Genomic DNA, 144,179 nt, shown 5'->3' with positions numbered 1-144,179 from the left:
ATCTCCTACTTGTTCTTAAACAAGTGGGCAATATAAGATACCTTTGTCTCTTAATATCTTATTTGATGATATAGTGACATTTATATCCTTTATCAAATATGTTTCTTGAACTTTGAGTTCGAACTGTCAATAAAACGGATGATTCAAGTAATCTATCCGAGCATGGACATGCATTTTCAGTTCTACAAATTCTACAAATTTTGAAGGAATCTACTAAACATGGTTTTACTTAAAATTCTACAAATTTTGAAGATTCTTAAGTTGGTCAGTTTTACATGTATCCTCCATACACATATATGTAAATGACTAGACACCTCCATGTCCCTATAGCCCATGAAACCTGGCACTATGACTCAACTTACAATATAGTTACACATAAAATCATCTATGTCCATTTACTATAGTTACACATAAAATCATTTATGTCCATTTACTAAGAAATTAGTATAACCTTTCACAATTAATTCTCATCTCCCCCATATACTAAGAAATCATCATTGGTCCTTCTTAAGTACTTCAGGATATTCTTAGTTGCACTCTAGTGTACTTCTCCATGATTTGATTGGTATCTGCTACACATGCTTAAAGCATATGCAACATCTGGACGTGTACATATCATGGCATACATGATAGATCCTATATCAAAAGCATATGTAATCTTGGTCATTTTCTCAAGCTTAGCAGGTGTATTAGGATATTGCGTCTTGCTAAGATATACACCATGTTGAATGGGTAAAAACCCCTTCTTAGAATCTTGCATCTTGAATCTTTCAAGAATTTTATCAATATAAGTTCCTTGACTTAATTCAAGTAGCCTTTTAGATCTATCTCTATAGATCTTGATTCAAAGTATGTACTCGGCATTTTCTAAGTCTTTCATTGAGAAATATTTCTTCAGCCATTCTTTAACGGACTCTAGTATCGGAATGTCATTCCCAATAAGTAGTATGTCATCGACATACAAAACTAAGAATACTACTTTACTCCCACTAAAATTCATAATAAACCCTTCGCGTGATAACTGGTGAAAATGTCTCATCATAATCAATACCATGAATTAGGAAATTGGCTCAAATGGGTTTCATAACCCTCGAAATTCCTCAAATGGACAAAACCATAAAACATTGCCCAAATGGGTCTCCCGGACGAAAATACCCATGATTTTCCTTTGCGTAACCCTTCGCATAATCAGTTCACTTCGCGTAATCATTGCTTCGCGTAAGGCTTCGCATAATACGTCTTATAAAAGGATTTTTTCATTTTTTCATTTTTTTATCTTCTTTCTCTTTCTCTTTCTCTTTCTCTTAAGCCCTTTTCTTCTTCATCAATCCCTTTGTTGTTCGATCCAGTTTGTATTCCTCTCGATTCTGGTCAACTCCCTCGCCACCGCCGTCGCCACTGATGTTCCCTACATGTTTGGCAGTTTCCCGATTTACAGGTTTTGAAAATAGGTATGTCAACGTTCCTTTTTATGTAATGCTTGTCATATTATGTTAGAAATGCTGAAAATATGTTATTCTCAAACTCTTATAGATTTTCATATTGGTATCCTTCTATTTTTTCTCATTTCCGTCATCTCATTCCTGTCATTATGCGAATTGACTCATTACGCGAAGGGAATCATTACGCGAAGTGAATTAATGGCTCACTCTCAAATTCTAACTGTTTCATATTTTTTAGTATTGAGATTAACAGTTAACAGAGCTTTTGAATGAAAGAGTATATTTATATACAGTTAGTAATTTTGCATATACAGGGATGATAAGATCATGAATAACTAGAGTTATAAGTATAATTCCCTTGCATTTAGATGCAAAGTTACAGAAAACTTATAATTTCAGTTAGGGTTTAAGCTGAATTAATGGCTAACTCTCATTAGCCTTCGCGTAATAGTTTATACATAAACAGAGACAACAATTAATGGACTTTGATGCATAATGCTCCTCAATTGTCTAGCTCAATTTCAGTTGTTATTAGTCTTCGCGTAATAGTTTTATTTGACCTTGTACTGTTTCCAATTGCCAAAGTGTTTGTTATGTTTAAAGGAGAGTGGAAAATTACTGATGGTGCTAGTTCTTTTGTTGTAAACTCATCCAAAGTTGAAGTTGTAGCTCAAGTTGAATCAAATTCATTCAAATATATGATGGTTCCCCAAAATACTACATATGCAGAATTACTTGATATCATATATGATGCTCTTGGAGTGTTCAATTGTTTAAGTGGATCATCATCATCCTCTTGCACCTCCATCTTCTTCTGCTGTCGAGTCTGCCTCATCATAGTCTTCTCCTTCTCCCTCTCCTTCTCCTTCTCTTTCTCCTTCTCTATTTCCAATACATTGTCCACAATGGCATCCTCTTCTTTCAATACATCCTTCCATGTATCACTTTTAAGTTTTATGCTCCTCTTCTTTCTGCGCATAATTTGGATGATCGTTTCTTTCTTCAATATTGGTTTATCATTGTCATCATTGTCACTTCCAAACATCAACTTCTTCGACTTCACAGTTTTATTGTTGTTATCATTAACTTTGTCATCTTCATCCTTCTTCCCCATTTCATCCATAACCTGCACAAAATGAAAAAAAATGTGAATTAGAGGCTTCACGTAATGCTTATGCTTCCTTCACGTAATCACCTTTTTGTTGCTTTCTTTGACATTGTAATCATCCTCCAGCTTCTCCCACATCTTCTCATCATCCACAAGTTTCTCATCTTCATCCATCTTCTTATCTTCATCCATAACCTGCATAAAATGAAAAAATTGTGAATTAGAGGCTTCACGTAATGCTTATGCTTCCTTCGCGTAATCACATTTTTGTTGCTTTCTTTGACATTGTCATCATCTTCGAGCTTCTCTCCCATCTTCTCATCATCCACAAGCTTCTCATCTTCATCCATAACCTGCATAAAATGAAAAACATGTGAATTACATGCTTCACGTAATGCTTATGCTTCCTTTGCGTAATGGTTCACGTAATCACCTTTTTGTTGTTATCATTATCACCAATCTTGTCATCCTCATCCAAAACCTAGATAGAATGAAAAACATGTCAATTAAAGGCCTTCACATAATGCTTCCTTTGCGTAATGTCAATACCTTGTTGTTATTATCATCAACATTGAGGTTTTCATCCACCATCTTCTCCACTACATCCTCATCTATTTGCTTCTTCTCATCCACCTTTTGTAGTTTGGCTAATAATATGGCAAATTTGTTCTCCATATTATCAGTCAGCTGCTTGATCTAAAGAGTTATTTCTCTTTTCAGCTCCTTCATGTCTTTACTGTGATTACATGTACATACAGCAGGTGGAGGCGATGTCAAGCTGGGGACAGAAGATGGGCTACTAGGTCTATGTAGTTTCCTCCTCTTAGGAGTACGTTTGGTAGTGGATAACATCATCCTCTTTCCAGCCTTAGGAGTAGACAATACAGCATCTTCATCATCAAAATCTTCAGAATCTTCAGCTACTGCATTCTTGACTTCTTCCTCCCATCTGTAACCCCCTCAAATAAGTGATCAAAGGAACAGTTTGCCATATCTGCAAACTTGGCACCATTGTACATTCTGTTCTCCTCTTCAGTGGCTTGCATACTCATCAACACTTGGCTCCCCAGAAAGGCATTCACTATCTCTGCATTATTGTTCTTCCTGTTCGATTTGTAGATTAGGATCCTTGGGCAGAAAAGCTCATTTGGTGGTGTTCTTGTCACAAATGGGGTTAAGCCTCTTATGACTTCGTACGTCCACACTTGGAAGGCAAGTGCGAAGCCAGTAATATTATAGGCCAACGTATCAGTTCTTCCTTTGTCATCCTTCTTCAGCTTATTCATCTTCTTTGAATATGAATTATAGTAGTAATTCATATCCTTGTTAAGGCCCTTCAGGGTGGCCCTAAAGGACACCTTACCCCAAGGAAACCTGAGGAAGGCTTCAAGATCATCCACCATTCGAAGTATTCTTATGGTCACCAGCCTCCTCGGGTCAAAAGTGAATAGGGATTGGCAAACCAAGCATACCAGCCCCATCTTGAAAGTGTCCTCCTTGTCAGAGCATCCGAGAAATGTTTCTTGGAAATTACTATATCTAACAGAAGAAGATGCAGAAAAATATTTCATCAGCAAGGTTGGAAGAGGTCCGCTGCATTCCTCCTCATCATCATCATCATCATCATCAAAAGTAAGAATTCACCAAAATAGAGGCATATGATAAGAGCATACTCCTTCATGCCGAAGGAGATATCTTTACCATTGACCCTAAAGTTCATCCGGTTCAAGTTCAAGTCACAGCTTGTTTTCCTTAGTAGCATTTGGTGAATAATGGTCCCAGAGAACTGCAAGCTTGGGGCTTTCAATAACAATTCAAATTGTGTTTTCAAAGCCTTCTTCATCCGTCCAAGACTCTTAAATTTCTCAACAATCTTGGAAATTGTTAGGGTGGATTTCTAATAAACCCTACTAGGAAAATCATTCACTGTTGTAGCCATCTTCTGAAAAGGAACAACCAGACAACCAGACAAACAATCAGAAAAAACCATAGGGTAAACATTCAGGTAATAAGAACACACAGATTTATAGTGGTTCACTCAAATTGTGCTACATCCACTTCAGCCACCACCAGATTTCACTATGAAGAAGAAGAAGGAATCAGAGTTTTTACCTCACACTTTATCTCTCTAAAATTCTGTCTTAACAATATAAAACCTTAATAATTACATATTTATAGGGTAAACATTCAGGTAATAAACCTAAATAACTTTGGTCAGGCCCAAGCCCAAAACCAAAAAGAAAACTCAGTAAACTCTAATTAACAATGTAGAGTTTATTATAAGTGTAGGCTCCATAACTCAACAATCTCACACTTGGAGACTAACTTCATCATCTCTCGATCGGTAGTGGCTTTCCATTCGGTGTCTTAACGAAGAAGACCAACTGAAGTTGCACACAATTTCAGTTTCTCATTTGTCACAGCTTTCGTCAACATATCAGCTGGATTCTCACTCCTGGGAATCTTCTTAAGAGCTAATACTCCATCTTCTAAAGCTGACCGGATGAAATGATAACGAACCTGTATATGCTTCGTTCTACCATGATAAACAAAATTCTTTGCCAAATGAATGGCACTCTGACTGTCGCATCTCAACACACTTCCCTCGTAGTCTTGACTCAATTCTCGCAAAAAGGGCTGTAACCACATCATTTCCTTAGCAGCTTCTGTCACAGAAACATACTCTGCCTCACAACTAAAAAGAGCAACAATCTTATGCAATTTTGAAACCCAACTGATTGCAGTACCTCCTAGAGTATAAATATACCATGTTGTGCTCTTCCTACTATCAACATCACCATCATTGTCAGCATCAACATTTCTTTCCAAACTCATATTAGACTTTCGAAAATACAAAGCGATACCCGTACTTCCTCTTAAGTATCGTAGTATCCACTTTACTACTTCCCAATGTTGTCTACCCGGATTACTCATGAATTTGCTAACAACTCCCACTACATGTGCTATGTCTAGTGTTGTGCAAACCATCGCATACATAATACAACCAATGGCAGAGGCATATGGAATAGTTGTCATGTAATTTTTCTCCTCCTCTGTTGAAGACGACTGATCTTTAGATAGTCTAAAGTGACTAGCTAAGGGGGTAGTAACTGGTTTTTGCATCATACAAGTTGAACCTGCTAAGAACTTTCTTCACATATTCTTCTTGTGAAAGCTTGAGAACTTCTTCATCCCTGAAAATTCTCATCCCAAGGATTTGTTTAGCAACACCCAAATCTTTCATTGCAAACTTTTCAGACAACTCTTTCTTGAGCTTGTTAATCTTATACAAGCTTGCTCTAGCAATCAACATGTCATAACGTAGAGAAGAAGAATAATGTACGATTTATCAAACCTCTTGATATAGCAGCAATGATCAGCTTCACACCTCAAAAAAATTTTACTTTTCATGAAGCTATCGAACTTCTTGTACCATTGTCTTAGAGCCTGTTTCAAACCATACAGACTCTTCTGAAGCTTACACACAAGCTCATATTTTCCTTTGATTTCAAATCTTTCTGGTTGTCGCATATAAATCTCTTCATCTAAATCACCATGAAGAATAGCAGTTTTGACATCCATTTGTTGAAGATGAAAGTCTTCTTTCACAACCAAACTCAAACTAGTTCTAATTGTCATCAATTTAACTACTGGAGAAAAGATTTCATTGTAGTCAATACCTTCTTTCTGTTGAAATCCTTTCACAACCAACCTTGCCTTGTATCATATGATAAAGAGAATATAATAGTTGATTTGGATTAAGCTTGTTGGTGAGATTTTTTTTTCCATAGTTGTTCTTACTTCAACAATGACCCAACTGTTGACATTTATTAGATGTATGTTGCGGAAAATAAGATCATATCTTAACATCTATTCAGGATGTTCATGCATTTAGCTATTAAAAGTATTATCGAAAAGGTGATACTTTTGATGCGTGAATTTGGTATATCTTGTAGTATAAAGGATGAGAGTCCCACGTGTTGCTCCTCTAGTTGGTCCACACGAGCTCGTCAAGATTCAATTGACTTCGACTTTTAGGACGAAAGAACAATAGAAGCAATCTAATTTCTTATGTGAAAAAATGAGTTTTTCAATCACCTATTCACCATCTCCCAGATCCCTATTTTAAGCTGTTAAATTAGAGAGTTTTGGCAATAGAAAATCAAAAGACCATCTTTTGGCATTCCTCTGTTTTGCAATTAATATTTATGATAAACGTTTTATTTCCTAAATAAAATCTATTTCAAATCATTATATTCATAATTAATTTGATATATCATGTTTCCATAATCAATTTACCATGGTTAATTATTTTATTTCATAAATAAAATATTATTAATAATTATTAATAATATCTAATATATTATTAATAATTTAATTCCATTCCCATCAATCTATTCTGCCAACTCTAAGTATGTGACCTCATAGGACCCAATTATAATAGCTATGGGTTTAACCCCATTAATCGTAGTTGGCTTCTAGCAAAGCACCGCAACTCCTAACATAACCGGATTAAATTATCACCGTTAATTGTTCTATCTAGGTTTAATCATTGCAAATTAAATTAAAGTACATATTTCCTTCAATCTCCTACTTGTTCTTAAACAATTGTGCAATATAAGATACATTTGTCTCTTAATGTCTTATTTGATGATATAGTGACATTCATATCCTTTATCAAATATGTTTCTTGAACTTTGAGTTCGAACTGTCAATAAAATGGATGATTCAAGTAATCTATCCGAGCATGGCCATGCATTTTCAGTTCTTACCCTTCAAGTGGCCGAGACACCATTCCTTTCCAATGTATCATGTTATACACGAAGTAAGAGGACTTCTCCAGTCTTGTATGACTATCGCTCCCACTCAATTTTTAGCAATCCTAACAATGGTTTTTATAACTCCCTTTTACGGAAGTATTTAACAGTGTCAAAGAAATACCAATTATCAAGAGAGAACATAACATACTCATGTCTGAGGAATCTATTAAACATGGTTTTACTTAAAATTCTACAAATTTTGAAGATTCTTAAGTTGGTTAGTCTTACATGTATCCTCCATACACATATATGTAAATGACTAGACACCTCCATGTCCCTATAGCCCATGAAACCTAGCACTATCAGTCAACTTACAATATAGTTACACATAAAATCATCTATGTCCATTTACTAAGAAATCAGTATAGCATTTCACAATTAATTCTCATCTCCCCCATATACTAAGAAATCATCATTGGTCCTTCTTAAGTACTTCAGGATATTCTTAGTTGCACTCTAGTGTACTTCTCCATGATTTGATTGGTATCTGCTACACATGCTTAAAGCATATGCAACATCTGGACGTGTACATATCCTGGCATACATGATAGATCCTATATCAGAAGCATATAGAATCTTGGTAATTTTCTCAAGCTTAGCAGGTGTATTAGGATATTGCGTCTTGCTAAGATATACACCATGTTGAATGGGTAAAAACCCCTTCTTAGAATCTTGCATCTTGAATCTTTCAAGAATCTTATCAATATAAGTTCCTTGACTTAGAAGAAGTTCAGCAATATCTCGAATAGAGTTCTGGCTGCTAGAGAAGAACTGGAAGAGGTTCAGAAAAAGTTATTAAGGGATGATAGTGATGAACAACTCAATGAAACAGAAAGATATGCGTTTGAAAACTTCAGGAAGCTGAGTCTGCTTGAAGAGAATTTTGTTACACAGAAATGAAGACAGAGCTGGCTTTCGTTAGGTGACAAAAACACAGCTTTCTTCTACAGAAAATGTAAGGCTAGAAACATGAGAAACAGTGTGTACAGGCTGAAGAATGATGATGGTGAATATGTTCAGGGTCAAAAGGGTGTTCAAGATCTGGCTATTGATTTCTATAAGCAGCTTATGGGTACAAGAAAGCAGCATCAAAGTCACCTGAATACCTTGTATCAAATTATTGATAAGAAAATCTCTGCAGAAGATAGTCGCGAATTGATAAGGGTGGTCATGAAGGTTGAGGTTAAAGAAGCTCGGTTTAGTATTGATGGGAATAAAAGTCCGGGTCCTGATGGGTTTAATGCACAGTTCTTCAAAGATAATTGGTCGGTTGTGGGTAAAGATGTTACTGATGGGGTTCTAGAGTTTTTCAAAAATAGGAAGATGTTAAAGCAATGGAATACAGCGGTCCTAACCTTGATCCCCAAAACTGCGGTACCTGAGAAAGTACAAGATTTCAGACCAATTTCCTGCTGCAATGTGATTTATAAAATCATTTCAAAAATCATTTCTAAACGTTTTAAAAATGTAATAGGAAAAATAATAAATCTTAATCAATCTGCATTCATCCCCGGTAGGACAATCTCTCATAATATTCTTCTCATGCAGAGCCTATTAAAAGGCTGCGGGAAAAAGAAAATATCCCCGAGAGTGGCTTTCAAAATAGATATCAAGAAAGCTTTCGACTTTGTTACATGGGAAGCCATTCGAGACTTTCTGGTTGTTTCTGCTTTTCCTATGATTTTTATCGATTGGATTATGCAATGCGTTTCATCATCCTGCTTTGTTGTTAGCGTCAATGGAGTCCATAGAGGCTATTTCAAGGGTGAAAATGGGGTAAGGCAAGGGGACCCCCTCTCTTCTTACCTTTTCATAGCTATCATGGCGATCTTTGAGAGCATCTTTGCGATGTTCCGAAAGAATCGTCCATACATCTTTCACACATTCTGTGAGGTAGAGGAGGTAACACATTTATGCTTTGCTGACGATTTGTTCATTCTAGCGCACGCAGACGTTGATTCCATTAAAACTATTAGGGCTGCACTAACGTTCTTTTCTGAGGTAACAGGTTTAACTATTAATGAAAGCAAAGTGTGACATTTTATGGAGGCGTGAAGGACGAAACAAAGCAGGACATCTTCAACATCAGGGGCATCAAGGAAGGCAGTTTTCCCATAAGGTACTTAGGAATTCCATTAACTGCGGAGCAGATCGAGATCTCACACTGCAAGCCGCTGATTGAAAAGGTAAAAAACACGATATATGGCTGGGCAGCGACAAAACTTTCTTATGTAGGGAAGATCGAACTTATCAAAACCGTGGTTATGGGCATAGTTGGCTATTGGGTGCAGCAAATGGTCATTCCGAAGAAGGTAATGAAGGAACTTGACACGCTGATGAGAAACTTTATCTGGGGTAGTAGTGGAAGAGGAGGAAAGAAAGTCAAATGGACCGCTCTCTGCAAACCGAAAGACGAGGGAGGCATCGACTTGAAGAACTGTATCGAGTGGAACAAGGCTCTAACCTTCAAGCATCTGTGGGGGCTTTGGAGCGCAATCAAGAGTCACTATGGATCAAATGGGTGCATACGAGGTTTATGATACACGAAACCAGCATCTGGACCGGCAAAATTCACGAAGGTATGAGCTGGTCTCTAAAAAAGATTCTTAAACTAAGAAGCGATATTGCAGATCTTTATGACATCCGACTAGGGGACGGGAAAGGCACTCTATTCTGGCACGACCCTTGGTTTGAAAACTAGCCTATCATCGACAAGGAGGAGTTTCAAAATACTCTTATCAGAAGGGACTGCGCAAAAGCGAAAATCAGAAACATCAAAGACGGGAATTGGAACTTGCTCTTGAGAAGAATTCTAGAAGGAAAGGGGATACTTGATCATATAAGTAACATACAACTACACGACAGACCGGATATTCATGAATGGAAAGCTGAGGACAATGGGAAGCTGGTATTGAAGAAAATATGGGAGGTAATCCGGGAAAAAGCGCAGAAAGTAGAATGGGCTCCTCTTGTATGGTCAATGAAGATTATCCCTCGACACTAGTTCATCCTATGGCTCGCCTTCTGGGAAAGACTCAACACTCGTGATCGTATCAGTAAGTATATGAGCATCCCGGACGCGAGCTGTCTTTTATGCATAGGAAATGAAGAAACCATAGATCACATATTCGGGAGCTACTGTATTTCTTCGGAGCTTTGGGACAGATTCTATAAAATCCTAGAGCTGATCAGTTTCCCGAGCTAATGGAATGAAATCAAAGAAGCATCACTACTCAAAGCCAAGGAAATAGATTTGCAACAAGCGTGTTCAAGTGCGGCTTTGGAGCAGTGGTGTATAACATTTGTCAAGAATGGAATACAAGGGTATATGATAGAACCCGCAGGAGCATTGACGAGTTATGGAAAGATATTGTATCAGATTGCAGCGCCCTCGTGGGAACGTGGAGAAGAATTCCAAGCACGGAACAGAACTGGAATATCTGCAGAAACTGGAATTTACCATTTTTTAAACTCACTAGAATTGAAAGCATTATAAACAGATAATTCATTTACGTTTTTAGCTTTTTAGCTTTTATTCAGAATGTTACGACTTCAAAATCATTCTAGGCATGTCTAGAATAATTTCTTAAACTCGTGGGTTTTTTTTCCCGTTTTTGAGAATTTTTAATGAAATGACGCTAAGTCGTTTTTCCCAAAAAAAAAAGGTTCCTTGACTTAATTCAAGTAGCCTTTTAGATCTATCTCTATAGATCTTGATTCAAAGTATGTACTCGGCATTTCCTAAGTCTTTCATTGAGAAATATTTCTTCAGCCATTCTTTAACGGACTCTAGTATCGGAATGTCATTCCCAATAAGTAGTATGTCATCGACATACAAAACTAAGAATGCTACTTTACTCCCACTAAACTTCTTGTAAACAAAAGGATCTTCTTCACATCTAATGAATTCAAATTCTTTGATCTTTTCATCAAATCGAAAGTTTCAACTCCTGGATACTTGCTTAAGTCCATAAATAGACTTCTTAATCTTGCATACTTTCCCAGTATGTTTTGGATCTTCAAAACCTTCAGATTGTGTCATGTACACATCCACTTCTAAAAAATCATTTAGAAAAGTTGTTTTAACATCCATTTGTCATATTTCATAGTCATAATATGCAGCAATAGCTAGGATTATCCTAATGGATCTATTCATAATAACTGGTGAAAATATCTCATCATAGTCAATACCATGAATTAGGAAATTGGCTCAATTGGGTTTCATAAACCTCGAAATTCCTCAAATGGACAAAACCATAAAACATTGCCCAAATGGGTCTCCCGGACGAAAATACCCATGATTTTCCTTTGCGTAACAATTAACCCTTCGCGTAATCAGTTCACTTCGCGTAATCATTGTTTCGCGTAAGGCTTTGCGTAATACGTCTTATAAAAGGATTTTTTTCATTTTTTATCTTCTTTCTCTTTCTCTTTCGCTTAAGCCCTTTTCTTCTTCTTCAATCTCTTTGTTGTTCGATCCAGTTTGTATTCCTCTCGATTCTGGTCAACTCCTTCGCCACCACTGTCGCCACCGCCGATCCCTACATGTTTGGCAGTTTCCCGATTTACAGGTTTTGAAAATAGGTATGTCAACGTTCCTTTTTATGTAATGCTTGTCATATTATGTTAGAAATGGTCAAAATATGTTATTCTCAAACTCTTATAGCTTTTCATATTGGTATCCTTCTGTTTTTATCATTTCCGTCATCTCATTCCTGTCATTATGCGAATTGACTCATTACGCGAAGAGAATCATTACGCGAATTGAATTAATGGCTCACTCTCAAATTCTAACTATTTCATATTTTTTAGTATTGAGATTAACAGCTAACAGAGCTTTTGAATGAAAGAGTATATTTATATACAGTTAGTGATTTTGCATATACAAGGAAGATAAGATCATGAATAACTAGAGTTATAAGTATAATTCCCTTGCATTTAGATGCAAAGTTACAGCAAACTTATAATTTCAGTTAGGGTTTAAGCTGAATTAATGGCTCACTCTCATTAGCCTTCGCGTAATAGTTTATACATAAACACAAACAACAATTAATGGACTTTGATGCATAATGCTCCTCAATTGTCTAGCTCAATTTCAACTATTATTAGTCTTCGCGTAATAGTTTTTATTTGACCTTGTACTATTTTCAATTGCCGAAGTGTTTGTTATGTTTAAAGGAGAGTGGAAAATTACTAATGGTGCTAGTTCTTTTGTTGCAAACTCATCCAAAGTTGAAGTTGTAGCTCAAGTTGAATCAAATTCATGCAAATATATGATGGTTCCCCAAAATACTACATATGCAGAATTACTTGATATCATATATGATGCTCTTGGAGTGTTCAATTGTTTAAGTGGATCATCATCATCCTCTTGCACCTCCATCTTCTTCTGTTGTCGAGTCTGCCTCATCATAGTCTTCTCCTTCTCCTTCTCCTTCTCCCTCTCCTTCTCCTTCTCTTTCTCCTTCTCTATTTCCAATACATTGTCCACAATGGCATCCTCTTCTTTCAATACATCCTTCCATGTATCACTTTTAAGTTTTATGCTCCTCTTCTTTCTGCGCATAATTTGAACGACCGTTTCTTCCTTCAATATTGGTTTATCATTGTCATCCTTGTCATTGCCAAACATTAACTTCTTCGACTTCACAGTTTTATTGTTATTATCATTGACTTTGTCATCTTCATCCTTCTTCCCCACTTCATCCATAACCTGCACAAAATGAAAAAAAATGTGAATTAGAGGCTTCACGTAATGCTTATGCATCCTTCGCGTAATCACCTTTTTGTTGCTTTCTTTGACATTGTAATCATCCTCCAGCTTCTCCCACATCTTCTCATCATCCACAAGTTTTTCATCTTCATCCATCTTCTTATCTTCATCCATAACCTGCATAAAATGAAAAAACTGTGAATTAGAGGCTTCACGTAATGCGTATGCTTCCTTCGTGTAATCACGTTTTTGTTGCTTTCTTTGACATTGTCATCATCCTCGAGCTTCTTCCCCATCTTCTCATCATCCACAAGCTTCTCATCTTCATCCATAACCTGCATAAAATAAAAACATGTGAATTACATGCTTCACGTAATGCTTATGCTTCCTTCGCGTAATGGTTCACGTAATCACCTTTTTGTTGTTATCATTATCACCAATCTTGTCATCCTCATCCATAACCTGGATAGAATGAAAAACATGTCAATTAAAGGCCTTCACGTAATGCTTCCTTTGCGTAATGTCAATACCTTGTTGTTATTATCATCAACATTGAGGTTGTCATCCACCATCTTCTCCACTACATCCTCATCTATTTGCTTCTTCTCATCCACCTTTTGTAGTTTGGCTAATAATATGGCAAATTTGTTCTCCATATTATCAGTCAGCTGCTTGATCTAAAGAGTTATTTCTCTTTTCAGCTCCTTCATGTCCTTACTGTGATTACATGTACATACAGCAGGTGGAGGCGATGTCAAGCTGGGGACAGAGGCTGGGCTACTAGGTCTATGTAGTTTCCTCCTCTTAGGAGTATGTTTGGTAGTGGGTAACATCATCCTCTTTCCAGCCTTAGGAGTAGACAATACAGCATCTTCATCATCAAAATCTTCAGAATCTTCAGTTACTGCATTCTTTGACGTCTTCCTCCCATCTGTAACCCCCTCAAATAAGTGATCAAAGGAACAGTTTGCCATATCTGCAAACTTGGCACCATTGTACATTCTGTTCTCCTCTTCAGTGGCTTGCATACTCATCAACACTTGGCTCCCCAGAAAGGCATTCACTATCTCTGCATTATTGTTCTTCCTGTTCGATTTGTAGATTAGGATCCTTGGGCAGAAAAGCTCATTTGGTGGTGTTCTTGTCACAAATGGGGTTAAGCCTCTTATGACTTCGTACGTCCACACTTGGAAGGCAAGTGCGAAGCCAGTAACATTATAGGCCAACGTATCAGTTCTTCCTTTTTCATCCTTCTTCAGCTTCTTCATCTTCTTTGAATATGAATTATAGTAGTAATTCATATCCTTGTTAAGGCCCTTCAGGGTGGCCCTAAAGGACACCTTACCCCAAGGAAACCTGAGGAAGGCTTCAAGATCATCCACCATTCGAAGTATTCTTATGGTCACCAGCCTCCTCGGGTCAAAAGTGAATAGGGATTGGCAAACCAAGCATACCAGCCCCATCTTGAAAGTGTTCTCCTTGTCAGAGCATCAGAGAAATGTTTCTTGGAAATTACTATATCTAACAGAAGAAGATGCAGAAAAATATTTCATCAGCAAGGTTGGAAGAGGTCCGCTGCATTCCTCATCATCATCATCATCATCATCATCAAAAGTAAGAATTCACCAAAATAGAGGCATATGATAAGAGCATACTCCTTCATGTCGAAGGAGATATCTTTACCATTGACCCTAAAGTTCATCCGGTTCAAGTTCAAGTCACGGCTTGTTTTCCTTAGCAGCATTTGGTGAATAATGGTCCCAGAGAACTGCAAGCTTGGGGATTTCAATAATAATTCAAATTGTGTTTTCAAAGCCTTCTTCATTAGTCCAAGACTCTTACATTTCTCAACAATCTTGGAAATTGTTAGGGTGGATTTCCAAGAAACCCTACCAGGAAAATCATTCATTGTTGTAGCCATCTTCTGAAAAGGAACAACCAGACAACCAGACAAACAATCAGAAAAAACCATATGATAATTAAGCATCAGACTGCATACAAAATGAACAAATAACCAGACAAACAATCAGACTGCATACAAAACTATTTAACAGCATACTAACTGCAAATACCAATTCGACAATCTTAACTAATACTTACAAAACTACATACAAACAATCAGACTGCATACAAAACTATTGAATAGCATACTAACTGCAAATACCAATTCGGAAATCTTAAAATGAACAAATACTGTTAGGATTTGTATCTCCCAAATCCGACCTGCTTTAAAACAATCTGTAAAAAAACACAAGAAAGAAGAACACAAGAACACACAGATTTATAGTGGTTCACTCAAATTGTGCTACATCCACTTCAGCCACCACCAGATTTCACTATGAAGAAGAAGAAGGAATCAGAGTTTTTACCTCACACTTTATCTCTCTAAAATTCTGTCTTAACAATGTTAACTCTTAATAATTACATATTTATAGGGTAAACATTCAGGTAATAAACCTAAATAACTTTGGTTAGGCCCAAGCCCAAAACCAAAAAGAAAACTCAATAAACTCTAATTAACAATGTAGAGTTTATTATAAATGTAGGCTCCATAACTCAACAAATACCAATTCAAATTCGACAATCTTACAAATACCAATTCAAATTCGACAAAACCAAATGTGAAAAGGAACAAATTCAGAAAAAGGAACCAACTTTGAATCAACAAGAACTAGTGGACTAAACCCTAAACTAATATTATACCAAAATAATAACCTATAAGAATCAACAAGAACCAGTAATACATTCGTGTAATACTATAAACTAATATTATAAACCCTAACTAAACCCTAAATGAATACTATACTAACATGTAAATGCACGGATAGAATGCAGGCAATAGCGGTGGCGACGGCGGTGGCGAGGAAGTTGACCGGAATCGAGAGGAAGACAAACTGGAATGATGAATACAGATGGAATGAAGGGTTACGTGAAGGAAGAAGAAGAAAAGAGCTTTACGCGAAAGAGAGATAGAAGATAAAAAAAAATGAAAAAAATCCTTTTATAGGACGTGTTACGAGAAGCCTTGCGTGAAGCGTTATGCGAAGCAATGATTACGCGAAGTGAACTAATTACGCGAAGGGTTACGCAAAGGGCTAAGTGTTACGCGAAGGAAAATCGTGGGTATTTTCGTCCGGGAAACCCATTTGGGCAATGTTTTATGGTTTTGGCCATTTGAGGAATTTTGAGGGTTATGAAATCCATTTGAGCCAATTTTCCCATGAATTTGTCTAAAACCTTTGGCAACTAATCTTGCCTTGTAAATAGATACATTTCCATTTTTGTCATTTTTAAGTTTGAAAATTCATTTGCTTCCTATGGGTTTAACCCCATTTGTCAAATCTATAAAGTCCCATACTTGATTTTCAAACATCGAATCCATTTCGGATCTCATGGCTTTAAGCCATTTATTGGAGTCTGGACCCATCAATGCTTGATTATAGGTAGAAGGCTCGTTATGTTCTAACATAAGAACATCAAGACTTACATTTAAGATAAAATCATTGTAACGTTTTGGCATAACCTTTTTCCTTTCCGATCTACGATTGGGTTCAACTTGTTCAAAAACTGAATCCAGAATGTGATCCACAACAATTTGCAGATCCTCTTGTTCTAGTTCTTGGATGATCTGAGGTCCTAGGCCATCAAAAGTAATCATATAATTATCTATATTATCATAATAATCTTGTTGTTGAGTTTGTTATTGTTCATCATCTTGAACTGTTTCAAGATGAATATTTCTCCCACTTGACTTGTTGGAAAGAAACTCTCTTTCCAAAAAGACATTATCCCTTGCAACAAAAACCTTTTACTCATTTGGATATCCTATAAAGAAACATTTATTTGATTTTGGGGCAAGTTTATCTGTTTGTAAACGTTTTACATAAGCTTCGCATCCCCATATTTTCAAAAAAGATAGCTTTGGAACTTTTCCAGTCCATATCTCATATGGAGTTTTGTCTACAGTTTTTGATAGAGTCTTGTTTAGTGTTAGTACAGCGATAGTGAGGGCATATCCCCAGAAGGATACCGGAAGATTAACAAAACTCATCATTGATCGAACCATGTCTAACAAAGTCATGTTTCTCCTTTTAGACACACCATTAAGCTGTGTGTTCCTGGGGTTGACAACTGTGTTACAATACCACAGTTTTTCAAATGATGATTAAATTTGTGACTCAAATACTCACCACCACGATCAGATCGAAGTGCTTTTATTTTCTTGTCACATTGAGTCTCTACTTCATTTTGAAATTCTTTGAATTTTTCAAAGGACTCTGATTTATGTGACATGAGGTAAACATATCCATATCTACTTATGTCATCAATAAATGTGATGAAATATCTATAGCCATCGGTCCACATACATCAATATGTATTATGTCCAGTAGTTCAGTAGCCCTTTCAAACTTTCCTTTGAAAGGTGACCTTGTCATTTTGACCATTAGACATGATTCACATGTAACAATATATTCATAATTCATGTCTTTAAGAAGTCCATCTTTATGGAGCTTCTTCATGCGATTAACACCGATGTGACCCAATCGTCAATGCCATAGGTAGGCTTCACTCAAATTATTTAACTTTCGTCTTTTGTTATTTATGTTATATAATTCTGATTTGAGATCCAAAATGAAGATCCCATTACTCATTTGAGCAGTCGCATAGAAAATATCATTCTTAAAAACAAAGAAACTCCCATTTTTAATGTTAAATTTAAAACCATCAGAATGTAATACAGCAACCGAAATAAGGTTCTTAGTAATGCAAGGAACATAATAACAATTATTCAGTTCAAATACTAAACCAGAAGGTAAAGATAGACTATAAACTCATACGACAAGCGCATCAACATTTGCTCCATTTCCAACACGCAGGTCTATCTCCCCTTTCTTCACTTGTATTTTATTTCTTAGTCCCTGCACATTTGAAATAATGTGAACACCACATGTAGTATCAAATACCCAAGTAGGACAATCATTTAATGTGAGAACATTAGTTGTCATAATTTCAATAACATAAATACTTGAAGCGGAATTCATAGTCCCATTCTTCTTTCTTCCAAGTACATGGGACAGTTTCTTTTCCAGTGTCTCTTGGCTTTGTAAAAAAACAATCATGATCAGAGGCTACTCTTAGCTTCCCACCACCATTGGGTATGACAACTTGTTTGTCTTTCCCTTGGTTATTATTCCTTTTCTTGGCCACCTTCTTAATACCTCTCCCATTGTTGACATTTAGAACTTCCTTCCTTTTGTCATCAATCATATTTCTTTCAGCATTTTTAAGCAAGTCATGGAGCTCATTCAAATCATGCTTTAGACCATTCATATGGTACTGCATTCTGAATGGTGCAAAACCATCATATAAGGATCTAAGAACAATATCAGTGGCCAACTCTTGGTCATATGGGGTCCCCAAATTTTCCATCCTCTTGAATAGTCCAGTAAGACTAATTACATGAGGACTAACAGGTTTTCCCTTCACAAGCTTGCTATCAAGTATAGCCTTGTGAGTCTCATATCGTTCTATCCTTGCCTGATCTTGAAACAATGTTTTCAGTTCACTTATGATGGTATATGCATCAGAATTCAAAAACCTCTTTTGCAATTCAGGTTCTATTGCGGCAAACATTAAGCAAGTGACATGCAAAGCTTTGTTTTTCAACTGAATTGTGTTTGCCTTCTCCTCATCAGATGAGGTTTATGTCACCATCAGGATAGGGGTTGCAAGGGCGTCCTCATGTCCCTCAAACCTGAGAATGATTCTGTTACGGGCTGCTCATCAAAAACCTCGGTCCTAAAATATTTTATGCATCCGTCTCTCGGCCCAAGTGTGCATATGGGCCAGTTTATGTTTTATGGACTAATTCTGTTTTGTTTACTTTCTCTCTTATTTCTTTTGAAACCGAATTTTGTTATCTTGGAAGTTTGTTGTAACCGAATACTCTTGGGCAAACCAACCTCTTTAAATGGTGATGCCCACCCCACTTTTTGGGGCTATGAATTGAATATTTTGGAACATGGTGTTTAAGTTATCTCTCGGCCCTCCTCCCCCTTCTTGGACCGCTAGGTGTGATCTAGTGGTATTTCTCTCCTCCCCTTCGGCTCTTCTCTCCCTAACCTCGAATTCTCCTCTAATTCTATGTCCGCTGCGCTAGAGTGTTGAATTCCATCATCAAGAACCCGTTTCTTGAATTAAAGAACTTGAAAGGCTCGGCCATAATTAAAACTCCTAACATCTTGGTATCAGAGCTGGCCGATTCTCAACATGGTAGAAACTCGCCAGCAATCGGAAATGGATGCGCTCAAGGCCCTGATTGAAAACTTGTCCCAGCAAACAGCAACAATGCAAGCTGCCATAGACCGTAGATTTGATGTGGCTGAAGAAAGAATGGCGGCCCTTGAGAGCGGGGCATCTGGAAACGTGCAAGAACCCCGCCACAGACCCTATGATGATAATTCTTGCCACGGTCCTTCACCATTTAGGCCCCCGCACCCTGGCCAGAACCGTGATCAACACTATGCTCCTCCTACTCGGCTAACCAAGGTCGATTTTCCTCGGTTTGATGGGTCCGATGTCGAGGGCTGGCTAATATCTGCCGAGCAATTTTTCAGGGTGGACAAAACTAAGGATGCCACTAAATTAGAAATTGCCCCCATTCATTTTTCTGGCGAAGCAAGAATGTGGTACGGGTCATATCTTCAAAACCGAAATCATATGGAAGCCTTATCTTGGGATGTGTTCAAAAGAGACCTTATGACTCAATTCGAGCCATCTATACATGATACACCAATGAGACAGCTAATGAATTTAAAACAGGTTGGGTCGGTTCAAGAATATAACCTCCGGTACATGTCGATCTCTCAAAAGTTATTACATATGCCAAGGGACTACGTCATTGATTGTTATTTGTCCGGTCTAAGGGAAGAGATTGCGAACTGCATCAGGTTGCGATTTCCAGATTCTTTAAACGAAGCAATGGCCATGGTTAAAGTCTAAGAAGCAACATATCGGTCCTTAATGAGCAGTGGTAACTTGTACAGCGCTGAAGCATCATTGCTGCCCACGCCATCCAATATCAACACAGTCGGGCCGAGCACCAATACTGACTTCAAGAATTCATCATATGGGTCCTCTTCAAATGCAAACCAGGGCCATGTTAAGCAATTAGACTCGTCCCTAATGGATGAAAAGCGAAAGAAGGGTCTATGCTATTCTTGCAATGAAAAATGGCAACCAAACCATAGGTGTAAATCAAAGTTATTCATGGTTTCGGCCAATCAAGAAAATCAAGAACCTGACCAAGAACCTGTTTTGGATGATTTACCTTCATTGCTCAGCTCAAGGGATGAACCAGCCATATCCTTACATGCCCTGACCGGGTCTAAATCCTTCCAAATGCTCCAGATTCTTGGCAAAGTTGGGAACCTGCCGGTGGTGATCTTGATCGATACAGGCAGCACCCACAATTTTATCAATAGCAGGATTTTGGAGAAAATAGACCACAAAAGCATAGCAATCCAGGTACAATCGGTTAGAGTGGTTGATGGATCTAATGTTTTATGTTCTAGTGTTTGCAAGGACTTGAAGTGGTCGATGGAAGGCAATGAATACCAAACAGAAATGAAGGTAATTTCCATGGACGGTTATGATATTGTGTTGGGAATTGAATGGTTGATTACTCTAGGCCCGTCTTCTTGGGACTTTGAAAAGCTGGCCCTATCCTATGATAAGCAAGACAGAACCACGGTCCTTAAAGGGATTCCTCGGTCGTAGGCCAGTTTGATGCATGGAAACCAGCTGGAAAAGACCCTAGATGAATATATTGTTGCTGCCAAAATGCAAGTAAAGAGTAAGCCCGAAGGCCAAACTGTTTCACTTGCTGCAATGACCTTGGAAGATATTCCTAATGATCTAATTAGAAGCTATGGTTCATTCGATGCTGCTGTTATGCTGGTTCGGGAAAAAGACTTGGCCTGGATTTTTGAGCCAAGTATGGAGTTTAATCGAAGTTGGAAGAAATTATTTTTGCACCAGGCGCTGGGGACATTGCAGCAACCAAGGCCAGCTCTAAACACTGAAAAACTCGACCTTGGGTGCACAGAAATTCCAGAAAGGGGCGGAGTGGCAAGCGACCCGGCAGCGCAAAGGACCGCAAGGACCCGGCCAGTTCCACTACTGAAGCGATTCTGCCGAAAGTTTTTTGTGAAAATACGGTCTTATGTTGCGACCTTTGCTGAATGTGCCGAAGCCCGACCGAAGCAATAGTTTTGAAGTTGAAGATGTATATTAGAGGCTGACCAGTCCGCGTTCTTTTCGTCGAGGGCGACGAACTTCGAAGGGGGGGATTATGTTACGGGCTGCTCATCAAAAACCTCGGTCCTAAAATATTTTATGCATCCATCTCTCGGCTCAAGTGTGCATATGGGTCAGTTTATGTTTTATGGACTAATTATGTTTTGTTTACTTTCTCTCTTATTTCTTTTGAAACCGAATTTTGTTATCTTGGAAGTTTGTTGTAACTGAATACTCTTGGGCAAACCAACCTCTTTAAATGGTGATGCCCACCCCACTTTTGGGGGCTATGAATTGAATATTTTGGAACTTGGTGTTTAAGTTATCTCTCGGCCCTCCTCCCCCTTCTTGGACCGCTAGGTGTGATCTAGTGGTATTTCTCTCCTCCCCTTCGGCTCTTCTCTCCCTAACCTCGAATTCTCCTCTAATTCTATGTCCGCTGTGCTAGAGTGTTGAATTCTATCATCAAAAACCCGTTTCTTGAATTAAAGAACTTGAAAGGCTCGGCCATAATTAAAACTCCTAACAGATTCTCAGATTCTTTTCCCAATCAAGGAAGTTCGATCCATTGAGCTTGTTATTTTTTAGCGTAGAGAGCACTTAAAATTATCGTTTTCTATTATCTACATTATGTGATAAAAATGCAAATTAGTCAATGAAAAAAATATAAATATCTGTGATTAAACAATTTAATATATATGATTGCGCATTTTATTCAAGTTATAATTGTTCATTATGAATAAAATGATTCCAAAATCCCATCACATACAAGCCCAACGTACTTTTGCACTGCCTTAGGACTTGTGTGTTTAAGGTAAGCAACAATTTACTAATTATAAACATTTCTTTATAATTCTTGGTTGATAATTCACATCCAATGTTAGAATCATCTCCATGCCTCAAGATCCAAAACTTTCTTTTGGTCTCTTATTGGGTACAACTGTATCAAGGTTTATGAATCCCCGTATAGATAAACCCTCATGAGTATAAGGTTGAGGAAGTACATCATTGCTTTTACGAAACCCATTCAACCAAAAAACCATAAACTGCATGGGTTATAACACGGAAATGCATTGCCCAAATATTCTTTAGGAACTAATATTTTGTTGACTTTTATTAAAAAAAAATCTTTCATTGATCTTCATCTTTAACTTAAAGTTCATAAATTGAATTAAAATTATATATTATAATATAATTATAAAATAATTTGTAAAACAATTGCCAAAAAAATGTTTTAAATAAATCATATTTATTTTAATTTTTAATATTTCTTAACTTTTAAGAAATAGTAACATAAATCACATTTATTTTAATTTTTAATATTTTTTAACTCTTAAGAAATAGTAACATAAATCATATTTATTTTATTCAAATATTTATATTATCTAATCTTAAAATATTTATTTTAATTTTACGTTTGTTCATGTAAAATTTTCTAGCAACTAGAAGACTAACAAGATCTTCAGAAAATTATTGCATCAAAATTAACGATTAATTTATTCAATTGGTTTATGCTAAAACCTCGCTCTTATACCATTGTTGACATTCATTAGATGTATATTGCAGAAAATAAGATTCTATCTTAACATCTATTCAGGATGTTCATGCATTTAGCGATTAAAAGCATTATCAAAAAGGTGATACATTTGATGCGTGAATTCGGTATATCTTGTAGTATAAAGGATGAGAGCCCCACGTGTTGCTCCTCTAGTTGGTCCACACGAGCTCATCAAGATTCAGTTGACTTCGACTACTAGAACGAAAGAACAACAGATGTAATCAAATTGCTTATGGAAAAAAATGAGTTTTTCAATCACATATTCACCATCTCCCAGATTCCTATTTTAAACTGTTAAATTAGAGAGTCATGTCAAAAGAAAAACCAAAAGACCATCTTTTGGCATTCCTCTGTTTTGAAATTAATATTTATGATAAACGTTTTATTTCCTAAATAAAATCTATTTCAAATCATTATATTCATAATTAATTTGATATATCACGTTTCCATAATCAATTTACCATGATTAATTATTTTATTTCATAAATAAAATATTATTTCTAATTATTAATAATATCTAATATATTATTAATAATTGGATTTCATTCTCATTAATTTATTCTACAAACTCTAAGTGTGTGACCTCATAGGACCCAATTATAATAGCTATGGGTTTAACCCCATTAATCGTAGTTGACTTCTAGCAAAGCACTACGACTCCTAACATAATCGGATTAAATTATCATTGTTAATTGTCCTATCTAGGTTTAGTCATTGCACATTAAATTAAATGACATATTTTCTTTAACAACATCACTCGTCTTTTTTAGAACATTATGTAAAATATTATTCGACAGATAAAATGAATATGAGACAGAGTTTTTAGATTTTTTTTTCACATTTGTTGTCCACAAACTTGTCATCTCATCAAACTCTAACAATGTTTCGTCTAAATCTATCTAAACAAGCACAACACGCATATTTACATGATATAGAGAAATTTTGTGTTGTAATCCAACAAAGGAATGTCGTACTTCATACTTTCCATCTTCAAAATTAGAGATAGTCTTAAAATAAATAAAAAAATCCAATTATCTAGTATCAGTGTTATGAAATAGAGTTTTGATATCACTTGTTATAAATTAAAAATTGCAAGTAATAACCAATAAAAATGTAAATAACACAATATACGTGAAAACTTAAGACAATAAAAAAATGGCGGATAGAATATGAAACTTTTACTAATATTTTCGTTTAAATTGAAACTTTTACTAATCTTATTTCAGTTTAAATTTATTGTATATCTCTTCTAAAACTTTGATTAGAGTGGGAAATTAGTTTATTATACAAGTATAGAATGCACTTAATAACATGGCATTAAAAGAAGCTGATATAGTTCTTCAACAATTTTTCAAATAAAATGTGATATTTAAGACGATTTTAATATGAATCAAACTGAAATATTTAATTTAAATATTTCCACTCATATTTTTGTATATTGAAACTTATATAGACCATTTAGCTATGTAGCACGGATACTCCAAAAAAAAATTGGAGTATCGGAATATGGATACGATACGGCAAAACGGGTATCGAATACGGCAAAAGAAGTATCGTTGACTTTTTATGGATTTGACCAATCTAATACGGTTTGGATACGGCTTGCATACGTTTTGAGTAATTTTTAAAAATTAAAAATTTTAGGACTCGGATGTTTTTTAGGACTTAGAATGTTTAAAATAAAACTAACCCTAAATTAACATTTCCTCCTCTTAACTGAAACTTTCCTCATCTTAATTACTTTGTTTATCTAATGTTATTCTTAGATAAATAAGATAAACTTAATATTCACATCAAGTTATTAACTAACTCTTAATATATTTTAATTTTTTTAATTATTATATATTTATATTTTAATAATTTTTAATAATATGCGTATCATAAACGTATCGTATCCTATATTTTAAAATTTGTCATATCGTCATATCCATTACGATATTCATACCCGTATCCGTGCAACATAACCTTTTAGCTATAGGAAGAAGGAAGAAGGAAGAGAGTAAAAAGATAAATCTTGTTAATAAAGAAGAGAGACTACTAAAGGGTCTTTAATGCCAACAATGGCCGGTTGTTTTCCTTCTTTCATTTCTCAGTTTGTAATTAGGTCTCTCTTACACATATTGTTTTATACTTTGCTTTATTTTGTGTGTAAAATGTAAATTTAGCAAAAGAAAAAGAAATGTTTGATTTTTCTTTGAGTTTTCTTTATAAGATTCTTCTAGAACCATGTTTACCATGTTTACTGTCTATGTTTGATATGGATATGTTTTCGATCATTTAATCTATAAATATCAAAACTCAAAGCTCCAACTTTAAAACTTCTTTCAGATGAATTAAATAAAATAAATGATTTGGGCAACGAAATTATAATGAAAGTAAGGTCACGAATTCAACCACATATACAGAAAAGAAAACAAAATTTTATTTTTTTCTGGAAAATTGTCATTTCGGGAGGAGAGAACAAAAATTCTCTATGAAATAAATGTTTGGGAGTATTTTGTCCCGAACATGTCCATGTTTGGGAAGAGAGAGAAAATATTTTGGGAAAATTGCCATATTCAAGAGATTTTCGTCCCGAACATTGACATGTGCGGGAGAGAAAAAAATTGAGAAAATAGTCATGTTCGGGAGATATTTCTTATTTCTCAGTTTGTAACAATCTTAAAACAATTTCGTGTGTTAAGTTATTTAATAGCTTTTACCGTTGAAAATTTTTGTCTTTGATGTCTCAGAAAAACGAGTTGCGAGCAAAAGAGTTGATGGCTCTTTTCGAGAAGTTGAAATTATTCATCTTAATAAGAAGAAGAATCAACTAATAAAGATAAGTTTTTATTGTACACCTATATATATATATGTTAATTATTAACATTTTTTCTTGTGTCGTCGAAAACTTAATTTTATAAGTTGATATATGTTGACATATAAATTTTCTCAAGAAAATTGTATATTTAATATATAAACATTATCTTGAAAATAAATTAGAAAATAATAATTTGTTTTCTTTTTAATTAAAGATTTGTTGGTTATTAAAATTATTATTAATAATAAATAAAAAAGTTTAGTTTTTAATTTAAAGAAAATTAATGGTTATATTTGTTAATAGTAATTAACATTAATTATAATTGAAACACATGGTTTCACTTTTAAAATAATTAATTATATATATGCATTCTTAAATTATTTAAACGTTAATTACTAAGAATGTGGTATGATGATAACTAACTAAAGAGATGATCTATTTATTTATACATGTATATATATACATAGTCTTATATACTAATTTTTTATTACGGTATTTAGATATCATTTCTAAATGTGTATATATTTGTTTGATAAATTAAAAAGAAGAAAAATAAGTTTATCTGAAAAGAAGATAGAAGGTCGTAATAACAAGTACAGTTGAAGACCAAGAAGTTAAAGAGTTTTGTACCTTGTATTTGAAGAAGAGCAAAAAAGAAGGCTAATAATTATGTGGCATTAATAGAGATGGAATAATTGGTTCTAGATCTCAATAATAAGACCTTGTTTGATTTGGTCTTACAAGGAGAAACGATGTGGCATATGTGCCAACATCATCGGATTCAAACGTGCAACCGAAAATAAATGTTTAAGCGGTTTTAGCCAAAGATGATCGAAACATTATGATTTCTTTTGTAGAAATCATGTGACATAATGATGAATATTTATTTGATTAAATATTCTAATTTTTGTTATAGAAATAATATGTTGAAATGAATATTTTAATTGATTTAACATTATAGTTTCTTATATAGAGATTATGTGAAGAATGATTTATATATGAATAAGCATTTTAATCTTGATAAGATAAAAAAATTTCAAAGGACAAAATTTTTCGAAAAAATTTTCCAAGTCATTTTTCAAAAATCCGGCCAAATGAACTTTTAAAGAAACCGGCCTACACTTTCATTCTTACATGGTTTTGAATATTTTAAATAAAATAATCAAAAAGGGAGAAATTATTAGATAAATTAGACCGGTTAAAATAAGAACTTAACAAAATAAACTTCATGTGCAGGAGAACGGTTAAAGAACCAGGATCGGTTAAGCAATCCAACCGGTTAAGAATTCGACCGATCAGGAAGATAAGACCGGTCAAGAAGACAAGGCCAAAACCGGAGGTCATCCGGTTAACCACCGGAAGTCATCCGGTTAACCTAAACAACCGATCGGTACAAACAAATACTTTAAGTATTTGTTGAAGATGATATCAAAGGAACAGACCATAGTATTGCCATATTCATACAAGTTTGAGGACAATCTGCAGGTTGCAGAAGACCGTCCAACAAGATCTTCCTACTCTGGGATAAATCAGAGGCGCAACCCTCCAGGTGTAGGCAACTGTCCAACCGACAGTTGCCACATTGAGTAAAAGACAAACCTAGCCGGTTTGACCTATACACTGGAAGTCTAGCCAGCCAGGTCTGAAACACTGAACCTCTGATCAACCAATCAGAATCAAGGAGAAGAAATGTGACCGTTGGCACATTTCACCTATAAAAGAAGGAGCTGAAGAGGAGTAAATAGAGTTACAAGTTACAAGAGAAAACATTTAAGAGTTACACCAACCCAAGTTATAAGTGGTCTTTATCTCTCTAAATTAGCTTAAGTGTGTATTTAAAGTGAGATTACAATTTCGGTGAGAGTTGTACGAGTGTTATCGAGCAGTAAATAAGTCTCGATCGGATTGTGTTTGTGTATTCCTTAGTGAATATCCTTATCGCGATTTCGAGAGGAAGGGGTGACGTAGAAGTTTATCTCCGAACATCCATAAAAACTTGTCTTGTTATTTACTTTTTGCCGGCCTTACATTCTAACCGATCTTACTTAAACCGACTTACTGAATCTTCAAACCGACCCACCAAACTCCAAACCGACCTTTCAAATCTAGTCTTATTCATCTTGTGTGTGTACTGCTTCAACCTGAAACAAACCACTTCCGCACTTGAGCTCGATTCAAGGGTTTATGATAGTTTGTGTAGTATTGAAACCCAGTGTTAATCTTTAACCGGATTAAACTACAACCTTTGAGTGCTAACCGGTCAGACCCCGGTTCCCCAGCCGCGACCTAGATCCTAACAAATCTCTTATATAGAAATTATATATGAATGATTTATTCAATTAAATATTCACAATAATAGTTATCTTAATAATTTAATGATAAGTATAACACAAAGAATTGTGTGGCAATCTCTTGATTAAAAAAAACTTCGGATTTAATTCACATAAATGTGTGTTTTAAAAGGAACCAACATGAATGTGTGGACAAATGTTTTTATTGATAATAACACAAAGTATTATTGTGTATATTATAATAAATAAAATGATGATCTATTGTTAGAGAAATATGTTCTCTATAAAAGATAAAGTTGTGCAACTTAACATAACAAGATAATGTCTTGTTTATATTTGCTTAGTTGGTGCTCAATTTGATTTTTGAGAGTTTGAAATCAAAAGACGCATTTTTCTTTAATATTATTTTCATACAAATCTGAAGAACAAATATATTCAAAATAGATTTTATGAAATAAATTAATAAAAAAAATTGGTTTGTAATGTTTTATATGACTTATAACAATGTTTACAATAATGGTATGAAAATTTTGATCATATTTTGATTTTAACTAAAAAATCAATAAATGTGACAATTATTTATATCATTAAGACAATGAAAGTGGTTATTTCATTATGTGTCTTTATATGATATTTTTATCATTGGAAATTATGATAAAAATTATTAAATCTACTAAGGATGCGAGTTGTACTAAACGAGGTATCATGTTGTTATCAAATGATAAAGTGATATGAAAGACTTTACGTCTATAAGTGAATATGTTTACACTTGAAAGTGCAACTATATGGGTGAAAAACTTCTAACGAAAAATATATTTTTGTAAAATATGTAATCGTTTACACGAAGGCATAATAGTTCAAAGACATTTTGTCTACTAATTAGCCAAGTAAACAATATTTTCACAAAAGATTGTTTAAATGATAAGTATGTATGAATGACTAGTTAGAAGATATTTCAAGATTGTTTAAAGAAAATTTGTAATTATTGTGATAATAATATGAAATTAGACAAACATAGAGTAATTGACAAATCTAGACATACACGTCTTAAACATAATGTTATTAGACTATACTCTCTAATAGAGTTATCACATTTGACTATGTTAGTCAAAGATAACATTGTGGATCCACTAACCAAAATATTGAATAGAGAGTTAGTTTGAAAATCTTTTAAAGACATGAGCCTATTATAAGTTGGTATGAAGGAAAACCCAACTTATACGGACTGGAGATCCTAAGAACTAAGTTCAATGGGACAACCTAATCGTACTGACTTGTAAATTTATTGTTGAGGATTAATCCTATATCGAAACAATATATATTTTGACGAGGATAAGTGTATTGCTTTTAATGATTCTTTATAAGCAAAGAGATCACCTATGTGAGGGAGAAGTGGGACCGCTTCGAATGAATTGCAAGGCTCAATTCTAGACCCTCTCACAGAACCAGACGCGTATTTCATGGCCAAAATGGACATAGCCATGAGAGCTTGACATTTATCAGGAAGAATTCTTTGTGAAAGTGTGTAATTGTTTACACAAATGGCAAAATAGTTCAAGGACATTGAGTCTACTAATCGGCTAGTAAAGTTATATACTTTCATAAGGGAATGTTCAAAGGGTTACCCCTACCTATACTATGTAGAATTCAAATTATTGAACATTTCACCGGGTTAATCTTTCAATTTTCATTAATGTGGGGAATTATTGGAATTTTAAACTAATTTCATTAATTAAATGGAAATAAGAATTTGGATAAATAAATTAAATCTAATTTAATCCAAATAAATATAAATTCATACCAAATTCAAATGTGAATTTTTGGTAAAATTTAATGTCAGTGAATAAGATCGAATGCCAAGAGTCTTGAAATGTCAAAAGTTTAGGAATGACAATCGTTGGATGAATTATTAATTGTTCGATTGATAAATGAATTTATTGTGATAGTTTAATTTCCAATTATAAATATGTCCTTCATGTGAAAATATATCAAATCTCTTTTTTACTCATTCCATAATCTCTCTAAAATTCAAAAAAAAAAATCTTTATTTTTTTGAGTGTTTTTCGAGTTCTTCATTCATCTGAGTGTTTTTCGAGTTTTTCACTCAATCGAAGGTTCTTTGAGATCTTGACTCGTCGTATTTCTGTTGAAATTCGGTGATAGATTCAGGTACTTCGTCAAATTCGTTGTGTTGTGATTTCGGTGCTGAATCACTATTATATTCGTTGTACCTTAGTAGACAATTATTTGTGATAAGCTCCAGCATAAAAAGAGACGGTGGAACTGTTTTAAGGAAAATGTGCTAAGCACATGCCTCAAATCAACCATTTATTCGGTGATTGTTTTTCATGTATTTTATTTATTTCATTTATTTGTAATATCATTTTATATATATATTTTCAGACAAGATATTTAACAAATAACTAAAAGATAATTTAGACTTTTAAGGTACACTAATGTGATTGAGATTTTAATGAAAATTCAGTATAAAACTTTAATCACTTAAATAGACTTTTTAACATTTGGGTAGTATTTTATATGTAGTCCTAAAAGGTATAACCCATCACAGTGTTGTGCGAATAAGAGACCAAAGATGTATTTTAGTATTAGTATAACAAAAATTATATTAGTAATATTTTAATATAGTTTTTATTAGATTTTATTATTGGTATAAATTTCTACTCTATATCATTTATATTCATAATTTATATATTCTTACAACTTATACTTGTGTAACTAGTAACATGTATGTTTATTTAAAGTAAAATGATATAAATTATATGAATTTTATAATTTTATGTTTGGTTGATTGTATAAAAATATATTAAAAAAATTAAAATATTTTAATATTTATATTATTTAATTTATATTATTAATTATATTTAAACTAATAAAAATATATTTAATTATCATATAACTATTTTAAAAGATAAATAACAATTATATATATATTCTTATATTTAAATTCTTATAATTAAATAAATATTTATCAGTAATTAATATTAATAAATATATAATAATAATAAAATTAAAAATAAATTAATAAAAAAGAATGATCATTTGCTTATAAAACAAAATTAATAAAAATGAATCATTTACTTTAATACAAGAGATAATAATTATAATTAATAATATATTTTTTTATATTACTAATTATAAAACAAACATCAACCTTCCTTTCTAAAAATAAATAAATTATATTTTTAAATATTAACTTTATAAAATAATTAAATTTTCTAAAAAAGAGTAAATAATAAATACTCAAATTAAAAAATATTTAAAGTTTAATAATTAAATTTTAATGAAAGATTAAATTATAAACTAATAAGGTTAATATTAAAAAAAATATAATTAAAAAAATTAAGAATTTAATATTTGTTATAACATGTATGAGATGTTACTAATTTATACCACTTTTAAAGTATAAATACCAATAATTTTACTATTTCACCTATATAATTTTACTATCATATAGTTATACCATCCCAACATGGTAATACTTCCTACCAAACAATACTTAACCACCAAAATTATAATATTTTTCTTATACCTTATTAATTTTTATAATATACAATTTATCATTATATAATATATTAAATATATTTATTTTAATATTATTATTATATATAATAATTTTTAATATTATATTTTTTTAAATAGTCCAATATTATAATTTTATAATTAAAAAATATATTATTATAATGATAATCCTATTAATTATTATTATTTATATTTTAATTAAATTATAAATAATATTGTTTATTATATATTTTGTTTTTATTTTACGATAATTAGTAATAATATTTAAATTAAATAATTGATTATATTATAAATAAATTTTATATTTTAATTAAAATTACATTAATTATTAAATATAATAAATATAATATTAAATAATAATAGTACAATAATAATAAATTAATTAAAAGAATAATAATAATTAAATATTAATTAATAAAAATAATTTTAAATTCATATTTTCACTTTAAGTAATTAAAAAAGTAAAATTATTTTTTTATTCTTATACTACATTTTATACTATATACTAAACATAAAATTATAAATTATATACAACTTATATCCTTTTTTATACTTCAAACCCCATACAATAATCAATATAACTTATATTACTCTATATTATTTACACCCTTCTTAGACTAACAGCTAATTAAACAAATTAAAGACAACAATTTGATAGTCGATAATCATATTCTTCTTTTTTCTGAAAATACTCAATCATATGGGTAATATTATTTACACTCTTCTTAGACTAACAGCTAATTAAACAAATTAAAGACAACAATTTGATAGTCGATAATCATATTCTTCTTTTTTCTGAAAATACTCAATCATATTCAAAGACCAGAAGAGCCGCTATACAGAGAGTTTCAGTTTACAACTAAGAAGCACAAACACGACGAATCCGAAGGATAGTTAGAACCAAACCAAATAATCTTGAACATGAATATAAACAAAAAAAATTAGAAAGGACAAGGGCAAGATCTCAAGTTTTATAAGCTGCTGGTATTGAATGATTAGAACCAGGCCGTGAATTGTTTGTTTGTTTCTTTCTATGTACAACAAACAGGTTGGTTGGTTGGTTAGGAGAAGAAAGAAATTTACAGACAACATTATTGGATCTTACTTACATCTAGAGATGTATATCTTTCTTTTTGAGATGGCTAAAACAACCAGTCTATGTATTAAACACATCAGTATTGTACCGAATCCGTGCCATCTCTAGCCCTAGAAGATCCAACCAAGTATTTACTAATCAGTTGTGAATTCTCAGCAAGTGTGTACAGACAAAATAGGCAGACTCCTGAAATTTTCAGTAGACATAATTAGCAAGGTTGTGTTTCATAACATATTATATTAGATTAAATAGGATATTATTATTTAAAATCACTTAATTATTTTGATTTATCTCAAAAAACCTAAAAAAGATTTCGTAAGCTATGACTTAACTCAGTAATCTCTTTAACTCCTGAAAACTAATCAAGTTACATCATTGTAAGGGTAAAATAGTCTTTAACTATTTTCCGGACATTAGTGCCACATTTTATTAAATCAACTTAAATGCTAAGTAGTTAAATCAACATTTATATTTCTGAGACTTAATCAGCACTTAAAATTCAGTATTCAGCACAACACCTAAGTTTGTTATGAGATAATGATAAGAATGTGAACTGTAGACATTTTAAATTAACTCATTTGTTTCAAGCAAACAAAAGAAACTCATTTGTGGCCACATCCGAAGAATATAAATCACTTAACATTACGAACTCAAACTTAAACCATGAGCACAGCCTCATTCCCCAAAAGGAAATATGATCATATCCACAACCTCACATATGTATAAAGCTCTTAGTAGTTAGTCATCTCTCCACAACTGTCATGAGGGATCAAACTTGAATGCCTTTTAGGTCGCATTTTACCAATTTCATTATGTAAATAGGTTTCTACATACAACAAGGAAATACAAATACAAATACCACATGTTTGTTCTAGATACAGTATTATTCACCCCATGTTTGTTGCTATTTCAGAAAAAGACAAATTGGAAGCTAAACATTATAGAAAATTTTAGAGTAATTTCCCATGTTTGTGGCTATTTTCAGTTGTGCCAATAAAAATAGAGAATGAACAGAAATAAAGGACCGTTAAGAAAAATATAAATAAGGTACTGAAGTCTAAAATCAACACATACCGGCAAAAGCAACTGTAACACCTGAGACCAATCTTCCTAATGCAGATAGTGTATAGAGACAGATAACTACCTAAGAAAAAGGATAAGAAATATCAATGGAACAGCATTTATGTTATCAAGTATGAGGCATATGCACATATCATATGCATGGCCTGAAATGGAAAAATTGTCAGATTGTACAGGGTTAACAACCCAGCTATTGTTCATAGGAAACCAATATGTATGTAATTAATCCCATCATTGACTGTTTATGAGCTGTCGCATGCATACAAAGTATTTCTAAGCTGTACCATTGTAGATTGCTGAGATTATAGTTATGCGTCGGTCAACCTTATTCATGTGCCCCTTTCTCCCCTTTGTTTCTAACACAAATGTCCTTAAAATATTCTTACAGATCAGTATAAGATTGATTCTTAAAATGTCTTGAAGATAATTCATGTGAATATATAACAATAAGAAACAAACAGGTTGCAGAAGAAATTTAAAAGCATCAGAAGGTGTTGTTTGATTGGATATGAGAAATCAATTGTATGATTTAAATGCTAAATCATCAAAGTTGGTGTTGAGGAAAGAGAGAGGATGAAAGCCTTCGCTAACGTTAAATGTTTGGCAGTGTAAGTAAGTGAAGGAGAAATATAGGTGGCCAGTTTCCTTCTTTGATTGTCAATAACAAATCAATTGTGTGATTTCTGGATATCCGGAATAATGTGATGTCTCAGGAGTAAAATAGAGAGAAAGCCTTGGCTAAAACATAAATCCTCAGAAATGTATGCGAAACTGAAAGATATGTAGACGATTTTCAATGTTTTATGGGCAACACCAAATCAATCGTTTACAATTTGTTATTGTGTTGAAGCAAGGGCAAAGGTAGTGGCAAGTTAATGAAAATGTTTGATGGCTTCAATTGAGGGAACTATCTGTTTTTGTGTAGTAGTAGTAGTATAAAGGTCTTAATGATTTTTGGACATCTATTTGGATCAAACTGATTAGGATTTGGGGGTTATTTGTTTTATGTGTTTGGGGGGATTCTTTTGTTGATTGAGGACAGGTTTGTGGGTTCTTTGTTTACGATAGGTTTATGATCGTTGTGCTCAAACGACGGCAAGTAAACACGTAAGCAGACGAATAATTCTGTTTTAGAAAGAATAAAAGAAAGAGAATATATTGTCTGTTTTCTAGGGAGACTGTAAAGGCAAATTGATGGTTCAGAAGGAAGATGTGTGATGAAAACTTTCAAGTAAACATTAAATAGCCAGCAGTGTAAGTAAATGTGAAAGATTGATTGACAGTATAAGTTGTTTGAATTGCAAAAGCAAATTGATTGTATGATTTCTAGGGGTTTTGCAGAAAACTTGTGTTAAATGCACATAAAAAAGAAGGAAAAATATCTTCAATTATACCTTAACAAAAAGCCTCTTATCATGCCCCGTAGCTGCAACCCGCAAAACTGACTCAGCTGCACCAATCGTATTAGCCAGACATGCAAACATATTAGTAGCAGAATCTTGAGAGATTTGCCATTCAAGGGGATCAACAGGTACCCTGCAATAAGAAAAGTAAACCCACCATATAAGAGGCAAACCCCACTCAAACAACCACATATTTAAAAAAAAAATGCAAGATATTCAACCTACATTGTTTAAAAATTCTAAAGATAGTTTTACTCGAAGAGTCGTCATATCTATTCATGAAAATCTAATGGGGGTGTTTGCTTGTGGGAACCAGGTTGTTTGTTTCAGTTATCAAACCACATCTACAGCTGAAAATTTGTTTACACGGGTTTCATTTGGTGAGAAACTGCAGTTGCAGCTGGGACGAAACCCATAAAGACAAAACTGGGTTCAAGATGAAGGAGAACCAATCGTCAACATTCTACAATAATTTGCCTCTTTGGGGATCGAGGAGTGAGAGAGAAATGCTCACTATCACAATCTCAGACAATAAATCTATACAAGAAGAATAGAAATTCAAGTAGTTTTAACAAAATTTATTCCTTTTTTCATGAATGGGATCCAGGGTAAAAACTATAAAAATTCTCAATAAGGGTTATAATCATATTATAGTTGTCTAGATTTATATGCAAGCAAACTTGATACTTTAAGACTTTTCAAGCAAAATATGCCATGCCCTTAGATGTCAAGTTGTTTATAGATAGATCCCCTTAATTTTAAAGGGCACTAAGATCAGCATAAGGAAACATCTTTAAAGTATAGCCTAATTGTTGCTTTGATTGTGATGAAATTTGTAGAGAATAAGAAGTTGGGGGAAAAGGAAAGAGGGTAAAGAAACGAATAGATGAACAACATACGAAATATTCATCTGACGGAAGAGGAGGCCAAGGATGGCGAGGGAGCAGAGAAGGACGATGAAGACATCGGAGACGAGGGAGACTATGCTGGATTTCTGATAGGCGCAGTGGTAATACACCAAACTACCACATACCATCATTATAACCGGCTTCCCTACTGATACATCATCGCCTTTAACACCATTTCCACTGTTGCTGATACCTTCTACAGCAAGGGCCATAACCCTAGTTCGTCTCTCTCGCGCGCTCTACCTGTCTGTGTGTTCACCCAGAGAAATAATCGTCAAATAAATCACCAGTCCACACTTTTTTGTTGCTTTTCTTCATAAAAGAAATTAATAATACAAAAAACAGCTTTTATTTTATTTTTTTTCTCATAAAAACAGCTTTACTTCTTTCTTTCTTTTTTTCTTATTATTTTTAATACTGGAACATTTTTATTTATTTTGTTTTGTTTTTAAGCATAAAACATAAAATAAATGCACAATGAGATAATTGAGCATAGATTATGACCATTGAAACTCGTTTTTGATGGTGTTGACTATTGAGGATGAAGACGGTTAAGCAATATGAAAATAAAAAGTATGTTAGTTATGATGATTAAATCGAGTTAGGCCTTGTTTGAGGAGGTGGTTTTTTGGATTTTGTCTGGATTTTATCCAAAAAAATCCTTGTTTGATAAAAAGTAGGAAAAAATTGGTTTTTAAAATTTAAAGACTAATTTGCCTTTTGACTTTAGAAGATATGGTGTAAGTGAGAGAATGATGGTTTAGAGAGAGAATATAAAATTATAAGGTAGTTTTGGTATTTAAATGATAAAATTATTTGATTTGATGGTTGATAAGATGTTTGGGTTTTAGGATAAAAACTGAGTTTTATCCCAAAAACCCCTTCATCAAACGAGACCTTAGAGTTAAAATAGTTTTTTTCTCTTCTAGCCTAGTGACAAAAAGAGGTGAATATTAACCCTAAGTTCATGGGTCCGAACTCGTCAGACGGCATGTTTTGCTTAGTTAAATGATTAAGTGTGTTTATGGGCTACATATTTAATTTAATATGTTGTTCCATTTTAATTTTTCAAAAAAATTATAGTAAATAATTCTAATTTATTTGCCATACAAATATTCAGGAGAAATATAATGTGATGTAACTAAAATAGTTTATTAAATGATGGGTGTGAATTAACGATATATTAAAGATTTAATTTTCTTTTTATAATTAAATATGTTACATTATTGGTGTGTGGTGTATGTTTTCTAAATTCAATATATATAATAATGTATAGTTACATTTGCTAGATCTATAACACATCACTAAAAGAACTAAAAGAATGAGATGCGTAATTAATTGATAATTTTGATGCAAGTATAAACGAGAATTTATCGAACTTTAAAATTACAAAACTCAAATTCAGAGCGAAGAGAAATCAAATAGACAATTTATCTTCAAACTCAAATAAATAATTTTCATCAAATTGTGGTCAAGTCACGTATTAATTGGCTTAATAGACAAATTAACTTAACACGAAAAACACTGAAGGAAAGAGATCTCATTTAAATTAAAATCATATTGTAACCATCTTTACCACTTAAATCAAATGACCCCTCTTGATTTTATTCATCCAACAATCACATAAACAAAACTTTAAAGTAATCTCAATTTCTTCAATTGATGGAATCAAAAAGCTCAGATCTTTAGTATTACTGTATTAGTGCCACAATTTATGGTGATAGTCCTCAAAATGGTGCAATAATCCTTCTATACAATACAATACATATGCAGGGACGGACCCGAAATTTAGGGTTGGGTGGGCTCCAACAAATTTGGAGTGAACTTAAAGAAACTAGAGTTATTTCCCTACGTTGTAGGGTCATTTTACACATGATAAACAATTTTTTGAAGATAAATATTGTTGATTACAATTTAGAATAAGATAAAAGATAAGTGTAAATTTATTACATTATTACGTTAAAATTATAATATTATATAATTCACACCACCATTCATAAATATTATTAACAAAATTGAGTGAGTTTAAAAAAATGACATACTTTTATACTAATAAATTATATTTTAAATATTTCTTCTCATTTTTATAATATTAAGTACTTTAAAAGATAAATAGATCTTATTTTAAACTTTTAAGAAAAGACTCATAAATTACCTTTAAATATGACAAATTATAGATATAAAAAATGTTTAACAAAAAATTTAACTGAAATTAATCATTAATAAATAATCAAAAAAATTTAACAATATAATAAAAAAAATCTTATAAATAAAATAAACAAATAACAATTACAGAATTAAAGGAGAGGAGAGCACATGGAGTCGCTCCGGTGATGTGAGACCCAATTTTTACTATCTATGAGCTGTTTTTATGACTTTACATTTTAGAAGGTTAGTAGGACATGGGAGCCTTTCAAGATAGATTGGTCCAGTTCCTATTGTAATTCATAAGAATATATCCGAGCTTTTCCTGGCCTTTTCTCTCTTGTTTATCCGTTTTTTTATATTTAATCAATCCACCTCATTATCAGGATCAATTTCAGATATAACAACTTTATTATTGACCTAAAAATATTATAATTTGACATATTATAATAAATAAATATATTTATCAAATAAATTTTAGAATTAATAAAAAAAATTAATATAAAATTTAAATAACACAATTATATTATATTACTCAATTTTTAGGTGGTACAATTTAGCTTCACAATTACTTCTTATCCTTAGAATAATTTGTCGAACTATAAAATGTGAAAATATTTGCATTGTTTTTATTATAAAAAAATAAAAATATATTTTTAAATATCTTAAATCAAAGATTATAATATAAAAAATATCATAGTTATAAAAAAATATGATCTTTAGGCACTTTTTTATATAAAAAAATAAAAAAATAAAACAATAAAAATTAACTAATAAGTTTTGCTTACAAAATACAAACTACATTATCAAACTATTTGAAAAAAAATAAGTTCTTTTAAATGGTTAATCTAAATATTTTTAGAAAAATAAAATAAAGTTATAAAAATTCAAAATTAATGTAATTTTCTAATTAACTTTTAATGATATGATATTTATTTTAGATTCATTATCTACTTATTTATTATTCAATTCCAAATTCAAGAAAAATAATAAAAGAAAAAATATAATTCATATATTTATATACATAATCAATCAAAAAATATAATTAAAATATAAGATAGAAAACAAAAAGTGAATAAAAAAATAAATTAAACTTAAAATAATATTTAAGAAATTTTGATAAAAATAAAAAAAAATACAAATTTGGTACATCAAATTTAAAATTACATTATTATTATTATTATTTTTATTATTATTATTATATAATAAATGTTTGAAAATATTTAAACTTAATTTAGATATAATCAAATAAAAGTTATATTATCTTATGTCATTTATTTTTAAATCATATAATTTTTTTGATTTTTTTTATATTAAATATTATTTTATATGAGATAATAACATTTAAATTTAATATATATATATATATAATTAAATAAATAAATAATATTATGAGTTTATAACTATAATTTTAAAAATAATTTATTTTTATTTAAGTTATTTAAACTTAAAATAAAAATTGAGAAAATTTGATTTAAGAAGAAAGATAAAATTTAAAATTACATCATTATTATTATTATTATTATTATATAAATAAAGGTTATATCATTTCATATCATTTTTTTATATTATATAAATTTTTTAAATAAAAAATATTTTATAAATTTGTAATTTTAATTATAAAAATTATTATACCCATGTAAAAATGTACTATTAACAAAAACATAAAAAATTAAATCTCACTCTAAAAAAATTTAATATTTTTTTTTTTGATGTAGGGTAAATAAAGTATATATTATTATTTTTTTTTATATTAAATTAAATCTCTCCACTCTAATTTAATTTATAGATATTTGTAGATTTACAGATTTACTGGATAGTTCTTAATTCTTAAAGATGAGATTATTGACTCTAATTTTTAGTTACTTTTTTTTCGTCTTAATTTCTTGTGTCACGCTGTGCGAATCCTTTGAATTTTTATATAATTTTGTTGATTGTTTTTTAAAAAAATATTTTATTTTATGAATTATTGTTATACAATAATAAAAACAAATTAATAATCAAATGAAGATAATATTACTCTTCATTTTACGAACTTCATAAAAAACGAAATTAGAATTCATTTTATAAAAAAAAAAAAACTAACATAATTCAATAGTAAATACCCGATTTTAACTTAAAAAATGAATAAATATAAATAAATTATATTGGCTTAAGATAAAATGATGTTTGAAAAAACAGGATTGTTATTAGACTTCTAAACTATTTTATTAAATATATTTTTTATTTTTATATATTTCTAAATGTAATTAAAAAATTAGAATCCTTTTTTATAAAAGGTAAATTTTTGTTAGAAAATTTTTCATCACAAAAGAAACGAAGTAATTTACTCGAAGATAAGAGAGAGGATAAACTCATGCGGGATGAATGATATAATAGTATATAACACATTTTACCTATCATTGATATAGTTTGATATTATAGTTCAGCATTTAAATAAGTATTTATAACCAATTTTCAAAAAATCTCTTTTTTCTAAGACCAACATAGTCCAAAAAATTTGAAAGTAGGTCATGAAAAATTTAGATTAATAAAACTCCTTCACTAAATTATAAAAAAAATTCTCTTAAATAATATCTTGTAAAAAAGAAGATTAACCAAATGGTACAAATTCTATATTTATAATCAAAGATTTAGTGAGTATTAATATATTCTGTTCAATAAAAAATATATCACTATTAATAGTAACTTAATTCTAATAATAATATTAACTTAAAAGTAAGATATATGTTTATATAATATAAAATATGTTTCGATCATATGTATATTAATTATTTTTAGTTCTTAAGGTTGACTGCATCAATTTTTTGCAATGAGTTTTAATAAATTTAGTAAAAGAATTGTTGAGACCTTTGTATTTTTCATAAAGTTAGAAGGGGTAGATATACAAGAGTCAAGACAAAAAAATATATATATTTTAGAGATAGATCACACTCGGTCACTGTGAAGATGAAACTACGCTGTAGTAGGGTAAATACCAGTATTGATAACCTTCAAGAAAAATGCAGAAAAATTATCAAATAATAAAAAACTGTAATAAAAAAATATTGTCCACCAATAAATAGTTTCTTGAACAACCAAATTAAGAAAATTCTCTTAAAAAAATTCAAACTAAAAAAATAGTATTATTTAAAGAAAAAATAAGTTGGCTCAATCAAATTTTCTTGAGACCTTTGTATTTTTTATAAAGTGAGATAGTATTGATATACAAGAGTCATGACAAAAAAAAAAGAATATTTTAGAGATAGAACTTTGTTTGAAAGTTTAAATCACACTCGGTCATTGTGGAGATGAAACCACTGTAGTAGTGTAGTAGAGTAATTACCGGTATTAATAACATTAAAAAAAATGCAGAAAATTACTAAATAATAAAAGATGTGATATAAAAAAAATATTGTCTCAAATAAATAGTTTCTTGAACAACCAAATTAAGAAAATTCTTAATTTAAACAATTCAAACTAAAATAATAGTATTATTTAAAGAAAAAATAAATTGGCTCAATCAAATTCTCTTTAGACCTTTGTATTTTTAATAAAGTGAGATAATGTAGATATACAAGAGTCAAGATAAAAATAAGAATATTTTAGAGATAAAACTTTGTTAAAAAGTTTACATCACACTCGGTCATTTTAGAGATGAAACCACGCTTTAGTAGAGTGATCACCATAACATTTAAGAAAAAGACAGAAAATTACCAAATAATAAAAACTGTGATATAAAAAAATAATATTGTCCACAAATAAATGATTTCTTGAACAACTAAATTAAAAAAATTCTCTTAAGCAAAAAAAAAAAATATATATATATATATATAAAAAGATTAGAGATAAAAAAAAATTAGGTACGAAATTAATATATATATAGATTTTAGTTGAAAGAAATATTTAATATTGTTATTTAAAATATTTATTTATATATAACCACCTATTTAAAATAAATAGTCTTAACTTACCTAATATATATATATATATATATATAATTTTAAATTTTTATATATTATGATAAGTAGAAAGTGAAAAAAAAATTAATAAAAAAAAAGAGTAATATTATGAATTAATTAGAAAGATAAATTATGAAATGAAAAAATTCTTAAATATAAAATAATGAATTGAGATAGAAATCATAATGAATTTGTGTATAAACCTTCATATTCATCTATTAAACATTATTATATATTGTTATTATATATATATAAATAAATATGTTATGTAATATTATATATTTTAATATAAAAATTATTTTATATTATTAGTTTGAAAAAATATAAATATCTATATAGTAAGAGTAAGAAAAAAAATACTTAATAATTAGATTAAGAAAGATAGTCAAATATATATAAAAAATTAATTTAAAAAGTAGAATAATTTATAGAGTTAATTAAGAGAGAGAAATTATGAATTGAGATAAAAATAATTTATGTATAAACCTTCATATTCATCTATTAAATATTATTATATATATTGTTATTATATATATAAAAATAAATATGTTAGGTAATATTATATATCTTTATGTAAAAAATATTAATAAAAAAATATTTTATATTATTAGTGTGAAAAAATATAAAAAATTTATATAGTAAGTAGAAAAAAATACTTAATAATTAGATTAAGAAAGAGAAATATATATATTATGAAAGATATTTATTCTCATACTTAAAATGCAGTAAACATCTTAGTAATTTATCCCAAACCAAAAACTCAAACTCAAAAGAATATTCTATTCATTTTTATAATAAATTTTAATTTTTTCAATATTATCTATATATTTATCTAAAATTACAAATTAAACTTAAAATAAACAAAAAGTGAATAAAAAAATAAATTAAACTTAAAATAATATTTAAGAAATTTTGATAAAAATAAAAAAAAATACAAATTTGGTACATCAAATTTAAAATTACATTATTATTATTATTATTTTTATTATTATTATTATATAATAAATGTTTGAAAATATTTAAACTTAATTTAGATATAATCAAATAAAAGTTATATTATCTTATGTCATTTATTTTTAAATCATATAATTTTTTTGATTTTTTTTATATTAAATATTATTTTATATGAGATAATAACATTTAAATTTAATATATATATATATAATTAAATAAATAAATAATATTATGAGTTTATAACTATAATTTTAAAAATAATTTATTTTTATTTAAGTTATTTAAACTTAAAATAAAAATTGAGAAAATTTGATTTAAGAAGAAAGATAAAATTTAAAATTACATCATTATTATTATTATTATTATATAAATAAAGGTTATATCATTTCATATCATTTTTTTATATTATATAAATTTTTTAAATAAAAAATATTTTATAAATTTGTAATTTTAATTATAAAAATTATTATACCCATGTAAAAATGTACTATTAACAAAAACATAAAAAATTAAATCTCACTCTAAAAAAATTTAATATTTTTTTTTTTGATGTAGGGTAAATAAAGTATATATTATTATTTTTTTTATATTAAATTAAATCTCTCCACTCTAATTTAATTTATAGATATTTGTAGATTTACAGATTTACTGGATAGTTCTTAATTCTTAAAGATGAGATTATTGACTCTAATTTTTAGTTACTTTTTTTTTGTCTTAATTTCTTGTGTCACGCTGTGCGAATCCTTTGAATTTTTATATAATTTTGTTGATTGTTTTTTAAAAAAATATTTTATTTTATGAATTGTTGTTATACAATAATAAAAATAAATTAATAATCAAATGAAGATAACATTACTCTTCATTTTACGAACTTCATAAAAAACGAAATTAGAATTCATTTTATAAAAAAAAAAAAACTAACATAATTCAATAGTAAATACTCGATTTTAACTTAAAAAATGAATAAATATAAATAAATTATATTGGCTTAAAACTTAATTTATCTTTTGAATGATGTTTGAAAAAACAGGATTGTTATTAGACTTCTAAACTATTTTATTAAATATATTTTTTATTTTTATATATTTCTAAATGTAATTAAAAAATTAGAATCCTTTTTTATAAAAGGTAAATTTTTGTTAGAAAATTTTTCATCACAAAAGAAACGAAGTAATTTACTCGAAGATAAGAGAGAGGATAAACTCATGCGGGATGAATGATATAATAGTATATAACACATTTTACCTATCATTGATATAGTTTGATATTATAGTTCAGCATTTAAATAAGTATTTATAACCAATTTTCAAAAAATCTCTTTTTTCTAAGACCAACATAGTCCAAAAAATTTGAAAGTAGGTCATGAAAAATTTAGATTAATAAAACTCCTTCACTAAATTATAAAAAAAATTCTCTTAAATAATATCTTGTAAAAAAGAAGATTAACCAAATGGTACAAATTCTATATTTATAATCAAAGATTAAGTGAGTATTAATATATTCTGTTCAATAAAAAATATACCACTATTAATAGTAACTTAATTCTAATAATAATATTAACTTAAAAGTAAGATATATGTTTATATAATATAAAATATGTTTCGATCATATGTATATTAATTATTTTTAGTTCTTAAGGTTGACTGCATCAATTTTTTGCAATGAGTTTTAATAAATTTAGTAAAAGAATTGTTGAGACCTTTGTATTTTTCATAAAGTTAGAAGGGGTAGATATACAAGAGTCAAGACAAAAAAATATATATATTTTAGAGATAGATCACACTCGGTCACTGTGAAGATGAAACTACGCTGTAGTAGGGTAAATACCAGTATTGATAACCTTCAAGAAAAATGCAGAAAAATTATCAAATAATAAAAAACTGTAATAAAAAAATATTGTCCACCAATAAATAGTTTCTTGAACAACCAAATTAAGAAAATTCTCTTAAAAAAATTCAAACTAAAAAAATAGTATTATTTAAAGAAAAAATAAGTTGGCTCAATCAAATTTTCTTGAGACCTTTGTATTTTTTATAAAGTGAGATAGTATTGATATACAAGAGTCATGACAAAAAAAAAGAATATTTTAGAGATAGAACTTTGTTTGAAAGTTTAAATCACACTCGGTCATTGTGGAGATGAAACCACTGTAGTAGTGTAGTAGAGTAATTACCGGTATTAATAACATTAAAAAAAATGCAGAAAATTACTAAATAATAAAAGATGTGATATAAAAAAAATATTGTCTCAAATAAATAGTTTCTTGAACAACCAAATTAAGAAAATTCTTAATTTAAACAATTCAAACTAAAATAATAGTATTATTTAAAGAAAAAATAAGTTGGCTCAATCAAATTCTCTTTAGACCTTTGTATTTTTAATAAAGTGAGATAATGTAGATATACAAGAGTCAAGATAAAAATAAGAATATTTTAGAGATAAAACTTTGCTAAAAAGTTTACATCACACTCGGTCATTTTAGAGATGAAACCACGCTTTAGTAGAGTGATCACCATAACATTTAAGAAAAAGACAGAAAATTACCAAATAATAAAAACTGTGATATAAAAAAATAATATTGTCCACAAATAAATGATTTCTTGAACAACTAAATTAAAAAAATTCTCTTAAGCAAAATATATATATATATATATATATATATATAAAAAGATTAGAGATAAAAAAAAATTAGGTACGAAATTAATATATATATAGATTTTAGTTGAAAGAAATATTTAATATTGTTATTTAAAATATTTATTTATATATAACCACCTATTTAAAATAAATAGTCTTAACTTACCTAATATATATATATATATAATTTTAAATTTTTATATATTATGATAAGTAGAAAGTGAAAAAAAAATTAATAAAAAAAAAAGAGTAATATTATGAATTAATTAGAAAGATAAATTATGAAATGAAAAAATTCTTAAATATAAAATAATGAATTGAGATAGAAATTATAATGAATTTGTGTATAAACCTTCATATTCATCTATTAAACATTATTATATATTGTTATTATATATATATAAATAAATATGTTATGTAATATTATATTATATATTTTAATATAAAAAATATTTTATATTATTAGTTTGAAAAAATATAAATATCTATATAGTAAGAGTAAGAAAAAAAATACTTAATAATTAGATTAAGAAAGATAGTCAAATATATATAAAAAATTAATTTAAAAAGTAGAATAATTTATAGAGTTAATTAAGAGAGAGAAATTATGAATTGAGATAAAAATAATTTATATATAAACCTTCATATTCATCTATTAAATATTATTATATATATTGTTATTATATATATAAAAATAAATATGTTAGGTAATATTATATATCTTTATGTAAAAAATATTAATAAGAAAATATTTTATATTATTAGTGTGAAAAAATATAAAAAATTTATATAGTAAGTAGAAAAAAATACTTAATAATTAGATTAAGAAAGAGAAATATATATATTATGAAAGATATTTATTCTCATACTTAAAATGCAGTAAACATCTTAGTAATTTATCCCAACACAAAAACTCAAACTCAAAAGAATATTCTATTCATTTTTATAATAAATTTTAATTTTTTCAATATTATCTATATATTTATCTAAAATTACAAATTAAACTCATAACTTTACAACAACTTATTAATTAATTTTAAATTCTCATTCAATTATTTATACAACTACATAAAATAAATTAAACATTATTACATAAACACAAATTACTTCTCACAAACAAAAAAATACAACAAAACAAACCTTATTAAAATTATCATGAATTAAACATATAAATAAATTAAAATATAAATAAATAAAATATGTAAACAAATTAAAATATAAATTAATTATATAAATTAATTAAAAACAAACTAAAATGACTGAAATGAAAGTTTTGAAAACCTTTTGAGTATGTGAACAGTGTCCCTGCATATTTGGGTTTGGAGGAGAAAGATTTTGTAAGAAAACTTAAAATGCAGTTGAGTGACCTATAATGAAGTTGTTTGCTGGTGGGTAGGAGATGATCTTATATTATGAGAGAGAAAATAAGTAAGATAAATAAATTAGGAAAGAGAAATTACCTGAATTTTATGAATGATTGTAGAGTTAGAAGCTACAAAAGGAGATCGATGATGTTTTTGCAGCTGCCTGAAATGATCAAATTCCTGGAAAAAAAATACAAATCAGTGAAAACGGATTATTGAAACATAACATAATTCAAATTCAATTATTGAAAGCATGATATTGATAGAGAAATTGAGAAGATTATGAATAGAAATAGCACACGACAAAAGGAGATCGACGAAATAAAATGCTCTGTATATGAAGATATCACTCTTCTCTCTTCAGTTGAACCTTGTTCATCTAAGATTATTTATAGGATTAAAATATTTGGATGGAGTAATATATTGGTTTAGTTATGTTATATACATTGATATAATCAATATTTATTGGTAGTTGATATAATCAATATTTATTGCTAAATTCAATTAATAGATAATTATAATATGATAACTGAAATTTTTTATTTTTACATATTTTCATTAATTATAATATGATAACTTAAATTTTTATTTTTACATATTTTCATTAATTATAATATAATAACTGACATTTTTTATTTTTACATATTTTCATATTTAATATTTAATGCTAAACTGAATTAATATAAATAAAATAATTTTATAATGAATATAATATAATAATTTAAACTCTTATTATTTTTGCAATTTTTTATAATTAATATTAATGCTAAATTTAATTAATAAAAAATATTAATATATATATATATATATATATATATATATATATATATATATAAAAGAGTAACGGACATAGATAATTATGACACTTAGTTAATAGAATTGATGAAAAAATATATATTTTATATTATTAGTGAGAAAATATATATATGGTAAAGAAAATAAAAAAATTAATTAATAAAGATAAATGAAGAGAGAGAAATATATATATTTAACACATAAAAATATCTATAATGATATAAATCATTTTGGAAAGAGCGTGATATACACCTCCTACCTTTCAAAATTAAGCGTTATTAGATATATATAGATAACGAGAAAATTATGAATTAAACGAGTGTATAAAGGTAATTTTGATATTTTTTTAATAAATATATAAACAAATAATGAATTATATTGAAAATTTTAAAAAAAATATCGGGTATTGTCAAATTTAAACCGTAAAAAAAATTTAAAATAATAATAATTTTTTTTTCGGAGTGGGCGTTAACTCACTCAAGCCCCTACATAAATCCGTCCATTTAGATAGGTGGGAAAATAGTAAGATATACCTTCACTCAAAATCATTTTTAAAACAATTGGAAACATACTAAAACCACTTCTCGGGTCAATTATTTTGCTAATTCAAAAAACATTTCTTAAAAATCGCAAAATTTTAGATAATACAATTATATAGCAAACATTCGAAATCAACAAAATGATTTTTCACCTGAAAATTTGATTTATTAAAAGACTTCAAATCTATTGAATGAAACTTTCTGCTTGTGAACATTTTGTTGATGGTTCAAATTTTGGTTAGAAGATTTCCTAGATGCTAAAAATGAGAAACTTGTCGAGGCTATATTAAAAAGAGGACCATCATGCTCTGACCTGTATTTTTGGTTGATGACATAATTATTATGGGATCAACAAATGTATCTATTATTTTTGGTTTATAATATACTATATAAAATTAGATAATTCTCACTCCTTCAAATAAATTGCAATAAAAGTCTAATTTATTAAAATTTATGATTATTAATATAATAATTAATTATACAAATATCATATTTTATTTAAATCAAAATAATGTGATATAATATGAAATCAAGTTTATGATTTAAATGATATTTCTAGTTTTATGAATAAGCTATTATAAATAATCAAACCAAATTAAATGACATGAATAATGTTGGTTACTTTGTAACGATAATTGTCTCAAATTGAAGTAGGAAATTTAGTTTCTGCGTAATTAATTAATCTATTCAAGAACTATTATAACTTTAAGAACTATTACAACTTTAAGAGAGAAGATTTAAAGGCTATGAATTCAAGTATGCCTTCTCATAACATTAAAGTTTACTTTTTTACCGATAAATTATAATTTATTTTAGATAAATTTAACATCATTATCTCTTTAAAAAATTGTAAAAGTGGAAATATCAAATATGCATTTGAGACTAATAACGTTATAAAGAATCTAAGAAAAGAACATTTTTTTCATTCTCAACAAGTTCCTCCTACAAAGAAGTATATCATTGATAGAAGTGAAACAAAAACCTCAAAGGCTCAAGATTTGTTGTACAATGTTCCTAACTATTTGTAAAAAAAATTGAGCATAGTGATGAAGCTCATTGCGGTACAAAAGTTAGCGTAACGACTCAAAAATTACCCACAACGGCCAAAAAAAAGTTAGTTTAATGGCACGGAGCTCTTATTTATTCATTTGTTAGCCTAGTGACACGAAACTCTTAATGTCCGACAGTCCCATGCACTATTATGTTGGGTTTTTTTGTTCATATTTTATTAGAGTTTATATATTATAATTGAGCTTTAAACCTTTATTAGGATTAAGAGTAGTTGTTTAGTCTTTTTGGCTTTTGATGTACTCTTATAAATAGAGATATTGTAACATAGGGTTACTTGAACCATTATTCCATGAAATATTAATAGAATGAACGACTTTCCGATGATGTAGGCATTGCTGACCGAACCTCGTTATATCTTGTATTATTTATTATTCTTTACTCTTTAATCTTTATATTTTTTTATCGTGTGTTTAGATTCTTTTCTCAATAAAAGGTATCAGAGCATGTTTTGAAAATATTTATCCTAATCTATTTGTGAATATATGACGGAAACACTAACCACCATTAAAAAAGTTGTTTGATAATTGTGTTTTTGTTAAAGAGTGTTGGTTATTTGATAAAACGATATTGGTTGTAGAAAATTAGCCGTTGTGAAAATTTGAGTCGAAATCTTCAGTTGCTAAGGAGATGTCAACAGTCGTTAAACTATTTTTAGTTTTGGGTGACGATTTCTTGAGAAGAAAATAGAAGAAGACAATGGGTCTTTTGTTCTTCTCAAAGACGCAATGGGTGCAGGTGACAAAAAGTCGTTGTGTATGCAGCGACACCAGAGTGAAGAAGGTGATGAATATTCTTTTGACTTATTTTAATTTGGGACATATAGTCTATTAAAATATAACAAACAAAAAATATATATCTCTCTATATATATTATATTATATTATGATATAATATAATATAATATAATATAATATAATATATAGAGTCAAGAATCTTTGAAACGGTTAACAACTAAGACTTTTTCAACTAAGACTTTTTCTGTAAGTCTCGTTTGATTTCACAAAATAGGTTTAAGGTCTATTAGATTTCAATTTTCACAAGTAAAGCTTTGTTTGATTTTAATCAAGTTCTTAAAACTTTGTTTGCTTTGATCTTGGATTTGTATTGAGGCTTGTTTGACTTGAATATTTCAAACATAGAGATTTGTAATTTATCTTCTTAAGAAATTTGATAATCGTGAATATGAAGATTGAAAATTAGAGTTGAAAAAGAAGGTGGAATGCTTATTCGATGTTGCAGATTGTGGAAGACAATTGATGCAACATTAAAAATGTGACTTTAATGTTTGTTTGCAAGAGTGTATTTTGATATGTGTGTATAATGGTTGGATTTGGATTTGCAATAAGCCTTGTGAGTTGGTTTGTTTGGCAATCTCCAGTAAGTGCTGGTGCGAAATTGTCAAATGGGTGTTGATGCCTTAGGGTTATACCTAGATTGATAATTTCTAAGGTATGAGTTGAGGATGCACTAATCATATACATGGTTCGTTAGATTCTTTCTATGCAGGATCTGGCTAGAAGAATGTGGAGAGCAAACGATACATCTTCATGCTTGTTGAAAATTAGTTGGAGGTTTTATTATAACTGATTGTTGTCTTGGCATACATGAGTGACATTATTTTACTATGTTGATTATTTTGACTTGAATAAATTCTCGGCTAAAATGAGTTTGGAGAGATTTTTCTTTGAAAAACAGTTATTGAAGGAGTCAAAATTAAAAGAGAGACAGAGAGAAAATCTAGCAACAGATTTTTGCATATAGTCGCGCATAGTCATCAAACTGACGATTGGAGTTTTAAACGGAGTCCGATTGAGCTGAAATAATGTTGAGAGGTCGGTAACTCATTCCTCAATATTTTCAACGGTCGAAAAATCTTTCCTCTACATCTTGATTAGCTCTTCGAATAAGATAAAAGGTCATAACCAAAAAGATACAAACTTTTTGGTTCCAAACAAGTCCAATAAAACTCAAACTATGCGGAAACTTTAAGCTCCAAAAAACAAAATCAAACTTTGAGAGATACAAACTTTGATCCGACCATCGAAAATGTAGAGGAATGAGTTACCGACCTCTCGAAAAAATTTCAGCTCAATCTGACACCGTTTAAAACATCAATCGTCAGTTTGATGACCCTGCGCGACCATAGGCGAAAATCTGATGCTAGATTTTCTCTCTCTGCCTCTCTTTTAATTTTGACTTCTTCAATAACCGTTTTCCAAATAAAAATCTCTCCAAACTCATTTTAGCCGAATATTTATTCAAGTCAAAGCACTCGACATAATGAAATAATGTCACTTGTGTATGCCAAGACAACAATCGGTTATAATAAAACTTCCAACTAATTTTCAACAATCATGAATATATATTGTTTATTCTCCACATTCTTCTAGCCAAAATTTTGCATAGAAAAAATCTAACAAACCATGTATATGATTAGTGCACCCTCAACTCATACCTTAGAAATTATTATTTTGTTAGAACACTTGAGACATCAACACCTCCTTGACAACTTTGCACCAACACTTACCAGAGATTTGTTGGTGTTCCTTGCCATTGCGGGCGGGTTTTAAATTCCGAGTAAACGGGTCAGGGTTTTCTTTTATGAAAACGGGTTAGAGTATAAATACTTTTTTTGGGCATTTTTCTCATAACAGAGCAAATAGAGAGAGAGTGAATTACAGATCTAGGGTTTTCTGGTTTCCTTCTTCTTCTTGTTCTTTGGCTGATCCAGAGTGAGAGATTGGGGGAGCTTTTGATTGTGGAGTAGTCCAATCATTCTTAGTGTAATCATTTCTTTCATTTGAGAGCAGGGCATGTAAGTTTCTACTATTGACATTTGTTTGATTTAGTGAAACTTATCTCTCCCGTGGACGTAGGTCGATTTTGACCGAGCCACGTATATTGTGTTGTCTTTTATTGCTTTGTGCTATTTCAGTTCTTGGTAATCTGTTTATCGTCATAGACGATTTGGAATCTGATTTGCTATAGGTTTTGATTTCTAAGAAGATCCATAGTTTTGCTGTTGCAAAACTCAACAGTGGCAGTATTAATTAGTTATCTGTTTTAACATTGGAGCATAGTACTATTTTGGTTATTTGGCGAAATTCATAGAAGAGATCAACTGGTTTCTTTGCCGGTGTTTTTGTCAGTTGTTAAGGTAGTAATAATGGGGAAATCTAGACCTGATATGGTGAGTCTGAATACAAACTACAAGCAATGGAAACTGATGATCAGTGATCTGTTAGTTTCAGATGATTTGAATGAAGCAATTGAAAATGAGGGTGTTAGACCTGAGACTACAAAAGAGGCTGAATGGAAAAAGATAGATAGAAAGGCCTGCAGCTTTATTCGTTCCTGGGTTGGTGTAAATGTTGTGCACCATGTTGAGAATGAGACTACAACGTATGGTGTGTGGAGCAAACTTGAAGCTCTCTATGCTGGGAGGTCAGCAAGGAATAAAACAGCACTGGTACGAAGGCTGGTGAATCTGAAGTACATTGATAATAAATCAATTGCTGAGCACTTGAATGAATTTCAAAATATTTTGAATCAGCTGAGTAGTATGAAGATAAACTTTGATGATGAGGTGCAAGCACTTTTAGTCCTTGGATCTTTGCCTGCAAGTTGGGAGACACTTATTATCACTCTCAGCAACTCAGCACCAAATGGTAAAGTCAACATGGCATTTGTCACCAGTTTCTTACTTGATGAGGAGAATCGAAAGGGGGATAAACCCTCTAAGTCTGATATGTTGGTGGCTGATAGAGGAAGATCAAAAGATAATAGAAGTGGTTTGAGCAGGGGAAAGTCTAGAAGCAAGTCTAGAGCTCCAAAGAAGGATGGCGCTTGCCATTACTGTGGCAAAATGGGTCACTGGAAAAATGAGTGCTGAAAATTTAAAAATGATAAAGCGAAGGGTACAGTGAAACCCAGAGAAAAGAAAGAACAGAGTGCAGATACATCTGTTTATGCTTCAGATGGTGAACTGACATATGCTTCTAGCTGTCAAGACTCTTGTCTTAGCACATCTTCAAATGAAACAGCATGGATTGTTGACACAGGTGCCTCATTCCATAAAACTCCACACAAAGGTTACTTCTAGTCCTACAAAGCTGTTGATTATGGTGAGGTTCGCATGGGTAACAGTGGTGTGTCCAAGATAGTTGGTTTGGGTGATGTTAGAATTGAGACAAACATGGGCTGCTTCCTGACATTGAGAGATGTAAGACATGTTCCTGATTTGAGAATGAATTTGATTTCAGCAGGTAAGCTCGATGATGGAGGCTACCATAATGTTTTCAGTGGTGGAGCATGGAAGCTAAGCAAGGGTTCATTGGTTATTGCACGAGGTAAGAAATGTTGTTCCTTATACAAGACAAATTTGAAAATTGTCTATGATGCGGCATATTCTGTTTTAATGGAGTCATCCTCTGAGTTGTGGCACAAGAGATTAGGTCACATTAGTGAAAAGGGGTTGAATGTTTTGATCAAGAGGAATGAGTTGCTGAATCTCAAGGATGCTCATCTTGAAAATTATGAGCATTGTTTGAAGGGTAAGCAGAACAGAGTCTCATTCAGTAAGTCAAAAGTTGAACTGAAAAAGAATGTCCTTCAATTGGTCCATACAGATGTTTGTGGTCCTATGAAGATTAAATTCATAGGCGGTGCTTCCTATTTTGTAACCTTCATAGACGATGCATCTAGGAAGGTTTGGGCTTATGCTATAAAGTCCAAGGATGAGGTTGCAGCAAGGTTTGAGGTCTTTCACAAGCTGGTTGAAAGAGAGACAGGAAGCAAACTGATGAGGGTGCGGTCAGATAATGGGGAGAGTACATAGGCTCATTTGATGATTATTGCAAAGAGCAGGGTATTTGTCATGAACAGACTGTGCCCAAGACTCCACAACAAAATGGTGTGGCAGAGAGGATGAACAGAACAATGTTGGAACGGATGAGGAGTATGCTCTCCCATTCCAGGTTGGCTAAGCATTTCTAGGCTGAAGCCATGAACACTGCAGTGTATGTGATCAACCGTTCTCCCTCCAAGCCATTGAATAATAAGTGTGCAGAAAGCATCTGGTCAGGTAAAGATGTTAATTATGACTATTTACGTGTTTTTGGTTGCAGAGCTTTTGTGCATGTTCCAAAAGATGAGAGGTCTAAGCTAGATGCAAAAACTAGACAATGCATATTTTTGGGGTATGGTGATGAAAAGTGGGGATACAGGTGTTATGACCCAGTTGATAAGAAGGTTTTGAGAAGTCGGGATGTGGTATTCCTTGAAGATCAGACTATTGAGAATTTTGAAGATGGTGAAAAGCTTGATGCATACATACGTGACCTTTCTGGTCTTGAGTTGTCTCATGATGTTGAGGAGACAAGGCCACATGTAGCTTCAGACTCAGATAGTGATGATGATGTTCCTCAGGGTCAAGCTGTAGGCCATGGAAATGATACTAATACTGAAACTGATCTTGGTGATAATGTTGAGGTTGATTTTGAAGTTCAACAAGAAGATGGAAATCAACAGAATCAACAAACAGAGGTACTTCGGAGGTCTACTAGGGAGAAAAGATCAAGTTCTAAGTATCCTGCTACAGAGTATGTTCTTCTAACTGATTGTGGGGAGCCTATATGCTATAAGGAGGCTCTTGAGGATGCTCATAAGAAAGAATGGCTAGCTGTCATGGATGAAGAGATGAAGTCATTGCTGAAAAATGGCACATATGATCTAATTGAAAGGCCAGAGAACAGAAAAGTATTACAAAATAAATGGGTGTACAAGATCAAGCAAGAAGGTGATGATAGCAAGACAAGATACAAGGCTAGGCTGGTTGTCAAAGGTTTTGGCCAGAGGCATGGAATCGATTATGATGAGATTTTCTCACCGGTAGTGAAGATGACTTATATCCAGGTGGTGTTAAGTCTAGCTGCTTGTATGGATCTTGAGGTTGAACAACTTGATGTCAAGACTGCATTTCTCCATGGTGATTTGGATGAAGATGTTTATATGGAGCAACCTGAAGGTTATAATAATAAAGGTGAGGAAAGCAAGGTGTGCAAACTTGTCAAAAGTCTGTACGGTTTGAAGCAAGCACCAAGGCAGTGGTATCTTAAGTTTGAGTCGTTCATGACCATCCATGGGTACATGAAGACGTCTACAGATCACTGTGTTTTTGTGCAAAAGTTTGCTTCTAATGATTTTATTATACTTCTCCTATATGTTGATGACATGCTGATTGTTGGGAGAGACAAGCTCAAGATTGCCAAGTTGAAAAAGGATTTGGCTAAGTCTTTTGAGATGAAAGACTTGGGTCAAGCAAGACAAATTCTTGGAATGCAGGTCATTCGTGATCGGGTGAAGAAAAGGCTATGGGTATCTCAAGAGAGAGATATTGAGAAGATTTTAAAACGATTCTGTATGGACAAGGCAAAGCCAGTTGCTTGTCCATTGGCTACACACTTGAAAATAAACAAGACAATGTCTCCCAAGGATGAAGAGGAAAGACAAGAAATGTGCAGTGTTTCATATGCTTCAGCAATAGGCAGTCTGATGTATGCAATGGTCTGTACAAGACCGGATATAGCTCATGCGGTTGGAGTACTTAGTCGTTTTCTTTCAAATCCTGATAAGACACATTGGGAAGCGGTTAAGTGGCTAATGAGATATCTTCGAGGGACCTCCAAATACGCTTTGTGTTATGGTACTGGAAAGTCACATGTTGAAGGGTTTTCTGATTCAGATATGAGTGGTGATATTGACACAATGAGATCAACTTTAGGGTATTTGTTTACTTTTGGAGGAGGAGCTGTATCATGGTAGTCTCGTCTACAGAAATGTGTTGCTTTGTCTACTATAGAAGCTGAATATATTGCCATTACTGAATGTTGTAAAGAAATGAGATGGATGAAAGAATTGTTGAAAGAAATTGGCATTGCACAAGACAGGTTTGTGGTGTTTAGTGTCTCACAGAGTGTTATACATGTGAGCAAGAATCCAAGTTTCCATTCACGTTCAAAACACATCCAAAAAAGGTACCATTGGATCCGTGAAGTGCTCGAGAAGAAGGAGTTATACTTGGAGAAAGTGCACACAGATGAGAACGGGTCAGATATGATGACAAAGGGCTTGCCAAGAGGAAAGCATGAGATATGGCAGAAGCGTCACGATGATGAATGTTTATAGCAACATTCTCCCATGGCTCGGAAGGGGGAGAATTGTTGGTGTTCCTTGCCATTGCGGGCGGGTTTTAAATTCCGGGTAAACGGGTTAGGGTTTTCTTTTATGAAAACGGGTTAGAGTATAAATACTTTTTTTTGGGTATTTTTCTCATAACAGAGCAAATAGAGAGAGAGTGAATTACAGATCTAGGGTTTTCTGGTTTCCTTCTTCTTCTTGTTCTTTGGCTGATCTAGAGTGAGAGATTGGGGGAGCTTTTGATTGTGGAGTAGTCCAATCATTCCTAGTGTAATCATTTCTTTCATTTGAGAGCAGGGCATGTAAGTTTCTACTATTGATATTTGTTTGATTTAGTGAAACTTATCCCTCCCGTGGACGTAGGTCGATTTTGACCGAACCACGTATATTGTGTTGTCGTTTATTGCTTTGTGCTATTTCAGTTCTTGGTAATCTGTTTATCGTCATAGACGATTTGAAATCTGATTTGCTACAGGTTTTGATTTCTAAGAAGATCCATAGTTTTGCTGTTGCAAAACCCAACAAGATTATCAATCAAAACCTACTCACAAGGTTTGATGTAAATCCAAATTTGGCCCTTATACGCATAAATCAAAACCACACTCTTGCAAACAAACATTAAAGCCACCCACTTTAATCAGAAAACTTTTACATGTTGCATCAATTGTCTTCCATAATCTGCAACATCGAATAAGCAGTCCACATTCTTTTTCAACTCTAATTTTTAATCTTCATACTGAGGAATATCAAATTTCTTAAGAAGATAAATCACAAATCTCCATCTTTGAAAAATTCAAGTAAAAAAAAGCTTCAATACAAATCCAAGATCAAAGCAAACAAAGTTTTAAGAACTTAATTAAAATCAAACAAGGCTTTATTTTTTTAAATTGAAATCAAATATGCCTTAAACCTATTTTGTGAAATCAAACGAGACTTAAAAGAAAAAGTCTTAATTGTTAACCATTTCAAATATTTTTGGCTCTTTCTCTACATATTATATTATATCATAATATATATATATATATATATATATATAAATATATATGGAGGTATATATATATATATATTTTGTTATATTTTAATGTATATGTCACAAATTAAAATAAGTCAAAAGAATATACATCATCTTCTTCATTCTAGTGCGACGACTTTTTGTCACCTGCACCCATTGGCGCATTTGATAAAAACAAAAGACCCATTGTCTTCTTCTCTCTTCTTCTCAAGACATCGTCACCCAAAATTAAGAAATATTTTAACACCGTTGACATCTCCTTAGCAACTGAAGATTTCGACTCAAATCTTCACAACGGCTAATTTTTACCAACAACCAATATCGTTTTTATCAAATAACCAACAATCTTCAACAAAAACTCAAATATCAAACAATTTCTTTAATGGTGGTTAGAGTTTCCGTCATATCTTTATAAATAGATTATGATAAATATTCTCAAAACATGCTCTGATAACACTTGTTGAGAAAAAATCTAAACACACGATAAAAGAAGATATATAGATTAAGGGGTAAAAAATAATAAATAACAAAAAATATAACGAGGTTCGGCCAACAATGTCTACATTTGGCCTACATCCTCGGGGAGTCGTCCATTCTATTGATATTCCATGAAATAATAGTCCAAATAACCCTATGTTATAATGTCTCTATTTATAAGAGTACATCAAAAGCTCAAAAGAATAAACAACTACTCTTAAGCCCAATAAAAGTTTAAAGCCCAATAAAGACTTAAAACCTATTATAATATATAAACTCTAATAAAATATGAGCTCAAAACTCAACATCATGACTACTTCATGCATTCAAAATTCATAAAATTTTAACAATTTCTTACAAATATATCATATTTCATAACTATTCCATACATTTTTAATCCATAAATTACTATAACTTTTAATAGCTTTCTTAAAACAAAATTATAGTTAAAAGGATCTAAGTTTAGAGATTATTTGCATCAAATAATCTTAGATGATTTAAGACTAATTTTAAAAAAAAAATCATACCTGATTTAATTATACTTCTTGCCTTAACCCAAACAAGGTTTCATTTTCTCTTACTTTCTTCTTAACATTAAAGCATTAAAGTGGGACATCCATGATACTCCATTGTCTAATATTATTGTCTATCTGGTATCCTTAATTCTCAAAATACATAAAAATTTATTAGCAATGAACCATTGCAGAATTAGAACACAAACTGAAAACATTTTTGGAAACAAAAAATTCATAAAAGAATCACTTTTATTTGACATATTATTGCATGTCACGCGTTTTTATTCAATATCCCTTTGCATGTGCAATTTAGTTTCGATCACCTTGAAATCTATGCTTCAACCGTACTACATCACGTTTTCTTTGTACGCTATATGTAAAGAAAAGAATGAAGCGCCACTCAGAAGGAAAAACATCATCTCCACACAAAGAAATCCTTAAAATTAATCAATTGTGGAAGTTGCATAGTTGTGTCTTGTGTGGAGTAAATTATTCACCCAACCACTTTGTATGAAGCAATTCTATTAGCACTTTGAGCTCATCCATACCAATTATCTTTTGTAAATTCAAAATCAAAACAACCATGTTTTGCATACACAACTCAAAATCAAAATGGGCTAAGCTTTTATTTTGAATCTTGGGAAAAACCTAATTTATGTTTTCTTTTTCATTTTAGATTCCATGTACTTCATAAAGTTTTTGAACAACACTAGAAGAGTTCAAACCATGGATTGATGCAAAAGAAATTTTGACACATATAAGAATTCACTTCATGCTTTTAACAAAAATGAATTTTATGCAGTTGTGCAAAGTTCATCTCTCTGAATCCTTGTCTCCATTTGAACATTTCATCTTTCACATTTCTTGGACTTGTGACTCATTGTTTGTCAAGTAATTTATAATGTAGCTTTTTAACTAATGAAAAAATGAAGAAGGAATAAGTAATGATTCATTGCTTTATTATTTCATATGCATCACAATGTAAGTAGTCCATTATACTTCACATATGTCTCACTCGTTTCCATAAGAGTAAGTGTGATTTGTATATCAAAAGATAAGACTACCAAAGCACCTCAAGTCTAAAAATAACACACTATAGTCTTAACGAAAACTTTTAAGACTAAAATTTAACCCCATGATGTCTCTCGTGTGTGATATTCGAATGTCACAACCTTAACACACTATGACAAGTTGACAACCATATGTATACCTACTTATTATTTAGCTATATGATCATTCACTTAATCAAATTAAGAAATACAAACACACAATAGTCATAAAAGTTTAATAATACTCACTTCACAACATTCCAACAACTAGAGAATCTTTAGATGTATAGGAGGCTCCATATAAATAATCATTAGTATCTTCGCCTTAATACCATTTTTATAAATTTTATATTAAAAAATAATACATCCACATTTCAAAAGACAAAATGTATAATTAAAAATATAATTTATTAAACAGATAATGTGAGGCGAAATATTCATATTAAATACATTAAGGTATTAACACTATTTTAATCGGATGCAATCAAAATATTCTTAACTTTCATGTAACCGAGTATGCCTTAACGTTTTTCTAACCAACCAAAAAGCTTTGATCATACACATATCATCTAACACTCGCATTTCCATCTAGCCCGTCCAAAGCACTTGTAATAATAATTTTATTCGTTAAGGAAAACAAACGCCATTTTGTTCATTTCGTTCACTTATTTTATCGATAATTGTTTCGTATTTTAGGGTTTTGACCTGTTTTTGACATTTCCCTTTCATTATGTTGCTACTTTGGCTTTATTTTCTTAATTTCATTTGTAAGTCTTTGTTTAGGAAAAAAAACATGAAAATTTGATTAGTTAAATTGTGATGTAAATGTAGAGGTTTTAGGTTTAAGGGTTGATTTGTTGAATGGGTAAAAAGTGTAGGGACGAATATGAATGTTTTATCTACATTCATCCACACCTTTGTTGCAGTGGAGGGTAACCGGGAACTTCTTTTTCATCGTCGCTAAGCAGGAAGAAAGAGAGACAGACACCTTCTCTATAAAACCAAAACAATCTTGTTTTCTTCCGCCCTAATACGATCGATCAAGAAAACTATAAAGCTCAATGTTACCCTCGTCGTTTCACCGATTCAGTTCGCTTCATATCACAAAACCCTATCTTCGCAATCGAGATTTCTATCCACACGCAGAATAAACCTAGACCTATTGTTGTTGTTGTTGTTGTTGTTAAAGATTTGTAAATTCTTGTCAAATTGCTTTTCTTGTTGCTTTTGTGAAAATGGGTCATTGTAAGCTGCCTTGTTGATGAGACCCTTTATCATTTGGATCTTGTTATTTTAGCTGGATCGTGTTGTGGAACTGATAAACCTCATACTGGAGATACTGGGTTTACGTTTTTTGTGTCCAATATCCTATTATTGATTGAACTTCAATTCAAGATGTACTGATTCTTAGTTGTTTTCCTTTGGGAGAAACAACTATAGGAAGAACTCTATTCATATTCGTCCTGCCAGTTGTAGATTCCTATTCATCCTTTGGGTTCATGCATGAAGTGAAAGTGAACTCTTACAACATCCTTGGTTTTTAGTTGGGGCTTTGCTTGTTCTGTGAATCAGTACACCACATGCTTGGTTTTGACAAAGATTAGCTAATTTATGTGGGAAGACATTATGGAATAACACGGATATAGGGTTCTAGAGATTGTCTTCTTTACAATTTCATTACTGTTCAGAGGTGTACATCATAGTTTGGGAGTGTTCAGTTCTTGTTGCTTGGAAATTACAAAATGAGCATGAAAGATGAAATTGGATACTCTCCTGTCGAGGCCGCTGAATCATCTCAAGAACCTAACAAGTAATAACAGTATTCTCACTTTTTCTTATCTATATCATACAATTTGCAGTAGTACTCTCTAATTGCTGCAAAGGATTATTCTACATGTTTCATTAGTTTAAATTGTTCACAATCTTTATTTCTTAAGGTGCAGGCAATCAAAGATTGCATATACTCGAGACTTTCTGTTATCGCTGAGTGAATTAGATGTTTGCAAAGAGTTGCCTAGTGGATTTGATCCGTCAAAATTGAGGTATGGTTTCCTGATCATTTTCCACACATTTTCTCACTCATACAGTTGTATATATCTGCAATATATTTTCATCATGTTTCATCTTCTTGGATGTTTAATGTGCATGTTTTCATCCCCCTTCATCATGATTATAATTTAATAAATTCACTTCTCTTAATTAGTGAATTTGGAGATATCAATTATGGATTATTTCAAGACAAACAGAGGAATCATGGAAATTTTCCTTTACAAAGTCTTCAGCGTAACGAGTATGGTTCGTCACCACCTGCTAGAGGGGATTCAAATAACTATACTAAGGGAATCTATGGAAAGAGGGACAATCATTCGGGTAGCTGGAATGACAAAGATACTCATTTACAATCTGAAAGGGATTCAGGTTTGTCCAAGTTACACTCCTTTATTGTTGTAGTCAAATAGACTTGAAGTTATCGGTATATGACAATGATTTAGAGAACCTCTGGTATTCAGACTATAATAACAAAAGGGACTGTTTCTGTTGTTCATCTTTCTGGGAGACAATATGCTGCTGAGCGCATTTTCTGTCCCCAAGTATAACTAATTTGTCTACCTTTAAAATTTTCCTGAGTGGATTGCTGGTCGAAATATTCCTTGTGGATTCACAAGACAAGGGACGATACTTGGAATCATTTGATTAATGACACTCAATATTAATACAAAATCAACCCAGTAATTGAAATGGCTTCCTAGTCAAGTGTAATAGATTTAACTTGATTGTAGGCAGGTGGGTGTAAATGTCGTTGTATGCTAGCACTATTCAAATCATGTTCCTTAATGATGCACTTTGTGTCTTTATTGTTTGTTGACCTCTTTGGACGGCATAATAGTGAGCGTCTTTCCTCTGTAGTCTTCTCTACCGTTCTATGTGCATATCCTTTAATTTTGTTGATTTTTTTTTCTTTTCCTGCATAATCTTAGCTTGAAGAAAATGTTAATCATTCAGTTGCTTTGTGTATAAAAGAGTCAAAGTGCTTTGCACTCAATTTATGAACATGATAGTGATGAAGCAAGGAATAACATCTCCTAATTTGTGTTAAGCAGATACTGGGAGGCGTTACGGAAACCTTTCCAGGAAATCATGGCAAACTTCTGAGCATGATGGGCTACTTGGTAGTGGTTCGTTTTCAAGACCATCATCTGGTCATACAGCTGGGTTATCAGACTCAAAGGTTCCACCAAATGATCACTATCAGTTGAATAGGAGCACCGAGCCATACCATCCACCTCGACCTTACAAGGTTACCTTTCTTTTTGTTTCTCCCATGTGGAATTTATGGATTTTCTTGTTAAAAGTCTCAAGATGTTAATAGTTCTGAGCTCGTTCCTTGTAGCCGTGAATCCATTTATAATATTATTTATGAAGTTTTGAAATGCCAAACTAGATCTTTTCATAGTTGTCCCACTTTTTTCTGCAGGCGGTGCCCCATGTGAGGAGGGAGACTAAGGACTCTCGCAATGACGAGACATTTGGTTCATCTGAGAGTGCAGGTGAGGATAAGATGGAAGAGGAGAGAAGAAGGAGAGGTAATTAACTCGACACATTTTCTATCAGAAGAAGTCCTTTTGCCCCTTAAAAATATGTGGTTGGAAATTAAACGTGGCCTTACTCTCTTCTAGCATCATTTGAACTGATGAGGAAGGAGCAACACAAATCACTTCAAGAGAAGCAGAACCAAAATGCAGAGAAGCGTAAAGATGGTCAAGTCTCAGACATCTCTGAGTTTCTGGACGATACTAGTAGAGATCTGAGACCTTTTGGTAGACGCGAAGTTGATGAGACAGTGATACCACCTGCTTCAACCGATTCTAGCAAATCATCTTTACTGCCTCAAATTTCGAGACCCCGCGTGCCCCCTGGTTTTAAGAATACAGTTCCAGAGAAGGATTCTTGCACCTCATTAGAGGTATATTTTGTTGTGCCGAAACTTGTTACCTGATTGGAAAATGATACCTAAAGAAGAGTAAACCGTTTTCTGGTTTTCAATAATTGCGTATATTGGTTGTGGTTGTTTTAACCGAAATTAGAGATTATATCTATATGGGTCTTTTGTTTTCTTCTATTGATAAATGTGGCTACTTATGGTCTGCAAACTTAGCATTTTTGGGTACATGATGGATATATATCTATCTAATAAACAATTTTTGAAATTAAACATTAGAACGACTAACCATTTGTATATCACAGCTTAAGGAAGTTCCATTTTTTATGGGAAATCCCATTTTAATTGTGATCCTTATATTTAATTAAATATTACTTGAACCTTGATAGCCATATTTTTAGCTGACAGACTGGATGTTAAATTTTGAACTTGACAGGTTGGAATATCCAAAGTTGAGGAAAGTTTTTCTCATGGTGAAACTATTGGAAAGAATGGTATTCTGGACAATCGAGAAGTGAGGCCAAACACAAATAAAACTTTTGGAAACAAGCAAGCTGAGAAAGCAAGTGCGGGTATACCATTATTTAACGATGATAAACTGACTTTTCTATCGTCAGCTGATACGATACTTTCAAGTATAGTAGATGCTTCTGAGACCACAATGAAAATGGAAGATCACAATGCAAGTAATGGGATGAAGCAGCATAATACATCTATCCTGGGAAAGATGGTAGACAGCGTTTTATTGCTGAATGTTAATGGATCATCTGATGCAAACGAGGTAATTCACTTGCCAAGTGAAACTTTGTTCTAGATGCTTGTAAATTCTACAAGAAGTTGAATTTACATTTATAGCATTATTACTAATCTTAAAGGTGGGATTTTGTCTGTAGTGCTTTTCTTCAGCACTCATGTATGCATAACATATTATTGTATTTCAGTTGATAGATATTGTTTACATTTTTGCATGCATGAATGGCTATAGATGGTCTAAAATATAAAACATGCTGATATTATTGAAGTCCTTTTTACATGACCAAACCATCTCAACCTAATACCCTCTTATTTTGTTGGTAACATTTAGTGTCATTTCATTACCATCCATCCATCATGCAAATGCATTCCTTACTTTATCAAGTCTAGTTGCATAACACTCGTCTTAATATTATATTTCTACTAGGGCATACTGTAAACTTTAAATCATTATTTATAATGTGTTCAAGTAGGTCAGCATACTGACTCAAAAGCTTTTAGATATAATTTTTATTTCGTAGGTACTCTTTTATTATGTGGAACTATTTAGCACCTTTTTCATTTCTCCCAACTCAATTTCACTCTGAAAATCACATCATTGATTTTGACTCGTCCTTGGCTTGCTTGAAGATTTTGTTTAAAACGTTTCTGTTCCATGCACTGTTTTGAATTTCAAATTTCAAATCCTCAGCTCTGTATCTCTAAGCTTTTGACTCTACATGCATTATATTCTCATCTTTCATGACAATAGAAAAAGCCTAATCTTTGAAGCATCATCCTCTGCAAAGAATATATATCCTGTGTCTTAGAAACTACACGTGAAACATAAATTATTCTCTGATTTATAAAGAAGATTATGAACTGATGCATGGAATAGATAAATTGATGTTTGCCATTTTCCTTCTCTATTAGATTAATTAATTTGAAGTCCTATGTGATTGTTTACCATTTACAATCTTATTTGCTTCCAATCCTTTTTGCGTCCAGGGTTTGTTCCCTGGAACTTGCTTCCAATCTTATTTTATCAAAGAAGAGAAGTATTTGTAGGTTGATTTGCAAGTAACTACATATATCATGACAATAGTACATATATATGTTTCCTTGCACATGTAATAGTTCTACCTGGCTTTAGTTTTCATTTGTAATTATTTAGTTTGCATGAGATTGTTATGGTAGGTTTTCTAACAAAATCAAAAGCTTTGATTTCATCAATATGTGATTCGCGATCTGTATATAAACCTGTTGAGCTATTTCTCCAATTCACCTTTTGGTGTACTTTTTGAGGTTTGCATGAAAACAAGAAAAATAATTAGCATTCTTTCACAAGCTTTCATATCTTTGGATTGTACATTTTGTTAAAGGTCTCGACGGGTTTTCACTTTTAAACCTCCTTGTGGATCCTATGCTGCGGACAAGTTAGAATTGACTCTCTTGATTCCCTTTGCGCTGATCTTTCACAAGCTTTCATATCTAGGATCATGATGGCTTCTTGTTTTCTGAGGGAAAAGTAACCTGACATATATATTCATTGATCTTTTAGCTTCCTGTTGGTGAACATTATGATGTTAAGGGGTCTGATGCTGTTCAATCCTCCAAGTTTGCACATTGGTTTCTTGAAGATGGTATTTTTATACAATATTTTTTTGGGGGGTTTTTTAAATTTTCAGGATGCTTTTCTAAATTGAAGTCTTTTTATAAATGCATTTTTTTCTTGTACATTGATACAGAAAAGAAGACAAGTGATACTTCATTTGGAAGAGCAAACAACTTACTTTCACTAATTGGCATCAGTGATAATCATGCATCCCAAGTCACTGATGTGGAAGCAACCAAACAAAATATGAAAGAGTTTTCCTTCATGGCTTCTGAAACAATGACTGGTGATGGTTCTTCCTCAATTGGGTTATCTGAACAGTCATACAGTTTGTCCAACCAAGGCAATGCTCCTAAAGTATTGACATGTGAAGATCTTGAACAAACGATCCTCTCCGAATATGGTGAAAGTTCTTTGACCCAGAATACCAATCTCCAGAGCTGGAGTCCTTTAGCATCCAGTACGCAGCCGACGAAAGCAGATATTGATAGCCGTGCATCTCAACATCTTTTGAATTTATTACAAAATGGAAAAGACATTCAAGACGTGGAGCAAAGTTGTAGGCTGTTCAATGGGAAACATGTTTCTGAACATGCAAATGGTGGCAACATAAAAGTGGATGTGGCGGAGAATAATTCTTTTCCCGGGAAGAGTCTAACTCTTGAAACACTTTTTGGTAGTGCTTTTATGAAGGAGTTGCAATCTGTGGATGCACCTGTTTCTACACAGAGGGGTTCAGTAGGCTCTAGAAGAATTGATGAAAATGATGCATTGGGCTTAAATCAAAATCAACAAACTAAGTTGGATAGAACAGGGAAATGGGTAGTTGGTGATACTCAAATTGATGTTGGCCCTTCGAAACAGCTGGATGGTTATAATGATTTGGTTGATGTTCAGTTGCCTGAAGGTGACCTGGTCCCCAATTCCTTATTTTCCTTTTCTGGTAAGCCAATAACTAAAAGAGATTCTCAGCCCATGAACATAACAGTTTCTACAGGCCTTGAAGGTTCTTCATTTGTTCGTGGTCCTTATAACTTGGTTGAACCAGAGATCCCATATCATAACTTTCAATCCCAGACCTCATCTCCTCCAGTTTATTCTCATATAAATCAGGCGAGGTCATTTCCTAATCCACATGATGTTCAGGCCAGGCAATTCAATGGAAGTATGCATCATCTTTTGCCTTCCCATCATTCCACTGCAAGACCTAGAGGAGGTTATGATCTTCCCATTCATCCAATGTTACAGCAAATGCAAATGTCAGCCAACGTTCCTCCATCTCACATGGTACGTGAAATTCAAAGGGGCCCTCCTCTACTGCCTCCTCTGCAGGAATTGAATGCAATGCAGGGAGTTCCTTTTCTACACCGGCCACCCAATTTTGCTGGACATGGAATGCCCATGATGAGTAAGTTCTCAATGTTTCTTTGCATTTGATTTCAAGTGCTGATGCAAGAAGTGTTGTAGGCTGTAGAAAATTACCTTGTTTGATGTAGGTTATAGAAAATTAGGTTATTTGGGTGAAAAAGAGGAGTAAATAAATATATAATAAAAATTAATATATTTTTTTTTAAATTAGGGTATTTTGGATAATGATTTGAACGATGTGATTTGATAAACTGATTATTAATTGAATAGTGGGTTATTTGGAAATAATCCCAAATAACCCATATCAAACAGAGCCTTAGAGTTAATCATTACACTATTTCTTGTTCGGAATTACTCAATTGGTTTGTATATTATCTTATCCTTTTTTCAATCAAATAAATACTTAACTGTTATGCTCCTTTTATTTAAATGGAGAATTGGGGTCCAGATCCAGTTTCTTTTTTGGGTTTAAATGTTATGAAAGATAGTTGTATTTAGAATTATAAGTCCTTGATTGAAAGTTTACACCTATATAACTTCTTTTTCTCATTTGTAATTTCACCATCCAATTTCTCTAATTATTGATAATGCTAATTATTGTAAACTAATATACATATGTATAAGTTAATAAATTAAAGAGTTTTGAATTAGCTTTTATCAAAATGCAATCTTATATATATGATACATCTCCTCCATCTATGTTACATTTTTTGTACTATATATGTAAATAGTTATATAAAAAGGGTAAAACATGTATAGAATATTCTATAGGAAATCTAAGAATGAATTTCTTATTGTTATAATATTTGGATGATTTAGGGCTGGAAAATGTGATATACAACTGCTGCCTGTTTTGTGTGATTGACTTGTCTGTGCATTATGTTTGAATTTGAAACAATCATATGTTTGATTTCAATTGTTATTTTCTTTGATTATTATTTAGGTGCAGATGGAAACATTGGGAATAATTATCCAGAAGCTATCCAACGGTTGATAGAGATGGAGGTCAGGGCAAATGCTGCGAAACAACGGGCACATCACAATAGCCAGGGTATGTTTGGCCATGACCAATTAGATGTGGGTTTTCGCTATAGGTAGTAGTAGGTAGATATCCAGATCGACGACTTCTGTAATCGATGTCGAGAAGACCATGTACAAAGAAGTCTATTTTCTCTTTTCATTTTGAAAGAAAAAAAAAGATGGTTAAAAAAGTGACCAGAAATGGTTCAATTATGGGATTCTCTATGGGCATGTTGGTTGATTGTTTTGCACTTTGTTTTTGGTGAAGTTCTCAGTTCATCTTTGTGTGGAGATTTTGGACATTTTCTGTCAAATAATCCTTGAATGCATAAAAAACTTCTGCCAGATATTTTATTTGGATTTATTCCATCAAACTATTCATATCAATTTAATTTTTTTAATAATATTTTAAAATACTAAAGTTATTTGATCTATAAATAATTTATCTTTCACAAGAAAGAACAAATGAAAGGAACTCTTAATTTATCCACATCTCAATTTGATGGATTATATCTTTGGTAAAAGATTACAAAATGAAAGATATATTAGTGAGACCTTTGGAACAACTACCAAATAATACAAACAAGGAGCTTCAATATTGATAAATTGTGTATAAATTTATTGTATTTCTTTTAATATAATAGTGGCTTTCACAAAAAAAAATAGTCTTTAGTCATAATTTTGTCAACAATTTGGCCCATATTCTTAAAGAACATTTGTAGAGTTGAACATGAATTTGAGCAAGAAATTATAAATTTAGAAATATATGTTTAATTAATATTTTAAAATTTTATTTTATTTAAATTATTAAGATGACAAACCAAAAAAATTATAAAATATTTTAAGGGGTAATTGGTATTTTTTTCCAGAATTTTGACTCAATTCATATATTGCTCTCTAAAATACATAGTATTTGATTTTGGTTATTGTACTCTCAAATAAGTTTCAGATAAGTATATTTTTCTTATATAATAATATTATAAATAAAAATAATAAATATTTATCAACGCTAAATAAATAAATGATATATATATATAATTGATTTGAATCCATGATGTTGTTATTAAATATTTATTAATTATTTATTTGATAGCATAGATATCAAATTCATACAAAGCATTAAGTAAACATTTAAGAATTCAGTAAAAATCAGAGAAGAAAATACCTATGTTAATGTTTAAACTTAATTTCAGCTCTTGAAAATACTTTTTAGATGTGCTTTTAATTATTATTTTTACTTAAATTGAAAAGTTAAAAATATATGTAGAGCTTGTTTGATATGGGATTATTTGAGAGATTTTGATGTTAATTTTATTAAAAATCTTGTTTGATTAAAAAATATTAGTCTGTTAGAAACACATGTATTTGAAGTGACGGACTTAGTTCCAAGTATCAATGTTATTAAATTTATTAATATATACATAATAAAATATATTTTATTTTATTTAAATAATATCAAAATAAAATATTTTAATATAATATTTTTTAAATAAATTTAAAAAATATAAAAACTCTGTTTTTTGGGATCATGAAAAAATAACATCTTTTAAAAATTCATACCAATCAAATTAATTTTACAAATTTAAATGCAAGAGGTTTTCAAATTATTTTTCCACTTTTCTCTTTATGAAAATGCAATATTTTTCCAAGTAGCTGTACTTTGAGAATCTCTGTTTGAGTTCAAATAAAAATATTAATTTTATTGAAAAAAAAAAACCATTCCACTACAAAATTTTAGTTGATTAAAATTGCTATAATATTTATTTAAAATTTAAATTATTTTAATGGCTAAATTGAACGATTGGATATAAAGATTTTGAATAAAAAATAAAAATTATCAAATCAAACTAGATAATTTATTTTCTAGATTTTAATCCTAAATTAAGAAGTGTTGGATGCTATGCCCACATTAGAGTGGTTGTTAAAAATAGCTATTGTTACATATTTCTGTGCTCATTAGCAGGATGAATATTAAATTTTTTAAAACAATAACAGTTCATATTAATAACAAAAACAAATAGCTTAAATAAATACCATGCAAAAACTTAAAATGTTAGTTGACTGGAAAATTGATATATAAAATGGCTGTGGAACTCCAAATTCCTCGGGGTTTTGAGCATAAAAGGAGTTACCAACAAAAACAAAGGTCAGAAATCCCTCCCTAATTAAATTAAACACCACAAATAATTCTCAACAGCAAAACAAAACAAAACAAATGAAAAGAAGAAAAACCCGAAATGAGGCATACTAGAGAACACAACAATTGTGCCTTGGCATGAAAGTGAATCAATAAAACAACTCAAGAAACATAAAAAATAGATTAATTCTTTTTACATACAAGTTACAAGATTTCAGAAAATCTGTTTTTACCTAATCAAGCCAACGAGTAACACCATCTTCATCGCCTACAACTGCTAGAATCTCAATGCGTACATCCAAAACAGCCTGCGCAATTTCAAATTACCCCGTATTAAAAAGGGGACTCCTCTTTCTTCTAATAACTAGTAGAATCTATTGGCTAACTGAATCATTTATTTATCCTCTACAACCCTGGGCCTAGTACATCTCTTGATCTAGAGCTTGTTTGAGTCTTGGGTCATTTGAAAATTTTATGGATTATTTGGGTTAAATTACTAAAAAATGTCTTTATTGTATTTAAATAAAGTAAGCTTTATGAGGTCAATAGAATATTACCGATGGATTTCTACAGTTGACGAGTGTGCATTCCCCAAGAGAACCTTCAAATGTCCAACTCTCCCACACGTCAAAGCTGTGACTGGCAAAAACAAATTCCATCTTCCTATTTATCTGTAACAAAAAACAACACATATTAAGGGTTTTATGGCCATTTCATCAATTTTTTTATAACAATTGTATCCGGATATTTACAGAAAAAGGGCAAATTATGCAAATCTCTCCATTCACTATCTACTTTATATGTCATTTGATCACCTTTTTTAATCTACCTATCCATTTTCTGATCATTTTATGCTTTAGCAGTTATCTCATCCCTTATAACACATGAAAGTAAAGAAAGTTCACAGAAAATGAAACTGAAACAAAAGATTATGCTGCAACAATCTTCTTTTCCTAGTTCACAACAGAACAATATACAAGCTGAAACAGAGACCATTTTACTTTCGTTCATAGGGCAATAAGACTGAATTATCTTTCAACGTTTATATAACATGATCACAGAAATAGCAGAGAGATCCTCATCATGACTGCCTGGTGTATCTTAGCTTCATAACATGAGGCGGCTAGAACCTATGATGCATATTCTGTATGTATTACTTATGATTCATAAATGAGTTCTTGTATCAGCTTTGGTAGCATTACCATACTTGAATATTGCAGCCCTAGAGTTGTTTATCATATCTATCATCACATATGCTATATAAACATATATACTCATTATTAAGAATTTGGAAGTCTCTCCAAACTAGCCCCAAGTAACTTTTTAAGTAGCTCTAACTGCTTTGTTAGTGATTCACTGAATAATGGTAACTTAGATAATGTGATTTCATTTAAATTTACTTGAACTATGTGTGTTTTCACTCCCTTGATATTACTAATATCCAAAATCCTGAGCACAAAATAAAAGCCTTTAAATGAATAGATATGTGAAAGGTTCTAATAAGCATAAGCGTCTTAACTCATTTGAAGTTTTTTATTTTGTTTAGACAAGGGCTTTTTCCCTTGAGTGAGAATTGAACCTTGAGACCTTAGCCTCTTAGTTCAATACTCTTACCACTTGAGCTATACCCCAGGTCTCTTTAAAAGTTTCTATAGTTATCAATTAGGACATTGAGATAAATGCTAGACAGGGGAAGCTAACATGTCCCACAGCCATGACCTTCACGACCTCCACTTTAACTTAAAGCGTTCTAAGTGAGAATCAAACTCATGACCTTTGGTCTCTTAATAACCACTCTTGTCACTTGAGCTACCTTAGTGGGTTGAAACTATTATTATTATTAAAAAAACAAGAATTTAACATCTTCTAATCTGGATGAAGACACAAATGGAAGTAATAATTCTCAATAAGGTGGGATCAACTAGGTAAACATTAAAGAATTACCTGCAACAGCTTTCCACCAGCTGTGAAAGATCTTAGTCCAATTGTATCCTGTAAAATTAGAATTCAAGAAAGCAATCAATCATCTCAGTATTTGACATGTTTTATATCCTTTGAAATATACCTTGTCTCTATAAACAACCAGGAATTGGGCTGCAGGATCTCTTTTAGTGACATTTGACATTGTATCTAGGAACCAACCACCACCCTGAACCCTTTGTCTAGAAACATGCAAAGAAGATCGATCTCTTGCATGAAGTGCTATAACATAACCCTCTTTCAGCAGTTCACTAGATTCTTTGCCAGGAATCACATTTGGTTTAAGGATTGTCCCTGAAGATGATGGTGATACTGATTCAATTACAGTTTTCCTACTCCTTGAATCCTCAGGAGAAGCAAACCGTGAACTTGAACTCATTGCAGTATCATCGTCATGCTGAGAGGTACTATCTTTCCCTAAAGCAGAAGTATCATCTGATTTTTGTTGGGATCGTTGGCGGGCATTCCTTTTTTTTGCCTTCTTACCAGATCTACTACGTTTCCCTTCTGATCTAGTAGAAGGGTTTACAGACACTACACCTTGATTTAGACTCGGAGACTCCTTTGACTTAGTGGTGCTTCTCTGGGAGCTTTCTTGGTTTTCATCAATGACACCAGTCCAAGGATCACTAAAAGTACTCTTTGGGGCACCATCATTTTCTTGTTTATCAGCTATTTCATTTTCAAACAATAATTCACTTTCTTCCTCATCCTCCTCATCTGATACAGCATTCGCGGGAAAACTATTTTCCAAGAAGAACATTTGCAACAATGAAATAGATTTTTCTCTTATTTCCATCCATACTTCTTCACTATAATCTGCACTTCGAGGAAGTATCAGCACATTGGGCATCTCCCTCACCTAAAGAGAAGTAAAGTTAGATATAATACCATCTCAATATTTTATATCATCAAACACAAACTTATAAACCCTCAATCCCATTTTAACCAAAAATGTTTTACAACTTATGAACTTTAATAAATAAGTTTGACAGAAAAGTTGAAGAAAAGCATTCTTAACAAGTAGGCATGAGTGTTGTTAGCTTAGAGTAGTTTAATCACTTTAATTGGAGAAATGATCATTTAATATTTACAATTACAGAAAATGCAAGAAAGAATATAACTTATCTAAGTAGTGCATCAAAACATTTCAAAAGTGCCACAAAATAATTTCTGGCCAGATATACTAAAGACATGGTTGACAAGCATTTCACTATATCACATAATCATACCCTAAGACTATTCACCATACCCATGCTTCCATCCATTGCGGGCCATCAGCACCATCCAGAGCACAGCCTGCGAGGGTACCGTCGATTAGAAGCTGCTTTACAGCGCAATCATCCAACAACTGACTGCTTCCTGTATTCACAAGGAACGCACCTGCAGAAATCCATCCATTCCATGCTTAAATGAATATACATGGAGATCAAACTCATTTGTTTAAGCTGATTACAAAAGAAAGTATAACAGTACCAGGCTTGACATGTTGTAAACAATCTGCATTGATTAACTGAACAGTGTCATTTGTCAGAGTACAATGGAGAGAAATAAGATCACTTGCAGCAAGCAAATCATTAAGGGTGTCCATTCTTCGGGCAGCAGAAGGAAACTGTGTGGAATATCTGTTCAACTTTCCTTTCCCCTGCTTAAATTGCTTTTAGACATTGTAAAGGAAAGATATTATTAGCTCATACAACCAAATTAATATGCACATCATAATTTCTTGTTATAATCTATCCAACAACCATTCAAGTAAACAGACATTTTTACATTTGTCAGAATTTCCCACTTCCTAGCTCATAATTGTAGAGTACTTTGCCTCCATCATTACTTTGAAATTTAAACTAAGGGAACAGAATCGATAAGAATCCAGCAGATGGGGACATTATTAGCCGTTATGGCAAAAATTTCTTATACTAGCAATAAAAGCGGGTCTTTAATTTGTTACAAAGAACGCATTTCAGCCATTTGATAACACAGTTTTGAGTGCAAAAGAAGTGAATTTGATATTTGATAGTAGATCTTGTCGAATTAGTACGTACCTCCTGAACATCGAAGTAGAGCACGCTCATCTTGAAAGCCAAGCTTCGAGTAGCCAAAGAACTTGCAGATGCAGATCTGCCAACAATACCCAACACAAGTCCGCGACAACGTCTCATCCCTCGGCACAACGGCTGCACCGAGCCAAGCCAGCCCGAAGCTGACAGTGTATGTCGCGAAAGGAGATGAGTTCGCCGAAGAAGACCAAGGATAAGAGCCATAACAGTATCAGCAACCTCCTCAGCACGTGAAACATCGACATGGACAAGACGATGGAGTCCTAGGTCGGCAGCAAGTGCAGAATCGACGGAGCGATCGGAGGATCCAAGACAGAGTATAAGTTGCCAAGGACGAAGACGGCGCTGTGCTGCACGAGGAAGGAACGCAAGTGAGTGGAGGAGAACAGCAGAGGCGGATTCAATCTTAGCCTCGAGTAAACGACTGAGAGAAACGTGCTCGACGGCAGCGACTCCGGAAAGACATTGTTGTTCGAAGGCGATGTCTTCAATACAATTTAAAGTTACGACTAAAGGAAGAGGATGCGAAGAAGAGGTAGTTCTATGACGAGGAGGCATATCCGCGGGAGATCTGGAAGTTGTGCCGATTGTTTGGATCGATGATGCTTCTTTTTCTCTAACAACGTTGTTCATCGTATCGTATGTATGGATTTAACAGTAGTTTCCGTTCTTCTTCTCCGGCAAGGTATATGCATATACGGCTACAGAATTGAAGCATTTCCTACCTGAGATTTCGCCGGACCTAGTCTTCTCTCTCTACACTCTTTCTATCACTCCCACTTTCAACTTTCAAGCATATTTTTGCTTATTCCAATCACGCCCCTCTCTATCCCCACGTGGGCCAATCAAACGTTTAGTCTTTTTTTTTTTTAGTTTTTTTTTTTTTCCAAGTTCGTTGTGAAGATGACCACTTCAAAATATTCTAACGAAACCACCTCCGTCGCGTAACGTGAAGGACAAGATTGTCTCGCGAAGAAAAAACCTATGAAAAGTCTAAAATATTTTTGTAGGATCGTCACGCGAAGGGATCGTCGCACGAAGGGCATGATCGTCACGTGAAGGACACTATCATTCTGGACTTTTCACATACTTTTCCTCGCGAGACGATCATGCCATACCATTCGCGTTACACGACGGGGATAATTTCATCAGAATATTTTGAAGTAATCATTTACGCAATTAAATTTATGCGCTATAGCTTATTTAAAGGCTTTTTCTATGGTTATTTTGTCCAATTTCACTCTTTTTCTAGTTTATAAAATGGTTGATTTTTTTTTAATTATTTAAATCAATTTTAAACATGATAATAATTTACTTTTAAAATTAACCAGACAATTTTTTTTGCTAATGTATTAATAAAATATTATTATTTTTGGCTAAATGTATATTCTTTCTTGATATAAATATAAAAGGAGATCTTAAGCTAAATTAATGAAATCTATATATTATAATAATATCAATCCTATATAACAAAAAAAACAATTGAAACCAAATAATCTTTTAAATATAAGTTTCTTTCAGAGAAATGAGAGAAATTGTATTGGCTATACTATTATTAGTCTATACAATTGTAATAGTATTTTTTTTCTCTTCTATTAAGTGTTTCTATTAAGTGTCACTAATTAAGTTTTTAGATATTTTAATCAATTATTATAAATTATAATACATTAACTTGACATATGTTGAATATATTCACTATTATTTATTGTTGATTTTCATGTCACTCTTTATATTTGACTAGGTTGGTTGAGTATTATAAGGGTCTAAACTATGGATCTAAGTATCCCAAGTTCACTTTCAGAAACAAGTCATGAATTGACTTACAACAATTATATACAATCTAATATTCCATTAATTTTTTTTATCTTCCAATATCAAACAAAACATTTTATTTTTTTTAGTATTAAGATCTTATATTTGATTCTCATTCATCTTAAGTTGAGGTGGAAAACATGATGTTGGAAGTCATACTAAATTTCTCTAAATAATAAATTCTTATTTAAATAAATGAAAATAATTCTACATCCATTCTTATATTTATATTTCTTTCAATAAGTCAGAAAAAAAAACTTGGGATGGCAAGGTCACTAATATCAAATTCCTTTGCTAGAGCCTTTTAGATTTATGAGTTTTTCATCGTTGAGAATATTATCGTCTAGTTACACAGTAATAAGAATATCGTTTTCCATTTCTCACTTTAAGTTTTTAAAAACATAATATGTTCCGCTTGACTTGCAAATTAATCAAAGCAAGATAGTTGAGATTTATTAAGCCCACAAACATTGAACTTATGAAAATTGCAAACTTTATTTCTTTGAAAAGAATTGGCCAAAAATAATTTTCATATATACTTCTTATCACCATTTAGATTGTGGGTGGATATTTGATTAGAAGAGAAAATAACTCAAAGTGCTCGAAATTTAAACTCTTTTACAATGTTGGTTTTTATTGCTTAGATAGTGTTTGAATTACAATATACAACTTTTCAAAGTTTGTTTCAACTTTTAATTTTGTTTTTCCATAAGAAAGAATTATGTTGAAAATGTGTAGTAAGATAATCAACACACAACAAGTATGATAAAGTTGAAAACCTTGTAAGTGAATATTTAACAAATTTACATATTTCACATTGAAAATAAATAATTTTTTTTATTAATGACCTAACTAATGCCATACATAATTTCAACATAAGTCTTAGTACTCATCATCAATGTAGATCTTCTTGACAAACTTCAGAAAATACCTTGCCCAAACAAGTAATTAAAGCCCTTAAGCATAGATTTATTAGATATGGGTTTTGACCAAAATGTCCAAGAGGTCCTTAACCTTTCAAGTTGGTTCCAATTTTGACCACATATTTTTTTGTTATAAAATAGGGTCAATTTCTAGAGTTTATTTTAACATGATCTAAAATCATTTTAGGATTCATACATAATTACATTGAAAAATAGCTACCCAAAATTTGAGATTCTTTATTAAATAATGGACCATTTAGAAACACTAAATTATTTGTACTATTAAAAGTCAAATACATAATTTGAATTTCTAATAATTAGCAATTGCTCTTACAACTAAATGAATGGTTTCTACATTGATTTTATAAGTTATTATATTTGCAAGAATAATGGCTCTTCTTCTATTATAGATATATTTCTTGTGATTCCATTGGAGATGACCAGTACCTCAAAATAGATTCTACAGTTAGTCTCCTAGTTGCACTGAGCATTGAGATGAAGAATCTGCATCCATCAATTTTGTACTCCTCAAGAGGATTCCTGTGTCCAAAACTTCTTACATTTACCTGGAAGAATAAAAAAATTGCATTCCATTCAGTCCGATCACATATTTACCATGTTTAACGATGGAATCGAGAGAATGACGTACCGCTGAACTGAGCCTATTCATGTTTACGAGATGATCCCTCCAAAAACAATCCAGAGTCTTCACCAAAACAGTCCTCTGAGTTTCCAACAAAGAAGGAAGATAAACATTGTGTAGTCAAATCGATGTCAATGAAGGTAAAGTGTTCACATAATCGGGAAAAGACATAAACATGGTGTTTAGCACGTTGAATCAACTCCTCACACTTAATATGGTACAAAGATCAAAATACCCATTTCCATAGAAAAACATCAACCACATTGAGCACATTTTTGTCTTTTACTTGTCAACAACACAAACTTCATTAAGCAGTTTGAAGTCAAACTGGGAAACCAAAATGCAAAATGACATGACTTTAGGAACATATGTTCAGGCAAGATATCGCACCGAGATTGGTTGGAAACTGCTATTTTGTCACAATCACGATCCAATAGGAAAATTGCAAAAGTGAAATTGTAAGTGATTTTCAGAATTATAGTGTAATTTTTGTTTTGTTTCATTTGGTATAAAAATTGTGTTCTAGATTATGTTATGGATGATTGAGATTGTTGAAAATCATAACAAATGTAATTTGTTTTTTATCATGATCAAGATGGAAAATTATGATACCAAATAGAATCTGATCCATGATCTCACCTCTATCTCTTTGACATATCCATCATCATAACCTGATTCTTGAACAGTGTCTAGATATGAAGCAATCAGAACGTCACCAAAGTACTTGCGGAGAAGATTAACAGTTGCACGCATCTTTCCATCTCTGGATTGAACAGGTCAATAAAAAGACTTAGGAAACAAAAATAATATGAAGCAAAGTGACTGGTAGCCAAAAAAATTAGATAGTCAAAATACGTGCTTGATGGAATCATCATCATAGCATATCGTAAGCCAACGTTTCAAAGAGGAGCTTTTCATGCGGATTCCCCTGAATGCATTTGGAGGCTGAGGCAAGTTTGGAAGGTAGAAGTTGTTAATATCTATATAATCCAACTCCCGAAGTTGTAATGTGGATTCCAGTAATGTTTCTTCTCTAACTGCAGTAAATGAAACTGTAAAGATCAACTACTTTATGATTTGCACAATGAAATTTAAACATGTAAGCAACTCACAGAAATCATCATGAAAACTTGTCACTCACCATCAAGAATATTTCCTGCAACTTGGTTGAAATCCTTCAAAAGCTTACCCAAGTTCCACTTGCTAGGATGCTGTATGTTCAATAAAAATGAAGAAACACAATTGAGCCTATTTAGAAAATAGAATTTTATCACAATCATGATCCCATTGGAAAATCGCCAAACTTAAAATTGAAAGCGATTTTTTTTGTTTGATATAAGATTTTCTTGGATCAGGTTATGAGCCAGATTATAGTGTAATTTTGTTGATTTTTGGTATATAAATTATTTTTTAAATCATAATCCCAGTTATAGTATAACCTTTTGCTTCATTTATAACAATTATTTTCCTGAATCATCAACAGATTAATTTTTTAGATCATTGTGATTGTGACAAAATAACAATGTAGATTGTTTTTGGATGATGATCAACATAAAAAAAAAGTTGATAACAAAATAGCCCAAAGTGTGCATCTGATCTAAAGATTGTAAATCTAATATACCTGAAGTGGATCAACATTACCCAAAATGATTTCATCTACCACCGCTTGCATGTACCTGTAAGGAGGGAACTCTTAGTCTATTGAAGTCATTTACAATTCACACCCATTTAGTCTCTTAGAAGTGCCTAGATATTAGCAAATGAAATTTCGCTACAGTGAAGTAGTTATCCTCTGAGATAAAAACATTAGTTTTGGACACAAAAATTTAGGCGCAGGCCACAATATATAACAAATGGTTTAATCTAAAAACTGAAGAAGTTCGGCACAAAATGTTCATTCATTGCAAGTCATGCTAGCATCGTACATTCAAAAAAGAGAAATATAAAGCTGCGTCTTTCTTGAAATTACGCAGCCATGCACGATAGGGAAAATATTTCTTATTATTACTGTTAAATTTGAAGCAATTTGCTAATTAAAAGGCATAGACAAAAATAAGTAAATAATATGACCATAAAACAAAATTGTAAAAAAGTTCAAGAGAAAATTGAGGTTCAATAAATCTTTGATAAAAGAGAGCATGTGTATCACGAGTTTTCTCAAAATGGGTAATATATACAAAAAGTCATAAGTACCTAAAAGGGAAAATATCATGAGTTTAGTACTAATTAATGAAACTAATGATGAAAAGAAGATGGATGGGTATTTTTGCACTAATTAAAGTAGTTTGTGAGTAATTGAGTATATTTGTATGTTTAGGCATTTGGGTATATATTTGCACTTTTTAGAAAAGTTTGTGTATATTGGCACTTTATCTTAAATATTTACATGAAACGGGTTGGTAACACTGAATGTTCACAAATTAGTGAAAATAAGCACTCTTCTATAGTTGTAACAATTTCATGGGTTTGCTCAGTATTTTTATTCTCTCTTCTGAAATGTATTCCTATGATATCTTAGCACAAGCTCAATGCGTCTGTTCCAAAGGAGATTAAGGGATGACTTTTTGTCACTAAGATAAAGGGAGATGTTTCAAAAAATACTCTATATGTTGCAGAACAGAAATATTATTAATATATTCTAGAGAAGCCAGAGTGTTAACATAAATGAAGTGACGTTAAACATTATAAAATAATTAAGAATGAGAGTACTCACTGAAAGACATGTTCAGAGCAATTTTCAGATTTTCCGGCCAAAATAACTTGCCTAAGATTATAGACATGCTTTCTTTGGACCTGATGCAATTCAGAAAAGCACATTCAAGTCATTATAAAATTTCAAAACCCTGACAATATTAAAACATTTAGATGTCAAAAAGTAATCCAGGACTCAGGATTTGATCCAAATTGAGGGAAATCATGTTTGTAACTTGTAAATATTAGTGTCACCTATAATGTGAAGTTACAGAAATATTTACCTCTAATACTTCATCAAACTCCACCAGACTCTTCCGAATGCCAAAAAAGTATTTCTCTGCATTGACTTGCAGAGCCAGCAGCTGGCAGTTTTAGTTTTGTTGAATTTCAGATACATAATATGGTACTGCAGATTAAACATTGGATGACATAAGATGAGTACAATACCTGTTTTACTATAGCATCACCTTCAATGGGTATATCCTCATCATTTGTAATCTTTGATATAAGCCTTACAGCCCATTCAGTGTCGAAATTGAATTTCTGAAACATCTCATCTTGTAAGCTGGTATATAACAGATAACTTGCATTATTAGATAGATAATTCTTAAATAATCATTACTTTATAATGACAATAAAAGAATCATCCTACCAAATAGAAAAAAAAATTATAAACATAAGAAGAACTTATCCCGGCGCATAAAACATAAACCAATTTGTCTGAACTACAATTTATTCAGTACATCTAAAATTTATATACTTTCGATTGACACCAGAAGTTCAGATAAGCAGGTATCCCTGTACTAAACAATTGTTATAAAAGATGGCCACTAGAACAGCGAAGATAATACCTGACCATGAAACGGGTTGATCCTGGATCCCCTTGTCTGCCTGCCCTGCCACGAAGCTTTTGCAAAATAAATTAATCGACCATCAGTATACGTTCAGAATGGAACAAAAACCCTCGAGTAACATAACAAACAACCTAGTGAGACCAAATGTAATTGTTTTTTTTTTATAGAAGTTTTGATAGGTGTTCTTGTTTGTGTGAAAACAACTTCCTTTGCAAAACATTTGTAAAGACACTTTGGGACTTTATTTTTAATAAAATGGCATTAATCCGTTTTCCAACAAAACAAAAAACTTCTCTGCTCACAACATACCACCACAAGCTTCATCATTCAACACTAATGATCACCTACCTATATTTTTTCATTACAACCTAATAACTAAGTCATGCATATCATGAAATGCAACCAATTCAAGTTTCACTTGGAGGGGAAAAGGGTTAGGTCTTAAAAGTAAGCACCCCCATTATCCTAGTATTTTATCTATAAACACAATACATTTGATTGAATCACTCACCTGGTTATCTATTCTTCTAGACTCGTGCAATGATGTTCCAACCACATGCAGGCCCCCAAGGTTTTTTACTTCCAACCCTTCATTTAAACAGTGTTCTTCACAATCCTTTAGGACTGAGATATAACTAAGAGCAATTGATGGTCCAAGAGGGTACATCTCTGCCTGTTCATTAAGAAGTTGCTCAAGCTCTTGCAAATCTTTCGACTGACCCATTTCCACAGACTCGGAAAGAATAGATTTGGCTTCTTCATATGTCCACTTCTTGCCTTCAGCCTTGCAGACATACTTACCTGCATTGTTTTATTTAAAATGGAGAAATTCCTTAGAAGTTAATATCCATATCTAAGGGGAAATAGTTAACGTAATTGGAGGCAAAAAATTCTAGAAGAAAAAGAAAAGAACTCAATAAAATGTTAATTCAATATTATGAAAATGTGAAGCAAGCTTACTTACTCATCAAGGCAGCCTTAGCTAGCAAAGCCAATGAAGATGGTCCAACCTTTATCTTTGAGAGCACCTAAAGCATGCAATTCATAAGACACCAAAATCATCATTTGATAAGTCTAGCCATGGCCAAATTAATCACCTTTCCTACAAGGAGCTCCCCTTCAACTTCAGCTTCAGGAGTTTCATTTGTCAAATGTAACAGCAAGCTATCTTCTATAACTTCTCTTGCAAGCATCTAAAGCAATTGAGCTTAAAAGTTAGAACCCAATGTGAAGACAAACAAAAGGAAAGCTTGTTGAAATATCAGGCATGTTTACTATTGAAAATGGGCCAGGATGTAGTATCAAACATCTTCTTGTCCATACAGAAACTAAAGAAGTATGTTTGTTATATTGTGGCCTTAGTTGAAGGTTTTAGGTCAAAATTACAACATTCTATCATAGCTATAGACCATCAGCCAAAGTGTAATACAGATGCTGTTGTGGGGCCATACCCTTATTGCTAGCTTAAGTTCAGGTGCAATGATAATTTAACATATTATATAAATAGGATAAACTGACCTTTGGGTTCCCTCCTAGAATTATATCTGTGCCTCTGCCAGCCATATTAGTAGAAATGGTAATGGCAAATTTTCTCCCTGCCTGGGCAACAATCTCAGCTTCCCTAGCAGCATACTGGTAAAGATGCAGATAAAATCAACCTCCATATATGAACTTCTATAGAACTCAATAGTATAGAAACGTTTTTATATGCCACAATAACTAACCCTGGGCCTCGCATTTAGAACATTGTGAGGGATCTTTCGTTCTCTTAGTAAGCGGGATAAATATTCAGAATTCTCAACACTGCATCAAGAGGTGATAATCTAAATATAAGCCATGCACCAATAAGCTGTGTGAAGTAAGTCAAGAAGACGAGAGAGAGGGACCAAGTGTCCTGTTGTTGTATTACTACTGTGTATCCAAAGTTAATCAAGAATGAGAAAATAAATAAAAGAAAAAGAAGGAAAACAAATAAATGAATAATGGGAATCCAAAGTTCTCCTGGGAAAATGGGATGGCAATGCAGTAACAAAATAAATTAAGAGGCATCTGTAACTAGTAATTATCTGCAACAGTGAAAACATGATATAGGAACATGGTTATTTTCCATGTGGGTTCTAAACGCTTTGCCTTTGTTCTCATTAACGACGATGTTATGTTGGAGGAACGTGTTAATAACACCATAAGCTTGATGCGTAGACTAAAGCTTTCCATGGAGGAATTGCTTTGGATAATTGAGATGTTGCTACAAGCACATGGCTGATGGAATTTATGGTAAACTCTCAAATTCTCTATGTTGGTAGAAGTAAGAGAGGTGATTTTTATTCCTTGAGGAAATGGTTTGGGAGTGGATCTGATTGTCTTGTTGTTGTACCGATGGATAGTTACTTGGCTCCGTCATTGTTTTAGGAGAACTCATGTCAGATTAGTACCACAGAGATTAGTACAGTTAGTAGAATGCCGTCATGAGAAAGCTATTGATGAAGCGACATCTGTTAGAAGAAGATTTTGAGGATGTGGTCAGGAGCGTTGAGAAGAAACAAACGAAGAAAACAAAATCAAGGCTTGAAAGACAGACTCACATGTTCCATAGTGGCGTGAACTATGAGGGAAGACCAAAGTCAAAGCATGCACTAAGAAAGTTAAGCTCCATGTTGACTTTAGCTCCTCTAATTTAGAACTTTGAGTTCTTGTTAGGATTTCTTCCCTTTTGATGATGTTTATTTTATGATGTATTTTGATTAATTTATGACAAACAATGTCATAACTTGCTATATTTATTTTCCATGGTAGATGCAACTTTCCGAGTTTACTGTCGATTAACAAAAAAGATTTTCACTTTGTCATTGATATAGAAACAATAATTAACATACACAACCATAACACTTCATTTAACAAAAATAAACCTAATACTTTTCTCCATGAATTACTCTTTTATTCCAGCAGGATGGCCCTCTGTCTGGAAATTTTATTGATTTCTTCATTATGCGGGTTCTTCCATACAAGGTGTATGGAAACTCTCAACCTTAGCATGATGTGGGCTCTCTAGTTGGAAAGGAAATTAGGGATGGAGCATTCTACATTATCATTAAAGAACCCCCTCTAAAGCTTTTGTATTGCTGACCTTGTTCATCTATTTTGATATAGAACTGGTATAACTTGTAGAAATAGGTATAGCCTATAGGTTTCTCCTTTGGTAGTTCTCTGTCTCTAGTCTTTTGCAAGCTAGGATGTTGTTTTATATCCCCTTAACCTGGTTTATACTAAATGATGAAATTTCCTTCTCCAGGGAAAAAACCCTGGTTTCAACAAAATAAAAAAAAAAACTGATGTAAGCTTTTGTTTGGTGCCTCAGCATCCTTTACATACATCTTTGTTTAGGGATAAAGAACAAGAATGCCTGTCATAAAATCTTCCAAATCACTTTTCATATATTTATTAATAAAAATATATATAGTATCAAACAACTATAGACTGATTTCTCACCTTCTTGGTTTGCTACATCTAAAGGAAAGAAAATATCACATGAGGACTACAAAGAAAGCAGCTAGTAGTACCTTGTTGTACCAACCAAAACAGGACGACCTTGTCTAAACATGGATTCAACTTCTTCACGCACATGTTCCCATTTTCCTCGTGCAGTCTAAACCAGAGCACACAACAAGTTAATTACCATCACTCAGTAGAGAGAAAAAGTATGCGCAATAAATAAACAAGAGGCACATATAACAATATCACTACCGCAAAAGCTAGGATAGGCAAATCTTTTCGAATATTTGGCAGATTTGTTGGAACCTCAATAACAGGCACTTGAAACATTTTCAGAAACTCCTTCTCCTGCCAAAAGTAATAATTTGAAAGTGCACCAGCACTTTAACTCAAAAGCAACAATGCTTTGTAAAAATTTGAAAAAATAAATAGAATAGAAAATTAAGTCTTTACTTCAGTTTTTGCTGTGCCAGTCATCCCTGACAACTTAGGGTACAGCTTGAATAGTGATTGATACGTGATTTGTGCCACAACTACAGAGTCGGCCTATAAGAATATAAGAGTCGAGGTGAAAGATTTAAAAAGGAATGGACGACTTTGCGACAAAGAAAGAGAATAATCTAGGAATACCTGGATCTTGAGACCTTCCTTTGCCTCAATAGCTTGGTGAATCCCTTCGGACCATCTCCTTTTCTCTTCAACTCTACCGGTTAACTACACATGATTTTTGTGTTACTATTGCCTTAGTCATACAAACATACATATTGCTATTAAGATAAAAGTCTTGTAGGACATTTTGAAATGATGGTGCTTAAACCCCATCATCTATAAGCTGAATTGCTTTTTTCAAATATTCAAAGAGACTTATAATTTATGATTGGATATGAATGCACTTAATGTTTTTGTAGAATTATTCTGGAAGAAAAATAATTCCAAGAATGGAGTATTGAGAAAATCATTAGCAAATCAATTAATTAGACTAATTGATTTGTAAATCAATCAATTAGACTAATTGATTTGCTAATTGGCCGTTGATTATCAATTACATGATTTTACTATTTAATTATTTCCTTTTCTGCAAATGTAATCTTACTATTTAAACACTAGACAGTCTTATGTAAGAACGACAACAAAAACACAAAGCAATAAAATATTCTATCTCTTCTTTATTTTTCTACATGGTATCAGAGCGGGTTTTTTCATCTTGAAGAAACCGACTCACAATTTTCCGCTGTCTCCTCCAATTGTGGAAATAGCCATTGGAGGAGAACTCAAATAATTCTATAATCTCATATTTCTCTAAAATTATTTATCAAAAATCCCAGTGCGTTTTTATTTTTATAGTTTAGTCGAATCTGTATCGAGCATCGTCTTCGTGTCTCGACAGATTTAATTTTTCTCCTTTTTTTTGGCAAGCATCGTCTTCATGTCTCGACAGATTTCTTCCAACATTTCATATGTTAAAAAATTATCACTTTTCACTTCAAGAGCTGAGCCAAGAGCCAAGAGCCAAGAGCCAAGTGCCAAGTGCCAAGTGCCAAGTGCCAAGTACCAAGTGCCAAGTGCCAAGTGCCAAGTGCCAAGAGCCAAGAGCCAAGAGCCAAGAGCCAAGAGCCAAGAGCCAAGAGCCAAGAGCCAAGAGCCAAGAGCCAAGAGCCAAGAGCCAAGAGCCAAGAGCCAAGAGCCAAGAGCCAAGCCTCTAACTAAGTGAATCATGATTTTTGAATCAGTCAAATTGAAAGAATGTCATCAACAATTCATCGGCAACACCCTCGTCAATCTCTGCCAAGGCTCTATTACACTCCTCTACGTTACATCTCGCAATCAGGTGGTTGACATACTCACCAAGCCGACTCGAGAAAGTATGTGGCAAGTTGAGGGGGAGTGTAGAATTATTCTGGAAGAAAAATAATTCCAAGAATGGAGTATTGAGAAAATCATTAGCAAATCAATCAATTAGACTAATTGATTTGTAAATCAATCAATTAGACTAATTGATTTGCTAATTGGCCGTTGATTATCAATTACATGATTTTACTATTTAATTATTTCCTTTTCTGCAAATGTAATCTTACTATTTAAGCACTAGACAGTCTTATGTAAGAACGACAACAAAAACACAAAACAATAAAATATTCTCTCTTTTCTTTATTTTTCTACAGTTTTTATATCTAGATTTGTTTCCATATACAAAAAAAATTAAAAAAATTAATCTGTCTCTAACTAATTTAATTTCAAACGGTTTTTGTTAACTTAAAACAGATCCAACAACAAAAGCAATAAATGTTTCTATATGGAGCCAATGGACCAAGGGATTTCATGACCTACTTTACGGAAAGTAAATGCATTGATAGATGTCAAGAATGAATAAAGCTATCAGCTATTTCCTTATTGGATTGAAAGAACTTAGAATCATCATTATGTATATTCATATTGTATGCATATGCTTTTAAATTATTACCTCATTGATTATTAGAGCCTTCCCATTCCTAACCATATACTGAACATCTCGGCGATAAAATTCCTTAGCTTTCAGAGCATTCATAACAAATCTGCAATATTCTGATGCAATTCATAAAACTCGAATGGAAAAAGTTAAAAGAGTGTGATGGCTGCAAAGGCAACTTTATCGAAACTGAAATTGAGTTCTTCCAACGTGTACTAATTAGTTATATCCTCTAAACACTAGCAATATCTGTAGGAGAGTCAATGAGATGGTATATTGATGATACCAATACTGAAGTATGAATGTTAGGGTTACAATAATGATAAAATGGAGGTTTAACTTTTCAGCAGGATAAACTATGAACACAAAGGATAATTTGGTATGCTTGTTATTCATGTGGATACAAAGAAATCTACAATTATTATGTTTGCCAAAAACACAATGATCTGGAAAATTTTGATCATGATCCAAACAATAATTATGTATGCCAAATGAAGCAAAAAACACACTAAAATCCAAACCATGATCTAGAGAAAAATCTAATACCAAACAAAAAAAATCACTTTCAATTTTAACTTTATCAATTTTCTAATGGAATCGTGATTGTGAAATTGATTGTGACAGAATAGCAGTTTCCATATAGGCTCAAAAGAAGACAATATTAATTTTTATAACAATAAATTGAAATGCACATAGTCTCTGCAAACAATAGAACTTTTTCTTGGAGAATGTAAAAAAATACACAGGGGAGTCATTGCTGACCTAGCCCAAGGATCATTTTCATCCCACAGGTCACTTGTTTCTAAAGCCATCTCAGCCAACAGAATTCCTTCCTCAGTCAACTCCACTGAATTGTCCTTCAGTTCCACCTTATAATGCTAATAATACAATTTCAAGTAAATGAATGAGATTTGTATCATCTTATTGCAACGGAAAAAAAGGAACCCGAATACTTGTTTCACAATGAAAAATCCAGAAAAAAAAAGTGGCCTACATACAATATCCTTTCTAAGCAACTCTGCCACTTTAGCAGCAACAGGATAGCGGGCAGCATCTTCACTTGCCTGAGGCAGTGTCAAAATCACTTAAAAAACTGATATTACATTCCTTGTGATACTATTTACCTTAGATTTACCATAGAGTTCTTGAATCGTGAAAAGTCATTAGAGATACATACCTCACCACTTATCAATAGAGGATTTCTCCCTTCATCAATGAGCACAGAATCAACTTCATCAACTATAGCAAAATGAAATGGTTTTGGCCTGTCATGATATTTAGACACCAATACTTTAATGGGACCATGAAAAAAACTGAAAATACTTCAGATAGAAAGGACAAGAAAATAATAAATATCTTTCATGTGAGCTGCAATTCAGTTCCTTTGTTTGTTTTTTCTTTCACGCTTGTAATCATTGTTTTATGAGACCAAACAACAAGCAATAATTTTCAAGAAAAAAATAGTAGAAGAATTTCAACCATAAAAAATGAATAAGTACCATCTCATCACGAGTTGTTCAGTGCTTCCTGCAAGATTATCTCGGAGATAATCAAAACCAAGTTCCTAGTAATAAGAAAAAAAGAGTATACCAGAAACAACTCCACACCATCAAATCCAAGCAGATATAAAAAAAATGTTAATAATATTACTGTAAGTTCAGTTAATGCACGAATATCAAAATAACAACCAATATATAGAATCCAATGTAATTAACTTACTGAATTGTTCATATAAGTAATATCACATCTGTAGTTTATTCTCCTCTGCTCAGCTGTCATCCCCTTCTGCATTTTGGAAAATCATAACAAAGAACTTCAATCAGTTAGGCAGTGTTCATAAAACAACTTATCACTTAATTTATATAATTAAGTGCTTATTTGAATTAAATTTATTTGATAACTATTATATAAATCACTTAATTATTTATATTTAACTGAAATTAAGCTAACAAATACAAAACTACTAATTGTAATCTTTATATCTCACATGACTAACTAATGCAAGTTGTGCTCATATCTACCACATTCCAAGTATATGCCCATAATTTTTTTTTATCAAAAAGTTATTTGAACATACTTGGATAAGACCAACAGAAAGACCCAAGAAGCGGTGAACACGACCCATCCATTCAGCATCACGTTGAGCAAGGTAGTCATTGACAGTTACCACTGTGCACAGAGAAGTATATACATTAAACAACAACACTAGATACAAGAGTTAAGGAAGATTGAAAAAATGTGTTTTTACAAAAAGCTATCTTGAAGAAAAAAAGGAGAGCTGGTAAATAAAGGACTTCCAATTTAATACAATTTAAAATTACAAAAAAATAGAAAATGAACATGTGATGGTTTAGGAACTACTCCTTATGATACAAGATGAAGATTTTTATCTAAATCTTAGGAACTTATCTATCCATATTACACACCCTTTGTTACATGATAAGGAGCATGGTATACTGAATTGCTTTTGCTTTATTTGCTTTACTCTAGAATATAAAATTGATAAGAGGAAATCATTCCACACCGAAAACACAAAAAACTGAGAACACAATTTTTAAACAAGGAAATTCCTATTTTTTCATTATTAAATAATATCATATTAGTCATCCTTAGTGAAAACATACCATGAACACCTTCACCAGTCAGGGCATTAAGATATGCGGCCAATGTCGATACCAAGGTTTTACCCTCCCCTGTCTTCATTTCAGCAATAGACCCGTCATGAAGAACAGCGCCACCAATGATCTATAGTCACAATTTCAGAAGAAAAAAAAATATATTGAAAGATGAAAAGGGGCATTAAGTAAAACGGGAGAAGAAAGAGGGGGAGAAACAGACCTGAGTATCAAAATGACGCATTCCAAGCTTCCTTTTTGCAGCTTCACGTACAACAGCAAATGCATCTGTTAACAGGAACATAGTATACAACTCAAAACAACAACAAATTTCCTTTCAGACAAGAAAACTTGAAGATTGAAAATTGCAAGAACTGATTGCTGTTCAAACCGGCTTGAATATCTGCAACTGTTTCTCCTTGTCTGAGCCGCTGTCGAAACTGCTTCGTCTTTCCAGATAACTAGAGGACAAATAGAAACAAGGAATAATAATAACAGTAAATTAACCAACCCATAATAATAATCCAAATGCACAAACCAACCTCTTCATCTGACAATTGCTGAATCCCCGGCTCCAAAACGTTTACAGAGCTCACCAGTCGATAGTAATCTCGAACCACCCAGTAGTTCAAACTAGTGATATCACTGAAAGTCTTAGTTACACGACCCACATCCTCCTAAAGCATTAAGTTCAAATGAAGAAAGGATTTCAGTATGAAATATGGGCGAAAAATGGGAAAATATAAGGAAAGATTGTACCTTGAGGGAAGCAACTACAGGTGTGGTAGCCAGCCGACAGCGCCTAAACCGAGTAGAGGAATGAGATATAAAGAAGGAAGAGGGAGATTGAAAGGGACTGCGGTGGAGCAACTTAGCATGAGGATAAAATTTGTTAGAAGAGAGTAAAATCGAGTGGGTTGGATTCGGCAAAGGGGAGGCGGAGACAACGATCACCATTGGTAGAGGAGGTTTCTTCGTTTGGCTATGTACTCATTCTATCAGCCATTAAAACTGTAAATGGGCCTTAGATTAGTTGAGAGAGATGAAGAGACAAACTCGCAGCTGAAGCTCTAGGAATGATAGACACAACAATTAGCTTCTTCCACTTGTTTCAATCGCTCGTCGCAACCGCAAAATCCCCCAGTTTTCCCAGAGGATTGAAAAGATTCAAATTGGAAGTCAGAGATTCAGAGAGGGTCGCAAGCTCCGTCGCCTGTGGAGCTAGAATATGGCGCGGCACCCCTTTCTCTATTTAGCATCCAAAAGGCCCGCTTTCTTTCTTTGGGAAATTTGATAATATAATAAAAAAAAAAAAAAAAATTGATATTTAACCTCCATAATAAATTTTTTGTTTTTTAACATTTTTTAAAAAAAAATTCCAATTTTAACCTCAATAACTTTTTTACTTTTTTTTTCCCCCTTTTTTTTCTTCCTTTTCTTTTCTTCTTCCCCTTTCCCCCGACCGTTACACTCTCATTCTTCTTCCCCCCTTTCTCCTCCATCCGGTTCCGTTTCCCTTCCGTTTCTCCGACGCCAAACTCCGCCGATGTTCGCCAAGAAGCCCAACCCTTCCAGCCAGCCTCTTCGTCGATCGCCAAGCCGAACTTCCAACCAACATCTTCGACGATCGCCAAACCTCGGACGATTCTAGCCCGACGATCTGAGGTTAGTTTAAGTTTATTGTTTAGGTTTATTGTTTAGGTAATCTTAGTTTAGTTTAGGTTTATTGTTTTAAATGCTGAGATTGATATAGTTTGAAATGCTGAAAATGTTTGTGAATGGTTTGTGAATATTTGGTTTGCATGTTTTGATTATTATGAATGCTGAGAATGGTATATTTGCTTTGCATGTGAACATCAGGGTTTTAGGGTTTTAGTTTAGGTTTGGGGTTGGGTGTAGGGCGTAGGGATTGGGCGTGGGGGTTGGGCGTGGGGCGTGGAAGGTGGGCGTGAGGCGTGGGGGTTGGGCGTGGGGCGTGGGTGTGGGGCGTAGGGCTTGGACGTGGGGCGTGGGGGTTGGGCGTGGAGCGTGGGGTCTGGGCGTGGGGGTTGGGCGTTGGGAGTGGGGGTTGGGCGTGGGGCGTGGGGCTTGGGCGTGGGGCGTGGGGCGTGGGGCGTGGGGCTTGGGCGTGGGGGTTGGGCGTTGGAAGTGGGGGTTGGGCGTGGGGCTTGGGCGTGGGGCGTGTGGGTGGTGCGTGGCTGCAATTATTAATATGATTTTATTGTTTTTGATCAACCAAACATTGTGTATATGATTTTAATGACTGTTTTTACAGATGGCACCAAAGAAACCATTCTCAATGATTTTAATGGCCGTGTTTCATGGAAATCCACTGGTCCCAGCTTGGCAAAGATAAATGAGAAGTTTACTCACCATGATCTTTTGGATAGGGCTTTACAGACCCAATTCAAGTCTATATTCCAAGCCCCGACATTATTATTTTCAGGAACCATACTCCATCAGATGCTTATCAAAAAAGTCAGTTCAAATTCGAAGGAGATAAGGTTCTTGGTCAAAGGTAAGGAGGTCTGCTGGGGCATGAAGGATTATGCATTGGTGATAGGCCTCAACTTTGGCAGATTTCCTTTGGTGGAGGAGGTTGAAGAATGTCCACCCCTTGTCCTCAAATATTTTAAGGGTAAAAAGGATGTTAGACTGAAAGAGCTTGAAGACATTTTCGTCGGATGCTCTGATAAGGAGGATTCATGGAAGATGGGGCTCATATTTCTCATTTACCAGTATCTGTTCGCATCTGATAACAGGAGGAAGATAAGTTTGAGAATCTTTCACATGGTGGAAGACATGGAGATGTTCCTCCAATTTCCATGGGGAAAGGTGTCCTTCAGAGCTACCCTGCAGGGTATTGACAAAGATATCAAATACCTCTGTGGGTTATATCTCTCGAAGAAGAAAAACTGGAACAAGAAAGGCATATGTGATGTCGCTTATACTTTACATGGGTTCGCACTAGCATTCCAAGTGTGGACCTATGAGCTTATCGATACATTCGTCCCCAATTTTGCTGAAAAGACACTGGAAGATGATCTTACAAGCCCAAGGATAGTGCTCTATAAATCTTTTAGGAGTTATACCGGACCTGAGGTATCCACAGTCATCCAGGAGTGCACTATTCGAAGAAAAATTCATGAGTCTGCGGAGGCGAAGCGGATGTACTCTGGGGACGACTTTGAAGATATGACAGACAACATTTATGATGAATTCTTTGGATGTGATACGAGGAAGAGAAAGATTGAAGTTTTTGAAGAAGAAGAAAAACATGAAAGGACTCCCAAACCGCCGACCAAGAAGAGTAGACATATTAGTCCCAAGGTCCCTGAAGTTAGTGATGAAACTAGCCAAGAAAGCTCCTCTCATTCAATCCCTTCTGCGACGACTCCTATTCCAACTGAAGACAAATCTACATCTTGTGCACCAAATCGAGTGTCTCAAGACTTAACTGCCAAACTTGATGTGTGCTGACAAATGTTGTGAATGAGATTAAAAAGGATGTGAATGAGATTAAAAGTGAAATCAGGCTCATGAAGGAGAATCAACAACTTATAATTACATTATTGGGGCAAAGAAATGAACAAAAGAATGGTGGAGGAGAAGAAAAGGAAGAGGCAGGTACTGCTGCAATTGATACTCAGAAGAGGACGACAAAGAGGAAGAATAATGATCTTGCACTTGTTGAGAATAGGACGAAGAGGAAGAATGATGATGTTGATAATGAGAATAGGACGAAGAGGAAGAATGATGAGTTGATGAACTCTAAGAGGAAGAATGACGAGAAGATGAAGAAGAATGAGAGGAAGGAGAGGAAGGAGGGTGATGATGAGATTACAAGAAAGATGAATGAGAGGAATGAGAGGCGAGAGAGGCTGGCGATTTTGTCCAAGCAGAGGATTGCTGATGAGTTGGCCAAGAAGATGAATGCTGATAAGTTGGCCAAGAAGAGGAAAGCTGAGAAGAGGAATTCGAAAAAAGTACACACCCACACGCTTAAGTCTCACGCCCCACGCCCAAGCCCCAAGCCCCACGCCCAAGCCCCACGCCCCACGCCCAAGCCCAAACCCAAATCCTAACGCCCAAGCCCCACGCCCAAGCCCTACGCCCAAGCCCCACGCCCACCCCCCACGCCCCACGCCCAAGCCCCACGCCCCACGCTCAACCCCCACGCCCAACCCCCACGCCCAACCCCCACGCCCAACCCTCACGCCCCACGCCCAACCCCCACGCCTCACGCCCAACCCCCACACCCCACGCCCAACCCCCACGCCCCACGCCCAAGATCTCAAAATGTATATTAATCTCATTTCATTTTTGATTTTGCAGAACGATGAGGAGGAGGACGAGGAGATTGAGGAGGAGGAGACTTTGGAGAAGGACGAGGAGACTGAGGAGGAGGACGAGGAGACTGAGGAGGAGGACGAGGAGACTAGGGAGGAGGACGAGGAGACTGAGGAGAATGACGAGAAGACTAAGGAGAATGACAAGGTATGGTATAGAACGTGCGAATCCCCACGTTCCACAATGTATATATATTAATCTGATTTTTTCATTGTGCAGAATGATGATTCGCGCCCCACGCCAAAAACCTCTCGCAAATTGATTTTTGATGGCCCAGAGGAGAAGAATGATGATGTGCATGAGAACAAGGAGGTGGTGGAGAATAAGGAGGTGGAGGAGAACAAGGAGAAGGAGGTGGGGGAGAACAAGGAGAAGGAGGTGGAGGTGGAGGTGGAGGTGGAGGTGGAGGTGGAGAAGGAGAAGGAGGTGGAGGTGGAGGTGGAGGTGGAGAAGGAGAAGGAGAAGGAGAAGGAGAAGGAGAAGGAGAAGGAGAAGGAGAAGGAGAAGGAGAAGGAGAAGGAGAAGGAGAAGGAGAAGGAGAAGGAGAAGGAGAAGGAGAAGGAGAAGGAGAAGGAGGTGGAGGTGGAGGTGGAGAAGGAGAAGGAGGTGGAGGATGTGGATGAAGATAAGAATAAGGAGAAAGATGTGTTGGAGGAGGAGAACAAAGCTGAGAAGAATGACAAGGTATTGCACCAAGTCCCACGCCCTACATTCCACAATGTATATTAATCTAATTTTTTGATTGTGCAAGAAGAAGATTTGCCCCATGTTCCAAAGGAGAAGAAAGAGGAGGTTGAAAAAGAGATTGTGAAGGAGGTGATTGTGGAGACTGAGGAGGAGAAGAAGAAGAAGGAGAAGAATAAGTAGAAGGAGAAGGAGGTGAAATAATTGACTCCATCACAATTTGTTGGTAAAAATTTTCAGAGAAAGAAGAAGTCGAAACAATTGGAGGAATACACCGACCCTGGTGAAAAAGGGTTTAAACTAAATGATCCGGTTAAGGTTAATCCTTTGTTACGAATTGACGAGGAAAAGATGAAGGAGTTGAAGAAATGGTTAAAGAGTGATGCAAAGGATTTCAAGGAGTTGACGGGTTGCTCTGCAGATCGTTCTTTATTCAACAGATTGCTCAAGCCTCAACAATGGTTACACGATACGGTAAGTATTTTTGTTCTTTATTTTTGTAAGCTCCACGCCCAACCCCCACGCCCCACGCCTACTCCCCATGCCCAACCCCCACGCCCCACGCTCAACCCCCACGCCCCAAGCCCAAGCCCCACGCTCAACTCCCCACCCCCCAACGCCCACTACCCACGCCCCACACCCCACGCCCAACCCCCACGCCCAACCCCCACGCCCCACGCTCAACCCCCACGCCCAAGCCCCACGCCCCACGCTCAACCCTCACGCCCACGTTCTAGGCCTAATAATTTTTCTTAATCAATAATTTTTTTCGCAGGAGATAGATGAAATCTGTCATCTACTGAAACAATGGGTTGAGGAGTTTCCTAAGACATATCCAAGAAATTTCTCAATTGCTGACTCCAAATTCTCTCAGAAGATTAATAATCGCTATGATATGTTTACCCCGAATCCTGCAGGCTACGAATTCGACGATCTCATGGAATACGTATTTGGTGAAGGAAGTAATCCTTGGAATATTGTTGATATGATATATGTACCCTTGAACCTAAAGCAGAAGCACTGGGTCCTGTGCAAGATTCATCTACAAGATTGGTGCATATATGTATATGACTGCGAACAGAATATGTTCCGAAAGGATGTGTGTAATGGTGCCGTACTTGCTTGAACAGGGGTGCACCACGGGCGATAAACAAAGGTTTCCACAGATCAAATTGGATGCGATGCCATATTCCATAATACCACACCCAATAGTCCCAAAGACAACCAAAAGTGGGGACTGTGGTGTTTTTACTATTATGCATTTGGAATACCTTACTACCTCATTGGATATATCAAATGTGGTCACTAAAAATATGAATTTTTGGAGAAACAAATGGGCAGTAAGGTTATTCCATCAAATTGTAGACCATTGATCTAAATTCAATATAAATAGTTAATTTGTTTGCTTCAAATTTCATTCTAAAATTAGTTAATTATTGTTGTCTTTGTTAGATTCAAATGACTGAGATTTTCCAGTAATAATATGTATAACAAAACCTTAAATTAATTCAAGTAATAATATGTAAAGCCCAACGCCCAAAGGCCCACGCACCACGCCCAACCCCCACGCCCCACGCTCAACCCCCACGCCCCATGCCTAACCCCCACGCCCACGCCCCACGCCCCACGCCCAAAGGCCCACGCCCCACGCTCACGCCCACTCCCCATGCCCAAAGGCCCACGCCCCACGCTTAAAGGCCCACGCCCACCACCACGCCCAAAGGCCCACGCCCCACGCCCAAAGGCCCACGCCCCACGCCCAAAGGCCTACGCCCCACGCCCAAAGGCCCACTCCCAAGGCCCACTCCCCACGCCCAACCCCCTTGAATTCCTGAACATGATGACCACTTATTGCCTTTGGGCACCTACACATCAGATCTGTTACAACAGAAAAAAAGGCACTTGCACATATATAAAAAAGGCACATGCACATATACCACCTGGACAAAACTACCACCTACATATATATATAAAACATCATGTGGAATAGTCACTGATTTAGTTGGTGCAAAAACATACAATTTAATAAAAAGATACAATTTAACTAAAAGAAATATTGTCTAGAGAATGTGGCAAAGATGAAGATTGTGAAGGTTGGGCCAACTGTGACGGTTGTGAAGGTGTTGACACTTGTTGTCTTGAAGTAGATGGTGCAGGCATCACTGCTTTGCATGTTGCCCTGTTATGGCATCGACCGCCACATGAGTTGCACCGTCTCTGTTCCTTACGAGGCTCACCTTGTGATGGCCTACACTTTGTTGTTGGCATACCCTTCTTAACCTTGATGGGGGGTTTTAGACAAACTCGTTCCTTGATATTTTCTGGAATATCCCAAGAACCTTCATCGCAAACTGGATAACATGTATATACATATTCCATGCACCACGCTTCAGTTGTGAAAAACCTGAAAAAAATAATAATATTTAAGTTATATAAATTCAATCTTAGAATTTATCAATGCAATAATTTTCTAACCTTGAGCAGTACTCATATGGAATAATTTTCCGAGAACGGGCAGCAGCAAGAGCATGTTTACAAGGAAGACCAGATAGATCAAATACCCTACAAGTACAAGTTCGAGTTTGGAGATCAACTTGAAAATCATGTTGACCGTCATTCACATGAAACTCGAATCTGTTAAGCGGATTAACTTTGTAGAATCTGGCCTTCTCGGCTTGTTCACGTAAGAACTTTTCATAATATTGAGATAAATGTTCTGTGTGGTTAGAAGCTTTTTCTCTTCTATCATTAAACCATTCTTGTAGTGTGATTCGTAAATACTCAGCCAATATTGATATGGGATATTTCCTAGCATTTCTGCACTGACTATTAAAACTCTCAGCGTAATTGCTTGTCATTTGATTGTATCGAAAACCAGGAAAAAATGCACGACTCCATCTCTCCACTCCTATCTCTTCCAGATAGGCAGCAATACGAGGGTCCTTGGTCTTGATCTTGTCAAAATGTTGATGAAACTTTGGCACTATATATGCGCGTGAAGCCATATCAAACTCATCGTGGCAGTTATCGGTTTTGAATTTGGCCATAATATTCATTTTGATGTGGTATGTGCATGCCGCGTGATGTGCTTTTGGAAAAACAGCGGACAAAGCATTGGCAATACTTGGGTGTCTATCAGATACGAAGACGAGATCCGGGACTAATCCAATTGCCACTCTTAATTGTTGTATGAAATATGTCCAAGAGTTATTATTCTCCGAATCAATGACGCCAAAAGCAACGGGAAATAGTTGTTCATTCGCATTCAATGCAATCGCAATCAATAATTGACCTCCAATCTTGTGTTTAAGAAAACTGGCATCGACGGACAATACTGGACGACAATACCTGAAACCTCTGATTGAGCAGCCTAGAGACATGAACATATATCTGAAATGGCCATGCTCATCCGTCTGAATGTCAATTATGGTACTTGGGTTATTCTTCGCCAACATGAACAGGTACGCAACCTCCACTTGCAATTCTCATTCACACATTTCACAAACCAAAGAACTTTTGTTGACTTTTCAATTTTGAATTCAAAATGATTAGCCATCGCATATCTATGCACCCTCAATTGAAGTTCTTTTTTGTTCTCATAAAACGTACCCACTTCCAATCCGTTTTCAAGGGTTAATTGAGCATGTGTTTCAACCGGGATTGGTTCCTCAACATTGATGGATGTTTTTCTCATAGGGGAAGTGGCTGGCTTGGGTTCAAAAGGGGGGTACTATCAACCGATTCACTCGGATGAAGAAATGGGATTTGTTGTTCTTCATTTACTGCATTGTGTATGTCATTTTGGGGGAGTGGATCTTCATGCTCAAATTCAGGAACCTCCTCTCTTTGGATTTCATCCGTTGGGTGTGAAGGTTATGACTTCTCTAGTAAAGATACACAAAGAGGAGTGTTTTGCTCTTGGTGTGAAGTCGAAATATGTTGCACATAGAACATCACATCTTTATCACATCGGATAACAGCAGGAGGAGCTCTTTTAAAAAGACAATTATACTTCACTTTCAACACTAAATCATATCTCACTTTGTCCACACGAATAGCATCATAGACGATTTCAGTTAATTCTTCATATGTAGTATTTCAGGATAGATGCACACCTATTAAAGAATTTGCTTCAAAAGAACTAACACTTTCATCATCTTTCAGCCACTCACCATCATATAGGACAAAACAGCTAACATATAAATTGGAATCTGCAATTGATAGAAATTTAAATGTTAGTGTAGTAAACAAAACCTACCATAAATGGATCGTGGGGCTTGGGCGTGGGGCGTGGGGCTTGGGCGTGGGGGTTGGGCGTGGGTCTTGGGCAAGGGGCGTGAGACTTGGGCGTGGGGCGTGGGGTTGGGCGTGGGGCGTGGGGAGTGGGCGTGGGGCGTGGGTAGTGGGCGTGGGGCGTGGGGCGTGGGGAGTGGGCGTGAGGCGTGGGGGTTGGGCGTGGGGCGTGGGCGTGGGGTTAGGCATGGGGCGTGGGGGTTGGGGGTTGGAGATTGGGCGTGGGGCGTGAGGACCGATTTTGACAGCATTTCGTTTACGTAGCATTTCAACCGTAACATTTTGACAGTATTTCAACGTGAATGAAATGAGAATGATAGAAATGAACGTACCCATTTAGATGTTAGTATAGTAAACAAAACCTACCATAAATGGATCGTTGGGCTTCGGTGTGGGTCGTGGGGGCGTGGGCTTGGGCGTGGGGCGTGGGCGTGGGGCGTGGGTGAGGGGCGTAAGACTTAGGCGTGGGGCGTGGGGCGTGGGGTGTGGGTCTTGGGCGTGGGGCATGGGGAGTGGGCGTGGGTCTTGGGCGTGGGGCGTGGGCGTGGGTAGTGGGCGTGGGGCGTGGGGTTGGGCGTGGGGCGTGGGGGCTGGGCGTGGGGCGTGGGGCGTGGGCGTGGGGCGTGGGGGTTGGGCGTGGGGCGTGGGGGTTGAGCGTGGGGCGTGGGGACCGATTTTGACAGCATTTCGTTTACGTAACATTTCCCAGCATTTCAACCGTAACATTTTGACAGCATTTCAACGTGAATGAAATGAGATTGATAGAAATGAACGTACCCATTTAGATGTTGGTCGGTTGGTCTCGTTGTAGGGTCTTAGTTGGGTCTCAGGTATCGTCGCGGAGCTATGTCGTTGGCGGTGGCGGCGGTGGCAGTTGGGTCTCCCTCGGACTTTAGTGGCTGGCAGTTGGGGGAAGGGAGGGTGGTGGGGTCGCGGTGGAAAGGAAGAAGAGAAAGGTAATTGGGTGGGAGTTTGGGAAATGGGCATGTGGGTGGGGGACCAACCGGTGAATGAGGGGAGAGAGGGAAAGGAAGGAAAAGAAAAGAAAAAAAAAAGAAAAAAAATGTAAAAAATAAAAAGGTTATTAAGGGTAAAATTGGAAAAATTTTAAAAAAAATGTTAAAAATCATAAAGTTTATTATTAAGGTTAAAAATCAAAATTCCATTCTTTTTAGGGTTATATTATCAAATTTCTCAATTTTTCAGCCCCTTCTCCTTGGGAAATTTGAGGAAATGACCCTAAAAAGGGGTCAAATAGCCGATGGTGCGGGGGGATAATTTTTATAGCGCTGGTGACCCCCAAACTTTTTAATGACCATTATACACAAGCGTCATGCACCCTCCAGATGCGTGACGCACCCTAAACCCTATAAAGACTTAATTTTTTTTCATTTTCGATTCATTTTCTCTCTCATCCAGCCCCTTTCTTCCCCGTCTTCTCCGCTCCGCCGTGAACCCTAATGGTGGCGGAGAAGACTTTCTCTTCTTTTTCAGCGCTGAAGAACGAATCAAAAAGGCACCGTCGACCATGGCACCATATTCAATGGCCTATAGCTGCGAAGAACTTCCAACGGAGACGAGTTTGCACAACGCTAAGGATTTCGAACAAATTGACATTTCATTCGACCATTCCACTATATTTTGTGTTTATTTCGTTATTGTTTGTTTCGATTTCTTATTCAGTTCGTGTATATTTCCTTACAGAACGTTCCTCATTGATTCGCTGATTCGTTGAATGCAGGTTGTTTGTTTGGTAGGATGCGTCACGTAGGATGCGTCACGTAGGATGCGTCAAGATGGATGCGTCCAGATGGATGCGTCATCTCGGATGCGTCAACATGGATGCGTCATCTCGGATGCGTCAACTAGGATGCGTCAACTCGGATGCGTCAACTCGGATGCGTCAAGTAGGATGCGTCAAGTAGGATACGATGCGTCACATTTATTTTTATTTTATATAAAAACCCAAATAAGCCTCGACCATTATTCATGCTCTCTCTCTCGCACCCGACGACGCACCTACCTCGACGACGCACCTGCCTCGACGTCTCTTCCTGCTCGTCTTCATCTTCTCGTTCATTCATTGACTTCATCAGGTTAGTTTTAGTTATGTTGGTTTATGTTATGGTTCGTTCATTCATTGATTTATGTTCATGTTAGGTTTTAGGGTTGATTGCTTCTTGTTTGCAAATGGTTCATTCATGGTTTATGTTAGGGTTTAGGGTTGCTTCATGCTTGCAAATGGTTCATGCATGTTTTATGTTAGGGTTTTAGGGTTGCTTCCTGATTTCAAATGGTTCATGCATGGTTTATGTTAGGGTTTAGGGTAGGTTTCTTCTTGCTTTCAAATGGTTCATGCATGTTTTATGTTAGGGTTTAGGGTAGGATGCTTCTTGATTTCAAATGGTTCATGCACGGTTTATGGGTTGGGTTGCGTCTTGCGGTTGCGTCACTCAGTTTCATGACGCAGTTGTGTCACGCAGTTACGTCACGCAGTTGCGTCACGCAGGCTGCGTAACGTAGTTGACAGTTGTTTCTAGCTATTTTGACGGTTGCTTTTATTCTCATTTGTTTATATTTGTTGTGAAAGGTTTTCACAAACATTGTTGTTTTTGTTTTCCCTTTTGTAGATGGCAGACTTCACGGTTTATGATTTTCCTGGTAGGATTTCATTGAAATCTGTCCTAGCCTTGAAAAAAGTATCTGGTAGGTTTGAAGCGTTGGGTCTTATGGAGAGGGCTCTAAATTCCCAATTTCAGTATTTATTGAAAGGAGTCCCAGACTTGTTGTTCTCATGGACCATTTTACATCAGTTGCTGCTTCGGAAGGTGAAGGCCAATTTGAATAGGATGATTGTCAACTTTAATGGGGAGGAATATACTTTTGGTCTGAAAGAGTACGCATTGATTACAGGCCTCAACTTCGACAGATTGCCTATATACAAAGATGAATGCCGAGGTTGTCCACCCTTGCTGATAAAATATTTCAAAAGGAATACGTCAATTCGAATGATGGATTTGGAATCTATTTTCATGAAATGCACCGATAAGGAAGACGCATGGAAGATCGGGCTGATCTGCTTGATTAACTAGTACCTCTTCTCATATGACCCAAAACGGATTTTAAATCTCAAAATCATCCATATGGTTGAAGATGTTGAAGATTTCCTCCGATTTCCATGGGGGAAGGTGTCCTTTAGATTCACCATGAGGGGTCTTGACCAGGACATGAAACACCACATGTCTGTATATATGTCCAAGAAAGGGAGTGGAGTTACTAATTCTTTTGCTTATAACGTGTATGGGTTTGTACTAGCACTACAAGTGTGGAGCTATGAGATCATTCAAATCTTGGTCCCTAAATTCGCCACAAGGAAAGACGTTGATGGCCCTTTTCGCCCAAGGATACTGTTGTATCAATCCAAAAGGAAGAATACATTTCAGGAGGTACAATCTGCCTTTAATAGCGCTGTGTTTTCTAAGATGGAAGAGTCCTCCAAGGAGATGAGTTTGTACAGTGGGGAGGATTTTGAACACATTAACAATTCATTCGATGATTTGTTTGAGGGAGTTACTGATGGGGGAAAAAAGAGAAAGGCTAATGAAGATGTTGATGAAGATGATGATGATGAAGATGTTGATGAAGAACCTACTACTGTCCAACCTTCCAAGAGGAAGAGGAAGGTTGAATATGATGATATATCCCCCCCAGCAAAGCAGCCATCAAGCGTCGTAGCCTGCGTAACATGAGTCCCTCATCCGCAACTTCAACACCTCCATCATCACCTGCACGTGAACCGGCACCGGCATCTCATGTTCAGATAAAGGATGCCGAATTGTTAAAGAAGGATGTCGAAGAGATAAAGAAAGATGTCGAAGAAATCAAGAGAGACATAAGAGACATCAAATTGAATCAACAAAACTACTTTATTCGGTTTGAAAAGATGATTCTCAGTCTAAGCAACCAGTTCGCCAGCCATGTCACCAACCAGGTAATTCTGTTAGAGCTTTCTGTTTTTTACTACTTTATGTCTTGACGCCGCTGCTTGACGCATCCTGAATATAAATTCTTTTCACTTTTGTAGCAGGAGCAGAAGGAGAATGACATCGGTCTGAATGACATTCGTGACGAAGAAGAGGAAGAAAAGGAGAATGACATTCGTGACGAAGAAGAGGAGAATGTCATTGGTCTGAATGACATTCTCGATGAAGAAGAGGAGCAAAAGGAGAATGAGAAGGTTAATAATGGAGCCATTTTGCAGGATAATGTTGAATTGGAGCAGAAGAAGATTGAGAATGAGAATGATCTGCCGATAGAGAACATTCTTCATGAGGCTGTTGTCGAGAATGAGAATGTTGTTGAGGATCCGCCGATAGAGAACATTCTTCATGAGGCTGTTGTCGAGAATGAGAATGTTGTTGAGGATCCGCCGATAGAGAACATTCTTCAAGAGGCAGTTGTTGAGAATGAGAAAGAAGAAGTGGAGATTGAAGAAGGGGAGAAGAAAGAAGAAGTGGAGATTGAAGAAGAAGGGGAGAAGAAAGAAGAAGTGGAGATTGGAGAAGAAGGGGAGAAGAAAGAAGAAGTGGAGAAGCCAGTGAAGAGAAAGACTATACAAAAGACTTTTCAGAAGAAGGTGGGGAAGAAAAAAGACGAAAATGATGAAGATGAACTGAAAATAATGAATACTCTTCCTCCTCTTCCTAAGAAAGTCATATTGGTCACGAGAAGGAATAGGAGGCCGAAGTATGATCCAGATTTCACCGACCCTAATCTGAAACAGCCCAAGTTAAAAGATCCTATCACCGTCAATCCACTTCTAAAATATGACGATCAACTTCTTCATCAATTGCAAACATGGCTTAAAGATCCAACAACTGACAACACAAAAATTGAGCTCCATACTACGTTAGGTGATAAGGCATTATTTTGCCGATTGCTAAAAAGGTTCACTTGGCTGAATGATGATGTAAGTAATATTCATGTTAGAATAATTTTAGATTTGCAGATTGTATTTTAAATGTTTTTCTCTCGTGTAGGAAATCGATGCAGGTTGCTTCATTCTGAGAAGAAGACCTTGGCTATATCCAAAGACATATAAGAAGAACTTCTTTATTAGAGATTGTTGGCTCCACACTAGGTTCACTGCTGATTACCCTGAGTTTAAGAAAAGTCGTATTGAGTTTGACATTGAAAACTTTTTCGAATACTTCTTCGGCAATGAAAACAACTTTAGGAATAGTTGGAAAGAATGCGATCATATATATATTCCTTTGAACATCAAAGATGTCCACTGGATACTTTGTGTTGTCCGTCTACAACAATGGCGCGTAGACGTATATGACTGCGATCCTGGATGTTATGCTAATCTTGATGAGTTTGTGCTACCGATGTGCGAAATGATTCCGGTTATATTTGACAAGGCATTGCCTCTTGAAGATAAACAAAGATTTCCTCTGCTCAACCCTGATTCCGTTTTGCCATACACAAGACTTCCAGAGTCAGAAGTTCCTAAAGCAACTAAGAGTGGAGATTGTGGTGTCTTTGTACTAATGTATATTGAGTACTTGACTGCAAACCTGAATCTAGCAGAAGTGACCTCAAATGAGATGAAAGCTTGGAGAGAAAAGTGGGTAGTGAGGTTATTTCATGGACTTGTAGATCCATAGGTTATTTATGAAACTTTTGTACTGATATCAAATTTTTGTAATGTTAATCTCAAACCTTTGTAATATGGTTGATTTAATGATATCAAACGTTGTTAATGTTATATATGTTATTGTAATAGGTTGTGCACCAATTATTTTAATAATGCCTTAAGTACACAGTTATATAAAGCATGTCTAATGTAATAGGTTCTGCACTATTGTAAAATGTTACACAGTTTCGTCACGCAGTTGCGTCACGCAGTTGCGTCACGCAATTGCTTCACGCAGTTGCGTCACGCAGCTGCTTGACGCAATCAAAAACTTTAGCAGTTATCCGATTGCACCCTGTCCCTGTATTACATTCACCAAAAAACAACATTGACTACAAAAACACCAGAAAACATTTCAGGAGACAACATTCTTGATACAATACACTTTACTTGATAATAAGTCTACAAAAAACAACATTAACACTGCTTGACGCAATCAAAAACTTTAGCAGTTATCCGATTGCACCCTGTCTCTGTATTACATTCACCAGAAAACAACATTGACTACAAAAACACCAGAAAACATTTCAGGAGACAACATTCTTGATATAATACACTTTACTTGATAATAAGTCTACAAAAAACAACATTAACACCTCCACATAAGACTTGACTTGGTAATAAGTCTACAAAAACAACATTAACACCTCCACACAAGACTTGACTTGGTAATAAGTCTACAAAAACAACATTAACACCACAACACAACACTAAGAAGTTCATTCTAAGCTAATGGCTCGTAAGATTGAGATGATGGCTCGTACAGTTGAGATGATGGCTCGTAGAGCTGAGATGATGAGGGCTCGTACAGTTGAGATGATGACTCATTCTGCTGAGATGATGAGGGCACATGCTGTTGAGATGATGAGGGCTCATGCTGCTGAGATGATGCTCTTGCTCTTGCGGTAGACGGTGCAGGCATCACTGCTTTGCATGTTGCTCTATTATGTCCTAGTCTTGCACATGAACTGCATCGTCTCGGGACCTTACGGACCTCACCTTGGGATGTCCTACGTTTAGTTTGTGGCCGACCTTTCTTAACCTTCACAGGTGGTTTTAGACACACGCGTTGTTTGATAATATCGGGAAGATCCCAATTCTCTTCATCACCAACCGGATAACATGTCTCTGCATATGCATTCAACCAAGATACAGTTGTATAATACCTATGAGAAGGAAAATAAAACGATTAAAAATACCTTGAGCATATAGATAGGTTCAAAACGATTAAATACCTTGAGCATAAGTCGTAAGGAACCACATTCCTGTGACGGGCAACAGCCAGTGCATGTGTACAAGGAAGACCGGAGACTTCAAATACCCTACAAGTGCAGTCCTTGTCCTTCAAATTGACTTTAAAATGTGCCTCATTATCATGCACATACAACTTAAATCGGTTAAGGGATGATACGGTATAGAATCTTGCTTTCTCAAAACCATCACATAATAACTTTTCATACGTTGGAGATAAAAAAATTTGGTGGTTGGACGCTTTTTCTCTTCTATCATTAAACCACCCTTGTAATGTTGTTCTTAAAGACTCAAGCATTGCTGAAATTGGATACTTTCTGGCTTCCCTGCACTGACTATTCAAACTCTCTGCATAATTGCTTGTGAGTTGATTGTATCGCTTACCGGGGAAATATGCTCTACTCCATCTTTGAAACCCAATTTCTTCTAAATAGGCAGCAATCCTATGATCTTTAACCCTGATCTTGTCAAAAAATCGATTAAATTGGGGGATAGTGTACGCATGAGAAGCCAAATCAAACTCGACATGACAATTATCAGTTTTGAATTTGGCATTAATATTCATCTTTATGTGATATGTGCACGCACCGTGGTCTGCTTCTGGAAAAATAGCACACAAGGCATTGGCTATGCTTGGGTGTCTATCGGATACGAAGACGAGATCATCATCTAATCCAATTGCTTCTCTAAGTTTTTGCATAAAATAAGTCCACGAGTTATTATTCTCTAAATCAACAACGCCGAATGCAACAGGATACAGTTGCTCATTGGCATCCAATGCAACAACCACCAATAGTTGACCTCCCACCTTGTGCTTGAGAAAACTTGCATCAACACACAATACGGGACGACAGAAGGCTTTGAAACCCCTAATTAAGAAGCCTAGAGACATGAACATATACTTGAAGTGGCCGTGCTCGTCTGTCTGAATATCTGTTATGGTACCCGGATTATTCTTCTCCAACATGTATAGGTATGAAGGCAATTTTCCATAGGAATCCTCTATCGTTCCTCGCACCGCCGTTAAAGCCGTTTCCCTTGCCCTCCAAGCCTTATTATAAGTCAAAAACATCTCATAAGCTGACTGCATGTCTTCAATTATTTTTTTAGGCAAGTGGTTATGGTGATGGTCCATGTACTTACCCTTCATGCACTGCCCAATAACCCATGCCGGTGTTTGCATTTTTTTTTTCCGGCCTCGACAAAACTGAGCATGAGTGTTGTCGATTGAATTTCCGAATCACAAACATCTCGGAAAACTTACCTTTCACAGCACGTAAGCTCCACTTGCATGTCTCATCCATACATTTCACATACCAAAGATGTTTTCGAGACTTTTTCACTTTGAATTCAAAATGATAAGTCATCGCATATTTATATAGCGTCAGTTGAAGTTCTTTTTTAGTATCAAATAACGTACCGACTTCCAATACGGTTTCACTAGTTAACGCCAATGCAAATGAAGGGTCTGTCGGTGATACGTCTGTCGGATCTGTCGATGGTGTACCCATTGATGGTCTTGCACTAGATGGTGTACCCATTGATGGTCTTGTACTAGATGGTGTACCCATTGACGCTCTTGCACTAGATGGTGTACCCATTGACCCTCTTGCACTAGATGGTGTACCCATTGGTGTAGGTATTGACCGGTGTGGCGTGCGTGCAACTGCTGATGCAGGACTAGTAGTAGCTTGGAAATCACTAACCCGTTCATAATTAAAGTCAATAACGCGTTCATGATTAATCAGTTCATGATGAGCCCGTTCATCTTCTCCTCCTCCTTCATTTTCACTTTCAAATAAAATATGTTGAGAAACAACTCGAGAAACAACGTCGGGTATAGTTTTTTGAGTAATGATTGGTAGTGTACTATCTTGACTTGGATACTTCTCTACTAATGAGACACAAAGTGGTGACGAAGATGACGAACTTCGACCCGATATCAACCGTGATAAATACATGCCCACATCTTTATCTCCCTCAATAACAACAGGGGGAAGTTTTGCAGAAGGATCATACATGACTTTAATCACTAAATCATATGCAGACTTTTGCACGTTAATCGTCTCATAGATTATATCAACTAATTCAGCAAATGTAGTACATTGGGGTATATCCATGGTTTTACATGATTGTGCAGAGAAAGACCTGGTACCATTGGCTGCAATTTGCCACTCTCCATTGTACACAACAAATACGTCAACAAATACTTCAGCTGCAATTGGAAAAAATGATTGTATCAATCGAGAGACACCGTAACTGATAGTATTAAAAAAATGAAATGCAAGTAATAGTTATAAATGGTCTGGGGTGCGTAACGCTTCTGCGTGACGCAACTGCGTGACGCAACTGCGTTACACACCCGGATTCCGCCGCAACGGTGGCATTCCACCTACTCATTCCCTAATCACTATACCCTAACAAACAAAGCGTGGAAAGAGATAAATAAAGGAAGGAGGAAGAATACCTGTAGCAGAAGACATCTCCTTCGTTGTCAACCATCTTCGTCGGGATCGTCGGTGGTTGAGATTCCACCGGGGGTTGTCCTTTTTAGAGAGAAGAGGAGAAAGGGAAGTGAAGAAAGAGAAGGAGAAAGAAAAAAATGAAAAGAAATGAAAATTTTTTAATTATATAGTAAGGGCATTGTGGACTTTTCACAATGCCCTCGGGTGCGTCACGCAACCGGAGGGTGCGTCACGCAACCGGAGGGTGCGTGACGCAATTGGGGTATTTTCGGCAGAAAATTTTTTGGGGGTCACCAGCGCTATAAAAATTATAGCGCTGCACCGTACGCATTTAGCCCCTTTTTTGGGGTCATTTGCTCAAATTCCCCTTCTCCTTCTTCTTATTACCCAAACTTCTTATTAAATGCTTTTATTTTTTAGGTACACCTGGTAATTTTATAAATTTTGTTAGTTAAATATATTTTTAATATATATATATATATATTAATATTTTGTTTTAATTTTTAATTTTAAAAAAATATATTTTGAATAACAAAATTATTTAATATTTATTTATAATTATAAATTAAAATATTTACGAATAAATATTTTTTTTTTATGTTTATTTATATATATATATATATTTTATAAGAATAGTTAATTTTAAATATTAATATTAAAGATAAATATATATTTAGAACTTTATTTTATTATTTTAAATATTTGTTAAATAATTAATTTAAATAAAATTAAAAATATTGATTTTTTTATACTAAAACTAAATAAAAATAAAGTTCAAGAAAATAAAAATCAAACTCTACAACCAACATGTAGTAACCCGTTACCAATCGGTAGTCCAATCAGGATCGGGTAAAACCGATCGGTTAAAATACAAATCAGTATAGGGTAAAAGCGATTTGTATTATAATAATCGGTATACCCTTTTTTCAACTAAAAAAAATCAAAAATAATAAAAATAATAATAATTTATATATTACAATATGAGCAAACTAGTTTATAGAACAACCTGTTCACAATCATGTTTTGAATGAAGGAAAGCAAGATGAAGTATATTTGAAAGACTCCTTTTCATCCATGTTATATTTGAAAGACTCCTTTTCATCCATGTTAATCAACAGAGCATTATTTTAGCACACTGCAGCAAAACATAGAAGCAAAATCAAGATTCATATCTTATTAAATCCAACAACCGCATCATCCCAATCCCCGACGATAACAAAACCACCATTTCAGTCTCTACTTTGTACTTTTGCATATTGTTAGCTATTTTCAAATTCATCTCATCTTCCTAACTAAACAATCTTCTTGCTTCCTCTATTTCTTTTCTAGTTGAACTGACATGACTGAGTAATTATTCATTTGCCTTCTCTTCCTCTTTCCATTGTGCTGTAGCTAGAAACTGTCAAAAGAGATCATCAATATCTCATTAAAACCTAGTGCTAGAGAACAGGCTCACTCAATACAACCAAAAACATGTACATATTCCTCTTTACCATGTACAAGAATCAATCACTAGTCAATCTAATGTATTTCCACTCACATAAAAACACTAGATACAGATATCCAACCTTAACCACTTCCATTGAAGAAAAAAAATTGGAGAAAACATATGAAAGAAATGTTCTCTTCAGCTACATTTGGCACTACTGCATCTAGCCCTTTTCAAAAGGATTCAACCCACCCTTTAACTATACAAAGAAATGCATCCAGTTAATCTAACAAACAGGTTCAAAGAAAATTAACTTCCATCAAAGATTTCAAATTGAAAAGAAAAACACTAGGTAAAACTGAATATCACACCATGTTAATCAACACTAAAGAAAACACCTTTTTTTCGCCGCAGTCCTCCGAAAAGAGAAATATATCAGTGATGCAATCATTACCCATATGAAACTGATTCATTTCTACAACGAAACAACTAAAATCAATGGACATACCTGTAGTAAACGAAAGGCGATGCTTGAGTGATTAAAGTAGAAGCTTTAGCAATCAAAGTTAAGCTTTTTTCTTAGATGAATCGTCCCTCCTATGGTTTGGAAATCAGAAATCCGAGCTCTAGAGAGAGATGGTGAAGCTGAGCAGCTAGCTGAGTGAACGAAATCCAGCTGTTAACATATTGTTGTGTATCAAATATGTTCTACTGGAAAAACCTGCTAGAAACACCACAAACCCAACAAATGTGATACAAACACTTTAGAAAAATACTTGGAAGTAATAAACAGTTACTGAAACTAAAATATAATCATCCAATTTCAGTTTGATCAATAATGAACATGAATAGCAAATTTTCAATAAACAGAATAAATAGTTACTGGAACTAATTTTCATACAATCCTGAATAGCAGATTCTCAATTTGATCAATAATGAACCAAGATTAACTTACATTTGGGACAAATTTCTGAATAAACGGCATCCCATATCCTTCTGGCAGACGGACCAACATAGCCAGTGTAACGTTCAGTGTTGAATTGCAAATTTACATATGTCATCTCAGCTGCAAAAGAAGAGTAATATTTGAAGCAGTATTCAAACAATATTGTCATAAAGTTGCAACCACTAAATATATTTACAAAGGGGTAACAAAACCAATACAATGACAATTCATTACCATTATCATCAGTCTCATCATCATTAGTCCAGGGATTGTCTGTTACACTCCATCCTCTGAAAGCTTTATTGTCTAGTGTTGGATCAACTGCAGCTTGAGGATTCCCTTCTTGGCAAGCCAAATCATCCTAAGGAAGCCGCCCTAGCCCTAAGTCTTCCACTATACCTGTGTATTTCCAAGAATCCTGAAGAAATATGAGAAAGAAAACCGCTGTTGCAGAATATCTCCATCTGGGTGTCCGTCTGTCTATAGTGACTGGTCAATTGCAGAAATGGATATAAAAAATACAAAGAAATATGGTAAGCATTTATGAGTGGTTTACCCCTAAGTCCTCCTCGGCTTCACATAATTCCAAATGGGAATCGACTGCATTGTCCGAGAGTTGAAAAATCTCAGTGGTATAAGTTGAGAAGCTAGCTGCTGCCTTGCCTTCACACTATTGCCTCGCTAAGCATTGTAAGTGATAAACAACAATAAAACCCTTTAATGAAAAAGTGATGGCAGTAATGGCATTTAGTTCTACCGGATTTCGTATAGAATTCAACTAATACATGACTCTCACTGTTCAACACCACTCAAGCAGCTGAATGAATGTAATATATACTAGAAACTTAAGCAAAGAAGAAGAAACATATGTAAATCGATTAGATAGATAGAGATATGAGTACCTTTGGAATCGCGAGAAGGCGAGATATGTGACCTAAGATTCGTCTTGGGAAGAAGAGGTGATTGAAACAGTAACATTCAGTACATGATCTGTAACCTAAGACATGTACTGAATTCGAGATCGGAATCGAATCGAATTGGATTAAATCAAAAATGCAGGCAAATGATGATGAATCGGTAACAAATCAAAGTGGAAACGAAGAAGCGGAGAAAAGGTAGAAGAAGGAGAGAAAAGTTCTAGCCGAAAGACTTTTTTTTACTAGTGTAAATAAAAATAATAATAAAAATATGATTTAAAAAAAAATAGTATAATATAAATAACTTTAAAATAATTTATTATATTTTAATAATTTTTAAATAATTAATTTTTTTTTAAATAATTTATGTATACTAAATAGTTTAAACCTAACCATAATACATAAAACATTAAATAATAAAATAAAAATAAAAAATAAAAATAAAAAAGTCAACATGAAAATAAGAAAAAAAATATAAACACGTTATCCAACATGTTATGAATTCATCGAGATGAATAATTAACTTAACTGACTACACCTGCTTTTAAACAAATATTAAATAACGTAATAATAATAATATTATGAATGATACGCATCGAACAACTACGATAATTGAAGATTCAACAATTTTTTTCAACTAAATAGTCCACAATGAAATAATCAGAATGATAACCCAAATATGTAGGCTTGTCATATTAGCTGTCTTAATCCAACTACGTAAAGTCCCGGGTATTACCTAGTGAATTTTAATCATACTGCATAAAAGAATCGAGATATTAGTCACTCATTGATAATGCAAAAATAAATGAGTTGTCGATTTACCTCTTTGTAACACATACGACAATGACTTACTATAATACAACATTTTTTCATATTATTTATTATATTCATAAGATTTTCACGTGAATAGTGTTTTATATAAATAAGGAGACTTTAGATGAAATTTGATTCTCAAAATCTTTCTAAACAAATCATCTTATATATTTTTATTGTATGAAAGTAATTCATTTTTTTTAGTAGTTCATAAATATGTATTATCTTAACTTATAATATTATTATATACTAAAATAATATTTATATTATTTTAAAAATATATATTTTTAAATTAAATATTAAACGCAAAAATTGAAATAAAAAAGTTATTCAAAATATATAAAAGAATATAAACTAAAAATAAAATTAATTATGTTAATTTTTAAAATTAATAACTAAGATATTTCATAAATTGCTCTAAATCTAGCTTTGGTTAATTTCTTAATTTGAGTCTCGGCAGTGTGAGTATAAATAAGTTATTATTATTTTATATTTGTTTTATTAATAATTATTATATTAATTATTTTATAATTTATATAATTATATATTAATAAATAATTATATTTATATTAATTATTTTATAATATATATTTATAAATTGAATTGGTATATATGATGATTGCAAAAAATTTAAATTGAGATGTATATGAAACAAATAGAGAAGATGATATAAGACTAAAATGATAGGATGATTTTTTTTTTAAGAGATCATTAATAATGCATGTTTGTCAAACATATTGTTGTAAAACTAAAATGATAATAGGAGTGATATAGTTAAAAATTTGAAAGAATGTGTTTTGCCTAAAATTTATTAAACAAAAGAATAATTTTGATCAAGTTATCTTTTATTTATAAGATAATATTTATCAAAAAAATATAACATTTAGTTTGAATTGAATATTTATTATTTTTTATATATAAAATTATAATAATATTATTAATTATAGTAAAAAAAATCAGTATTATATTACTTAATCTAAACAACTAAAAAAATTTATAATTACAAACTTATATAATATTTTTATTTATTTAATTATATATATATAATTTAAATATTAAAATCTCACCTAAAATAATATTTAATATAAAAATCATTCAAAAAATTAAAAATATGTATGATATGAAATAATATATTTTTTATTTAATCATATATATATATGATGGGAAATTTGATGAAATAACCATCCTAATAGGGTTATTTCCAAACTTAGCATAGGTAACCTAATTTTTTCAAATATAACTTTATCTCTATGGAAAATGTCTCTTTTGTCCTTAAATTAAAAAAAAAATCACTTTCTCCTTCCCTTCTCCTGTTTTCCCTCCCTCTCTCTCTTTTCAACTCTCCCCCTCCCCCGAAGACGACCGATCCAGCCCTCCCTCTCCCCGACGACGATCCAAACCCATGTAACCCTTCCTCTCCCCCGACCCCCGACGAGCCCTCGACGACAAATACGAGCCCCCGACGAGAAGCAGAACGCCTATCCATTGAAGGTGAGTTTAGGGTTTTATCTTCCATGTTTTTCCCGTTTTCTATCCGAGTTTTTCCGTTTTCTATCGTTTATATTTCATGCATGCTGAAATGGAAGAATGATTTAGTGTTTATTGTTTAGGTTTAGGTTTAGGTTTATTGGCTGACTGAATCGTTTTGGGTTTAAAATGCATCTATCGAAGGCTGTTGCAGGTTGTCGAAGGCTGTCGCAGGCGAATATGCATCTGTCGCAGACGACTGTGCATCTGTCGCCTGCGATAGATGCACATTCGTCTGCGACATATGCACATTCTCCTGCGATAGATGCACATTCGTCTGCGACAGATGCACATTCGCCTACGACAGATGCATATTCGTCTGCGACGATTGCAATATGTATCTCTCAATCTCCATTTTTTGTTTTACTTATTGGTCTATTTTGATGTCTATAATCCATGAATGAGCATCACTTCACTAGCTTGTACGTATGAATGTTTTTGGGGCACACAGAATGGGCGTTGAGGATGGAGTGAGCCCGAATGAAATGGGTAATAATAACAATGTGTGTGGAGAGGTGAATGCACAAAGGGATGATCAGAGAGAACCTTCAGAGGATTTTTTGAACGACGAGGAGACTGATAATGGGCAAAACGATTGACGTGATGAGGGGTGAGTTTGATTTAAATGCTAGGTAAAAGAGGAACAATTCTAAATTTGAATCCAAAGAATGAGATTTTGATTGATTGATATGTTTGTGAATTTTAAGGGTTTTATTTTCATCACTGAGTGGTGGTGTTTGTTGTTGCAGTTTTTTTTTTGTCATAACCATTTTTATTGATATCAGATTACTAGAAATGATGTTTAATTGTTGATATATGTGTTGAAAAATTAAGTTTCATTTAAACCAATCAGACATGTCATGATATTGATAATTAATAATTTACTGTCCAATCTAATAATCATTAATCAAAATATTTATATTATTGATGTTTTGTACATAAAATGAGTTTTATTTGAAAACAATCAATTGGAGTTGGGTACTAAGATTTAATCATTCTCATCATTATTTAAATTATCACCATGTATCATTTATTATAAGACACTTAATTTGAATGTTCTAAACAATTGTAAAAATGTCTTTGTTTTTCTGACAAAGTCTTCGCCATCAAATGAACATCGCTCTTTTCATCGTTATACTGCATTGCATTGTCGAACACTAGCCTCATATCAGCAAAAATGTCACGGACATTCTTATAACCAGTTCCATCCTTGGCCTCCATTTGATTCTTTATAGTACTGAAGTACATAGGTCTGTCAATAACCTATACACACTTTCCAACATTAAAATCAATAGAAATGTAAACCAAAAAAGAAAAAAGTACCTTAACTCATAGTAGTCATCCAACCCAAGACCTTCAATATCAACATACTGCATAAAGGGCCATGCCCACTTGTGCTGAGTTATCTGATAAGTAAATCAAAATGTCAGAAAGCAAACTAACATTGTTTGTACAAACAACCAAGTAACCAAAAGGTTGCAGGCGAAAAATGCATCTGTCGTAGGTCTGTCATAGGTCTGTCAATAACCTATACACACTTTCCAACATTAAAATCAATAGAAATGTAAACCAAAAAAGAAAAAAGTACATTAACTCATAGTAGTCATCCAACCCAAGACCTTCAATATCAACATATTGCATAAAGGGCCATGCCCACTTGTGCAGTTGTGCTGAGTTATCTGATAAGTAAATCACAATGTCAAAAAGCAAACTAACATTTTTCCGTACAAACAAGCAAGTAACCAAAAGGTCGCAGGCGAAAAATGCATCTGTCATAGGCGAATGTGCATCTGTCGCAGGCGAATGTGCATCTATCGCAGACGAATGTGCATCTGTCGCAGACGAATGTGCATCTGTCGCAGACGAATGTGCATCTGTCACAGGCGACAGATGCACAGTCGTCTGCGACAGATGCATATTCGCCTGCGACAACCTTCGACAACCTGCAACAACATTCGACAGATGCATTTTAAACCCAAAACGATTCAGTCAGCCAATAAACCTAAACCTAAACCTAAACCCAAACACTAAACACTAAAACCCTAAATCATTCTTCCATTTCAGCATGCATGGAAGGTAAACGACAGAAAACGGGAAAAACTCACCTTTAATGTTGCGACATTGCCTTGGGAGTTCGTTGCCTCGGAAAAAACTCAATTTCAATGTTGCAGCTTTGCTTGGGAGTTCGTTGCCTCGGAGAAAACTCACCCTCAACCTCAACCTTCGTTCGTTCTACTTTTTTTCGTCGTCGGGGGCTTGGATCGTCGTCGGGGGCCGGATAGTCGTCGAGGGCCGAATAGTCGTCGGGGCTTAAGGATCGAGGAGTCGTCGGGGGAGAGAGGTTTCGGGAAAGATGAAGAGGCAGTTTGGAAAGGGGAAAGAGGGATTGTTTGAAAATATGAAAAGAGGAGAGGGAGGGATGAAACTAAAATTCTTTTATTTTTTTAATTTGAGGACAAAAGAGACTTTTAACATAGACAAAAGGTTATATTTAAAAACTTTAGTTGGCCTATTCTAAATTTGGAAATTCGTCAAATTTTCCTATCTATATGATAGGTAGTAATAGGACAAAACAATTTTCAAAATATGTCTGACGTCCCTGAAGTTCTGCTAGTATCTTATGGCCCCTTGATATCATTGACCTCCAATTTTGTCTTTATTCTTTCCAATCTTTAACTTAATTTTAATAAGTTAACATTATTTGAGCTCCTAGTTTTCTAGCTTCTTTTCATTCGAATTCCTGGACTTTTCCTATGTCCAATTTAAATCCAGAACTTTTAATTTCGAATTATTTTTAATAATACTAAAATATTCCGGCCCTTTAACTTCTTAAATAATTTGATTTCAACCCCTGGACTTTATCTAAGTCCAATTTTAGCCTAAAACTTCCCATTTCGAATTTTTGAAATTTCTTAAGGCTTTTTATTTTCTGACAAACAACCTTCTTTCATGGATTTATATATTCAAATAATTTAAGATTTTTTAAAAAAATACATGGGGTTCAAAAATATTATTTTAACAATAATAAAAAGAAAAATCACAATTTATGGGATTTGTTTGGAAAATTCATTAACTTTGTAATGTCATAACTTGAGTTTTATATATAATTTTAAAAATCATCAAATTATTTCTTCAAAGTTTTTAAAAATATTCTTAACCACCACAAAAAAAAAAAAAAAATCACAATTTTGAAAGCATATTATGAATATTTTTATAGTGTCATAAATAGAGTGGAGTTATGTAACTCCAAAAATTCTAAATTAAATTTCTGTGTGATCCTAAAAATATTCTTCACTAGTTTGAGGTTTATAGAATTTTTGGAAACATTTTCAGAAAAACAATTGTTTTAGCGGTATCATAAATAAAGTTCTGCAATTTCGAAAATTCCAAAAAATAATCTAATTTTTTTTCTCAAAATCATTTTCTATCAACATTTGTGAGTGAATCTCTAATAAAGAAAACTTGAACACTTCACTTTCTCAGCCTTGTATTCTCATTTCTAGCTCGGGATACATTCATAGATCTTCATTCTTAATTTCGTCTCAATCTCATGAATTCCTTGATCATTTGTTATCGAAGGAATAGGGCTGATTATTTAGATGTTAGTTCACAAGATCAAAAAAAGTTCTGAACTCAAAACACAAATATAACAACCTTGTAAACATCAAACAACCAATTATTTAGGAGTAGAGAATATCCATTGGGAATGAGCGTATGAGACATAGCGTTGATGACTATTTCCCATATGTAATCAAACACCGAATCTTTGATATGAAATCTCTTATTTTATTTCCCTAATTTATTTGAGAAGTAAACTTAGGTGGCGACTATTAAAATCAATTAAGTCAATCTGTTCAAATACACGATTAACTTAAACCTAGCTATACGGGCCAATTTTAAAGACTTATACTAGATAACTTTATATTGTGTTAATTATCTCACTTGAGACGAGATTACTCTAAAGAGTGTCGTTTCCTTGTCTATTTTTACGATATTCGAAAAAAAGGTAAATCAATGAGTTCTTTAACATAACTTAAGCTATCACTAACTACACACCATAATATTTACGAGACGGTCAAACCCACCATTAAAAACCTTTGTTACATTCCCCGAGACGGAATTTGAGAGAATATGTAAGACATGGAATTTCCGATAACTTTCATCGTACAAACAGCCCTTAAAGACGGGACTTTCGAAAAAACAAAAATGAAAATTTTTCTAAAAAAACATCTAACTGTAAAAAACGGGTACATCACGACAGATACGATCCTTAGACCGTAATTTAATAATAAAAAAATGTTTAAAGAAAAGAGTGAACAAATAAATACAATAGTATAAATTATAATCACATTTCTTATAACATATAAAGTAAAAGAAAATTACATTGTAATATTAATTCACCAAAAAAAACAGTTAATTACTTCCAATTTTAAGTTTGACATTTTTATAATAGAAACGAGAGTTGTGTATAAATTCTGACTAACATATCCATTACCAAAATATGCAAAATATAAACTTAAAAAGTCGTGAAAGTGGAAATTTGCCGAAAAATAAAATAAAGTAGAGTTGAAATCTTCTAGAAAAGCTGACTAAGTATGAACAAAGATGGAAAACAACTCCACTATTTAATTGAATTGTAGAAGTAGCAAGAAATTAGACACCTAATTTTAATTAAAATTGAGACATTTATGACCATTTGATAGCAACAAATGATTAAATATTCAATAAAATAAAGAGGGTTGCAATTTCTAGATGGAAATTGTAATCTATAACATAGTAAACATTATTCAATGTATTTTTTATATAAACTATTTGTCCATATGTATTATCTCTATTAATATAAACAAGTGAAAAAAGATTTTATTTAAAAATTATAAGTTTAAATTTTATTCTCAATAAGAATAAATTGATTAAACGGGGTTTTAAAAGTTTTATATTTTATTAGTACGAAATCGATACAATAGTCAACCAGAAAACTAATCTTGATCAATTGTTTTTATAAATGTCCTATATGTTTTGAAATGTATCTGTTCTTAGTCAATATTTTGATTTCTAAATCATTGGCTCCTTGATTTTTACATTGCTAAATTTCATTAGCCAATTGTTTACATGTTAATTTTGAAACCTAAGTTTGCTTAATTAGTCTTATTATTTGTGTTAGGTATGGAATAATTTAATGGGTTGATTTATTTTGGAATGAATATAACTATATATGTAAATAATGTGTTTTCCTAAACTTTCTATGTAGATAGTTGTTTTTATTTATTTGTTTTTAATTTGTTTATTAAATCATTAGCTTTTTTTTATTATAAATAATTGGAACTTTATCGTAATTTTATTTATATTGTTATAACTGAAATACTTATTTAGATACACGTTTGATTGAATAGTACAAATCTTGTGCACTCTAGTTTAAATATAATTTAATTTTGATATTGTGAAATTTTTCTTAATTAATTTTATTTTATATAATAAAATATTTGACACACAAACAAGATGGATTAAAGGGAACCCAATCTCAAAGGCCTCCTTGGTTGATATAGTTGGGTTATTTTTTTTATTTTTAGAAATAAAAAAAAGTTACATATAAAAAATAAATAATTGGTAAACATCATCAATAAAATCAAAATTAATTTGAATTAATTAGTAAAGTTAATCGATTGAACTTTAGATATAGACTTGTTCTCACATAAGTCTAAAGATTAGGTTATATAGAACCGACTATGGTAACTCAAGTCATATGCTAAGAATGATTTTTAATAGAACAAAAATTACGGTTTCAATTATAATTTAAAATTTTTTAATTAAATTTGAAGTGAATATCATGAATGTAAGATAATGTTAATTTTTTACCTTCAAAATAAATAAAGATATACATAATTTTTCTTAGAGTTAATATCTTTATATTTCGTATACCTTTTATTATTTCATTATATGATTGATAAAATAATTATTCTTATCAAAAATGATATTGATTATATTTTACTATAAATTTAAATATCATAATATAATAAAATTAACTAATAATATTATTTTTTGAAGTATTTTTTGTAATTGTAATGAAGTGGGTCATATACATATGACGTTAGTAGTACGTGATTGTAACAGATTTCTAATTTTGAATAAAATGGTTTTATTATTAATGGAGAGAATTGATGGGCAAGAAAGGTTATTGGTTGATATTATTTTGTGTATTTCAAGCCCTTTTAGCCATAAAAGCTTTACAAATTTAATTTGAAAAAATATGGCATAGATTATGATAATGATTGATATGGTTTTATGTATTTTAAACACTTTTAAAGATAAAAGATATTACAAATTTAAATTTTATGTTTTTTAAACACTTTTATAGAAATAAAAGACATTACAAATTTAACATATTGAAATCAATATGTAATTTGATAAGGATAGAATTTATGAGTTATAAGAAAAGTTCATGATTAATAGATTTTGTGTATTTTAAACACTTTTAAACATAAAAGTGTTACAGATTTGTCATATAAAATAACATTAAAATTTTTACGATTTACCATTCGATTTATTTTGGAATAAAATATCTCGATTAAGATTAAATTAATGTAATATTTTTAAGAAGTAGCCATTATAACCTAACATTTTTATGAGTTTCATATTAATGATTTTTTTTTTATCGATAGAATCTATTTCTCTGGTAAATATAGTCTATGCATATAACAACATTCTATTTTGTTTAGTAGATAATAACTTTGAATTTAAGGTGATTGAAAGTATTAATGTTATATGCTTAAAAATAATAATGTTGTTATAAATTTACAAATATGATCATTAGAAAATAACACTTGAAAAAGACTTTTATAATGAATAAGTGATTATTTATATTTTTAAGTAATAGATATTCACTTTAATTAGCAAAAGCTAAATAATAATATCTATTTTAACTTAAAAACCGTTCTTATTTAGAATCAAACCCATTAAATACTATATTTGAGATAGTTTTACAGCTAATAATTAAGAATAGACTCACATAATTTTTTTCAAATGCAACTTTTAGTTGAAATTAGAGCTCTGCTGATGGCATGAAAATTTTACATAAATTTGATTTTGGTATATGAAATTAAGTCAAGTAAAATTATAAGTATAAATGTCTATATTGATGTTATGTTCGGAATTATCTTGATATATTAATACAACTAGGAAGATCCCCGTGCGATGCACACGGATAAAAATATATTGTTACAACGTTCCGCGTTAATCAAATTTGGTGTTGAATTTAAAATATAAGATGTTATTAGCCTATTTGGTTAAAGAGTTATAATTGTTTTGTTAGGTTGCGAGTTCGAAACATACTGTTACGGTCTGCCCACCAAAGCCTCGGTCCTAAAATATTTGCAGCACCCGTCTCTCGGCCCTAGTGTGCATATGGGTCAGTTTATGTTTTTTATTGAATAATTATGTTTTGTTTCCTTTCTCTCTCATTTCTCTTAAAACGAATTCTGTTATTTTAGAAGTAGTTGTAATCGAATACTCTTGGGTAATTCAGCCTCTTTAAATGCTGATGCCCACCACACTTTTTGGGGTTATGAATTGAAGTTTGTGAAACTTGTTGCTCTAAGTTATCTCTCGGCCCTCAACCTCTTTCTTGGACTACTAGGTGTATTCTAGTGGTATTCTCTTCTCACACCAGTTTCTTCTCTCTTTAACCTCGAATTCTCTCTATACTCTATGTCCGCTGCGTTTGAGTATTGAATTCCATCCTTGGTCCCAACAATCAAGAACCCGTTTCTTGAATTAAAGAACTCGAAAGACTTGGTTATAGTTTAAAGTGTAACACATACATATACCTTTTTTAATTTTATTTTTAACCGTTTTAAGTTTATGGGCGGGTCAACTCAAAATCCGACCCAAATATCCATTTAATCTCACATATATATCCAAATTAACCACAACTCTCGACTTGGCAATTCAGATACTTTCAAAATTAAGCATTATATATTTGTTAAGATATGTATGATATTGAGTTTAGATATCGTAAAAGTACTTTACAATCCTTTAAAAGATAAATGCAACGGTTATGTTTTTCTTTAATTTATTATTTTTAATAACATGTGATATCTTAAAGATACTACACATTTTTATAAATTTGTGTTTTACTAATAAATAAGTTTTATTTCCTATACATTATTTTGAACACTATATTTACATTAACCTCCGTGCGTCTTCAATGAATACAAATCAAATTATACATATCATAACTGTTTACAAATTGTGCACATGATATCGATGATGCTGAGGTTTTTTAATTTTCTCTTTATCTCTATTGTTCTTATCATCCCTCAATTAAAAAAATAAACACATAAAGTAGAAAGGAAAAAAAAAATGATAGATCTCGTGGTTTGAAACTTTGTTGTATGAAATATTCACCTACTATATCAATTTAAAACATATTATAATTTTAGTCCAAATGGTATTGCCTCAAAGTGAGGATTTAAAAAAAAAATGTTTGAGTTCATTACTTCCCAAATCCAATATTTGTCAGCTTACAGATTTTTAAATTGACATTACTTCAATTGAAAGAGATACACCTTAAAAACGGAAGGGAGAAATAGAGTTAAATTTGGACGTTAGAAAATATCAAATTATAATATTATTTATTCATAACATTAATAATATAAAATACTGTTTTATTTTATTTTCTTGATATATTTTAATCTTCTTTTAATGAAGTAATACTCCAATTTGTTGCAAAATAAAAAAGAGAGTCAGTAATCATGCTGTAACATTTCAAACATACAGGATTGGATACTTTCCACTTTATTTATTTTCCATTTTTGGTACTTATAAAATTTAAAATTAAAAGATCATTAACTTTGAATTAAAATTTGTAAGATATATTGGTAGGAGAGAGCAATATTGCAATAAAACAGTTAATCCAATCTTCTAAATAAATAATATTTCTCAATCTTTTATTTTTCTGTTAATATATGCATCATTATAATATATTATATTATTATTTGATCTAAATTAATATTTTAATAAAATATTTAAAAAGAAATAATTTTAAATTATTATTATTTTTTTCAAATCCATACAAATATGACAATTTTATTTCAACCTAAGACATTTTAAGTAAGAATCGAATATATGACATTACACTTGATATTTTAATAACCACTATTATTACTTGAACTACCTCATTAGGTTAAACAGAGTCATTATATTTAGTTAACGGATAGTCCAAACTATTTTCAATTTAGTTTTGTTATTCTATTTTCTTTAAATTTCTTATAGCATTCATCTAAAAATTTATTTACCTGTTGTTCTTGCTTTCTATATATGGTTGGTTGACCTTTTCAACCAAAATATCTTTTTCAAAGATGATTTTAATTGGAACTTGGATCTCGCTCTTTAATTTAAACATGGTCAACTAGAGAAGCCAAGCCACACAAGAAATTTATCAAAAAGATTATCCTTATCAACTAAGTACATAACATCACAATAATACCAAATAGAACAAAAAAAAAGATTAATTAGTAAAAAAATAACTTTGTTTCAAATGTTATTTATATTACATACATCTGTTTATTGCACTTTAAAAAAATATTCTTAAATATATTTTTCACTAATTAAAAAAATTAATACATTTAGATAAAAAAAAACTTTGGTACGTATATGGTTAATTTTTACCAAAAGAAATATAATTATTTAACATAATAATAGATAAGTAAGTATTTTGAAGTGTTTAGTAAAATATGTAATATCTAGTAAATTTTTTAATAAATAATAATTCAATATTAAATAAGAAATGTATATTAGACTAATAGCTCTCAATGTGTACAAATATATGTGTTCACAAATTTGTACAAATAGCTCTCAATGTGTGGCATATTATAATTTCATTTAAACTATAAAGATTCTACATATTAAGTACAAAAAAAAAATATAAAATTTTTAATAAAATTTTATATTATATATTTTAAAACACTTAAACGTCTAGTCATAGTTGTGCTAGGCAACTTAAATTTTTATTGTTAGACATAATTTGTGAGCTCCCCAAAGTTTGGAAGAGTTAGTCAGAAATCGAAAATTATTCTCATTTTTTAATTTATTTTATATTGAAATATAAAATATATAGTTTTATATTTAAATTAACAAAAGTAGGTTATTGGTATATCAATTTCTTACTTAACTTGTGCATTTAACTTTTGTATAAAACACCTCACCTAGGACTTTATTCTTCATTATAAAACATGATTTTGAATGATAAAATAGAAATTTAATAAAACTATATTTAATAATTAAATTACTTAATTAATTAATTAAAATATTAAAATATTAAAATATTATATATTTAAAAATAAATAAATTATTTTAACATTATATATTAATAACTTTTAAATATTCTCATACAAAAACATTTTCCAAATGAAATTCAACACATTATTTAAATAAACTATTTTCTTTAACATTATTTGTATATCTTGATTTGAGAGATGATTTTCTTGGGTTTATTTAGATCTCTTCTAGGTTTATTTGGATAATTAAAAAAAAATTAATTTGAGTTAATATACTAAAATACTTTATATATTTTTTTTTTTTAAAGAATGCTAATTTTACACACAAAATTATAAGAAGATGTCAAATTATTACTTAAGTATCAAAATTCTATTTATATATACTAACTTGTCAAAAAGTGTCAAATTTATTTAAAATAACAAAAATGTTAAACAAAGTTAAAATTTTGCCACATGTAATATCACATATTTTTTATTTGTTTTTAATTTATATTACTTTAATTAATTCTTTTTCCATTGAAACAAAACATCCAAATTTTTCCTTATCTATTTTTTCTCTCTCTTTACCCTTTCTTCTTCATCTCTTTATCTTTAATATAATTATTATGAAATGAAAGGCTGAAATCCATAGCAGGTGGGATCCCATTAATCTCATTATCTGATGAAGAACCGTCCAAATCTTTGAAATTAGCTCCGTTTGAAAGCCTAGATCAGGATTTCATTTTCCTGTATTTCTCACCGTCGCCGTCGATCGGTACACTACGGAGGGCCCCACCTTTTTGTCCAGTACCTTCTACAAGGCTTGCAGAAATGCCTCGGTTGCGTGAGAGTTGTTGTAGTAACAAAATTTCGTATTCGGAGAATCACATCTCGGACACTTCATCGGCTGTTTCGCCACCCTCACCGCCGTCATAGTTTTTCGGCCACCTGGTTGTTCTTCCGTCACCATATTATTATCTGACGTCGACATAGCTGGTTCTTTAATTTTCTGGAAAAAATTTAGAAAGAAAAGATCTTTATAAATGATTAGTTCATTATTTCATAATTTAATTTTCATTGGATTAATTTATACTCTATTAGATCAATTTTAATTCCAACTACAACCTATACAAAAATAGACAATCAAAGCTATAGAAATGGTGTTCGTGAATATTATAGAGATTTCAGGAAAAATAGATTACTCATGTTAGAGATGAAGATAGAAAATGGATAATTGTGGGAATAAAGAGAGAAAAAATATATAAGGAAAAATTTGAATATTTTGTTTAAATGAAAAAAGAATTAAAATAATATAAATGAAAAAAAAAATAAATAAATAGGTAGATATTACATGTGACAAAATTTTTAACTTCGTTTAACATTTATGTTATTTTAAATAAATTTGATATTTTTTTGTTAAGTTAATATATATAAATAAAATTTTAATACTTAATAAATAAATTGATATTCTCTTACAACTTAATGTAAAATTGACATTCTTTACCTTTTTTTAAATAATTTTATATTTTAATATATAAAATAGTAATTAAATAGACAAAGTGATATTAAAGTTTAGAATAAATTTTTTTATAAAAAAAAACTAAAAACCCAAAATCAAACAAGTAAGATTCATGGGTCAAATATGATAGTTTCTTAATAATTACCTACGAAAAGAATATCAAGCTGTTTTGTTTTTACACTCAATTCCCTCCCAATTTCTCCCTCTCACACGCACACAGTAGAATCGTCTCTGACTTTGTCTCTATAAAGGACGAAGCCCGCCGCCAGCCTTCCAACATAATGGCACCTAGACCATTTCAACCCTAATCCGTCTTTCCTTCCATCCTTCCTCCCTTAAATCTTGGTCTCCTTTTGACCAATCCACACACACCCCAAACAGACCCTTAACATTCTTCTCAAATCAAATAATTCGTACACATTTTCATCAAATCGTACCAATATAAAAACCCATTCAGTGCGAGATATATCAAGAAATAAAGATTCTTAGTTTATGAAGCAGTACTAAAAATGTCCACAAACATACCCATCGCCGATCCCTGGCCATTTTCTATCAACACTTACTAAATAATACTTACCCCCTCTCTCTCTCTCCTCTTACATCAGTTTCTCTCTTTTCATCTCCAATATTATGGCAAAGATCCAAGGATTCAGGCTCAAACACCGCGTCGCTACATTCTTCAGGACCCGGTCAACTTCATGTAACCATCGCTCCGACCGGCCGACCGGACGAAAAAGTTCCTTATCGCGACTGTTTCATTGCCTAAAGAAAAAAACAATGTCTTTGTGTTTTTCTTCCAAACCTAGTATCTCTCAAAAACGGGGATATGTTCCGTTGAACGGTGATGATAAGTTGCCTGCGGTTCCTAAAGGGCATATGGTTGTGTACGTTGGGCAAAATGAAGGGTGTGATTTTCATCGGTTTATGATTCCGGTGATGTACTTTAATCATCCATTGTTCGGGAAATTGTTGAGTGAAGCGGAGGAGGAATTTGGGTTTAATCATCCCGGTGGAATAACGATTCCTTGTAGGGTTTCTGATTTTGAAAGCGTTCAAAATCGGATTGCCGCCGCCGGATGTAATGGTGGTGGCCGGAAGTTTCTGAAATGGACAAAGGGTTTGTGATGTTTTACATGTTGACTTTATTGTAGCATGTTGATGATGACGAAAAATATATTTATTTATATATAATTAGATATAGTTTATTGCCATTTTTTTTAATCATTTGAGGTTATGTAAAAATTATATAGAAAATAGGAAAAAAGCTCACTTAGACGTATGTACTTGTACAACTAGCTCACTTAGACGTATGTACTAATAAAAGTTCATATAAAAGTTCATTTAAACGTACGTACTATCAAAATTGGCTCATTTAGCCTCTTTTAGTAACCATGGTTAACTTTTATTTTTAAATTTAAATATTTATTAATTAAATATTAATATATTTTCTCTTTCTTCCCTTTTCATTTATCATTTCATTTATTACTAATAAATGAATTCTCTATTTTTATTTTTATTTCTAATTTTTTATTATTTTTATATGAGTATTTATGATTGATTATTTTAATTTTATTTTATATATATATATATATATATATATATATATATATATATATATATATATATATATATATATATATATATATATATATATATATATATATATGAGCATTCATCATTAATTATTTGAACTCTATATTTCTTCTTCTTTTTTATATATTTTTTTTATATTCACATTAATTATTAATTATTTTAAAATTGTTTGATCTCAATAATTGAATATAACAATGAAAATTCTTTCAACAATAAAAATCTCTAAACACAAAAATAAATTAATTAATAATTAAGAATTGAATAATAATAAAAACTCATTCATCAAACACCAAAAGAGTAATAATCAAATATTAGACAAAACAATTCTTTTACTACTAATATAAGTTGTGAATAAAAATTAAATAAAAAATTATTAATTTCATTTTTATTTTTATTAAACTAAATAAGAAAAAAAACTCTTTTTTATTTTTATTATATTAAATTAAATAAGAAAAAACCCTTCACAAAAAAAATTACAGAAAAACATAAAATTCATAAATAAGTTGTTAAATTGTTTTAAAAAAATAAGAATTTAAGAAATATAAGAAATAAAAACTAATAAAACAAAAGATGAAATATAAAAGAGAAATTAATATTAAAATAATAAAAAAAATTAAGAATAAAATAAATTACTTAATGAAAAAGAAGGAGAGAGAAAATATATTAATATTTAATTAATAAATATATAAATTTAAAAATAAAAGTTAACCATGGTTATTAAAAGAGGCTAAATGAGCCAATTTTTGATAGTTCATATGTTTTAATGACCTTTTATTAATACATACGTCTAAGTGAGCTAGTTGTACAAGTACATACGTCTAAATGAGCTTTTTTCCTAGAAAATAATTGGCAAGTTATTTGTTATTACATTTTTGATCTGGATCTTTAAATTATGTTTTTATTTTTATATTGGAAAAATATTATAGTTTACTACAATTTATATTTGAATTAAGTTATTTATTATTACATTTTTGATCAACTGGATCTTTGAATTAAGTTTTTATTTTTATTGTTTACAAAAATTTTCAATATTTTTTAATATAAATTTAGATTTAACATAAATTTTATATTTTTGAAAAATAGCATACATTTTATATTGGAAAAATATTATAATTAACTACTAACTTCATTATAAAGGTATAAATATAGTTATGTACTGAATTTTTTTATTTATGTATAATAAGTTATCCCGTGAGATTAAAAAAATATTATTATTCTAAACAAAATTACTCAATTTAAATTTAATTTTGTAACTTCAATCAATTTTGATTTTGCCTAAAATAAAATAAGAGGAATGATAATTTCATCGAAAGGACAGCGAAAACTAGACCACGAATCCGACGTGCCCTACCACATTATCCCCACGTCAGAATTTTAAAAAAAAAGTGGCATTTGAGGACCCGAAATGTGATATTTTAATTTTTTCTTTCTCCTACTCACATGACATGCCGCGTCGGATTCTTGGAATTATTTTCGCTAGAATCTCGTTGAGTTTATCATTTTTATAAAATAAAGAGAAATATTAAACTCAACGAATGTGTAGTGAAAGTAAGTCCATGAATTTCTACGTGGTAGGTGAGAGAAAAATAAAACAATAAAAATTATCCTAGATATAAATACAATTCAAAACCCTCCATTTATTTATCTCTCTCAAACTTTTTCGACGAAAATTTTCTCCCAACAAAAACCCTCGCGCTTGGTATTTTGTTTTTTCAAATCTAGTTATTTAACAATATTATTTATATCGTTTTTGTATGATAACGAATTATTTGATCTTTCAGGAAACCGACAAAGAGAACAACGCAGTAGATGAAGCACTAAACCTAAACAAATCGCCCCTCTTGAACCTGAAAGGTACCAATTGTTGGTGCAAATTAATGTATTTACTATATTTTTTTTATAAAATGTCTAGAAAATGCACATTTCGGGGAAAATGTCCCAAAATGTTCAATTTTGGGAGAAAATTTCCCAAAATGTCCAATTTTGGGAGGAAATTTCCCGAAATGTATTATTCGGGTCCTGAAATGTCTACTTTTCGGAGAAAATATCCCGAAATGTAACATTTCAGATTTTGGGAGAAAATTTCTCGTAATGTCCAAATTCGGGTCCCGAAATGTCTACTTTCGGGAGAAAATGTCCCGAAATGTCCAATTTTGGGTGAAAATTTCTACTTACACTTATTTTCTGAATTTTTTTCTGGACATTTTTCTTACTTTTATTTACACTTATTTTCAGTCAAAATGACAAATTTGAAATGACATTTTTCGTAGTGAAATTTCCAATGTTGGAATGACATTTTCCTACGAAGAAGAACTTATTGATTTCTACATATCATATGCCCACTTAATTGGATTCGACATTACCAAGTTAGAGAGAAATCATGAAGGTGGTAAGAGTAAATACTTCATTATTTGTTGTGCCAAGAGTTGTATGAAAGAATTGAGTGCCAAACTTCCTGAAATCCCCATTTTTGGGTCTTGAAACTAGAAATTTCGGGAACTAATTTGAAGAAAAGTTGAAGAAAGTGGCAATTTCGGGAGAAAAGTGTCCTGAAATGTCAATTTGGGGATAAAAGTGTCCAAAAACTGGACATTTCGGGACCTGATATTATTATGTCACATTATCATGAGACTAGAAAACTGAAAAGAATTAAAGACTAAAAAATACCAGAAATAACATTCATATTGCATAATTAAAAACATTTACCATGTTACAATTTGTACATGTTTGGAAATTCTATATAGCACCTTTAGAATGAAATAATTTGAACATATTTGGAGATTCATCTTTTATAATTTGTACATATTTGTGAAAAATATAGTCCAGCATCCTATTGACAGTTGACCTAATGATCAACGTACATAATTTTACTCTAAAAACCTCAAACATTCCATTTGCCTAAAAAAAAGTTTAGCAGTTATTAAAGAATTATAAAACAATCAAAATGTTAAATATGTAAAATACATTTTTTTTGGTTAAACCATATTCCCACTTTCCATTTCCCGTATAAGTTTGCATATGTATATTCCGCAATATATTGTATTAGTATTGTTTTCCAAAGTGAATTTCAAAACTTTGAACGAGAATTTAGCTATTTCAGTTGCAATTTTTAAGTCGAGAGCACATAAGAACTCCAAGAAAGAAGCTATCATTTTTACCAATGAAGTTAAATTTAACATAGATTTCAAAACACTTTAACATAGAGAAAGTTCAACTTACTAGTTGCCGAGTTGTGACATATTTATCTTCTCATGGTAGTTTTTTTGGCAATGAGAGGCTGTCGATGATTTCGATTACACTCCTTTTCATATATATGCAAACATTATAAAAGTGACTTTATATATAATTGGGAAGAAGATCTGCAAAGTCATATTTATATGATATATATGAACCATCATTAAGTATTTAGATGATATTAAAATATTGGACTTACAAGTTGAGCATGTATCAAGTCTTCCGGTGCTATCTCGAATATTCTCATTTCTTCCTTAACTTGATTAAAAAGAACTTTTGGATTTACATACATCTCATGCAAATCAAATTAACTTCACAATAAGACCATTGGTTTACAAAATAAAATAAACAGACATAAAACATCTTACAAAAACGATTGTCAAAAATGTAATTCTCCTAGCAGAATGTTTTTTACTATAATAATTCATAAGGTGTGCACAAGCATCAATAATATCACTTTCAACATGACATTGACTTTTCATTGAAAGAAAATGCCCTACGTTAATCTAGGCATGCTCCGTGTCGTATAATACTTCCTTCCTGAAAAGAAAATGAAGAAAACACATTGGTCGAGAAAATGTTCCAAAATATCCTGAAATGACACATATCGGGACCCGAAATGTCACTCCCAAAATCAACATTATAATAACTATGAATAAATCAACATTATAAGAATTACTTATTCTCCTCATTCTCCTTATTTTCTAAATCGAAAACCCCATAATGATTTCATCTTGGGTATCTATGGTGACCTAGTCAAAGTAAGATTTATTTTTTTCATTGTTGGTAACCATATACGAAGATTGAAGGCGTGCAAGAACTTTCAAATTCCTTAGGGGATTTTTTTTGATCAGCCATTTTTTTGGAATATGTTCTTCTTCATGTATAACCACTATTTGTAAAGGATTTTATGTTTCTACAGCCACCAATTCGGTCTTTTTACAACACTAACCAACATTTGTAGACAATTTTCCTCTTCTTATACCACCACTTCGGGTACCACTACTTATGGTATTTTTTCAAATACAAGGTCCTCTTATAGTACCACCACTTAGGGTGTCTCGACTTCTGTAGTGAGTGTTTGATCTTTGAAGTATTTGTGGATGACATCCCTAAGAAGTTTATCATTGTCCATAGAATTATATAAGACGTGGATCGAGTTGTCATACAATGGCGATGTGTCCCAACCAACACTTAAATCTATCAACACTTTTGTGGCTATGGTAATAATCTGTGTAGATTGAGCAATATGCATCAATGCATCGTTAAAAATCTACATCCTTGTTTTCTTCTGAGGCGTTGCCTTCTAAGGCACCCTCCATCTGCCACTACTCCATGTTAAGGCATCTCCTCATTCTCCTTATCCTCCACCTCATTTGTCATATATGGAAGAGGTGGAAGTGAAGGGCATCCAACATCGCTTCCACACCCGAATCCTCCATGTGCCAACTCCATTTCCATCATAACCTTCAACTTACTGTCATTCCAACATGATAATATAGGAAATCAACGCTCATCATGAGGTATTTGGAGTTTAGGATTGCTGACCATATACAAGTAGCACAACTGAAAACATACATATATTGATTAAATAAAACATTTACATTTAAAAACTCCAAAAAAAGTAATGATGACAAAGATTACTTACGATGAGAAATGTCCGTGGTTCTTGAAAATATTGGTATTCGTTCAACTTCCATTTTTCGCATGATTGAACTAATCCGTTAAGTACGAATTTGCACCAATTAAACTTTGGGATAAATAACAAATTTAGTACTGTACTTGGACAATTTTATCAAATTTAAGACTCTTCTAATTTTTTGTCGTTTAAAAAACTCTACTGATATTATTTAGTCATATTTAGAACTCTCACTAACTCTGTTAACCTATTTAATGTTATTTATTTATGTATTATAATTTTTTAAGATCAATCAAACAAAAACAAAAACTTAACCGACTCTCTTTTTTCACTATTCTTTCAACGAAATTTAATCTCATCTCTCCCACCACATCACTAAAGCTCTTTGTTTCAAAGAGGAGGAGCTACAGTTGGTGCCCAAGAAAGATAGGATAGCACGGTATTCATATTCGATCGATCATCATCTACTAAGGGAAACCCTAATAGACTACGAGCTAGAGGAAGTATTGGAAGTCGACGACAAGGATGGACGGTACGTACACCAAAGAAGTGCGGTCACAACGACAAATTCACCTGGTCCGGAAACGGTTATTCGCTGGTGAAACTAGGGATCCTTGGAGATGATGAGGAGGAGGTTGATTCCAAGGACCCTAACTACAATGATCATGAATATACCGCCGCTCTCCGTGAAGACTTGATGCTGAAGACGAATCAATGAAAAGAAGAAACAAGTGGATCGATTAGGGCTAGAAGTAAAGTAAAATATGTCCTAGATTCAAATAAACCCCTCTAATCGAGATTATATAAATATAGAACTAATTATTCGATGTTTCCTGAATAAATATTAATTATCCTAATCTCAAACAATATTAGATCGATCCATAAACAGAAGAGATCATAACAATCCCCTTCGCTTTGTTGAATTAATAATAATTAGTAAAAAATTGTTCGCATAGAAAACCACCTCTTCTCTGCCTTAATTTCTTCGGCGGTCCCCTCGATCAGCTATTGCTTTTTATCGTAACATTCAACAATGGAGGGTCTCCACCCTTCCTTACGATGAATTGATTTATTTCTCAATTCAAGGTCTTCACCTGTAGGCTAGGCTCATTATCAGATTCAATCTTAAAATAATTCAATTGAATTAATTTCTTACATGTTGATGCTTTTATATCTTGGCTATAGTGATGATGTGGAGAGAGACTATTTTACAATTTTATTGAAGACATTCAATCTCAGTAATTGGAGAGTGGAGAGGTGAAGCGCTAAGTTGTTGTTTAATTGATAGTAATAAATATATAAATTTAGGTTACGTTTGTTTGATTTTAATAAAAAATAAATAAATATAACAATAACGTTAAATAAGTTAACAGAGTTAGTTGAAGTTCTAAGTATGACTAAATAATTGAAGGTGAGTTCTTTAAATGACAAAAATTAGAAGAATCCTAAATTTGACAAAACTCTCCAACTTTAGTCCTAAATTTATCATTTATCCCATTAAACTTTTGGAAATTACAAACATCTGAAACAGATTTCGGAATTTTAAACCTGCATGTACAAAAACAGAGTTGAGAATTATTAACAATGCATATACCTATATGTAAGTTTTGGGATATACCTGGACAATTGACCTTGGTGCGATGTCCAGCGAAAAAGGGGCTGACAACATATATTAGGAAGTGTATCTTGAAATTATTGTCCGTTATTATGTTCTCCAAGATTTTCTTTGACATATCAATCACTATAGGACAACTACCTACCAGTTTACCCCATCGAGTCTAAAGGCCGTCAACTTCATATCGGTCTCGTTTCCATCGTATTCTACAATCTCCAACTCCCCTCGGGGATGCCCAATACGATTTGGACATCCTCTTCTTCAATTTTTACTCCCTTGCCACTTTGTAGGATGAAGACACATTAAATACAGTCAAACTTTTTGACAAGATAACGAGAGATTTTGCAGGAGTATTTTGAAAGGATAGTGATATAAGAGATCCAAACCTTATGGCCTTCACATCATATTTTTGTTGATCAGAAAGTTGTTGAAGAAGATTGAAAAGGCCAAAAGACGAGGACCTTTATAAAAATATGTTGTGGGTTGCTTTGTTTTTTTGGCGAGGGTTCAAGTGAATTATCTTCTTGGTCCGCATTTCTTTTATTTTTATTTGCTCTACATGAGATAAACAGACAACTAAATAGATAAACATACTGATAAAAGGATAAAAAGTTATGCATAACCGAAAAAATTGCCAGAAAAGTTGACTTGAAATATCAATTTCAGGATAAAAGTGTCCCGAAATGTCCAATTTCGGGTCTTGAAAATTGGGACCCGAAATGTGATATTTTGGGATACTTTTGTACTTAAATGTGCAGCTAAACCCAAAATGTAGCTAAACACTAATCGCTAAACAGAATATTGGTATCAAAATTGTTTTTACAATACACCTTAATAACTAATATATCAAAATCGTTTCTACGCTAAACCTTAATCCCTCAAATGTTTATTTCTAAAAAGATTCGTTTCGAAAAAGATGGATAACATGGTATAACATGATAAAAAGATGGTGTAGGAATTTTGTTGGGTCAAATTATTTTGACTAATGATATTTTGATGATGAACTTGTGTAAAACTTAAATAAGAATGAAGCTAAACTGTCTAATTGTTCTTGTGCAGGTGCATCGAAAATATACTAATTAGACGTGTTGCCAGTTACACGTGTAGTCTAATAGATACGTAGTTAGACGTGCAGTTTAACAGATATGTAGTTAGACGTGCAGTCTAACAGATACGTAGTTAGACGTGCAGTCTAACAGATACGTAGTTAGACGTGCAGTCTAACAGATACGTAGTTAGACGTGCAGTCTAACAGATACGTAGTTAGACGTGCAGTCTAACAGATACGTAGTTAGACCTGTAGTCTAACAGATACGTAGTTAGACGTGCAGTCTAACAGATACGTAGTTAAACATGTACTCTAACAGATGAAAGTTATACGCCGACGTTTAACTCCTTCAAACAAGTCTGAAGTGAAACGTAGTTAGACGTGCCGTCTAACTCATTTAGACTTGGTGGTCTAATGGATCTCGCTATTAGACGTGGGCGTTTAACTTCCTTAGACTTGGCAGTCTAATGGAGCACCTCTAATGCCTCGTTTTAGCAGTTGCTTGAAGTTAGCATCCGTCTGCCCACGATCAACTAGTTATATGCTACTCCTGCTCCACTGATCTGTGCAGACTAGTACAACAACTAGTTGCATCCAATAAATGAATGCCATATAAGTAAATATTCTTTCCACTACTTGTTCCTCTTAGGACAGGTCTAGAAGAATATCTGGCGTACTACTAGTTCGGTACGACCACGATTCTTGTGCATAGAGCCTATTGTACTCTTGTACTATGGAGGCTTTCCAATGGATGTTTGTCACGTTTCAATGCAGAAGATTCGACCGTTGGTACATGTCTTCTATTTAAAGATCCTCAAGGAAAACGGACGAGTAGTGGTTACATACTCTATCTTACGAATTGCTTGTTCACTTGCTTACTGATCTTGTACATCATCTTCAAGAGAGATAAAATCAAAACATTGTCTAGTTGAGTGATATTCTTAAACATACTGTAAGTTGAACAGAGTCTGTTCTGTTCAACAATTAGCTAGTCAGTAAACTATATTTGATTCAAAGAAGTATAGTGAATCCTTTCGGTGGTTGGAAGAAGGGGTGACATAAGAGAGTTTGCTCTGAACATCCATAAACAAAATGTTGTGTCATTTACATTCTGTTTTCTCCTCTTTCATTGGTTCTTAGCTTCAAACCTGAGAAAACGTTTCCGCACTTGAATCGCTTCAAGAGTTTGCAAAGGTTTTTGAACAATAGAAAGTGATATTAATCCCTAACAGGATTTCTATCAAAACGTTTTATAGAAGTTGTCATCAATAGTCCTTAATCTCTATTGATTACACTGATCCTATCAATTGGTATCATAGCAAGGTTTTCTATTCTCAAGCATCAAGAATTTGAATCATGTCGATCATCAACGATGTCCCTCTTCTTTCGAAAGAAAACTACGAGTATGGAATGATAAGAATGAAAGCTCACATGGCTGCTCTTGATTATGATATGTGGAGTGTCATTACCGATGGTCCCATAAAAATTGCAAAGCCAAGATGTGAGTGGACAACGGAGGATAAAATGACTAACAACATGGACAACATCTCCAAAGATATCATATATCAATCAATCAACATGAATATATTCTGTGAAATCAAGTCTTGTTCCTCTGCTAAAGATATCTGGGAAAAGCTGATTCACATTTATGGCCGTGACGTTTAAACTAAAAAGATTCAAAAAGATCATAAGGTTTTTATATGTGCTGAAAACAAGTTAAAATGGGCCGATAACGACTCAGAGGACTCACCCAGTGAAAATGAAACAGAAGCCGTCACATGCTTGATGACAGTTGATCAATCCAAGGTACATGTAAGTGATTGCCTAGAGGACTCTATTTGGTATCTAGACAGCGGTTGTTCCAGACACATAACAGAAAACAAACGGCTTCTAACTGATATAACAAATTTCTCAAGTCCTAAGATAACCTTTGGTGTCAACAAGAAGGGTAAGATCATGGGTAAATGTAAGATTATCCATGGTAATCTAACCATTAATGATGTGTTACTTGTTGACAATCTTTGTTACAACCTAATCAGTATTAGTCAATTATGTGACAATGGTTTATCTATTGATTTTCAAACTCATGCATGCCTAGTTAATATGGTAATACTCTATTAATTGGAAATATGGTTGGAAATTCTTATACAATGAACTGGCAAAATAAGACATCTAACCCTATGTGCATGATTGCCAAAAATGACCAGAAATGGTTATGGCATAAAAGGTTAAACCATCAACAACATATGTTCGCATAATTTAGTGTTTGGTTTACTTAAATTACAGTTTTCTAAGGACAAGGTGTGTGTTGCTTGCTAGTTAGGCAAACAGAGCAGACCATCGTTCAAAAGTAAAGAGAAATCTCAATCCAGCCGTTGCTTAGAACTGTTACACATGGATCTTTTTGGTCTAATTCCTGTAAAGAGCTTAGAAGGGATGAGATTTACCCTAATAGTTATTGATGATTTTTCACGATTTACATGGGTAGCATTTTTGCAATCTAAGGATAAAACTGCTGAAAATTTGATTAAAATCTTTAGAAGGAGGAGTTAAACCAATTTGTGAGAAATAAAGTGTGGCATCTAACTCCAAGACCGACTGATCAATCGGTCATTGGAACTAGATGGGTATTTAGAAACAAGCTTAGTGAAGATGACTTAGTTATAAGGAACAAAGCCCGGTTAGTTTCTCAAGGATACATACAGGAGGAAGGAATCGACTTTGATGAGTAATTTGCCCCTGTAGCTAGACTTGAAGCAATTATAATCTTCCTAGCTTATGCATCATTTAAAAATTTTAAAGTTTTCAAATGGATGTGAAAAGTGCATTTTTAAATGGTAAACTAAATGAAGATGTTTATGTTGAGTAACCCCCTAGTTTTCTAGATCATACTTTACCAAATCATGTTTTTAAACTTGACAAAGCTTTATATGGTTTGAAACAAGCTCCTAGAGCTTGGTATGATACTCTGACAAAATTTTTATTTGATCATGACTTCGTTATTGGAACCGTTGATAAAACATTATTTAGATTTACTAAAAATTCTCACATTCTACTTGTTCAAGTATATGTTGATGACATTATATTTGGATCAACTAACCCCAAATTGTGTGAGAAATTTGCTAAGCTGATGCATGACAGGTTTGAAATGAGCATGATAGGAGAATTAACTTTCTTCCTCGGACTTCAAGTTTGTCAGCTGAAAAAGGAACATTCATCAATCAAGTTAAATACACCAAAGAGCCGCTGAAGAAGTTTAGGATGGAGAACTGCTCTACTGCAGCTACTCCAATGAACTCCTCCAGCAAACTATACAAAGATGATGGTGGACAGGGTGTTGACATCACTGCCTATAGAGGTCTTATTGGGTCCTTGCTCTATCTCACTACCAGTAGGCCAGATATTCAATTTGTTGTTGGTGTCTGTGGAAGATTTCAGGCCAATTCGAAACTCTCTCACTTTATTGTTGCTAAACGTATTCTTAAATATCTGAAGGGAACTCAAAATGTGGGACTGTGGTATCCGAAGGATTCCAGTTTCAATTTAACTAATTTCTCAGATGTAGACTATGCAAGGTGCAAATTAGATAGGAAAAGTACTAGTGGAACTTGTCTATTCCTTGGAGATCGTCTAATCTCATGGTTCAGTAAGAAGCAGACATCCGTTGCCATGTCTACAGCTGAAGCGTAGTACCTTGCTGCAGGAAGTTGCTGGTTTCAGCTCTTGTGGGTTCAACCACAACTAAGGGACTATGAGATTGAGACAGAAGAATCTCTAATTTTCTGCGACAACACAAGTGCTATAGCCATCACCTACAACCTAGTTCTGCATTCTCGGACAAAGCACATCGAAATCAGATATCATTTCATCCGAGAGCATGTCAGTTAGAAGTATATTTGCCTTGAATACATCCCAACAAATCAACAAACAACAGACATCTTCACGAAGCCTCTACCTGAGACTAAGTTTTCTCACTTTAGAAATATCATAGGACTTGTTGATCTTGACTAATTTTCTTATGTGCATATACTGAGGGGGAACATGTTGTTGGACGGACTAGTAGAAAGAGGTCTCAATACGTCCGATGGATCAGTAGTCTAAGAAGCACATCTGCTTAGACGTGAATTTGCTCAAAACATTATATACCTCCTGTTGGATACATGTCTTGGGTAATAACCTGTGCGGTTAGACGTTAAAAGTCTAATAGACGTTTTAATGTTTATAAGATAAGAGAAATTGAAAGTTCACATTTAACCAAACACACGTCTAACACATTGTGTATATGCGTAATTAGACGTTCAAAGTCTAAAGACTTTTGACTGTCTATAAGACAAGCATGATTAGACGTTGACATCTAATAAACACATATCTAATTCAGAGGAAAAGAATGTGGAAAGTAAATTAGATGTCTAACTACTCATGTAATTAGACCGCTCATCTTCTAGCTATTGGGACAACTGTCCACTGCTACCGTATCTGTCCATGTACTTTTCCCGTCAAAATTAAACCAGTCACCTCTTAAATAGATTGAAGACATGTGTCTTTCAATATTAAAAGAGTGACTAAAATTTCTGATGACTTTTCACTACACGTCTAACATTAATAGCACTCTCTCATGATTAACTTTAAATGATAGCTGCATCTCTTGGGAGTAGGTTTCTTAGATTTTTGACAGTTAGTAAAATCATCAATTTAATGTTCACACGTCAGCTCTTTTGTATTTAAGAAACAGTCATACTCAAAGGATTAAGTATCTCCTTCCTAAATCCCATATTCTCTCTCTACAAAATCTTTCTTGTAGCTTTTGAATCTCTAAGATCTTTCTTGTTGAAATGTATTCTCTCTCTACAAAATCTCTTTAAATAGATTTTGAATCTGTCTCCTCCTTGGTGATTCCGGAAATGGTTTCAATGTTTGAATCTCCTAAACCTTCCGGGCTAAAGAAGTTTCTGCGTACCCACTGTATTTTTCACGAACAGGCAGTTCGTGAATTCATTGAAACTACCGGATTTTATCATAACAAGTATACTCGTGCAACTATTCTTGGCAAAATTGTTTGTTTCTCAAAGGAAACATTCTCCATGTTTTTTAGGCTTCCAACTGAAGGGATCTAAGAGTTTCCTCCCTCCTCCGATGAAATCTTGTCCGAGATGAAACTCGTTTTCTCGGATCAATCATTTGAAGGGAATCTCTTTCCGGTCGCCTCTAACGGAAAGAGTTCCTGTTTGAAATTTGAGTTCGCCCTACTCAACGACATCATCTCAAAATTCATTCTTGCTAAGGATTCTTCCTACATCTACTACAACAAAGTCTTTGAAATAATGGTGGCCATCACAAGGAGTGTAGCCATCAATTGGTCGAAAGTTATTTTCAACAATCTAGTAAAGATGATTTCTTCTCGAAAGAAAATCGATGGATATGATGCTCTTCTCAGCACATTCATCTATTGTCTCCTTTTTGAATCCGGTCACGACTTTCACTTCAATCCTTACAAAGTCTTGAACAACCAAAAGGTTCTCGACTATGTTTTACGTGTAAGTAGGCTCATGTTGAAGAGACGAAACTGGGAAGCATTCTTGGCCGAAAGGGCATATTAGGACTCCCTCTATTCTCCCTAATGATGTTAAAAAAGGGGAAAGGAAAACATTGGCCTTCGTATTAGGGGGAATGTTAATTTTTTTTTGATGTTTTTGAAGGTTTTTAAATCTTCTGATATTATTGATCATGTTATGATTATCTTGAAATATGAATAGTCTTTTGGTATCTATTATGTCGATAATTATTAAATTTGTTTCTTTTATTTAAATTTTAACATCATCAAAAATGGGGAATTTGTTGGGTCAAATTATTTTGACTAATGATATTTTGATGATGAACCTGTGTAAAACTTAAATAAGAATGAAGCAAAGCAATCTAATTGTTTTTGTGCAGGTGCATCGAAAATATGCTAATTAGACATGTTGCTAGTTAGACGTGCAATCTATTAGATACGTAGTAAGACGTGCAGTCTAATAGATACGTAGTTAGACGCGCAGTCTAACATATACGTAGTTAGACGCGTAGTCTAACAGATACGTAGTTAGACTAGCAGTCTAACAGATACGTAGTTAGATGCACAATCTAATAGATACGTAGTTAGACGTTAGACGTACAGTCTAACAGATACATATTTAGACGTGCAGTCTAACGAATACGTAGTTAGACGTGCAATCTAACGGATACGTAGTTAGACGTGTAGTCTAAATAATACGTAGTTAGACATGCAGTCTAATGGATACGTAGTTAAACGTGCAGTCTAACGGATACGTAGTTACACGTGTAGTCTAACGGATACGTAGTTAGACGTGCAGTCTAACGGATACGGGGTTAGATGTGCAGTCTAATGGATACGTGGTTAGACGTGCAGTCTAACAGATACGTGGTTAGACGCGCAGTCTAACGGATACGTGGTTAGACGTGCAGTCTAATGGATACGTGGTTAGACGTGCAGTCTAATAGATACGTGGTTAAACGTGCAATCTAACAGATACGTAGTTAGACGCGCAGTCTAACAGATACGTAGTTAGACGCGCAGTCAAACAGATACGTAGTTAGACGCGCAGTCTAACAGATACATAGTTAGACGCGCAGTCAAACAGATACGTAGTTAGACGCGTAGTCTAACAGATACGTACTTAGACTCGCAGTCTAACAGATATGTAGTTAGACGCGCAATCTAACAGATACGTAGTTAGACGCACAGTCTAATAGATACGTAGTTAGATGCACAGTCTAACAGATACGTAGTTAGACGTTAGACGTGTAGTCTAACAGATACATATTTAGACGTGCAGTCTAACGGATACGTAGTTAGACGTGCAATCTAACGGATACGTAGTTAGACGTGGAGTCTAACGGATACATAGTTAGACATGCAGTCTAACGGATACGTAGTTAGACGTGTAGTCTAACGGATACGTAGTTAGACGTGCAGTCTAACAGATACGTGGTTAGATGTGCAGTCTAACGGATACGTGGTTAGACGTGCAGTCTAACGGATACGTGGTTAGACGTGCAGTTTAACAGATACGTGGTTAGACGTGTAATCTAACAGATACGTGGTTAGACGCACAGTCAAACAGATACGTAGTTAGACGCGCAGTCTAACAGATACATAGTTAGACGCGCAGTCTAACATATACGTAATTAGACGCGCAGTCTAACAGATACGTAGTTAAACGCGCAGTCTAACAGATACGTAGTTACACGCATAGTCTAACAGATACGTAGTTAGACGTGCAGTCTAATAGATACGTAGTTAGACGCGCAGTCTAACATATACGTAGTTAGATGCGTAGTCTAACAGATACATAGTTAGACTAGCAGTTAACAGATACGTAGTTAGACGTTAGACGTGTAGTCTAACAGATACATATTTAGACGTACAGTCTAACGGATACGTAGTTAGACGTGCAATCTAACGGATACGTAGTTAGATGTGTAGTCTAAATAATATGTAGTTAGACATGCAGTCTAATGGATACGTAGTTAGACGTGCAGTCTAATGGATACGTAGTTACACGTGCAGTCTAACGGATACTTAGTTAGACGTGTAGTCTAACGGATACGTAGTTAGACGTGCAGTCTAACGGGTACGTAGTTAGACGTGCAGTCTAACGGATACGTGGTTAGACGTGCAGTCTAACAGATACATGGTTAGACGTGTAGTCTAACGGATACGTGGTTAGACGTGCAGTCTAACGGATACGTGGTTAAACATGCAATCTAACAGATACATGGTTAGACGTGCAGTCTAACAGATACGTAGTTAGACGCGCAGTCTAATAGATACGTAGTTAGACGTGCAGTCTAACAGATACGTAGTTAGACGCGCAGTCTAACAAATATATAGTTAGACGCGCAGTCAAATAGATACGTAGTTAGACGCGTAGTCTAACAGATACGTAGTTAGACTCGCAGTCTAACAGATACGTAGTTAGACGCGCAGTCTAACAGATACATAGTTAGACGCACAGTCTAATAGATACGTAGTTAGATGCATAGTCTAACAGATACGTAGTCAGACGTTAGACGTGCAGTCTAACAGATACATATTTAGACGTGCAGTCTAACGGATACGTAGTTAGACGTGCAATCTAACGGATACGTAGTTAGACGTGGAGTCTAACGGATACATAGTTAGACATGCAGTCCAACGGATACGTAGTTAGACGTGCAGTCTAACGGATACGTAGTTAGACGTGTAGTCTAACAGATACGTGGTTAGATGTGCAGTCTAACGGATACGTAATTAGACGCACAGTCTAACAGATACGTGGTTAGACGTGCAGTCTAACGGATACGTGGTTAGACGTGCAGTCTAACATATATGTGGTTAGACGTGCAGTCTAACAGATACGTGGTTAGATGCACAGTCTAACAGATACGTAGTTAGACGCGCAGTCAAACAGATACATAGTTAGACGCGCAGTCTAACAGATACGTAATTAGACGCACAGTCTAACAGATACGTAGTTAGACGCACAGTCTAACGGATACGTAGTTAGACGCGCAGTCTAACGGATACGTGGTTAGACGTGCAATCTAATAAATACGTGGTTAGATGTGCAGTCCAACAGATACGTGATTAGACGTGCAGTCAAACAGATACGTGGTTAGATTTGCAGTCTAACGGATACGTGGTTAAACGTGCAGTCTAACAGATACGTGGTTAGACGCGTAGTCTAACAGATACGTAGTTAGACGCGCAGTCTAACATATACTTAGTTAGACGTGCAGTCTAACAGATACGTAATTAGACGCGCAGTCTAACAGATACGTAGTTAGAC

At 33.0% G+C, this 144,179-nt stretch overlaps 8 protein-coding genes and 1 long non-coding RNA gene across 16 annotated transcripts; 3 read left to right on the top strand and 6 right to left on the bottom strand.

Annotated features, from left to right (window-relative positions):
* Nucleotides 1-2,112: 2,112 nt before the first annotated feature.
* Nucleotides 2,113-2,778, bottom strand: LOC124939153 (uncharacterized protein DDB_G0284459-like). Its single transcript, XM_047479660.1, has 2 exons — nt 2,638-2,778; nt 2,113-2,568 (listed from the first exon to the last, which is right to left on the bottom strand). Exons 1-2 carry the CDS (start codon nt 2,749-2,751, stop codon nt 2,113-2,115), a joined length of 570 nt encoding a protein of 189 aa, XP_047335616.1. The 5' UTR covers nt 2,752-2,778.
* A 9,837-nt stretch (nt 2,779-12,615) lies between these two features.
* Nucleotides 12,616-13,739, bottom strand: LOC124939152 (histone-lysine N-methyltransferase, H3 lysine-79 specific-like). The gene is made up of 5 exons (XM_047479659.1): nt 13,614-13,739; nt 13,498-13,545; nt 13,329-13,418; nt 13,153-13,260; nt 12,616-13,083 (listed from the first exon to the last, which is right to left on the bottom strand). The coding sequence occupies exons 1-5, from the start codon at nt 13,737-13,739 to the stop codon at nt 12,616-12,618; spliced, it is 840 nt and encodes a 279-aa protein (XP_047335615.1).
* A 9,363-nt stretch (nt 13,740-23,102) lies between these two features.
* LOC124938552 (reticulon-like protein B22) lies at nt 23,103-36,352 on the bottom strand. 2 transcript variants are annotated; one of them, XM_047479019.1, is made up of 4 exons: nt 36,049-36,352; nt 35,141-35,282; nt 33,741-33,810; nt 23,103-23,134 (listed from the first exon to the last, which is right to left on the bottom strand). In XM_047479019.1, exons 1-4 carry the CDS (start codon nt 36,267-36,269, stop codon nt 23,118-23,120), a joined length of 450 nt encoding a protein of 149 aa, XP_047334975.1. In that variant the 5' UTR covers nt 36,270-36,352; the 3' UTR covers nt 23,103-23,117. The 2 variants fall into 2 exon arrangements, with proteins under 2 accessions (XP_047334975.1, XP_047334974.1); XM_047479018.1 differs by lacking the exon at nt 23,103-23,134 and adding an exon at nt 32,531-32,852.
* A 24,351-nt stretch (nt 36,353-60,703) lies between these two features.
* Nucleotides 60,704-68,787, top strand: LOC124937696. Of its 5 annotated transcripts, none has more exons than XM_047478004.1 (11): nt 60,704-61,562; nt 61,690-61,794; nt 61,956-62,170; nt 62,854-63,050; nt 63,228-63,336; nt 63,430-63,716; nt 64,129-64,258; nt 64,337-64,473; nt 65,986-66,067; nt 66,173-67,447; nt 68,351-68,787. In XM_047478004.1, exons 1-11 carry the CDS (start codon nt 61,495-61,497, stop codon nt 68,503-68,505), a joined length of 2,760 nt encoding a protein of 919 aa, XP_047333960.1. In that variant the 5' UTR covers nt 60,704-61,494; the 3' UTR covers nt 68,506-68,787. The 5 variants fall into 5 exon arrangements, with proteins under 5 accessions (XP_047333960.1, XP_047333959.1, XP_047333958.1 ...); XM_047478003.1 differs by having other exon boundaries at nt 64,334-64,473; XM_047478002.1 differs by having other exon boundaries at nt 64,129-64,264; nt 64,334-64,473.
* A 1,856-nt stretch (nt 68,788-70,643) lies between these two features.
* LOC124938075 (C-terminal binding protein AN) lies at nt 70,644-75,385 on the bottom strand. Its single transcript, XM_047478447.1, has 7 exons — nt 74,590-75,385; nt 74,021-74,201; nt 73,797-73,927; nt 72,630-73,406; nt 72,509-72,556; nt 71,122-71,235; nt 70,644-70,872 (listed from the first exon to the last, which is right to left on the bottom strand). Exons 1-7 carry the CDS (start codon nt 75,235-75,237, stop codon nt 70,798-70,800), a joined length of 1,974 nt encoding a protein of 657 aa, XP_047334403.1. The 5' UTR covers nt 75,238-75,385; the 3' UTR covers nt 70,644-70,797.
* A 2,217-nt stretch (nt 75,386-77,602) lies between these two features.
* On the bottom strand, nt 77,603-91,357 carry LOC124938074 (protein translocase subunit SECA2, chloroplastic). The gene is made up of 31 exons (XM_047478446.1): nt 90,840-91,357; nt 90,623-90,757; nt 90,472-90,541; nt 90,304-90,368; nt 90,090-90,210; nt 89,543-89,634; nt 89,185-89,250; nt 88,965-89,029; nt 88,643-88,730; nt 88,464-88,529; nt 88,228-88,343; nt 87,481-87,571; nt 85,650-85,733; nt 85,473-85,565; nt 85,272-85,367; nt 85,088-85,173; nt 83,255-83,333; nt 83,049-83,162; nt 82,628-82,723; nt 82,495-82,558; nt 82,042-82,331; nt 81,528-81,583; nt 81,124-81,241; nt 80,958-81,038; nt 80,696-80,775; nt 79,604-79,658; nt 79,124-79,193; nt 78,842-79,034; nt 78,622-78,745; nt 77,989-78,063; nt 77,603-77,905 (listed from the first exon to the last, which is right to left on the bottom strand). The coding sequence occupies exons 1-31, from the start codon at nt 91,035-91,037 to the stop codon at nt 77,744-77,746; spliced, it is 3,189 nt and encodes a 1,062-aa protein (XP_047334402.1). The 5' UTR covers nt 91,038-91,357; the 3' UTR covers nt 77,603-77,743.
* A 2,262-nt stretch (nt 91,358-93,619) lies between these two features.
* Nucleotides 93,620-96,240, top strand: LOC124939151 (myb-like protein X). The gene is made up of 5 exons (XM_047479658.1): nt 93,620-94,066; nt 94,416-94,577; nt 94,650-94,820; nt 95,355-95,588; nt 95,890-96,240. The coding sequence occupies exons 1-5, from the start codon at nt 93,620-93,622 to the stop codon at nt 96,238-96,240; spliced, it is 1,365 nt and encodes a 454-aa protein (XP_047335614.1).
* Nucleotides 96,241-109,774: 13,534 nt separating this feature from the next.
* On the bottom strand, nt 109,775-112,281 carry LOC124940641. 3 transcript variants are annotated; one of them, XR_007099496.1, is made up of 6 exons: nt 112,099-112,281; nt 111,753-111,877; nt 111,431-111,676; nt 111,206-111,316; nt 110,759-110,971; nt 109,775-110,220 (listed from the first exon to the last, which is right to left on the bottom strand). It is a non-coding gene; the product is annotated as an uncharacterized LOC124940641 (long non-coding RNA). The 3 variants fall into 3 exon arrangements; XR_007099495.1 differs by having other exon boundaries at nt 111,431-111,877; XR_007099497.1 differs by having other exon boundaries at nt 109,775-109,956; nt 111,431-111,877.
* Nucleotides 112,282-126,571: 14,290 nt separating this feature from the next.
* Nucleotides 126,572-127,427, top strand: LOC124940357 (auxin-responsive protein SAUR36-like). Its single transcript, XM_047480868.1, has one exon. It carries the CDS (start codon nt 126,853-126,855, stop codon nt 127,345-127,347), a length of 495 nt encoding a protein of 164 aa, XP_047336824.1. The 5' UTR covers nt 126,572-126,852; the 3' UTR covers nt 127,348-127,427.
* The last annotated feature ends 16,752 nt before the right edge of the window (nt 127,428-144,179 follow it).

Source organism: Impatiens glandulifera, chromosome 5, assembly GCF_907164915.1.
Source record: "Impatiens glandulifera chromosome 5, dImpGla2.1, whole genome shotgun sequence".
NCBI classification, from domain to species: Eukaryota; Viridiplantae; Streptophyta; class Magnoliopsida; order Ericales; family Balsaminaceae; genus Impatiens; species Impatiens glandulifera.
This window is presented reverse-complemented; position numbering and strand designations above follow the sequence as displayed.

Excerpts from the sequence above, each read along its gene's own strand:
- LOC124938075 (XM_047478447.1), bottom strand. The coding sequence starts at position 75,237 with ATGAACAACGTTGTTAGAGAAAAAGAAGCATCATCGATCCAAACAATC. Across the intron at positions 73,928-74,020 it reads TTTACAACATGTCAAGCCTG|GTGCGTTCCTTGTGAATACA; the intron begins GTACTGTTATAC and ends GGATTTCTGCAG. Across the intron at positions 70,873-71,121 it reads TCAACTGTAGAAATCCATCG|GCTGTTTTGGATGTACGCAT; the intron begins GTAATATTCTAT and ends GAAATTGCGCAG.
- LOC124938552 (XM_047479018.1), bottom strand. The coding sequence starts at position 36,269 with ATGGCCCTTGCTGTAGAAGGTATCAGCAACAGTGGAAATGGTGTTAAA. Across the intron at positions 33,811-35,140 it reads ATAAGAGGCTTTTTGTTAAG|GTAGTTATCTGTCTCTATAC; the intron begins GTATAATTGAAG and ends CCTTTTTCTTAG. Across the intron at positions 32,853-33,740 it reads TGTTACAGTTGCTTTTGCCG|GAGTCTGCCTATTTTGTCTG; the intron begins GTATGTGTTGAT and ends TGAAAATTTCAG.
- LOC124939152 (XM_047479659.1), bottom strand. The coding sequence starts at position 13,739 with ATGGAGAACAAATTTGCCATATTATTAGCCAAACTACAAAAGGTGGAT. Across the intron at positions 13,546-13,613 it reads TTGATGATAATAACAACAAG|GTTATGGATGAGGATGACAA; the intron begins GTATTGACATTA and ends CATTCTATCCAG. Across the intron at positions 13,261-13,328 it reads TCAAAGAAAGCAACAAAAAC|GTTATGGATGAAGATAAGAA; the intron begins GTGATTACACGA and ends CATTTTATGCAG.
- LOC124939151 (XM_047479658.1), top strand. The coding sequence starts at position 93,620 with ATGAAGGAGAATCAACAACTTATAATTACATTATTGGGGCAAAGAAAT. Across the intron at positions 94,578-94,649 it reads AGACTAAGGAGAATGACAAG|AATGATGATTCGCGCCCCAC; the intron begins GTATGGTATAGA and ends TTCATTGTGCAG. Across the intron at positions 94,821-95,354 it reads AGAAGGAGGTGGAGGTGGAG|AGAAAGAAGAAGTCGAAACA; the intron begins GTGGAGGTGGAG and ends AAAAATTTTCAG.
- LOC124939153 (XM_047479660.1), bottom strand. The coding sequence starts at position 2,751 with ATGCAGGTTATGGATGAAGATAAGAAGATGGATGAAGATGAGAAACTT. Across the intron at positions 2,569-2,637 it reads TCAAAGAAAGCAACAAAAAG|GTTATGGATGAAATGGGGAA; the intron begins GTGATTACGTGA and ends CATTTTGTGCAG.
- LOC124940357 (XM_047480868.1), top strand. The coding sequence starts at position 126,853 with ATGGCAAAGATCCAAGGATTCAGGCTCAAACACCGCGTCGCTACATTC.
- LOC124938074 (XM_047478446.1), bottom strand. The coding sequence starts at position 91,037 with ATGGTGATCGTTGTCTCCGCCTCCCCTTTGCCGAATCCAACCCACTCG. Across the intron at positions 88,530-88,642 it reads CTCTATTGATAAGTGGTGAG|GCAAGTGAAGATGCTGCCCG; the intron begins GTATGTATCTCT and ends ACACTGCCTCAG. Across the intron at positions 85,174-85,271 it reads TGCCTATCCTAGCTTTTGCG|ACTGCACGAGGAAAATGGGA; the intron begins GTAGTGATATTG and ends GCTCTGGTTTAG.
- LOC124937696 (XM_047478000.1), top strand. The coding sequence starts at position 61,495 with ATGAGCATGAAAGATGAAATTGGATACTCTCCTGTCGAGGCCGCTGAA. Across the intron at positions 61,795-61,955 it reads TTTGATCCGTCAAAATTGAG|TGAATTTGGAGATATCAATT; the intron begins GTATGGTTTCCT and ends TCTCTTAATTAG. Across the intron at positions 67,448-68,350 it reads ACATGGAATGCCCATGATGA|GTGCAGATGGAAACATTGGG; the intron begins GTAAGTTCTCAA and ends ATTATTATTTAG.